The following is a 108722-nucleotide window of genomic DNA, read 5'->3' on the forward strand; positions in this document are numbered from 1 at the left end:
TTTGGAAAGGGGTGAACAGGAAGCCCGTTGAAACTAGGCTGTGCCATCTGGGTTTGGCTTTAAGTTTTAGAGAGTGTTTGAACCCAAAATTCATGCAGGCTGATTCTCTTCTTGGGGCCTCGTCTATGTCCAATTGCTCATTAAAATCAGTGGGAGTCTTTCCATTAGCTTCAATGAGTTTTTGATCAGGCCCTAGTAGAGCGTCATCGATTTCACTGGAGTTGCTCCCAATGTACACAAGCATGAGAGGGACTCAGGCCCAGGAAGTGTAGATCTGCAGGGACTGACACCGAAGAAAAGGGCTGCGACAGCCTCTCTGAAGCAAATCAATGGGTAAATATCGGCCCCATTTGAGAGCTGGAAAGGCCACATGTCTTGATTGTACCAAGATGAGCTTGAGCCAAAATCCCAGATCTGAACATTCCCAAACTCCAGGGCCAGCCTTTGCAGTGAATGGGACCCCGAAGGACTGACGGGGCCTTTTGGAAGATGTCTCCTAATCCAGTGGATTAGTTACCCAGCTGACCTTGTGTCACCTGAATTCACATGTAGTTGTGACTCAGTAAATCTCTCCTCTATAGGACATGCACTCACCTGGCTGGGAAGGAATCCCAAGAGGTTCCAATCCTGACTTGCTACAATCTGCAGCACTGGATTTGAAGCATTTTTCCTTGGGAGGGAGGTACTTTTTTTTTTTTTTTGTTCCAAGTCAAGCAATGGAGTGAGTTCAAAGATCAGGTTGCAGCTCAAGTTATAAAGCCTTTTTTATTGCATTACCTAGATAAGTAAATATGCGGTTTCCTGTCTGAAAGGCCACAGGAGTGCTCTCAAGGCATCTATGTGTTTTCCTAGGTGATTGGGCCAGAACACACAGCACGCATCCATAAGCCAAGCAATGGCAAAAGTAACTAGTGAAACAATTTAGAAATGGCCCCAAGCAGTGTTAATAACACACAAAATGACTGTGATAAACTTCAGTTCACTTTGCACAAAAATCCTCTTTGCAAGACAGTAACAATCTTTATCTCTGCACTGAGCACTCGAGAGAATGAATAATGAGGATGAGAGGGAAGGGACCAAGGAGAGAGAGAGAGAAAAAGGTCTTGCCTTTATATAGCGTCTGTCATCACAAAGGTTCCCATACCATAGTATAGAGCAGGGGTCAGCAACCTTTCAGAAGTGGGGTGCTGAGTCTTCATTTATTCACTCTAATTTAAGGTTTCACGTGCCAGTCATACATTTTAATGTTTTTAGAAGGTCTCTTTCTATAAGTCTGTAATATATAACTAAACTATTGTTGTATGTAAAGTAAGTAAGGTTTTGAAAATGTTTAAGAAGCTTCATTTAAAATTAAATTAAAATGCAAGAGCCCACCGGACCGGTGGCCAGGACCCGGGTAGTGTGAGTGCCACTGAAAATCAGCTCGCGTGCCCCCTTTGGCACGCATGCCATAGGTTGCCTACCCCGGTATAGAGATCATTTTGCCTACCAGTGAAATGCAGCTGCCTCTGGGATGTAAGGTGACAGTTGTTTAACAGAACAAAGTAACACTGGAGAGTGAGGGGGAAAACCTGCATGCAGTTGAAACTGCAGGGGCAATTTAGGTAGGTACGGTGCAGCCACTCACAATAGAACTGGATTAGGATGTTGGGACTCGACTCACAATCATAACTATTGCAACGACTAAAAACCTGACTGGCTCTGAGACTGTGAAATCACTGCATGGCAAAAATAACAATAAAACGAGAGAGGAATTCTTTCTTCTCCTCCCTTCTCCCCCTGCTTCCCAATCCTGGCCAAAGAGAAAAAAATGGAAAATCCAGGAAATTCCATGGGGGCTGCTTTCCCAGATAAGCGCCAAATGAAAGAAGATTCAGCTTTGCATAGCTAGAGCTCTAATTGCCGAACAAACACAGGGTTAATCTTAGGACAACCAAACCCAATTACACAGATGAATTCATTGTGCGAAATGATCACTGAGCATAGGGAATTTTAGTACCAGTCCAGAGTCCAAACTCTGTAGGGGTCACAGCAAAATCTGCTGAGCTGAACACATGCAAAGCTCTCTGTGCTTTCATCCTTGACTATACTTAAAACACGCTCACCGTGGGCAGCTTCCTGGAGTGAGACTCTTCGTTTTCAAGAAGGCTCCAGGGGCCAGAAGTGGTTTGTGGCTGCTGGGTTAGAAAGATCACGCATTTACCCAGCATACCCATCCTTAGGTAGTGAGCAGAGCAGGTCTAATATCCGAAAGCAAATCAAGAACAGCTAATAGACTGTCAGCACTATTGCAGAGGGCGGTAAATTAAATGTAACTAAACAAATGCACAAGTGACTTCTGCAGTCTTTATAGCTATAGGAGCTGCTATTAGCATCCTGCACTGGAATCGAGATTGCAATAGTCTGGAAAGCAGCCTCTAGAAATGGAGATGGGGTGGAATGAAAGAGATGGGACAGGGGCTTGGGGGTCATAGAGCCAGGAAGCTGATGGAAGGAAGGAGCTAAATCAGAGGTGGAGAGAGCTGAACATTGAAATGGGGTGGTGGGAGGGAGCAGACTGGGTCCTTGGAGCTCAGTACATGGGCCCTGATTCAGAAAAGCACTAAAGCATGTGCTCAAGAAGTCCCATTGACTTCAGTGGAAAGTAAAGTTAATCCAGTGATTTTTCCCAATCAGGACCTGGTCAGGGCGATGAGAGGGAGTGGATATGTATTGTAAATAATACTGTCATTGTGGCAGGGACCGGTACAAACAATCCATATTCAGAGTGGATTTTGGCATCAGATTTATAGAGGGCTGGCTATTCCTTGTGGGCAGGCTATTATGTAATTGCCTATTCCCAGGTTCCTTGCACCTTTCTCTGAAGCAGCTAGTACTGGCCCCTTTGAGGATTGGATTTCAGACTAGGGAAGGTATGGGGGGGGGCATATCCTATGCCTTGTACAAATACAAATCCAGCAGACTGACTGGATTTGTACTCAGCTCAATCAGAATCTGATTGTCCCACTAGAGTCCTGATTTACCGTGGCTTTCTCTCCTAATATTATCAGCTGGGACTTTGAAAGCACTTGGCTGTCTGTAGAGTTCTTGCAGCATAGCTCTTCTGTTGTAAATACACTCTCCCTTACTTCAGAATAACTTTCATGCGTGGACAAGTTAGATGCCAGCTCCCATTGAATTTCTGTGGGGTGTGGGCACCAACCTTCCTTTGGCTCGTTTGAGAATCCCAGCCCCAATGTATAATTCAATTGTAACAAGAGTGCTCTGTCTCTCTGTGTAGGTCTATAATTCGTTAATAGAAAAGGCACCGGTACATGGTATCCAGGAATATGTAGCCCAGCTCTTGGGTTGTGTTGAACCGACAAAACTCGTTGCGCACTACAAATGGCTTCCTGTGTCCAGTTCTCCATATCTGCTTTTAGGCATAACTTAATAACGGCAGAAATGTCGAAAAGACCAACCTGCCTGTAACTTGATTTCCTAGGTCTGGACATTTTAATTTCCTCTCTAACTGAACAGGGAATGAAGATGATGACTTATTTTATGAAAGGTCGTTTGTTTCCCTGTTCATGATGGTTGTACGCTCTTGAGATCTTTAATGTCACCGGCTCCAAAACTCACATAGTTGGTATTCTGCCAGTGGATTTCTAAACCAAACAGCCCTTTTAGAGTGGAGATGATTTGTGGAGCGCTATAATTCAGGATTTCTGGCTATCGAAGGGAACAGCCACACAGCAGGTAGTTCACAGCCTGGGTAGATGTACATGCGCTAGCTCTGTTTGAGCCGTATGGCATGGGCAGCAGGACTGTACATGGGCAGTTGGCCAAGCCGCTCCCTGTGCCGTTGCGTCCCATTGCTATTTGTAGCAGGTCAGCCCAATCAGAGCTAGAGTGGGTATGTCTGCCCACTCTGCGCGTCTCACGTCCAGCTGCTCTGTAGACATACCCTAAGGCTTTTATATTGCTGCCCGTCACTGTAGTATCTGAGCAAAAATCAGTAGCAACAGTGAAGTCCCACTCTGGCCCTTCTGCCTTTTCAGGGTAAAAGCTCTGCTTGGGAGTGGGGGGTTTTGCTTCTGAGGTTTTAGGTTTTATTGATTTCCACTTTTTGGGGAATCTGATGGGGTGTTCACTCCACACCACCCCAGAAGGGGTTAAAATGGCCCAGAAGGGGCTGCTTGACAGGATAGGCTGCACCTGGGTGAGCTGTAGGGCAGAGCTACCACCCTAACTGAACCCGAAGCCCATCTGGGGGGGACTTGTATACAGCCACCAAGAGGAAGCACTGCAGCTTGTGGCATGCAAGCGGGGCTGCGGGGTGAGAGGCTGGCACAAGGGGTCTGGGAAATTGCAAGAGGAGGCATCAAACCAGCGCTGGACTAATCCCCAGATGACCCACAAGGAGGTGCCAGAGCAGTGAGTCGAGCAAACCCATACTAGGGAGGGCTGGTTGGAGGGGAGTTACTGAGGTCTTAGTGTTGCGAGTTTCATGCTTACAATGGAAAGGCTTTTGGAAGAGGAAGGTTTTGCAACATTTCTTTAAGAGGCACAGACTCTGGGTACACCTGACCTCCTCTGGGAGTTTGTCCCAGGGCTGGATCCCCTGGACCGAGCGTGCTTTGTCCCTAGCTCTCTCGCCCTTCATCCTGGGCTTTGTGACCTGCCTGGTCCCGGAGCAGCCCAGCTGCCATGAGGGTTCGTAGATCGAAATTCAGTCTTTAATGTATCTGGGGCTTGATCCATTAACTGCTTTGGAAAATCAAGACCAAAGCCTTGAACTGGCATTCTGATCGCTCTAACGTCCAGTGTGCTCCAAGTGAAAAGAGTGGGAACCCTTCTGAAGTGTTGGTCAGTGGACCTGCTCGGAGGCAGGTGAGGCGGATGTACTGGGCCGACAAGGCATGGCAAAGCAACAAAACAGGTAGGAGAGAACCTCCCATCTCTCCGCCTGGCTCTTTTCTTTCATTCTTCCAGCCTTTCTCATGCAATGAAATTGATTCCTGTAGGGCACTCACTCTGGTGCTGCTCATGAGTGCTAAAACTGCACACAATCTAGCTGTAACAGCAGCTGTTGGAGTCAGTGGCTATTGACACTCTGCCACGTGACAGAGGTCTTACCCTTTTGTAACCCTGACCTGTGACAGGGGCCAGGAAATAAAGTGCAGGCTCGTCACAGCATTCCTCTGGGGCACACTTTTATTACACCTGGAGCAGCTGAAGTGACACTGGAAATGCCTCTGAGTGTCCCCCATTCTGATTCGTAATGACACAGAGGTTTCATCTTATTTCAGCCTGATCTGAATGCCAGCAATGGAAGCTGGAGTCCTAAATGAAAGGTCTGTTCTCTGGAGCCACGTCTTACTCTCAGCACTGAGATGGGCTTACCGTCACACTGACTCTTAAAAGCACTGGAGCATGGCACGCCAGGTTTCAAGGCTGTCAACTTTTCATCTCTTTACGTGTCTGTTTTCTCAGAGCAGAGAGTGGGGCTCCAAGCATGGGGTTCGGACTGTCAGCGTCAGGGCTGGTCAGCCCCACACTTGGAGATCAGCTATAACAAGGTGTGGGCGTCCCAAGGCTAACATGAAAAACCTGCACAGCCAAACGGTGCCTTTGCTTATATAACCTGTACAACCCGCCTTAATTCCACAGGATTGCATGGCGTGTGAGTGAGAGCACAACTTGGATCCAGATCTCTTGTGTTCAGTGACTCCTGGGCAGTTGCCACCTTAGCCAATGACAAGTGCTCTGGAATTGTTCCCGAGATATTGCCTGAACCATGTCTTCCTCCAGTGTAAACCCAGCCACATCAAGGGACTCCCTCCTGAGCTTAAGCGAGCAGAGAACCAGACCTGGTGCTACTGGGTGAAGAAGGCATCCTGGGAAATTCCCAGCATCCTCAACTCCCATCTCTCAGAAGGGCCTAGCACCTCACAGGTTCAGACCTTTAGTTTGTTAGGAAACGAGTCAAGCCGATGGGGCTGATTATTCTTCTGGAGCCAGTTTCTGCAGCATTTGCTTGTGCTGAAGCCAATGGCATTCCACCTGAGTGGGGTCTCTGTAAGGATTTGGTCCAAGATGAGAGACCTTGGCCTATCAGACAGGTTACCAGGGTCGGTGGTTGATTTGGTAAGGCACATCTTTAATAGGGGCTGAACGCTGCCAGGACCATTTCACCTGTCCTTTTGCAATCACCCAAGGAGAGATTTTCAAAGGCACAAAGAGGAGATAGGCACCCCGTTCCCATTGACTTTCACTGTGATTCTGCCAGGGCATTTCCGGTGCCAGGACCCTGCGATTGCAGGGCCTCACCCAATGCAATCATGTCTTGAGAGCTGATGGAGATTCAACTGGACCCCAGTGAGTCAGTGGGTGTGACCGTTTTGGCTTCTGAAGTTGGGCCGGCTTCTCCGCAGCTTATCAGGTGGCTAGCAGCCTGGGTTAGCTGTGGCTGATGGTACCATATGAATGTGCTCGCTTTGCTCATTAAGGAGGAATCTTAAAAATATGATCTAATCCAGCGTTCCAATTGAATAAGATAAAGATCCCTCCCTCCTGTCTAACCAATCACTGTGCTGTGATAGGCTCCTCAAGTGAAGTAGATACATTTCTCCCCCCATCCCCTGAGTCATTCTGTCTTTGCATGGGTTTTCCCCCATAACTTGACATTCAGAAGGGATCACTAGGTATGGAAGGGTAGATGATGGAGTTGTACTAACAGCATCGGGTGGGAATGGTCCTTCTCGCAGGTGCTGTCCTAACTTGAGTACACTGGGGACCATCCCCTTTACGGCCACAGTTCAGCAAAAGATTTGAGGGCTTTGTTGAACAGGGATGGGCTTTAGCATGCGAGCCCAGTTTTTGAACAGAATTTAAGACTGCGTTATGGGGCTTGAAGTAGACCCTATAGGAGTGCCCGCATGCACAACTCAGTGCTCTTGGTTAAGTGCCCAAGTCTGAAAACTGGACTTTATTACCTAGGGCACTGCTCCGATATATGAGAATTTTAAGCCCATCTTTACTTTCCGTATTCTACATTTTCTAGGAAAGGGTAAGAATTTGATTAACTGCTCAGCACTTTTTTGTGCTGAAAGAACAGAATTATGGTGCTATGTGCCATCCCTAAGCTCTCTTGTCTGTTGGCTAGTAGTATGTTAATCATCTGACAGTCAGTGATTAACTTATTCAGGCTGCAAAAGCTGCTGACCCAAAGTAGCGCTGGGGTCAAGCATGTGTGTGCGTGGAGGGGTGGGGAGAGAAGGTTCTGAACTTTCAAGGTGTCACCTGGATCTCAGCGGGAGCAGATACCATTTGGGGAGCTGTAGACCCCACTGCCAACTGGTGTCATCGCCTTGAGATCATTAATGGGAATTACATGGTTTAATAATGTGTAGCATATGGAGAATCCAGGCACCAAAGCGTTGGGATTGAGACAGTCTGACATCTTCCTTTCCATTGCTTTGGTACCTCTTTAAAAGTCAAGTCACTTGAACCCGTAGGGTTTTTGTTTGTTTGTTTTTGTTTTTTAAGATTTACAGAATTTGTTAATAGAAAGTTTTCTCAAACGTTTACAACATTTGAATGAAAACTTTTTTTCCCCCTGAGGGGATGGGGAAGGGAGAAGTGGACAGAGCTCATTTCCAGACATACCAGTGCTGAGATAATTTGGAAGAACCTGTAAATAAAGTGACACCGACTAGAGACAGAAAGCAAAACTGACCAATGTAGTTTCACTGTCCCAGCTGACTGAAGTGCAAAAAGTAAATACACCACATAGCCAGGGTAAGAGACATCAGCACAGCTCCAGCATATACAGGGAAAGACTCATTCTACCAGGCAGCCTGGCCCTTGTAATTGTCAGACTCCTTTTCTGGGCTAGGGGTTGTAAAATGTACTCACCCTGGATTCTGGTCTCCTGCCACAGGAAGTCAGCAGAGTTACTTCTATCCCATAAGGGAAGACTAGGCCCCATCTATGAGAAAGGTAATTGTACGAGACCACTTCTAACTCCCTGGAGTGTCTTTAGCCATCCATTCTTTGTCTCTGCCATAAAAGGCCATTTCACCCAGCTGTTGCATAGTGCAGCAGACCTCAAAGCACTTTACAAAGGCAGCAAGTATGATTATCCCCATTTTACAGAGGGAGAAACTGAGGCACACAGGGGGAATGTTGCCTAGCAGCTCAGTGGTGGAGCTAGGAAGAGAATGCAAGTCTCCAGTCCAGCCTCTCTATGCTGGCCCATGCAATCTAATAGGCGCTAAAACCTAGGGCGTAGGAAAATGTGTTTTGCCACTGACTTCAATGGGGCCAGGATTTCACCTTTCAGAAAGTCTCCTTCTCTCTAAGTGCTACCATGGCTCAGGGGGTGAGCCCACGCTCCACCTCCCATGAGTGCATGAAACCCAGTAGGTAAAACTGTGCCTCTGAAAAGTTGTCTTGATCATCCCTAAGTGCTTTATCCTGTTTGCTGAACCATATGGGAGCAGCCTGGGGAGGGAGCTTTATTATCGTGAACTATTGCTGTATTCCCATCGACGCAAACACTCAGCTTTACAGGCCTCGTTGCTGGTTGGCTCTGCAAGGGGAGTTTAGTAGGTGAATATGCTGGGCCTGACTCTCCTATTGCTTAAACCCAGTTTTACCCCTGGTGTAACTCCATTAACTTCGCTGGATTGAATCCTGATTCTCACCAGTACAAGAGGAGCATTAGGCCCTATCTCTGTGGCCCCATAAACATTCTTGTGTTCCCTTGTGGGACAGGTCATTCCTTCCCACCGTTCAAAACCAGAAAGCCATCTAATCCCACCAGGGAAGGAGCAGGATGGAACCACCAAAGACCTATGATCATAAGTACATATAATCCCATACAGCCTCAGTCAATTACCCTAAAGAATTTCAAGGGCCCAAACATAAAACCTTTAAACTAACTTAGCTGGCCTAAACGTGATCCCAGAGAAGAAAAGCACATTCGGTTTGATAAGTAAAGTATGCAGCCAATTAAATATCATTGAAAGCCATGCTCCCTGGGAAGCTACAGCCACCGCTGCTTCCGTCTTCCCGTGATTTACAACAGCACCTTGCTATTACAGAAAAACAAAAAGATGCTCATAAACCACAGTCCCACTTGTGTCCAATGGACACAGCAGAGAACTGTCCAACTTCTAAATCAAATTATATGGCTGGCGGTGGAAGACTTCATTAGAGGGGAGCTGAGGAGCTGTGGAATGTGGCGCATGCACAAAGACTCGTCTTGGGGGTTTGTCTTGACTAGGAACAATAGCTGAGTTTAGGTCAGGTTTAGCTAGTGCCTTTTCGCTAAGCCCAACCTAAACACAACATTTTTCCTACTCAAGACAAGGACTTAAACTTTTGCCGGTCTGGATGGAAGAAAATGCCATGACCAAACTGGAAAGCCTCCTTGTAATCTCTGAGTTAGACTGTGAGCTCTCTGGGCCACGAGCTGTCTGTTAGTACAATGGGGTTCTGACCCAGGGGCTCCCCGATGCCACTGCAGCACAAATAATAAATAAAATGGTGGGATTGTCATCCTAATCCCCTATGAAACCAGCGCATAGTTTGACATAATTGAGTAAGCCTGATCCCTTGAGAGAGCCCTAAGCCTGGAAGAATAGCTGGTGCAGCGGATTAAGACTGAGGTACATTAGTAGAGTAGTGTAGGAGTCTAGCAGCAGACTGCTTGGGGTGAGTGGCAGGGTCAGGACGGAGGTGCGCTTGTAGAGCTCTGTGAAGGGCTCAGGGTTTGGCACAGCAGGGAGTGCTGCACTTCAGGCCTGAAATGCATTTGTGGAGATGAGTGGGAGAAGCTTGTGGCTCCCCTTTGCACTTCACTAGCCTTGCTGCCATTTTATCGCATTCACACCACCTGTCTAGGAGAGTGTGGGTCTTTGTGCCCCCTCTAGTGGCCAATCCACATAGGAGGATAAAAGTCTACTATACGTGCTAGCTAATGGAGTTTCTCCCATAACTCAAATAGTAGAAGCTGTGCCTTTAGCTCAGAATGTAATGTCCCAGGTGGAGTTGGTTTTTCCTGTGCTGACTTTCTCTCATTTACATGAATGCTAAATTCATCCACCAAGTGAAGACATGCACACACAAATCTCAGGTAACTCAACATTCCCAGATATTTTGAAGCCTAACTGTAACAAATAATAATAAATAAACATACCTAATGACACAGTTAATAAAAAATTGCCCTGGGTAAAAAGGGAGATGGGCACAGTTAATTACTTCAAAGAACTTTCCAAAGCCAAGGAGAGTTAAGAAATGTATGTAACAGTCCAAATATCATCACCCCTGAGTAGCTCAGCCAAGGGAGGGGGGTGGTGGGGATTTGTGTAGTTGCAGCAGGAAGTGGCCGGATGGTAGACAATGGGTTACCCCAGTTCCATTTCTGGATCCATTTCTTTACAAAACAGTCTCTTCCATTGTTTTGACTGTTACAGGTAGCTCACTGCACTTTGCTGATACTGACTTCACTAGTTATTTTGATCATGTAACCCCTGCAGACCGCCACAAGCTCTGAACGAAGCATCCTCAGTGCAGGTCAGAGAGGAGCCTTTTTTTTTTTGTCCATGGTCTTTACAGATAATCTTGTGAAACAACAATGGAAACAACATAGAAAAAGTGAACAAGTCATAGAAAAATGTACTTAATTCAGTTCTCCCCTCCGCCCCCACCACATATATCTACAATACATGTATCAACTAGACTCGGTTCAGTGCATAAATCCATACAAACTAACCTTCAAACAATACAGCTTTATAGCTTCTGGTAAATCCACTGGCAACATCCAGGTTCTTAGCTGACACCTAGAATCTGGGATATCGGAAAACTGGCTGAACAGAACCAGCCCAGCCCTCACAATGGCATGTTATTACATTCTGTAATTCATAAACCTTTGCACTAGAGTAACTGAAAGGAGATTGAGTCCTCACTTAGCCACTAGGTGGCACAACCTCCAAATCATCTGCCTCAAAATGTGGGTTTCTTTATTGTTCCACTAGTAGAAATGGAATATTTAGCAGCAAAAGTAAGAGTGGCAGACAAGAGGAGTCTAAATCAGTGTGTCTTGTCCAATCTTGTAGCAAAACAGGCCTGGAATTGGGGTAAAAATGTAACCTGCCCACCCAGGGTTTATGTTGTCAAGACCTTGATATTACTGCCTACAAACAACATGGGCTCTGCTGGTGCTTGCAGGTCTAGAATGCCATAAATTAAAACAGTCTCCAATAGTTGTTTAAATAAGGATCCATATGCCAAGGCATGAACATGATGGGCATTTTGGTCAGTATAATAAACTCAACTTCTCTTTTCCCCTCAGACCGGTGGGAAGTTATGGCCACAGATTATTTCATCTAATCAGCCTCCCACGGGTCTTGAGAACCTGCTATGATCAAACTGGTAGAAACTCCAGGCCAGATTCTCAGCTGCGGTGAATCAATGCAGATCCATGGACTTCAGTGGACCTGTGCCGGTCCACTGAGAGTCTGTGCCGGTCCACTGAGAGTCTGATCCTTCATTTCAAACCGTTATTGTTTGGGGGAAGCTTCCCCCCCCCCTTTTTTTTTTCATGGTCCTGCACAAAACTGCTGGCAGTGAGTTGTCCCTGGGAAGTGCAGATACAGCCTTTCTTCTCTAGGCCACGAGTCTGACTCCTGCCCACCCCGGCAGTAACGGCCCATGGAACCTAAGTCAAAGCCACTGAAGTCAATAGAAAGACTTAATCAGCTTTGGATCATGCTCTTAGGTACCAAGGTGATGCTGTCAGATACCATGAGGGAGAGGATATAGAAATGGAGGCAGCTACCATCTGATGGCTGTCGGGTGTCCCCAGGTGAAAGGAGTTGGCAGCCTCCGTTCAGCTCCCAGTGGACACGTATTTGTAGCACAAAATAAATCAAATACAAATCGCCCCTTTGGCCCTCTATTTGGAGAGGCAGCGGATTAATGGGCTGTGAAGAATGAACTCCCCTTTCATGCTAGAGGGGATCCCTGCAAGTGAGGGGTGAGGCCTGTTGGCAGGGCAGTGTGTGCGCAGGGGTACCTTGTACGGTTTCCTCCCTTGCTGTTTCTGCTCTGAGGATAAAGAGGCCTCCAGGGCTTTCAGTCCAGCACTCTTTGTGAGAACTACCTTCACTGAATACTGCCTGAACCTGAGCCAACAGCTATTGGCTTTGTTCAGCGTAAACTCTCTGGCGTAGGGCCCTTCTCTTTGCACTGTCTGTAAAGCACCTGACACGATAATAATGGAACATGGGCAGTGTCCAGAGAGATCAGTAAAAGGAGCAGCAGGTTCAGCATCCCCTTGCCTAGGCACGGTGACTGGAATGTGACGTGCTCCTGGTGCTAGATAGCGCATATAGGGAGAGCGAAATCTCTTGAACTTGACTTCTAAGGAGCATGACCAAGAGGGAAAAGCACCTTCATATCTCCCCTCCTCCCACTTCGCCTTCATCCCAGGCTCGATCAACACGGAACCCCTGCTTCTCTTCAGGGAAGGCGAGAATGAATAGGAACCAGCCCCCACCCATGAACAGACAGCAGACTTCTAACCCCTACACCGCAACAGAATGACGTGAAGCAAACAGTAATGACTGGTATATCTGGGGCCTAGAGAAGGATCAAGATTGCATTGTATTGTAAAGACCTGAGCGAGAGACCAGTGCTGAGAGCTGTGATAGATTTGCTGAGGCTTTCCCTGTCCGCTCCCCCAGCTCTTTAGTCTAGTGACAATGTTGAGTTTCTTTTACAAAGTTTGCTGAAAAAGAAATCAAAGGAAAAACAAAACGGTGGCATCTAGGCTTGAATTCAATTTAACACAGGGGTTCTCACAACAAATGTTTTGGCGGTGATTGCGCTGACAATTCTTCCTAAAATACTGAATTAACTTTAGGAAAAACAAATAAATATGCACATAGACACGTCCAAATCATTGTCGTTTATTCATGTAGGGTTTTTTCCAGACTCAGTAATAAAACTAATGTACAGTGGTTTCTATTCTTTACTGGACCTAAACAGAATAGAAACACAAATAAGGTGCTTTGCATGTTCTTGTCTTTTAGTCGTTGTTTCTTTTGCTTTTTTGGCTGCTTTGTAAAAAGCTTGCTAGATAGTAAGTCTGCTGCTGGGAATATTTGTATGTTTGTTAATATCACTTTTCACAGCAGACCTACTCAGCCCCGGCAAGCCCTGGATCGGGGGTGGGGGTGGGCAGGGAGGCCATGGGACCCAGGGACGATGGTGAGCCTGGGACCAGAGCCTGCTACCGTGTGGATGGAGCCTCAAGCCCCACGGCTGAAGCCTGCCCTGCCCCCTGGGAAAGTGGGGAATTCACCAACTGCCTGCACCTCCAGTGTCTGTGTCTCCGGAGGGGGGCAGGGCCCAAGCCCCGCTGGTGGCTCTGGGAGAGGGGCCACTGCTCCCCGCCCCCATCACAGCCCAGGAGGCAGTGGCTGCAAGAAAAGCCCCTGGTGGCCACAGGGGCAGCATTTGAGAAACGTTGCACTGGTAACTACGTAGGCAAGTATGAGCCCATTATCTGAGCACCTCAACATTTTATATGTAATTATCGTCACGGGTGTCCTGTGAAGTAGGGCACTGCTATTGGCACAGAGAGACCAAGGGCATTTTTTTTTAAAGGCATGTATTGCCCAAGGTCATACAGGATGTTAATGGTAAAGAAAGGAATTAAATCCAGGACTTCTGTGTCTAAGAGCACTCTAACCACTAGGCCATCCTTCTTTTCTAACAATGGGTAGATTACACCTCTACGAGGTAAATCATTATAGTAGTAGTGGACACTTGATTGACCTTTTAAAAAAAAATTGGAGTGTAGGTATAAAAGAGAGAACCGAGGGGAATAAGTATGAGATTTTCCCATAAATTATTTGTCCTGGTGTTTCACTGTCAACTCTGCTTATTGCTATTCTGAGGATTAGTCTTTCAGCATTAAATAAAAATATGCAAACCCTTCCCAAAAACATGGGATAGGATGTTTAATGAAAAGGTGACCAGCAAAACATGAAAAAATAGCCCCGTTCTGCTGATTTGTAATGTATCAAGAGGACCACCAATGATATTTTTAAAGGGATTGTCCCTTTGCTTATTTTTCCTGTTAGTTTTCCCTATTTTGCTAGATGACTCCTTGAAGGAATTGGTGGCCTTCTGACATCACAAGAGGACGATGCATGAGCCACTGAGAGAAGGAAGAATTTTTAAGGCAGGCTGATTTAATCTCTTTACTTTCCCCTTCTCCTCTTCAAACACCTATTTAACTCAAACTGCAGAGAAGCACCTGGGAGAGAAGCTTTCTTTTCACAAGCGATTCAAGCAGCTTTGTCCCCATGTCTGAGCAGTTCTCTCATCCTACAGAAATGGAATACAAACCTTGATCTCCCTGATATACTCCTTAACTCAAACAGGGAGGAGGAAAAAAATTCCTCATAAAGAAGCAAAAAAGGTGCAAACTCATCTCTGACCTACCCTTTGCACCTTAAAGAGGTAATGTACATGCGACAATGGCTTTAGTCTGGACGCCAGCGTATGGTTAGTGAGATGTCAGCTTCTGAATAACGTGAAACTTGATTTTGAGTTTCTCACAAGTTCTTAATAATAAAGAAATAGGGTTGGGGAGTGGAAATCACCTTGTTTCTGTCTTAGTACATTGTGCATCATATTCATTACCATGGTAGCATCCAGAACCCCAGTGTGCTAGGCACTGTACGAACACAGAACGAAAAGGATGGTCCTGGCAAAGAGCTCACAATCTAAGAATAAGACCAGAGACAACAGTTGGATACAGACAGATGGGGGAGTGCCAGTAAACAATGAGCCAGCATTGGCCAGCTTGATAAGCTATGGTCTTGGCATATCAGCAGCCCTGTAAATACAGCCTTGTAAAATGGCCATGAAAATTAACCGCACAATGGATGATGGAGGCAGGCGGAACTACTGCTATTTTATTTACCTATCAAAACAAATGAATTGCTTTGGGTGAGTAGAATTTTGCAATGTTGAATTAGCAGAGGCGGAGGGAAATACGGGTTAGTAATAACACTTCCTTTCTCAATCTTGTCTGTTTAGATTGTAAGCTCTTTGGGACAAGGACTATCTCTGGCCAGTATACTGGGGCCCCGTGCTTGGTTGGATGTCTATGTGTTAATGTAATAGTAATAATAGTTACCATACACACTATAATGAGAGTGATCTGGTATAGTGTGTATGGTTACGCCCATTGTTTCATGTTCTCTGTGTATATATTGTGACAAAGTTCCTCCTCTACCTTGGTGGTTCCTGCTCTTATTGGCAGATTTGCTCACCTCAGTGATCTTCCCCACGGTCTGGATCAACTCCTCCTGTGTCTGATCAGGAGTTGGGAGGTTTGGGGGTAACCCGGGCCCATCCTCTACTCTGGGTTCCAGCCCAGGGCCCTGTGGATTGCAGCTGTCTATAGTGCATCCTGTAACAGCTGCATGACAGCTACAACTCCCTGGGCTACTTCCCCATGGCCTCCTCCAAACACCTTCTTTATCCTCACCACAGGACCTTCCTCCTGGTGTCTGATAATGCTTGTACTCCTCAGTCCTCCAGCCGCACACCCTCTCACTCTCAGCTCCTTGTGCCTCTAGCTCCTTACACGCACTTCCACTCCTCCTCCCCTGACTGGAGTGAGCTCCTTTTTAAACCCAGGTGCCCTGATTAGCCTGCCTTGATTGGCTGCAGGTGATCTAATCAGCCTGGCTGCCTTAATTGGTTCTAGCAGGTTCCTGATTACTCTAGTGCAGCTCCTGCTCTGGTCACTCAGGGAACAGAAAACTACTCATCCAGTGACCAGTATATTTGCCCTCTACCAGACTCCTGTACCCCACTGGTCTGGGTCTGTCACAATATAGATCTTCCGACTGTATTTTCCACTGCATACATCCGATGAAGTGAGCTGTAGCCCACGAAAGCTTATGCTCTAATAAATTTGTTAGTCTCTAAGGTGCCACAAGGACTCCTGTTCTTTTTGCTGATACAAACTAACACGGCTGCTACTCTGAAACAAAAATAGTTCTTCACCTTTAGTTTCCTTCAACTGTTTGGCTGACAGAGATGAGTAAGAGAAGCAAAGAATAATCCCTAAAGGATACTTTTTACATTGCAGCAGTCACTTGTAATGCTTCCTTCTGCAGTAGACTGATTAGGCCTGGTCCCTACGAGAGAGTTTTCATCCTGTATGCAGTGAGAGTCATCATGGTTAATACACCATTGAACAGCCAACTCACTGCAACTTGGATTCCACCTGAGCTGACTTATTAAGCTGTGTTTCTTGCCAGTGCCAGTAAGGAGGAGAGATGAGGGCCTTTAAATGCTACCGATGGGGCTGAGTTACGATAATATCACAGTGAGAGGCAGGGTAATGAGACAGCTTATTCTCCATTATTAGAAAGCATATGGCTGTATTGTATGGTAAAAGCCTGAAATACTGTAGTATCACTGGTATAAACAGCAGAGCTTGGACCTATTCAGATTTCTGTAGAACTTCTGTCTGGACGGAAATGTTGCTCAGTGTACTAGACTAGGGCTCAGGAGACCCAGGTTCTGTTCCTGGACCTGCAGTTGGTCTGTTAGGTGACTTGGGCAAGTCACTTAACCTCTCTGTGCCTCACATCTCTAAAATTGCCATGATAATAGGTGCATTAAGATCTATAGCTCCCATGCCCTGCATTAGAGTTAGACCTTGTTATAAAGGCCCAGAAGTCCTCCTGATCCTCCAGGACTTGGCCTAGAAAGCACAGCTGTCTGGAATGAAAACTGAGGGCCATATTCGTCCTGCTGTTGGCTCCACTGAGAGGAGAAATGAGACTCTCAAAAATGAAAACTCAATGGAAACTTTCATGGAAAATGGTTCTGGTCTGAAATCTGCCAAATGAGAAGTACAGTACTTGGACAATCTCAAAATGTCTCATGAAAACATTTTTTGACCTGCTCAGGGCTCCCTGCTGCCTTCCACTTTATGTCATCACTTACACTCTGCTAGGGGTAGCAAAGGCCACGATACTGTCTTCTCCTTCACATCCCTCCAGCACAGATCCACGTCTGCTTTGACATCTGCAAAAAACTAGCCGGCCAGTGGATAGTTAATTTGAGCAAAGGGCCCGATTAGTTTGGTTTATGGATTATGCTTAGTTACAACCCTCAAAACATTCAAGTGATGATTTCAAACCATCCAGCTGTGCAATAGCGACCAATGTAGCTGCAGCTTCTTACAGTCTCTCACACATATACACACATTCCCGTCTATCGTTTGTTCTATCCCTTTTATTGAGCCTGGTCTTAAATTAGATTGTCCCTGAAGTGCAGAGATTACCATGTCCGCCTATGGATTAGTTCAGCACCTTAACTGGGGCCTGTGGGAGCTATGGCACCACAAGTGCTAATAAATAACGATGTACTTAGCACTGGTGCATATGATACGCAAGGTGCGATTCCTGATACAGAGCTATACAAACACTATGCCAAACGCTGGACTCAGTTTTTGGTCTCCCTGAAGGAAGTGGCCACATTCCCATTGTGTGTGGTGGGGCTGGGACTGGGCCCAAGTTCACCAGTGCAATCCTGGTGTTTCACTAGGGTAAAAGAGAATGCCATTTGGACCAGAGCTGCTATTTTACAGTGGCCTAATACGTGGTGTAGAGCCTGTGTACCGGGGGAAATCGTGTCTTATCCTTAGATTGGAAGCTCTTGGAGGCAGGGACAGTCTGGGTTTGCACAGTGCCTAGCACAAGAGGGTTCGGGTCCAGGACCGGGGCTCCTAGGAGACAAATACTAACAATCTGGTGATGTCGTAGGTGATGTTCGGTGGCCGGATCGGGGGAAAGGGCAGAGGCTGGTACAGAACTAGATTTTTAAGGAGAATCAGTGAGTGAGTCTGTAGGTTTGTCCCTCCCGTGGACTCACTAATCCAGTGATTCCTCCTGTCTGTTCCCCCTCCCTCCCCCAGCCCCCACAACCTCCTGTCACTCTGGCTTTCAACACCATTTTGAGCCGGCCCATTGATTTATTGGATGCCAGCAGAACCCCAGCTCGCCTGCATGGGGGAGGCAATTACAAGTGAATGTACTTCTGGGATGAGACAGACTCCCTCGTCCTGGCAGCAGTTCAAAGCTTTCCTGAGCTCTTCCAAGTATAACAGCCAAGGCAGGGCCCTGCCAGCCTGTCAGCCACTGGTGAGCTTAGTGTCCAGTGGTGCCATCTTGCTCATGAAAAGGACAGGCAGGAGCTTTGCTGAAAAAGTTTGGTGAATGGAGATAATCCTGAATCTCTGCCTCTGACTTGCTCTGTGGCTGTGTGCCTCAGTTTCCCCCACTGGTAAACTAGAGGTAATAGTACTCACTGTGTTATGTCCAGCTCACGGGTGGCTTCACATATGCTTCTCTGGCCACTCGAGGCATCATGCTCAGCTCTCCTGGAGGGAAATGTCTGGTCCATAAAGACTTGCCTGGACAATAAAAGGGCATCGCTGGGGGAGTTCTGAAGCCAGTAGTCCTCATTGGTCAGAAGGGTGGTGGCTGTGATGTGAGGCCTTGTCTGGGGTGCGAAGGACAAGGCTGAGTTCTTGAGGCTCTGACAGAGCCTCCGAGGGCCCCTCCTACCACAGGCCCTTCCCCCAAAAGCCATTCTTATAATTAATAATCCAGAATATTATTCAGGGTGAAAGTGCTGTAAAAACAATTCCCTAGCTAATCCCCCCAGCACTATCCTCTCTGTTTTACAGACAGGGAAACTGAGGCAGAGAGGAAGTGATTGGGTGAGACCACACCAGTCAGTGGCAGAGCTGGGATTAGGATTTGGAGTTTCTTGACTCCTCACCCATGAGCATTATTCTGGGCCAACCCATCTCTCTTTAAAGTGGGGGAGTGATGAAGATCTAGTAAAGGAGGGTCAATTTAGCAACATGCAGTTATGAAGCCCCCTTTTCCCCCCCCAAAGGGTTGCCAGGGACAAGGTTCAGTGAGTGGGTCCGTACGGCTGGCCATAGCCTAAGCGCTAAGGCGCTATGAGGAACTCAAATAGGAAACTAGAAAACGAATGCCGAAGTCCTGGCTAGGTGTCTAACAGGGCATTTCTAAGCACCACCTTTTTTCTCTCCTGAGAACGGTCATACCGGCTCAGACCAAAGCAAGACAGGGACCCAATTCAGGATGCTCTGTGGTCAAGGCACTGGATTGGGAGTTAGGAGATCTGGTTCAGCTCCTGGCTCTGCCCCAGACTTTGAACCTCTCAGTTCCCTAACTGTGAAATGGGATAAGACTATTTCCCTACCTCCCCAGTGGCTGGAGAGGATAAATGTATTCATGCTTGTGAGCTGCTTGGCTCCAAAGCTGAGGAGGGCCAGAAAGGTACCAAGGTAGTTTCATGTCTGGCACAAGTCTGTTGACTTCTGTGCCTGCTTGCACCCCTTCTGAATTTGGCCAATAGCCACACCTAACACTGCTTTCCATCAGAAGGTAAAGAAAGCAATACGTAGATAATTAGGACAACAGACTGGGGTCAGGCCCTTTTTCTGCTGGGTTAAAGCACAGCCAGAAAGTCCAGTCATTTAAAAGAAAAGTGGGAAATCCCATTTTGGGGGCACATTTTCTAACAATGACAGAGCCCCTTACACAAAGGTTTCTAATAAGTGAAGCCTTGTTAAACGATACCATGACTCCAGTGACATTCTACAGTAGGTTACGTTAACCTCACCATTGTATGAACCCTCCGGTCTGGGGCTTAGAAGTGAGCCATAAAAGTCTGCCGGGGGCTAAAAGCTGAGGTAGAAAGTCTCAGGCGAGGAGCAGTTAAAAGTTTTATGTTTATGTTTAAGAAAGCCATTCCAGGCGGCTGTAACCCCGCTGGAATCAAGTTACGCCAGGGATGGCTTGAGCCCAACCTGAGTAATAAAAGTGTCAAGACAAAAATTAGGGCAGGGTGCTCCAATGGGATGTCAGAGGCGGCAACGTCGCAGCTCTAGGGTCTATTTGCAGTTCTGCCAGAACATAAGAACATACGAACGGCCATACTGGGTCAGACCAAAGGTCCATCCAGCCCAGTATCCTGTCTGCCGACAGTGGCCAATGCCAGGTGTCCCAGAGGGAGTGAACCTAACAGGCAGTGATCAAGTGATCTCTCTCCTGCCATCCATCTCCATCCTCTGACAAACAGAGGCTAGGGACACCATTCCTTACCCAGCCTGGCTAATAGCCATTAATGGACTTAACCTCCATGAATTTATCCAGTTCTCTTTTAAACGCTGTTGTAGTCCTAGCCTTCACAACCTCCTTAGGCAAGGAGTTCCACAGGTTAACTGTGCGCTGTGTGAAGAAGAAATTCCTTTTATTTGTTTTAAACCTGGTGCCCATTAATTTCATTTGGTGACTCCTAGTTCTTGTATTATGGGAATAAGTAAATAACTTTTCCTTATCTACTTTCTCCACATCACTCATGATTTTATACACCTCTGTCATATCCCCCTCAGTCTCCAGTGGCCAGCTGTGTGACTTTGGGCCACCATTTCCTCTCCTACCCTTTATCGGGTTAGACAATGAGATCTTCAGAGCAGGGACTGTCTCTCACACGTGTTTGTACAGCACCTCACACTCTGAGTCGCCACTGTAATAAAGCTGGATATCTTTAAAGGTGGTTTTTTAAAACTCACTTTTAATGAATTATAAGTAAGGCTGCGATTTGGTCCCGGAAGTCACGGATGTCACGGATTCTGTGACTTCCAAAGATCTCCATGACTTCAGCCAGTGCCGGCTGGGAGCTGCAGGGTCCTCTGCCACTTGTGGAGGCAGGGAGTGGCAGGGGGGACCCCGGCAGCTCCCTGTCTCCATGGGTGGCAGGGGGGGGACCTCCGGAGCTCCTGGCCACCCCAGGCGGCACGGGTACCCCCACAGCTCTCTGCCTCCGCGGGCGGCAGGGGAAACCCTCCGAGCTCCCAGCAGCCGCGGGAGGCTGGGGGCACCCCTGCAGTTTGGAACTGCCAGTGGAGGGGGACCCTGGATCTCTGAGCCCCCACAGGTGGTGGGGGGCCCTGGAGCTCCCCGCCCGCCCGCAGCTGCCCAGGATCCTCATTTTGTCATGGATATTTTTAGTAAAAGTCAAGGAGAGGTCACGGGCTTCCATGAATTTTTCATTATTGCCCATGACCTGTCCATGACTTTTACTAAAAATATCTGTGACAAAATCTTAGCCTTAATCATAAGGGGCTGACTCAGGGGTCCACCTGCATGGAGCTCATGAGAGGATCAGGGCCTCGGTCACTGTTGGAGACTCATTTTTCCTCTCCTCCCCCTGGGTAACATGCTTCCTGCCTGGGTGCCTTTCTCCATCCCATTGTGGTGGGGCTGGGTAGAGATAATTTGCGAAATTATTTGGGACGCATCTATCTAAGCTATTGACCAATTGCTTGACCTGCGTGTACTTGTATTTTAAAAATAATAATAAAACCAAAGAGGGGGCTTTGGGTTTAAAAAGATAAAGCTGTCCCAGCCACAGGCAGGATTCAGAGCCCGATCAGAGCCCCTTGCCTATAGTCACTCAGCGGGGCTAGAAAAGAACACGTAGGCTCTGACCCTGCAAAGATAACAAAGTCCCTGGGACTACTGGTGAGCCATAAAGTTATGCACATGCATAAATCTTTGCAAAACTGGGACCTACATGTTTAGGGGCTACAGCAGTGGTCAGAGTTTCCATCTGGAGCGGGCTGAGGCCAACTCCCAGTGGGAAGGAACGTTGCTATGTGACATGGCTTCTTTAAATGGGGCTTGCTTAGAAAGAGGAAAGGAAGTCAGGGCAGGCAACACCCGAGTTTCCTAGAAGAGCTCTGAGAAACTCCTGGGGAGGGAAAAGGGGCAGGGTGGGGTTCAGCAGCAGGCCGTGGGGCACTAAGGTGCAGCTCCAGCCCTTGCTGACGTGTGATGGTGAAATGAGTTTCATCTGGATCTCGTTCTCACCGGCTGCTCTTGGTTTCTTTTAGGAGCATCGTGATGGGAGCTGGGTGAGAGGTAGGCAGGAGGCTCCACAGGCAATCAGGACAAAATGCTTCAGCACAGGTAACTTGGGAAAGATAGTGGTCAGTGACCCCAACGTGTTCCCCTTTGCTCCTGTGTAGTGTGGTGGCCTCGTGGTCAGACACCTGGCAGTATTCTAACCAGCGATGTGGGAGGGAGTAGTGAGCTGGCTGAACCCACCCCCCGAAGGCTGGCTGCTGGGGAATGCTGTGCTGCCTTGTTTCTTTAGGTGCAAGGTATCTTCAGAGAAACAAACACCCTTAAAAAGGGACAAGATAGATCGGTTTTATGTCTCTGAGTCTCCCATAAAGGAACCAAGTAGTATTTCATGAGAGCCAGCGGGGTGCCAATAAGCACCAGTTGTATGATGTCCCAATTAGCCACAGGGAAGCCAAAATGCTCTGGCCCAACTGATTGCTAGTGAGTCCCAGGTGACCCAAGCAGGGCCAGCCAGGGGGATTGCCAATGGGCCAAAAATGCAGCTGGAAAAAAAAAAGTGATTCTGCTGGACAGAGGGTTCTCTGAGTTCACAGTGTGTTTGCCCTGAGGGCTGCTGGTGCATTTCTTGTTTGGGGAAGGATTTTAATTTCTGTCACTGGCTCTCTCGTTTCGATGAAATAACGTCATTTGGAGGTTTGAAGGGGTGAAGTTTAGGCCAAACTTTTGAAAGAGTTTGGGGGCAAATTTTCAAGTGTTCAGCACCCATGTTTGGGGCCAGCTTTTCCAAAGTGCTCCGCACCCAGCAGATCCCAGATGGCCAGATTTTGTGTTCAGTGGGCTGGTTATTGATCTCCCTTGAATCTAGCTACTTATTTTGGTGCCTAAATGGGAGCTGAGTTCTTTAGAAGATTTGCCCCTGTGAGAAAAAGGAAGTGGGCAGCCTACACATGGATTGAGAGTTACACTAATGGTTGATTAGCTTTCTCTCTTGGAGTGATGCCAGGTGGCAGTTTCTTATGTGATTGGGGATCCACAATCTCTGACCTGTCCTATGTCAGACCAAGTGATATGGGTTATCTGATTTGCTGGGGGTATTTTGATGGCATGCGACGTGCCAGATGGGTCTGGTATTCCAGTCTAGACATGGTTTTTTTTTCTTCTGTGTTTGTTTTTTAAGTAAAGGAAATTTCCTTGATGAAACAGATGAGTTCTACTCATTGGCAGAAGTAATTGGCAAATGAATGAACGCCTCTGTGTTTTATGAGCTCAGAGGCTACATGTAAATGCTAGTCTGTTTCCCAAATCCCCCCCTGCAGTTTCAAGTGGCTGTGGTAATTTTCACTTCCTCCCCTAACTATAACTTGTGTCATGCACTGTTGAACACCTACAGTGTTCCACTCCAGAAGAAGCTGCATTTCTGGGGTGAATGAAGTGCTCCCTGTATGTAGTTTGTATATCAACTTTACCCTGTAAAACACTTCAGGACCCATTGGGCTGAAACATGCTATTTATACACCAGTAAACTCATCCACCTTATTGTTCATCTTTCTTTAAAATGACAGACAGGCTACTAGTAGCCAGCAATGGTTCCGTGTCTAAAAGTGCTAGCTTGAGAGACCCTGGTTCAACTCCCTGAGCTGCCAGAGATTTGCATTGCCTTGGATGTGTGTTTGTGTCTCCATTCTCCTGTTGGGAAGCTAAATCCATTCAAGGATGTGAGGTGGTCCGCTACAACAATGAAGTAGGACATAAAAGTACCGTATATGGGAGCAGACGCTATTGTGTTTAGTGCTGTGATTACTCATAAGAGTCAGCAATGGTGTAGCCTCTTCCCATCTGCCCCAGAGGTTACTTATTACGTTATAAAAGGCGTAAAGTGGTGGTTCTGAACCTGTACTACATGGGATGGCTTGTAGCATTGGAATAAGAAGTCGTTATTGTGACATTGATTCCAACAACCAAGGTGGTACCCCAAGTACTGAGTTTCCATTATGGTATGCCAGGGCTTAAGGTCTGAGATGTGAGCTTAATTCCTGATCGAACCTGACCTGCCAGGTTTGGGGATGAGTGGGGATTTTTCAAAACACTCCATCTTCTCCCACTGTGACCAGCTGCTCCCTGGAGAGTTAAAGCTAATCAACCATTAGTGTCTCTCTTGGAGTGGTGCCAGGTGGCAGTTTCTTATGTGACTGGGGTTCTACAATCTCTGAACTGTCCTATGTCCGACTAAGTGATATGGGTTATCTGATTTGCTGGGGGTATTTTGATGGCATGTGACGTGTAACTTCTCCCACTGTGACCAGCCTCAGTATGGACTGTCCAAAGCCCAGAGAGGGAAGTTAGGGCCATTTTGGATATAGGGAAGGAATTTCCGCTTTCTACCCCAAAGCCGGGCAGCCAGGAGCTTTTGTAGCTTTTAACCTTCCCTTTGGGTATGGCCACTTGCTTTTGTTCTCCCCTAGGCTAGCCTGGCCTGGTCCCGGCAGGGGGGAGGAGCTGTTAGCTGCAGTTAGCTGAGGATGTGGCATATCACCCCCTTGACCACTGGCTAGTCCGCGGGCTCCTTCCACAGAGCACTCGCAGGGAAGATGGGCCTCGTGATCTGGAAGGTTTCTTCCCACCTGTAACTTCCACAATCTTGCAAGGCTCCCTTCTGCCCTGGGAGACAGCGGGGGACAAAAGCTGGAAACTGAAGTCATTAGAAGCAGGGGATAAGTCTGTTTAATAATAGGGATCTCGCTCTTCCCTTCCAAACCTCCTTAGGACTATGGCGGCAACGTGCTCATTCCTGCTAGTCTCTGAGCAAAGGGCTGGCTTAGGCTTTGTCCACACTAGCATTTTAGTTGGCAAAACTTTTGTTGGTCAGGGGTGTGTAAAAACAAACAAAAAAATCCCCACACCCCGGACAGACACAAGTTTCACCGACAAAAGCGCCGGTGTGGACAGTGCTATGGGAGACGCTCTCCCTCTGACCTAGCTACCACCGCTCATTGGGGCGGTTTAATTATGCCGGCAGGAAAGCTCGCTCTCTCCGTAGTGTAGACATGGCCTTAATTTTGAAGAGCTTTGTGCTCATCACTGAGCTCGCACAGGGAGAGTAAAGGCCACAGGAGGATCAAAATCGGAGCGCTTGCCTGAAGTGTAGGCCCAGGATTAAATTGCTCAGCAGTTACTTCTTGATGTGACTCCTAAATCTGTCAGAGCAATGGATAACTCTGTTTCCAACCACCACCCTGTGCTCCTGTCCCACAGGGGCTGAGTGTGCTGGCTCTGAGCTGCTCCCATCTCCAAGGAACCTAATGAATGGGAAAATGATCACCACAAAAACAGACCCTCTCCAGTAAACCCTGGGGTCCCCCCGCCTCGGCACTTCTGACTTGGCTGCAGGTTGAGTGGGGGGAGAGGAGCGGCTCCTTCTCCCATTGGCGAGCTGCGCCTCGTGGAAGGAGGCGTAAGAAACAAAGGCGGCTTTCAGCGAGCGCTGTGCGGCCCGGGGTGGCGTCCGGGTAGCCTGTGACTCTCCGCTCAGAAATGTGTGAAACTTACCTTTTGCTGGGCTTCTTTCTCAAGCGGAACTGTTCTCAGAGAAACATTCCATTTCACAAGCTCTAATCGCTTTCCTCTGTGCGGCTGCATTAATGAGCCCCGGGCCTGGCCTAATCAGAGGGAAGCCATGCAGGTAATTGCCTGAATTTTTAATTCAGGGTTATGATAGGGGAATCAAAGTCACACTGCAGTTGCTGAGGCTGACTGCTGTTCCAGGCCATTGACTTTTGCAATTTTCTTTGGTTTTGGCCTCCTCGTCCATCCCTCCCTCTCATTCTCCATGTCTCTCTATAAATGGCCTGGTGGAAACCCTGTCCATTTCAGGGCCTCGGGCCTCAGCCAAAGACCAAGGGACCTTCCTTCCCCCACCTCCTCCACACCCCAGCTGGTGACACAGTGCCTGCTGCACCTGGCTGGGTTCTGGGAGAGTGCCTCCGCCAGCCCGCTCCGATGATCAAGTTCTCCCTGCAAAACGACTTGACGACAGCAGGAAATTTGTCCAAGAACGTGGATCCCCCTTCCAATTTCTTTCTGGTTTCAGAGGTGCTCCCTGGGAGGGTGGCTGCTGCCTACATGGGAAAGGGAAGGGGCCAAGTGACAGGGCTTTAGAGACCTTGTCTCTTGGAAGTGTCACTAGTTGGATAAACCCAGTGACCGTTGTGGGAAAGGCAGTGACTGGCATCCCAAAGCAGGTCCATGTTCAGCAGCAGTAAAAAGAGCAGCTGAGGCTTTATGGAGGCAAAGTCCAGCTTGGTGTTACTGGCTGCTAAACAGCGCTCTGCTGAGCCACCTCAAGGAGTGGGTGGGCAGGCACAGGGACGGCCTTCTCCTGCTGTCTGTCAACTAGAGCTCCAGGACTTCTCCTTCTGTTCAGCTTCATCCTGCTACTCCCTTCCAGCCTGAACAATTCCCCTCCCGCTTCTAGTTGGACCCACTGAGACCTTTGCTGATGTCAATGGAAGCCTTTCTGCTGACTGCAAGGGAAGCTGGATCAGGCCCTGGGTGTTCCTAGCCTTTAGCTATAGGTAGACAGACGTCCTATGTGCTTGCTTAGGGTATGTCTCTACTGCAGCCAGGGGCGAAGATGGCAGCTGTGTAGACAAACCTACACTCTACCTAGCTCATTTAAAAATAGAGGAGAGGATGCCACGGTCAAGCTGCATTGTATGTACCTGGCAGAGGGGGCTATTGGGTGGGTTCATGCAGCCCCAACTAAAGCCTGCACCACAGTGTCCTCCCCTCTGTTGTTAGTTAGCTAGCTGGAGTGCAGCTAGCACGGGTGTGTCTACATGACCTGCTGTGAAGATGGGGCAGGGACTGTCTTTTCATCCTGTGTGTCTACAGTGCTTGACATAATGGGGTCCTGATCTCTGGTTACCACAATGAGACTAATAATGTCCCTGTCCAGTCATCATTTGGACAAGCAACATGGATTTGAAGCCTTTAGTCTTAGGTCACTTCTCCCATCCAGTCCAGGAATCGTTTGGTACCTGTTCCGTGAATTCCCTCCTGCTTGCCAGCATCTTTCTGATACTAAATGGTTCTAAGGTGCTTCTCGTTATAGTACGGGGTGAAACTGAAAACAATAATTCCACTGGGGAGGGAAACGGGTTTCTCTGCCCTCTGCTCTCTCAGGGGATGTCGACGCTGCAGCTGGAAGGTGTAATTCCCCTTTCAGGTGGACATACAATTGCCAGCTCTGCTCAGGCTAGTGCCTAAAATTAGCAATGTGGCATTGGCCACAGAGGCAGCAGCTCAGGCTAGCCACCTGAGTGCTTTCCCACCTGACCCCTGGCTATGGACGCAAGATGTTGCCATGGCCACGTTGCTACCGTTAGGCCCTAGCTCAAGCCGACTTAGCACACCTACATCCAACCAAGGTGGGAATTATGCTGCCCAGCTGCTGTGCAGATGTACCCAAGTACTGAGACGCCTGGGATTGTACATGATCTTCTAGGTGTGGCGCCTATGATGGTATTACAAGCGGCTTGTAGCTTACACCCCTGCTAAGAGAGATGTCGGTGGAGGTAGTTTTTAGACCCCTCGAAAGAAACCCATCCATGCTCTGCTGTAGGACCCAAACCACATTAGTTTGGAAGCTGTCTTTAAACTCCACCTGACACTGTACAACAGGAGCGTGTGTGCAAAGAAGCCGCTCAGAAAGCCCCTTCATCACGCCAGTGTGACAAGGTGCGCTATGCATTTTAAAAAGCTCTTCCAGTAATAACCTCATCTGCATTTAATTGCAGTGCCTACAGTGTTTTTCTTTTGTTGAGAGTGAATGTTGCTAGAACGCTGTCGTCTGCCCACGCCCATTAGTCACTTCCTGCCCCCAAAATAAAGACTGGCTCGGCAGGGCTAGTCCAGAACAGAGTGAGTGCCTTAAAAGGCAGGGTACCTGGAGGTAGAAGAGGCATTTCACAGCGTGGTAGTGGGGGTAGGTGGTGTGCCCCCGGACAATGAGATCTCCTTAACTAAAAGGAATGAGACTCCATGCTGAGGTACATACCCATCAACTTTGAGATTGGCTGCATTGCAGTGGGTACCTACCAAAAGTCTTGCCTTGGCCACGCCTCCGTTAGGCTTAGTGTAAAATGTGGCATGGATTCCTCGAGGCCTAGTGGGAAACTGGGAGGGGGAATCTCTTTAGGGTTTCATATTTGCTAGTTCAGTCTACATTATTATTATTTGTATTGCGGTAGTGCCTAGAAACCCCAATCATGGACCAGCGCCCCCTTGTGGTAGGTGCTGTACAACCCCAGCACAAAGCCCCTGCCTCAACGAGCCTACCCTCTGAAGGCAGCACTCACAAGCGCTCCATTACGATGGCTGGAACCACTTACAGGGGAGGAGTTCTTGGAGGGAGGGAGCTTTGCGATACTGAGCACATCATAAAGCCGCCTGTGGTGGCACAATATGAAATGTTACTTTTTGTATTGTCTGCAAGAAAACAGAAACACCTGCAAATACTTCCTCCAAAGCACTTACCTTTCCTTGCATTTCTCCTTAAAAATTAACAGAGAGTCTTCAGACAAATGAGTGCTCAATAGAGCAGAATGGCCTGGTCAAAGTACATGTCCTGTGCAAGTAACCGGTCACTTCAGAAAGAGGCTAGTTAGGAAAGTCTACTGAAGATGCATCCTAATCTCTCATTGTGTCCTAGTATCTCAGGGTTTTGACAGAGTAGCTCTGTTCTGGCAGCAGCAGGGTTTTTTCTGAATGATCCTTTCAACCAAATGGAAACTAAGCCCGAAAAAATACAAAAGTAATTGGAGCCCAACACAAACATTCTGGGTTTGGTTCCCTAAAACGTCTCCTGGCAATGTCTTCTGAATAAATGTATAGCCATTCCAGTAGTACGTGGTGAAAGCAAGAGAATGCTGTGTGACATTTTTGTAATCAAGCTTCGTGCCAAGCAGAGGTCTCCTGGCTTCCTTTCAAACTCAAAGTTTGGACTAAGTTTGTCAATAGGATGATTCAGATTTAAATCTCGGTCCATTCTCAAGTGATCCTGGGCTTATTTTGTGTTGGAATCATTGAAATTCATGGTTTTATGAAAGTAGGTGAGACTGGGATTTTAGGATCCTTCAGACCAAAAATTTAACTAGAGTTGGGAGTACAATTGCACATGGATTGAAACAAATCTTTAGAGTTTTATACGAGTTCTTTGCACACAAATTCCTATCCCATAGGCCACTAAAATTTCCCTTAGTACTAACAACTTGTATGCTTAAAGGTAACATGCTCTGGCTCATGATTCCTTGTTTGGGGTTTTGGTGGGTGCTGTGTTCTTTTTTTTTTTTTATTTTGCTGTGATTCTTTTGGAGATAGCATTGTTGGCTGTGACACTTAAACCCAATGACCATCTGCAAGTGCAGGTTAATGTCTCAAATGTTGATTTCATTAGCATTAGTTTCAAGGAACTGCCATCACTGTTTTGATATTTACTGTGATCTAGCTGAACCTGTTTTCACCTTGTACGTGAAGCAGGAGCATAAGAAAAACCCAGGATGGAATTTTCAAAGGAACCATGAGCATAATAATTTGGAATGGGATTTTCAAAGTCACCTAAGGGATTTAGGTGCCACATCCTGATTCAGTGGAATTTGGGCACCTAACTTCCTTGAGCTCTTTTGACAATCCCAGCCTTAATAAAAAAAAAATGACAGTATCCTTTACAGTATGTACACCAATATAGCCTAACATCGTTACAAATATAATCTGGTAACGAAAACTCCCTCTAACCCCCTGCTATATTGACAGCTATTCTTAAAGTAGAAGCTTCCTATTACAGAGGTCAACCATCAAAGTAGGAGTATAGACTAGAAAGGTCAGCATAGGCCTTCTCCTTTCATGCCCTTCAGCTCCCATATAAAATAAATTAGATTTTTCTCCTCCTGAACTGTTGGTGTTTTTCTCTGCACAAAGAATAACCGTATGGCCCAGGTGGTACTCCGCATAGCAAAGTGAGGAACTTTGAGACTGGAGAAATCCAGATTCTAAAGCAACAGAGCCTGATCTGACAAATTGTTGAAGAAAGGTTTGTTTGTGCCCATTCCATAGGTGGAATTGTCTGGGAACACTTTGTCTTGTCCCTTGTATTGCACATTATGATGATTTTAAGCTAACTCTAAGTTTTAAAGCAATGCAAGTAATGATCTCATGATCTCGTAGCATCTCAGAGACTGGATCAGTCTGCACAAAATAATTCTGGTCAGTTTGTATGACAAAAAGTCAGTCCTGAGAATACCAACTTTCTTAGAAATTAGAAATGGTGGAGACTTAAATCACCTTGTCATGGCAACGTAGGGATTACCAGATTGGATCAGACTCGTGATCCGTCAAAAACAGGATCCTAACTCGGACAGTGGCTGTCACCAGAGTGGTATAAGAAGATGGTATAAGACCCCTGCAGTAGCAGATGTGAAATAATAGTTCTCATCCTGCTCTCTAATAGAGTTTAACTTAAGCCTAGAAGCACAAGGTTTAATATCCCTTCCAATTATTTTATTGTCATAATTATGATCACTCAGGATATTCTTGTTAACTAGATAAATATCCAGTCTCCTTTAAATCTAAATTCTTGGCTTCAACTTCCTGTGGCAATGAGTTCCACAGTTCAACCACGCATGTGAAAAAGTATTTCCTTTTAAAATATCCATTCCGCTGGCCACCATAGTTATGTCCTCTGATTTCTAATACCTTTATTTCCTTGTACTTCCTGTAGTTTTAGTTTAAACCTGCTTATCTCAATGATACATGCCTGATGACTTTCCTGTAGGGACCAGTTCCAAATGCCTGACTTAGGCAACACTCTGACTTAAGTGAGACTTTTATGTGAATGTGGAGTTTAATTTGTTGACCCCAATCCCTGTCAACATGAATTGTAGCCAGAGTTGTCTATAGAATCATGTTATTCCCAAACAATACATGTATTACAAAAAAAAATCTCATTTCCAAGGTAAGAGAAGAAAACAATTTGCAGTATGTCACCAACCAAACCCATGTCATGTTTTAAATTATACCCAGTGGACCCAATCCGCTTCCTCTTTCCCTGATTATATGATGGTGTAACTCCATTAAGTGTGTAAGCTATTTGTATTCAAATAGTGCTTAGAGGCCCCAATCATGGATCAGTACTCTGCTGTGCTAAGCACCGCGCACACACAAAGATATAAGGCCTGATTTACATGATTAAAACATGCTGCATTATGACAAACGCGGTACAGGAGTATTAAAGTCTTTGCAAAGGACTAGGAGTTGAAGCTGGATTATGAAGGTGTTTCTTTGCTTAGCTTTTGAGAAAGGAAAACTTCAAAGGGGCTATTTATCACTCCACACAGAGAGTCTCCGGCTATTTGCAAAGTGTGGGAGAGAGGCATTAATTACCTGAGTGACAGTCTAATTCTGCTGCTGTGTGTCCCCTTTCCACAAGTCCTCCCCACCCCCTAAAATGTGCACAGAAACAAACTTTCACTGGCAACCTTGCTCCCCTAGGATCTTTAGGGCCAAACTGTCAGACAAACCTGAAGTGGCCTCCACATACAATCTCTTTGCTCCTGTAACTGACTTCTCCAGCTAGGTTGACTGGTTACCTAACTGCCCAGTTCACTCATTCTCACACAGGAAAGACTGTAAAGCTTTGAGTGGGAAGGATCTCTTCCATCAGACAGCCCACTAGCTTTGTCCTCCTGCCTTCCTAGCATTTGCTCCCTGTAATGCTGCTTTCCTCCACATGCTCATTGAAGGTAACCATGGGGCGGTGGGTAGCAGGTGTAGATACGCTTCTGTATTTGGAAACTTCACTGGATTTTTAGCATTCTGAGGAGAAAATTATGATGATGGACACACTGGAAATCAAAGAGGAAAAACTCAAAGGTCTTGCGCAGACAAGAGCTGGATCAGCCTTTAGCTTTGAGTAAATCAGGGGTAGGCAACCTATGGCACATGTGCCAAAGGCGGCACACAAGCTGATTTTCAGTGGCACTCACACTGCCAGGGTCCTGGCCACCAGTCCAGGGGGCTCTGTATTTTAATTTAATTTTAAATGAAGCTTCTTAAAGATTTTTAAAACCTTATTTACTTTACATACAACAATAGTTTAGTTATATATTACAGACATAGAAAGAGATCTTCTAAAAACATTAAAATGTATTACTGGCACGCAAAACCTTAAATGAGAGTGAATAAATGAAGACTCGGCACCTCACTTCTGAAAGGTTGCTGACCCCTGTTTTAAACTTTTTTGTTTCTCTCTGCCATCAAAACAGCAGAACTGTGCTGTGCAGTTTGTGACAACTCAAAGCTGAAACTGAGCATTTTAGTTTCACTGTCATCAAACTGTTTACTTTTTGCAAGCCAAACAGCATCAATGGTGAAAAGTAAATTTGGGCTTGTCCATATAGGTATGCTTATACTGATATAGAAATAGCAGTAAATTGTACTGCTATAGTTATACTGATATAATTCCCCATGGGGCCGCTCTTATTGGAAAGAACAGTGGCTTTTTTTTTTTAAGCTTGTGTCACTTTCAAAGCAAAGTAAACTGCAAAAGACCACTGGTATTCCTAATAAGAGTGTCCACTCAGGGCCTTATATCACTATAACTATAATGAGGTAGTAATGGCAATAAATTTCTCTTTGTAGACTGGCCCAGACATTTAAAAAAAAACTTCTAACCTAGTATTTGTAACCCTGGTAAGGGTGTTTTAAATAACTTTAAGGTGGCAGCTTAATCTCTTTCACTGCAGTAAATTCTGTCCAAACACACTACAGAACTTTTAGCACACGGCAGCAGAATTCACAAGATGACAGTGCACAATGGACTAGTCGTGCACAGTAGATTTACACCCCAGCTGGCTGTGCACGATGTCACCCTGTGGCCAAGCCCTCAGTAGAACATTTGACTGAAAGGGCTGTTCTTAATCAGTTTGCTGGAAGGGGAAGAACACAGCATTGGCCATAGCGTTATTTGTGGCGATCCAGTTTTTAACCAAGTCGTGCATCATGCAAAGATTTGAATATAGTGAGTCGTATTCAGTTCTCATCTGCATCTATGGGAGTTTGTTGATGTTAATGGAATTGCACTGCTGTAACAAAGGAGAACTGTTCTGACTGGGATACATTTCTTTTCAAAGGGGTTTCCAGGAAGACTCCATTGGTGCTCTGGTAACTTTGTGTGTGAAGTGGCTTTGCACACGCTCTTCCATGCTTGTTTGCCCTTGGAAAGGATCAAATGTGCAAAGCAAAAAAGCCATCGGTGCTTGATCTGTGTGGGCAGATGGGTTTTTGTGTGTAAACTGTGCACAAAAATCCATGCATACAAATTGTGTGTACGTCATGTTGCATGCACATACAAGCTGCACTTTGAAACCTACCCCAGAGTGTGTATATGTCGATATACATTGCCCTCTCCTACCGAGAATTATTATTCCTAATGCAGGATTTCCCCTTCCTCTCATGTGCCAGAAAGAGCATGATGCTGAAAGGGGAGAGTGCCCTCAACCTCCATTGACATCAGGGATGGTTGAGGGGGTCGAGTACCTTTTCAGAATTAAAATTTTCACCCCCAAGCAAGGGCAGTGTGTCCATTTACCTCCCAAAGCAAAATTCCAACAGCTGCTGCTGCTCCTTGATTCATAAAAGCACTATTTGTTTCATAGTCCCCCTAGGTTGTCACCACCTCTAACACCTCTACATCTGCCACACTTGTGACTGTAAATATTAGGATTAGAACTTCCCTAATGCATATGTACACCACTCCCTCCACTACCTGTTGACTGAGCATGGAGCAAAATGGTCAGCTATCCCTTTCATGTCTGATCCTTTCTCAAACCACAGCTTCCCTTCGCCTGAGCGCTGGGATCAAACACGGGTCATATTTAATAAAGGCGGAGATGGGAGAGGGCTTCGAAACATGATGGCACTCCGGGCAGGGGAGGTGGGGACGGAGAGACTGCAAAAATCAGTGTGTGGCGGGGGCAGGGGGACTCGTTTGTGGAGAAATCTCTCACCCACTGGTCAGAGTGTGACTCGTCTGCATGCTCGTCAAATTGCAAAAATAGAACCTTTTATAAAAAAAATTCATAAGCCTCTCCATTGAAAACCTCCCCTCCGGTGCTGGATGACTGGAAGAGGGGTTCTAAAAGCTCTGTTGTTGAGTCCAAGGTTTTCCTGGCAGAAATGGCATCCCCAGCCTCGTGGGGGAGCAGCTTTGAGTCAGCTGCTGCCTGACCCTGTATTTCAAAAGCCAGGAAGTTCATTCCAGCCTCTGAAATGACTCCTCATGACCTAACCAATGCCGGCAGGAAAGGAATGAAATCCCAGTGCGCTCTGGGAAGGTAAGCACAGAACTAGACCTCAGTGGGTCCCAGCATCCTCTAGCTCCAGAATGCCTCATGCTGTGTGCTCAGTGAGTGTGGTCATCCTCAACTCCCCCGCCCCGAAACCGAGCTGATTTTCTATGTGCCAGACTTACTAGAGTGAGACTTATCTTAAGTGCAAGGTTCCCCATACTGCCTCCTTGCCAATCTGCTTTCAGTCATGATCTGGAGGGGCCACATCTAAACTGATTGCAGTAGAAGCCCTATTTTATTAATTGGGGATTTTCAGTAACAGAGCGGTTGGGGCTGGGAGGCCCTCAACATTAAGCAGTAGCATCTTAAGGGAAGGACTAACATTTATAGCACTTCCTTGTTCTTGTTTAGGGTTTCTGGGGGGCTGCTGCATCCCCTGGCTTGAAGTGGTTTCCATCAAATAGAGAGTTTACAGTTTGGTTCAATGACTCTCAGCACCCCCGCTATAGTGTTCTAGCACCCCTGGTCAAGGGGCACACTAACCGTGATCCAGTAGATTTGTTTCACTGGTTCTGGCTTTGGTCCCCTCACCCAAGGGGTAGTCGCAGGGTATACAACAAGAATGTAGCCTCATTGTACCCAATGTGCAAACACTGTGTAGTTCAGGCTCGCTCTCTGCTTCTTGGCTGGCAAAGATTGTGCCCCAATGTGATTAAACTTTGCCCATGCTAGACTAATAGACACACCACATAATCGTACCATGAGAATTATCACAGGCACACTGAAGCCAACAAAACTTTTCTAGATACCAATCCTAGCCAATATTCCTCCACCTAACATCTGGCGTCTGGATGCGGCCAACAAACTGATCGTTAAGGTATAGTAAATGCCACACTTGCCAACGTTGAGGGATCGATGGGATGCACCCTTCCAATGACAGCATAGCAGAAATCTTATCTGGATAGGGCTGCACCTTCTCCATCCAGCTGATAATATCTGCAGCTCAGACAGAACAGGGGAGAGCCGCTACCAGGAACTCCTACATCATCACCAAGATGGGCTCCAATTCCACCTCTGGAGCCAGCTTAACAGATTCATGTGTGGCATTGTTTGCTGTGCCAAGACCGACCATGCCTGGGGCATCCAGGACAGCCCACCGTGCACCTGTAGTGTTGTGGAAGATGTTCCATGCGTGCTGGATGGCTGCGGTTTCCATGCTGGGCTCCCCAGAGGTTCTCTCAAGCTGAACACTGCTGACTCAGAAACCATTGACTGGCTCAAGACCATTTAGCTGTTTGGGGAGTTGTTTTTTCTAACCTTGCTTTGCTTATCTTGCCCATGTTAAATCAATATAGGGGATTGAGAGGTTCATAAAACTGAAAAGTTCATAAAATTGATCATCTCCAAATGGTGCAGAAGTTGCAGTATGATGTACTGCATTGCTTTCCCCTTGTCCTTCAAACCACCGCAAACTGACTTCCGATGCATAGAAGGCATTGGAATGAGAAGGGAAGTCTAGTCTTCATGGACATCACTTCTGTTATGTGATTTTTTCTCCCCCACCCTACAATCAGGGAAAAATGGTTTGCATAACTGGTCATTTGTAAGATATTGTTCATACAGTCAAGGTTCTCCTGTATGTCCTCAAAAACTCAGACGTTACCAAGAAGAGCATGAGCACTGGGCTGCTTCTACTGAATGGGAGGGACTTGCTTCTCTGCTTGAGTAAATGCTGTGGTCAGATTCCCTAAGGCTTCTTCCACTGGTAATGGAGATTCTGCATATGACTATCAAAGTGAACGAGCTATGAGATGGGGTGGCTGCTAGCCGTGATAAGACCATGTAGGTCAGGAGTGTTTAGAACATACCTCTTAAAAGGAAATGGTATAGGCTCAGGGTGTGGAAGGATGGGGGGCTTCAGGAAGGAGATAACGAGCATGGATTCCTTGTTTCTCTGTTCTCATCAAAATTTGCGATGCCCTGGACAGAGGTTCTGAGAGGCCCAAGCCTGAAGGGTGCAGAATGCCCTCTGCCCCTGTGGAGGGTACTCAACCAAACTCTTCATAAGGAGGGTGTCCCTTTTGAGAGACCTTCTTTCTCCTGGATGTTTCCTTGTGTTCATGTTCATCTCTTAACATAGGGCTGATGAGCCTCAGTTATTGCTCTCTTCCTCAAAGTCACTATCCTGCCTGGCTGGCATTGCTGCGTGGGGATCTCAGTGCAGTTCTTCAATATGGGACCTAAGGGTTTGTCTGCATGGGGAACTTTCCCAGTATCATTATGGTGGAATAATCTATTCCAGAATAAAATCACTTTTATTCCAGAATAGAGTGGCCCCAGGGCCTTTATGTCACCAGTATCCATGTAGCGGTAGAACTATAATTATTCCACTATAGCTATACAGGGAAATTTCCCTGTGCAGACAAGCCTGTTTGTGCTCAAGCCATTGGAAATAGCCAAGCACAATGGCACTAACTCTGACAAGCCAACTCCAATGCATGTTTGAAATGTAAATTGGGATTTAGGAGTGCCAGTGAGAGACGCCAGCCCTGGAGACAGAAATCCTCTACCCATAGGACAGGCATAGCCTGGCAAGCTGTCCACCGTCATGGAGGGATGGCCTCTAGGAGGTATCTCCCAGCCATTCATTCCAGTTTCTGTACTGAGCCTACCTACGAGGGGCCCAACTAGTGCCTACCATGTTGGGTATTGTGGAGGACGTGGGCGCTTGTGAACTTGAGTTCCTTGTGGACTTAATATAGGCTGCTGAATAGCCAGGGGAAGAGGACAGCTTTCAGTCACTGGAGTTAGGTTTGAACCAGTGCCCTAGAAATGAAGACCTCTGTGTTCCATTTCCAGTAACAGTATCCTCTTCTTTAAAGTCCCTAGTGCAAAAGATGGCTGGTGTTTCACAAGTACTGTCTCTAACTTCCCTTCCTGCAACACTGCTAAAATGGCATGCTCCTCTTGCCTCCTTCGGGAGAGAATTCCTGAGGCTGGCGCTTCTGGGAAACTGCATTCCTCAGCCCTCTGAAGAGCCCATCAGCTTTTCCAAAACATAATGACCATGATCTTCTGCCGAGAAGAATTAATGAGGTGTGCAGGACAACGATGGGAAAAGGCCAATCGCAATATCACTTCTGACACCACTGCTAAGCGAGGGGCAGAGAAGGGGGGGGAAATAGCAAGAGGGTATGAGAGATGGACCAGAAAACATTTAATTAGCTGGATGGCTCAAAATGTGTGGAAACAGGCCAAGGTCCAGGTTACTGACTGTGACAGAACATTATTGTAATGCAATGCCATGAAGCCTGTCCAAAGGCCAAGGCGAAGCTCACCAGTTCTTTCTTTCAAATGGCCGCCTCTTTAAAAAAATGCTCCTCTCCAGGCATTTTATAATACTGACTGATTCCATGCGGCATCAGACCCGCGTCCTGCTCCCCAGTACAAATGGAACACTGACAAGAAAGCTCCCATTTTCGCTTTGTCCAGGTTTGCAGAATCCTTCGAATGAGACACCAATGGGATAAGTCCAGCCATGCAAAAAACGTCATGGACAACTTACCAACTCAGACAGCAGAGTCATTTGCCCACCTTTTACCATGATAACCATTATTTCATAGTGTCGAGAAATGTACTAAGTGCAGCACTGAGGATGTGAGATCAGGCACCGTCCCTGCCCCAAGGAATTTTACAATTTAGACCTTAAATGTGAGGACACATCAGTATGGAGAGGATAGGGTGAGGGCTAGAGCAGTATGATTACATAGTTACTGAGGTTAATTGAATGGATATGTGCATATCTTGCTGGATCTATTGGATCTATTCAGTGTTTAAGTCAAGCTCTTACATTGTCTTTGAGCAGGAGAGCTCAAAGTACTTGACCAAGGAGGCCAGTATTAACTCCATTTTATAGGTATGGAAGTTGAGGTACAGAGAGGTAATGTGACTTGCCCCAGGTCACCCAGCAAGCCACTGGCAGAGCTGGGGGTGGAGGGAACAGGTCTCCTCAGTTCCAGCCCAGTGCCTTATCCACTAGGCCCAAGTAGAAACAATAAAGATCTGAGAGAGAAAATGTTACCACCTGCCCTGTGTTAGACACCCTGGCAGAAATGAGTTTTCAGAAGAGATTTCAAGGCCTGATCCAGCAAGGTGCTGAGCACCTCTCAGGCGCAGGCTCTAAAGGTCTTATCCAAAGCCCAATGTATTCATTTCCATCAACTGCAATGGCTTTGGTGACGGTGGTTGGTCTGGTGTAGGGATGGTATTCCATGGTGCTGGGAAAACTTAAGGCTTGGTTTACTTGCCCATCAAAAACACATCAGTAAAGAAGGCCCCTCCCTGGGTGAGTAGCATAGTGAGCAAGGTTGGCTTAGTCCAGATGTTTTAATGTGTATATACACTGTAACATGTTTGACAGGCGCAGAATAATACTCCCCACTGGCACAATCCATAGCTGTGGTCAAAGGCATGTTTGTGGATTCAGGGAGGATGAGTAACAGGAGCATGGCCAATGGGTTGTTGACTATGTGGCTCCATGGGCCAATACTCCCATGTGGTAGTAGGAGACCTGCAAGCATAGATGATGCTACGGCCTGTGGTGCACAGAAATGGCAGGGCTGGGGCTTGTGCTAAGCTGTCCCCTGCACTAAGCCCACTTTCGCTAGCTTTGCAGAGATCATGATCCACTCTTGTGTGTCCTCCTTGTTATTTGAACTCCCCCGTTGAGTGTCATGAGTTGTCCTTTCAGTAATCTGGAGGCTCACCCTCACTGCCTAACCTCTTGCCTGTTCTGAATGGAAGAGCTCTTCTTTTCACAGCTGTTCTTTAGAGTGGACTATCTGTGGGAAGATGGCAGCATGGGAGTCAAAGCTGTGGGTCAGCTGCTGAAGAAGTGTTAATTCTCGGCTGGCTGGTGGCAAACGTACATCCTTTATACTGCCATTGTGCTTACCTAAAAGAGTCACGAGCATCAGTGAAGCATCTCACCAAGTGATGAGCAAATGGAAGAGAAATCACCCAAAATGCAAACCTCTGAGCTATGCATCTTTGGCACATTATTAAACACATGCCTCCCTAAAGATCCTGTGTATGGTGATGTACGAATACAGCTACAGCTCAGTCCACTCCAAAGAACAGCAGTGAAAGAATCTCTTCCCATTCAGTAGGTGACATGCCACCGTGAACGTTCACTGGGGCATGAAAACACTTTGGCATTTTCTCATTCAATAGAATAAACATTTATTTCGATTGCAAATTTTGAGGGCCAAAGTCATGTGTTTGTACAGCACCTTGCACAATGGGGCCCTGGTCCATGAGGAGGCTCCTAGGCTCTACGGCAATATGTACAATGATAATGAAAATCTAACGGGCAAAATTATCCTCTTGCAGCTTCACTGCAGATCTCTGATTCACGTGATTCCTTCCGCCGTTGTTTGCGCAGATGCCCTAAAAACTTGCTTTCTGAGTTCATGCTGGTAATGTTCACGGGAAGTGAACATGAATGTGGCCAAAGCACATTCTCTCCAAGGTTCAGCTGAATATCACTGGGAAATTTTTCTGCATTTACCCAGGTCTACTTTAATAGCTTTTTCATGCCCACTTAACGGCCACAGTGGAGCATTTAATAGCCAGAGCAAATAGCCTATGCTGCAATGTTGCTGGTGCTATTCCTGTTCTGCACAAATGAGAAACAATTGAATGCAACCCTCACCCCAAATGAAATACCCTCTTCATAGGGTTTGGCACATTCATGTTGCCACTTCTTCTGGCTTTCCAGAGGTGTCATACTTGGTGCAGGCCTAAGATAATTGAGGGTGTTTTTGTTTTTTCTTTTAGATACTCTTATCACTTAGCCTTTCATTACAGCACAACAGAACTTGTCAGACAATGCGCTTTCCTCTAACACTCTGATCATAAGCTTTTCTACTAATACACATTCTCAAGTCCTTTGATTCTCTCCTAAATTCTCTCCCTTCCTCTACAGGTCTCTCTGCCTGCAAAGAGCAGTGGAGATTTACAGGTGAAATGTTCATGAGCAGGTCTGTCAAATTAATAAGTGGGGGAGTGACCTCTATAGAGACTGGGCCCACAAGAAGTCAATTTTAAGTTACAGGGTCCTTTCAATCCTGAAGTCCATTTCTGTATGTAGGTCATGATCCTGCAGCCCTACTTTCTTGAGCATATGGGTTGGTCTGCACACAGAAATTAAATTGACGTAATTAAGTCAATTTCCAACTCAGTTTAGTTAAATAGATTCATAGATAAGGCCACACTGTTGCAATGGGAGCTCATGTTCAGCTGATCACCTGTCTGCCATGACCCCCCAGGTCTGAGTTAACTGCTCCCAGGATAGAGTCCCCCCTTCCTGTAAGTGTGGCCTACGTTCTTTGTTAATAGATGTGATTTTTTTTTTTGATAGCCATATTTGTATGTTGGCTTGCACCCAGCTTACCAAATGATCCAGATTGCTGTTTCTGTGACCCGGCCTCTTCTTCATTACTACTCCCCTAGACTTTGTGTCATCTGGAAACTTTACCACTAATCAGAGGGGTAGCCGTGGTAGTCTGGATCTGTAAAAGCAGCAAAGAATCCTGTGGCACCTTATAGACTAACAGACGTTTTGCAGCATGAGCTTTCGTGGGTGAATACCCACTTCTTCAGATGCACGAAAGCTCATGCTGCAAAACGTCTGTTAGTCTATAAGGTGCCAAGGGATTCTTTGCTGCTTTTACCACTAATGATGTTTTCTTCCAGGTCCTTGATTTAAAAATGTTAAACAGTGTAGGGCCAAGAACCAATCCTGGTGGGACTCCACTGTAAAAGCACCCGCCCAGTGATGATTCCCTATTTACAATTACATTTTTGAGACCCATCAGTTAGCTATTTAATGTGTGCCATGTTGATTTTTGTATTGTTCTAGTTTTTTAATCAGAATATAGTGTAATACCAAGTCAATACCTTAAAGAAGTCTGTGTGTGTTACATCCACACTGTTACCTTTATTAACCAAACTAGTAATGGGTTTGTTTTTTTTTAACAAGTTGGTTTGACAAGTCAGAGAGGAATCTAGATGTTCTTGAATGTCCCCATGAGGTTCCTATCTGCATCTTTAAGCGCCTAAATACCTTTAAAAATCTGACCTTTGGATTTGTGATTATTGAGAGAATTCTGAACCCCACTCCTCTGAAAATCAGACCACTCTCTTAAATGTGTCTCAAGCTGGGGGTAGGGGGGGATCAAAATTGAGGAACCTAAAAATCTTTTCATGTTCTGATTGAAAACCACGGTTAGAGCTTCACGCAGCAACATTTGCCCTGCTGTGCTACAGACCATGGGCTCTCTTCAGTCTGATTGGGGGTGTGTGCATCCCTCTAGTGATTTCTTGTTTAAAATGACTTGATTTTCCTTTTTTATTTGCTTTGGTGTTTTTTTGTGCAAGGTGGGGATGAAGGTTGTTTTTGGGTTGTTTTTTTTTGTTTGTTTGTTGGGTGAAAGTGTGCCGGCACATAGCACTGGGGCCTCTCTTGAGTAACTGATCTGTTACCAAAGCTGGAGCATTCCCCTCACCCAAGCTATTTAGGGCCAGAATTTTCACAAGGGCTGAGTACTCACATCTGGGGCCAGATTTTCCAAAGTGCTCAGCCCCCAGCGGCTCCCGTTGTGACATTTAACAGCCCAGTTTGTGCCCCCATTGTGCTAAGCACTACTGAAAATCTGCTCCCTTATTCTGGGGTCTGAATGGGAGCTCAGTTCTTATGAAAATCTGGCCCCCGTTGTAACTAAGGCCTTCTGAAAATTCTGGCCTTAAAGGGCCAGTGCTTTAGTTGGGTTTAGAGTGTTTTGTAGCTATGGGAATTCCTCCCACCTCCATAGTACCCAAGGGCCCCACATTGGGGTGTCACTTGGTATCTACATCCACTTTCTGTCCTCTGAGCGCGGTTTTGAAGCATAAAATCTGAGGGTGAAGCAGGCTCGGAGACTTGGCTTGTAAAACCTGTGTCTGTTCCCAATGTCCTAGTGCTACTTGGTTAGGGAATAGCCTGGATTTTGTATTTTCTAACCCTGCTCCTGGTTTCTACAAGGAGAGGGAAAGGGAAGGGAAATAGATCTCGCCACCTCCCCATGGACAGAGATGATTTAATTAGAAACTGAAATATCTCTACCCCAATCCTCCAAGTACTTCCGAAACAGGTTCTAGGGTTAGGATAGTGTGGTGTGGAAATTCCTGAGCAGCACAAACCCCCGAGACCAGCCCAGCAGAAGGGAGGGATGGAGTTCTGGATGGATTTTTTTTTACAGTCTAATTAAAATCCCACCAAGGGGTTGAGATTTTCTTGGACTTCTCTGGCCTTGGTGCAGCAGCGGGAAGAGAACATTGGCATTAAGAAATGGGGGAGGGATTGCCAGTGAAAGGAAACCAATCCCCATTTGGAAAAAGCACTGAGAAAGCCAGGCTAAAAGGCACTGGATGCCAAGAGCCACCTCGGTTGCAGCAGAAATTGGTTTTACTTGGGGGCAGATGCTCAGATAATACCAGAGGAGCTGCAGCCACTGAGTAAGGGATGTAGCTTTAAGGCTAGTGGTTTGGGGGTTTGTTTTGTGTTGTGTTTTTTTTTTATTTTTATTTTTCATTTCCTCCCCAGTGAAGTGGTTTGCCCCTGCTGGGATCCCACAGTCCAACCTGCTTCCTGTTTTTGAGTAGCTACCCACTGGAAAACAAGGAAGAATAAGGAGTCAAACAACTGGCGATGCGTTTCAAAACTTGTTTATTGAGATCTTATTTCTCCAGGGCAAATAACGCGGGGTTGTTTATCATTTTAAGACTCCTTTGGCGTAAGCTATAAGGCATGCGGCCCATTGGCTCGCTCAGGTATTTTATACGTAGCTCATGCCACAAAAATTAAAATAATACAGGGCAACCAACCATTTGAAAACCAGGGCTGAGTCTCCTCGATAGTTAGGGGAAAGGGATCGGTGTGTAATTATGCAGCGTCAAACCAGCGCCTTTGAATTCATCAACAAACTAGGGAGGGAGCAGAGCAGGCTGCAGGAGGGCACAAAGATGGTGAAACAGAGACGGGAACATGTTGCTATGTTAGGTATAAACGGGTCTCGGGCCGGCGTGTTTTATTCATGAAACGTCGCCAGGATCGCCTCTGCCCAGCTGCGTCTTTCATAACCGTGTAACCCCAAAAGAAATCCCGGGAACATGTAACTTGGGCCACGAGGCCCCGCTAGACCCCACAGGGGGGGAGACTAGATCTCCTGGACCTGGGGGTTGTTTTTACAAACCTTTTGAACTTGCTTGTTGCTCGGCTAACTACTCCCCTGCTTCAGGGGATCACAGCCCAGTGATCTGCGTGAACGCTGCGGTTTCCACTGAGAACACGCGGCTGGGACCAGATGGATTCGTTGGGTTCCTAGTTTAGTACCTTAAGCCCAGTGTTTTCTCCCAAACCCTCTGCCACTGGAAAGAAAAGATTTAACTCCCCCCGTTTCTTTCCCCCGCTTAACGGGCGCGATGAGCTGCGCCCAGTGAAGCTGTATTTGTGCTGAAGGCGGACAGGTAACCAGGACTGCAGGCGGGCAACACAAACCAAATTGTCCTTGTGGATTTAAAACTTCAGTGGAGTCTCTACCTTTCCCCCCCTCGTTTGCTTCCGGGAGTCCAGAATAAACCGAATTCCCAGTTTGAGTTACTTTTCCATCCCCTCCTTCGATTGTTTCATATTTCGGATAATTTAATCCTTTCCCGAGACCGCTTTAAAAAATAACCCGAACCGAGCACGTTTTACAAATCCCTGCAGGGACAGAGGTAAAAAAAAAGGGAAACGAAAATCTCTTTACCTTGGACGGGAGACGAAACTAAACTGAGTTTTCCAAACACCCACGAGCTGTAGTGAAACCAGAAATCTCAACTCGTTTCAAGCGTAATACATTTAAAATCATAGCACGGAGCGTTGCTTGTTTTTAAAACAGCGTTTGGTTAAGGCCGGGGGGAAATGCATTTTCTTTACCAGCATTTCTGAGTAAAAAAATATTTCCTGCATTGAAATGCAAGAAAACACGGATTAAAATAAATACAGGGTTTTTAAAATCTAAATTAACTAGAGCTTTTTAAAAAAAAACCACAACAATTTAAACACTAGTTCGCGTTCATTGTTTTATTTTCATACAATCCACCATGCTTTTAAAAGCTGTCTTTTCTCTGTTTCAAAATTCTTTTGCATCTGCACAAACACAAAGAAAAGCTGCCCCGATATTTTAGCAAATGCGACTTTTTTTTACAGCCCGATTTCTTCGTTTTAGAAACACAACCTCCAACACACATCTGATCCTTGCACAGACAGCTACCCCTGCCCTAATCCTGTCTTTTCCTCCCCTCTCGGCTACACCACAATACTCCTAATATTCCCAGAGACTAAGATCTGCGCAGGTGAAGATCCTAGACACTAATATAAACGAGTCCCTTTGGGTTTTTTTCCTCTTCCTCTGGTTTTTTTAAATTATTGTTTCTAGCCTCTAGATTTGATTCGTCTTCCACTATCCCCAGGAAAGGACGTTCGAAGGGAAAGTCCTGCTTTGCCGAACAAGACGTTGGGTTGGGTCTGCTTGCGCTTTTCCCTTTTAACGCAAACGCTTCGATGCTGTTTCTGTTAACAAACTGGGACCCCGCCTCAGACACCAAATCCACATGAAAATACCGAGGAAAGCGAAAAGCAACATGCAATCTCCCCCTTGGTTTTAATGGGTATATTTTGCAGACTCCCTTTCCTCTGGGTTTCTTCCCCAGTCTGCCCTGCCAGCCACTTCCGCGACACCACCCTCCCAGCTCACCTTTCCCGGGAAATAGCTCGGCGGAGAGGCTAAGGCTTTGGGTTGTTTTAAAGGGCTTTGATTTGTTTTGCTCGGATTTCCCTAATTCCTCCGCCTGGCCTCCCAAGCCCCAGCGCTGCTGGAGCAGCCCGGAGCTGGTGCACTCGGGGCTGGCCGCCTCCTTGCCCAACAAGTCCAAAGTTCAGCTAAAGTTTGGCTGATAAAAACAGAACCAATCAAAAGGTTTCAGCCACCCCGTATAAACACAACGAACTCCGTCAAATCCAGGCCCAGAGCAGCTGCTCCTCTTCTGTGCCCCCCCCCAAAACCCTTTACCCACGACCCCCCTTTCCATTTGCATCCTGCAGGAATGACTCTCCCTTCCCACTGATTTGCATATCTTATATTGCCTAATGGGGGAGATCATGGCAAGGTAGAAGCCTGCCGAGCCCTCTCAAAGGAGAGTCACCAGGGCACGGAGGAGAAGCAGGTGTCTGGGGCTCACGGGGGGAATCCAAGACTTTGGGGGGTTTTTTTAACCTACCTTCCCTCCCCCCCCACCCCACCCCTACCCCCCTCCCCTTCTCTCTCTCTCCCCTCCTGGTAAAATGGTGTCCAAGCTCAGCTCTCTGCAGCAGGAACTTCTGGGCGCTCTCCTCAGCTCCGGAGTCACCAAGGAGGCGTTGATCCAAGCCCTGGAGGACATGGTGCCCGCCACCAGCTTCGGGGTGAAGCTGGAGAACCTGCCGCTGTCCCCAGGCAGCGGGACGGAGGCGGACAGCAAGCCCGTCTTCCACACCCTCACCAACGGCCACAGCAAGGGCAAGCTGTCCGGGGACGAGGGCTCCGAGGACGGGGACGACTTCGACACCCCGCAGATCCTCCGGGAGCTGCAGGCGCTCAACACGGAGGAGGCCGTGGAGCAAAGAGCGGAGGTGGATCGGATGATCAGGTACAAACGGGGCGGGGGGGGTCCCTCTTCTCCCCCCAGCCCTGCAGCCAGAGGCCCAGGTGGGCTGAAGGTTCGCTCACTAGGCAGCGGCCTCTGAAACCCAGCTCGCCCCAGGCCCCGGGAACCGGCCCCTCATGTTCCCCCTCCAGCAGGTGACCAGGGAATCGATTTCTGGCCGCGTCTACACGCAGCAGGAGACCCCTCGTCTGCCAGGTCACTTTCTGCTCTCACCTCCCGGCGTGCTGAGCGCAGGGCTCGGGCCCAGAGAGGCGCGTGTAAATCAGTAAATCGGAGTGCGCGTGTGGAGGGGGTTACGCTGAATTCCATGAAGTTTTGCTCCTTTGAACCCCGCTTTGTCAGAGCGGCTGTCTGGGCCCACCCGCGGGTGCTGGGCGCCTCAAACTAAACTTTACGAAGGAAGGAAAATAGACCCGAGGCAGTGGCGATGGGCTTTGTTCTATTTTAAAACTAGATTTGAAAGAGTCCCTTAAAAACCCCTTCTCGGTCCTGTTTCTCCCGCTTACACCCCGCTTTTAACCCGCACCCGGGCAGCCCCATACCGTGTAGCTAACCAGTACGGTGCAGCTCCTGGGCTTCTCTCCAGCCGAGTGGATTCGCGGTGGGGTGGGGAGATCTGAGGCTCGCTGGAAAAAGAAAATAAAAACTAACTCCGAGCAGACCCGTGCACCGCCGAGCGAGCCCAGCTCGGGCTTTGGCTAATGAGGAATAAACCTTCGGGTAACTTTGCGCCTTGAGAGCCGATCTCTTGCCTGCTAGCCCAGGGGATGTGGATCAAAGGCGGAAACGCGTCCCCGAGCTCTGTTGCCCTGTCAAGGTGGTTAGTTAGTTAGTTACTAATTATCCACGTCGCTCATTGTTTCTTTTTTCTTTAGCAAAATATCAACTAACCCCAGCCCGGCCCTCTATTAACCGCAGGGACCAGGAAAGTCTCCAGCCGAAGGCTGCAGTTTCTTAGCGTAGAAGCGAGCAGGGAAAATGCTTTTCAGGCCCAGGGTAACTTTTTTTGACTCTCTTAATTCGGGTGCCGAGCGAATTAGCGCAATGTAGCCCTTGCTAAACGCCAGTGCACACGGCCAGACCCACCCGTGTGATGGACAAATCCCCGGGCACGGCTGGGCGGCCGCATGGGCGGCTCGGAGTGGGTATTTCAGGGGCGCGTTTGCTTTCGAAGCCGGGGCCAGTTCTCCGCCTCGTCGGGCGCCTGCTAAGAGGCGGCTGGAGCAGGGACTGTCTGTGCTACCCGGGGCTGCTTTCGCGGGGAGCCGCGAGCGACCCGGGGCCCTTCTCTCTGCGCGGGGCGGGAGGCGTTGGACCCCGCGGGGGCTCCCGGCTTCTGGGCCGCGCTGGCCCGGGCGTTACCTGCACCCTAGTGCCTGGGCTCTGCGCAGCGCCCGAGAGCCGCCCGCGGGCTGCGCCCTTCCCTCCGCGCGCTCCGGGGCAAGCCCGGCCGGCCGCACGTGGAGCCGCGCCGCGGGTGTTATTAATTTATTTCTATAAATCATCAACCGAAAGAGACACGCGGGGCTGCGGGGCGAGGCGGGTTATTCATTGGCGAAGGTGCAAAGCAGCCCGCGGGCGGGGGGCAGGAAAACCCCAGGCGCTGCGGGTGCTGGGCGGCTTTTTTGGCCTTCTCGTAAACACATAAACACGCCGGAGCTGGAGCTGGGAGCCGGGCGGCCCCGCCAGCGCCGGGGGCCCAGGGAAGGAGGGTCCGGTCCGGTCCCTGAGCCCAGCTCCGGCCGCTGCCAGGCGAAGGAAGGAGGGAGAGGGCCAGGACCAGGCCGGGACTCGCTGGGGGGGGGTCGAGTTTATTTCTCTCCCCCCCCCAGGTGCCGCTGCCCCAGTCTGGCCGCGTGTCCCTGGTGCCAGCGGTGCGCACGGGGCAGGGAATGGGGCGCTGCCCTCTGACTATGGGGGCGGGGAGGCCATCACGGCCGTGGGGGGGACACCCCCCCACACAGCCAGGTAGGCTCGGCAGGTGCCGGCTGGGGCTGTCGGGGACGGGGGAGCGCTGCGGGACCGGAGCGGGGCCTGCACTCCCGCAAGGCAGCGAAACCCCCGGCCCCGCGGCTTCCAGCGAAACCTGAGGCGGGAGGACAGGGGGGAAATGCCCCGAGGCTGCCCCTTGTTTGTGTCCAAAGCGGGTATGGCTAATGCGCCCCGCGGCAGGCCGACGGGGATTCCCCCAGCGCCTTTCCACCCCCTGAGAAACAGCCCCAGCGCTCTCCAGACCCTCTAGCTAGCTCGGCATAGGTGTATCTGCTGCACCCCATTGTTTTTCGTGTCTGTTGTGGTACTTTGTGGGCTGGGCCCCTGTTGTGCTAGGCCCAGGGCTTGTATGTCATCCGCAGACACTTTACAATCTGTACATCTGAGACAGTGATGGGGGGAGAAGGCTGATTAGCTTAAAACTCCCTTAAAAATGACTCTGCTCAGACACCGGTGAAGATGTATTGATCAGACTAGACAATTTCCCGGTAGTGTTGAGGGTGTTTTCTGACAAGATTTGCATCCCTATCTTCATTTGCCTTGGCGTGCTGTCCCTGCGATTCTCTCCTCTCTCTGGCTGGAGAGGGCTGGTGTGTGACCATCCACCTCATGCTCCTCTCAGCTGCTCATTACACCTGTCCTCTTCCAAAGTAGATGAAGGTCTGAATTCTGCCCCCCCTCCCCCAGTGACACCTGTGTAACCCCACTAAAGCTGGTAGGTTTGCATGGACAATAACTCTGGGCAGAATTTTGCCCTTTCAGTTCAAAGCTTGCCTTTGGTGCAGACAAGATCCACTCAGCGTTCAGCAGCAGTGAACAGAATGTTGGGAATCCTTAAGAAAGGGATAGATGATAAAACAGAAAATATCATATTGCTTCTCTATAGATCCAGGGTACGCCCACATCTTGAATACTGAGTGCAGATGTGGCTGCCCCATCTCAAAAAAGATGTATTGGACTTGGAAAAGGTTTCAGAAAAGGGCAACAAAAATTATTAGGGATATGGAACAGCTGCCATGTGAGGAGAGATTAATAAGACTGGGACTTTTCAGCTTGGAAAAGAGACGACTAAGGGGGGATGTCATCTGAGGTCTAGAAAATCATGACTGGTGTGGAGAAAGTAAATAAAGAAGTGTTATTTACTCCTTCTCATAACACAAGAACTAGAGGCCACCAAATGAAATGAATAGGCAGTAGATTTAAAACAAACAAAAAGAAGTATTTTTTTCACACATCACACAGTCAACTTGTGGAACTCCTTGCCAGAGGATGTGGTGAAGGCCAAGACTAGAACAGGGTTCAAAAGAGAACTAGATAAATTCATGCAGGATAAGTCCATCAATGGCTATTAACCAGGATGGGCGGGAATGGTGTCCCAAGCCTCTGTTTGCCAGAAGCTGGGAATGGGCGACAGGGGATGGATCACTTGATGGTTACCTGTTCTGTTCATTCCCTCTGGGGCACCTGGCATTGGCCACTGTTGGAAGACAGGATACTGGGCTAGATACCTTTGGTCTGACCCAGTATGGCCGCTCTTATGTTCTTAAGATCAGGCACACCTCCCTGATCTTAACCCTAATGCCAAGAACTCCCATTTTGCTCTATGCAAAGCCTTTGTGGTCATGGTACATGTAGGTACCAGTGACATAGGGAAAGGTAGGAGAAAGGTCCTGGAGGCCAAATTTATGATGCTAGGTAAGAGATTAAAATCCAGGACCGCCATAGCAGCATGCTCTGAAATGCTTCCAGTTCCGCATGCAGGGTCAGTTAGACAGGCAGATTGCAGGGTCTTGATGTGTGGATGAGATGATGGCACTGGGAGGAGGGATTTAAGTTTATTAGGAACTGGGTAACCTGTTGGGAAAGGAGGACCCTATACAGGAACTAGATTGCTAGCATGTAAAATTCAAAAGGTTGTAGAGGAGTTTCTAAACTAAGGGCTTGGGGGAAGCCAACAGGTATGGAGGAGCACATGGTTAGGACAGATGCATCCCTTAGCTGGGGACTTATTAAAGGGGAGATTTTATATTCCAGTAAAGAGGAGAGGATAGAATTTGATAAAGTACAAGCTGGAACTGAAGAGAAACAGTCAAACAAAAAAGAGCCCCATTCAATTACATCAGATGAAGGCAGATACAAAATGTGTCAATATTTAGTTAAGTGTTTGTATATAACTACTAAGATGGATGAACTTGAGTGCCTGGTATTAAATGAGGATATTGATATAATTGCCATCACAGAAACTTGGTAGAATGATGACAACCAATGGGACATGGTAATACCAGGGTACAGAATATATTGGAATGACCGAGTAGGTTGCATTGGTGTGGGAGTGGCACTATATGTGAAAGAATGCCTAGAATCAAATATAGTAAAAATCTTCATATGAATCAAATGGTACCACAATCTGTCTGGCTAGAAATGCTTGAATAATAAGAGGAAATAAGTAGGAGTACACTGCCAATCACCTGACCGTCATGGTGATTGTGAAATGCTCAAGGAAATTAGAGAGGCTATAAAAACAAAACCCCCAATATTAATGGGGGATTTCACCTCTCCCAATAGTGACTAGGAACATGTCACCTCGGGATGGGATGCAGAGATGAAGTTTCTAGACACCATAAGTGACTGCTTCTTGAAGCAGTTAGTCCTGGAACCCACAAGGGGAGAGGCAATTTTTGATTTAGTTCTAAGTGGTGCACAGGTTCTGGTCCAAGAAATGAATATAGCTGAACTGCTCTGTAACAAGGACCATAATGTAATTGAATTTACATTCCTGGGGGGTGGCGGGAGGGGGGGAGGAAGCAACCCATCCCAATGGCATTTAACTTCAAAAAGGGGAACTACACAAAAATGAGGAGGCTAGTTAAATGGAAATTAAAAGGAACAGTCACAAGAGTAAAATGCCAGAAAGCAGCATGGAAACTTTAAAAAAACCCACCATAATGGAGGCTGAAACTACATACATACCCCTAATAATAAATATTTATTACCTCAGAAGCGGGAAGCCTGCCTGCCAAACAATCAGTGGGGCCACTGGATGGTCAAGGTGCTACGGGAGCACGCAAAGGAAGGAACTGGCTGTTGAAGAGAAGCTAAATGAATTCTTTGATTTGTTCTTCACTGCAGAGAATGTGAGGGAGACTCCCACACCTGAGCCATCATGACAAATCTGAGGAACTGTCCCACTTTTGAGATGTCAATAGAGGAGATTTTGGAACAAATTGATAAAATTAAACAGTAATAAGTCACAAGGACCTAGTGGTATTGACCCAAGAGTGCTGAAGGAAATCTGATATGAAATTGCAGACCTACTAACAGTGTTCTGTAACCTATCACTTAAATCAGCCTCTGTACCAGATGGCTGGTGGATAACTAGTGTCATGCCAATTTTTAAGAAAGGTGATCCTGGCAATTACAGGCTGGCAAGCCTAACTTCAGTACTAGGCATATTGGTTCAACCATAGTAAAGAACAGAATTATCAGACATTTAGATGAACAGGACATGTTTGGGAAGAGTCACATGACTCTTGTAAAGGGAAATCATGCCTCCCCAATCTATTAGAATTCTTTGAGGATGTCAACAAATATGTGGACAAGGGCATTCCAGTGGATACTTCCAGAAAGCCTTTGACAAAGTTCCTCACCAAATGCTTTGAAGCTAAGTAGGCAGTCCTGGGATAAGAGGGAAGATCCTCTCATGGATCAGTAACCGGTTAAAAGACCGGAAACAAAGGGTAGGAATAAATGGTTCGTTCTCACAGTTGAGACATGTAAATAGCAGGGATCTGTACTGGGACCAGTGCTGTTCAACATATTCATACATGATTTAGAGAAAGAGTTAAACAGTGAGGTGGCAAAGATTTTGAAGATATGAAATTACTGAAGATAGTCCAAAGCAAACTGCGAAGAATTATAAAGGGATCTCACAAAACTGGGTGATTGAATTTCATCTGCCAGTTTGTTCCCCAGTGTTGATAAATGCAAACTAATGCACATTGGAAAACCATAATCCTAACTATACATACAGAATGATGGGAGTCTAAATTGGCTGTTACCACTCAAGAAAGAGATCTTGGAGTCATTGTGGATAATTCTCTGAAAACATCTGCTCAATGTGCAGTGGCAGTCAAAAAACTATCAAAATGTTAAGAACCATTAGGAAGGAGATAGATAAGACAGTAAATATAATGCCACTATATAAATCCATGGTACCCCACACCTTGAATACTGAGTGCAGTTCTAGTTGCCCCAACTCAAAAAAGATATATTAGAAATTGGAAAAAGAGAAGGGCAACAAAAATAATCACATAACACAAGACGGGAATCACCCAATGAAATTAATAGGCAGCAGGTTTAAAACAAACAAAAGGAAGTATTTCTTCACACAATGCACAACCTGAGAAACTCATTCCCAGGGGATGTTGTGAAGGCCAAAAGCATAACTGGGTTCAAAACTGGATTAGCTGAGGTCATGGAGGATAGGTCTATCTGTGACTATTTGCCAAGATGGTCATGGATGCAACCACATGCTCAGGCCGCCAAGAGTGGGTTTGGGCCCTGGTGAAAATTTTTTTTGGGGCCCCCCCAGCAAGGGCAGACCAGCTAAACAGGGCCGATGAAGCCAGGCCCTAGGTCCCCTTCTGGACTACCGGGCCCTGGTAATTTGTACCGGCTTTCCCCCCGTCGTCGGCCCTGCACATGCTCTGCATGTCTCTGACTGCCAGAAGGTGGGACTGGAAGACAGGAGATGGATCACTCAATAAATTGCATTGTTCTTTTCATTCCCTGTGAACATCTGGCACCAGCCACTGCTGGAAGACAGGACACTGGGCTACATGGACCATTGGTCTGACTCAGTATGGCTGCTCATACGTACTTGGAGAGGGAACTGGGGTATAAGAATAAGAAACCATTGCAGTTACTCTGAACTAAGCCCATCCCTGCTGTGATTCCATTGATTTCAATGTGGTTTTGCCTCAAGCACTGTAGTATTCCCCCTGCCACCTCTGGTCAGAGAATAATAGTTTCTGGCGCAATCCCCACTGTGCCTTCTTCTGTGTGGCCCCTTCTGGATAGCGTAGCCACATCTGCAAGGCTCCTAGTCTGTCCAAATTTAAATCCTCTTAAAGACCCACTTCGTCCATGCTGCTTACAATGACGTTGGCTTACCTATACATTGCCTTTTGCTGTTTGACTTCCCTTGTCTTCGGCCTACTTGTCCATTTGTGATTGTGAGCTCTGTGGAGCAGTGATTGTCCTTGAGCGTTGGGATGGTGCCCAGCACATGGCTGGAGCTATCCTCAGTACATAATAATAATAATTAATAATGACTGTTGAATGACTCCTGCTAAGAGGGACATGTGACTGCTACATGCAGACAATTGGAATTCGCTCTATGCACTCTGCTGCTGAGGTGCACAAAAATCCACCTATAACTGGAAGGTGAGGTGAGAAATGCCTGGCTGAATATCTGCAAGGCTGCCTCTGCCCCAGCAATCTAGTATAAAGAAGTCTGTTTAAAATAAAAGGGTAAGGGGTGACTGAGCACAGCACACCTAGGAGCTTTTAAGCTTTTGCGTGTGTACCGAGAGATACAGATTAGATAGATGGTCTATGCAGAGAGCCAGGTTTATAATCCAGGAGTATAAATTCTTGGCATATTTCTCTGAGGATGTTGTCGAGTTTTATTTACCTCTTTTCAAGGCTGGAGGGGCGGGGGTGAGAGAGGGAGGGAATCCTTGGAAAGAAGCTTCATGTGACATCAACAATGCAACAGACAACCTCCGCTCACATGGTTTTAGAAAAGCCCTGGTTTGGGTCATGCATTCACAGACAAATTATTGTTAGTTATCTTTACTTAGGGATGAACTTCCGAAGACGTCAATAGGAGGGGTTGGGTGGACCAGGAACGCAGGATCAGGCCCATGATCTGCTTTGAGAACACCACAGAAGGTTATGCACTTGGAGGGAGTCATGGTCCAGATTCGTGGTGGGGGTCACGATGTTCTGTTCACACCAGCTGAAGATCGGGCTCGGAAAATCTATCTTAACTTAGTACAAAGTTAACCAGTTTCTCTTAGAAATGCTGAGTTACTCTCTTTTAGTAACGTCATTGTTCATTAATTTGATAAAATCATTCATCTGAGATAAGCCAATGACAGCCGAAGAAAATCCGTATACAGTGTGGTCTAGTGGGTAGAGCACTGGCTTGGGACTCGGGAGATCTGGGTTCCTATTCTTGGCTCTGGCCTTTTTTGTGTGACCACAAGCAAATCACTTCCCCTCCGTGCATCTGCTTCCCCTTTTGTAAGATGGGAATAGTGCTACTGCCCTCCTTTATAAAGCAGTTTGAGATGGATGGATGAAAAGTGTAATATAAGCGTGTATATATGAGTCACTTCCTGCTCTCTTCGTCATCTTCCCAGGTAACAGGAAAGCAATGAAGCTTTCTTGCCTCTTACAGTAGCCATAGCTTTATAGGTAATTCTCTGTATAATCTTGAATGTTCTTCGCCTTTGGTAAATAGAACCCAGCTCTTAAAATGATGAGCTCTTTAAGAACCTTTAAATAAATATGTGCAATAAAATGATTTCTCTAGAGGAACACAGAAGCAAGGGAGGGCAAGTCTTGTGAGAAGACGTTCAATTTCCAGCAACAACCAGCCAGGTCAAGAATAGAGGCTGTGACTGGAATAGTTAACAGTTTTTCTGGATCTCTGTGTACCTGTAATCCCCATGCAGAGTGGGAAAGACCTGGCTAGATTAATGTGGATTTGCACCAAGACAGGCTGCTGCTGGATCACCTTGATCATACAGGGAGAGAGGTGACCCATAACAAAGGAATACATTGGGGAGAGCCAGCACTATCTGAACTTTGCTAATAGGAACTTTGTGGGACTCAGTCTTCTCATAGCTAGGGGCAGTTGTGATGACAGCACAGAGCCGGGTAGAACTGCACAATAATCTGTAGAGAATAATTGACTGAATAAATTTCTTTGTCCTTATAAGAGATCCCCCCCTCGCCCCGATGTATTCACGATTCAAAATTCTTCACTGAACACGTTCCACGGAATGGATGATCCTTGGTTGGTAGGGTGTTTTTTGTTGTCTGGTTTGTTTGCTTGCTCATTTGTTTGTTTTGCAAGCATTTCATTTAGGGTGTTCAACATTTGAGATATTTTGGCTAGTGCTGACTGGAGGCAGGTCATGTAGCATTGTTTCTGTTCACTGGCTGGATTAGTGTAACCCTTAAAATCCGGTCTGTGGTGGTGGTGAAGTTCCAAACTCATTTTCTGAAAAGTCTCTAGTCCTGGCTTAAAGCTTACTGCTTAGGTGAATATTTCTGCCAGTATACTCGCTTGCTAAACTATAAATGGAACGTGATGCAGATACAGTTGGGGCAAACCAGTTATCTTGAATTCAAGTGACTATTCCTGTAAGAGATTTGGGGGGAATGTGTCCCCTCTGTTGATGAAGTATAAGAGATGTGAGGATGTCACCCAAGGCATTAGGGATGCTAAGTGCAGGACAAATGCCTCTGTAGGAGAATGATGGGAGGCAGGAGAAGTGCTGACCGTGGCCCTAGAGTCCTGATTGTCTTTCCCACTGATTTCATTGGCCCCACTTGCAGATAATGCAAATCAGATTTGACTCTACCGTTTTTATGTTGGGGGAATGGGGCAGCTCGGTTTTCTGCAACACGACTGAAGATTTTCCCCAGATGGTCTGGACCTGGAACTCTGTCACAACCCTAATGCAATGGTGTTTGCTACAATTAGGTGTTTGCAGGATTGACCCCGTAAGCACATGAGTAACTCAATTTATGGGACTAGTTCAATTGAACTATGCTTCCCTGCTCAGGTTTTTACAGGTATGAGGACATGGCATGAAATATAGAGCAGCAGTTCTCAACCAGGGGGCTGGGGCTCCCTGGGGGGCCATGAGCAGGTTTCAGGGGGTCCGCCAAGCAGGGTCAGCATTAGATGTACTGGAACCCAGGGCAGAAAGTTCAAGCCCCGCCATGTGGGGCAGAAGCCTGGGGCCCCAAGCCCCACCACCTGGCGCTGAAGCCTGAGCAACTTAGCTTTGCGGGGCCCCTGTGGTGTGGGGGCCCCTAACGTGGCTCTGGCTTGTGATCTACTAGATATGCAGAAAAACACCTGTTGTGGCACAGGTGGGCTATGAAGTTTTTATAGCACGTTGGGGGGGGCTCAGAAAGAAAAGGGACCCCGATATAGAGCAAAGCCAGCAAGTTCTGAAAAATCATTTAATTACGGTAATTACAGTTGCCTATCAATGAGACGCCACTTTCCAGCCACCTTATGTTCTGGGTCTTTCTGTATTTCTACACATGAGTCTTTCGATATTTCACTGATGTGTGGATTGTTTCAGCCCAATTCTGTTTAAATGGGCTTTGAACGTCATTTACAATCATATCGTTTAATTTTGACACTGTTTGTAACAAACCAAAATCTGTTCTACTAGAAACGTTTTCCTCCATCGTATGGGCGCACACCTTTGTTATGGGCGAGGGCTGTCCCTAAGTGCTAGGCTGTGGCAGTATCGCCTGGGGACAGGGCCCACGTTTCTGCTCTCTGGACAGCACCTGCACTGGGACTCCTAAGCACTAGGGCAATAATAACAAGGTGCATGTATGTATAATACATACCACAATGGCTGGTGTCATATGAATGAATATGTAGGAAAAATGTCACTGACGTATTCCTTCTGAAAAGTCACCAAAACAATTTGAGGGACTTTATTAATGGCTGTAGCAAAATTAAGTGGAAAGGTGTCAAATTTTGAGCCTACTAAACTGTGCTTGGATCCTGCATTGCATAATCAATAGACCCCAAACTCCTCTTATTTTATTATTATTTTTTTTTTTATGTTGTTGTTTTTATTACCATAGCACCCATGAACCAAGACCCCATTGTGCTAGGTGCTGTATGAACACAGAACAGCCAGTGCGAATTTTCAGTACTTTGAGAAAGCAGGATTGGGCGTGACAATAGTTATTGTTTTAGAGAGGAAAAAGTGCACCATTATAACAATATTTTTCCGAACTCACTTTTATGTTGGTTACCAGTAGCTTTGTTTTCAAGCTGCTTTCAGGACAAAAGGTAAGACATCTATGGGATTTTTTTTTTCCTCGACAAATTGAAGGATCCAAAAGAGCAAATGAACTGAAAATGCAGTTGGATGGTTATTCTAAGTAAAATATTAGAATAGCTCATTATTTTAGTGCACAACTCTGTGACCAAGTTCATGATCAAAAATGATTTTTCAGCATAAAGCACTTCCTTTTAATTCACCGTCCTTGTCTATAAAAATAAATCCAATCATTAAATAATTGACATGTATTTTTGCATATTAACCTGTCCTTACAACAACTACCCTTAGCAGATTTAACAGTATTTACCATATAATGTATTTATTATTTAGTTAGAATTATATGCACCCCAAGAAAGGATGCCTGGCCATACACTGAAGGTGCCCTGGAAATAATTTAAAGATTCATTAAAATCAGATCCTGATCCTGCAAATATTGATACACTTGCAAAGCCCGTGCATTAAAAATCATGAGATGTGGCTCAAAAATAATCAGATTTTAAAAAATCAATAGATTTGTCTTCTGGTTTTTGAATCTTAAGGGTGTATTTGGCTCCTGTTTTCGGGCTTTCCTCTGCTACCATGAGGGCTAAAAATATGACTTTTGTAAATGAAAGCTGGGATTCTCACATAATCACTTACTCCAGGAGCTGAGAATTTAAGGGACGAAAACAACAAATGTCACAAGATTTGTGATAAAATCCATAACGGCTGGCAACACTGCTTACACACTGTGAGTAGCCCAGTTGACTCCAAGGGAACTATTGAGAGTGGATAAGGTTAAGCATGTGCCTAAATCCATTGGAGAATTGGGGTCTTCATATCCAACTATAATTAAAGTGCAGCACTACAATTCAATATAACCATCTACGGAGGGAATTCAGAAGCTCAAATCACCTTGTCCCTCCTACAATTCTCCAGGCTTATAATTTCTCCCATCCTGGTTTTAAAAGCCTGGCGGGGGAACATGAACTTTGCAACATGTCCTGAAGGTCCTCAGAATTGGGCTTTTCAGACCCAAGTCCAAATGTCCACTCTGACTTGAAGCAAACTTTCACAAGCTTTTCCTCAGCTTGGTTTCCCAGAGTTGTGAAGCATCTGCTGAACCTATCTCTTTATCGGGTTTTGGAGAAGGCAGCAGGATCATAGGAGGGCTTAGGAGTAAGTTGTGAGTCTCACTATTAATGAAGGGCTAAAATATTTACCATTATAAAGCTATTGTTGGATGTAATTTGTAAAGAAGGTCTGGGTCTCAACAAAGGCTACGGTCTTTGCTGTAACACTCCACATGATCTTCAGTTCTTTTGGGGATAACTCATTAATGCAGCATGAAAGAGCATAGAAAAGAGGTTAGGTTAAAAAAAAATTGTCCAATTGTCACAAAATTAGAAGTCTTCACTATCTGCTGTGTTTATGTAAGGAACTCCTATTATGGAACATGTTGTTCATACATATCATCAAGGGGAGTGATTATTATTACTATTGCTACTACTAATACTTCATGCTTCTATTGGACCTTTAATCCAAGGATGGTGGATCTCAAAATGTGTAATTAAGCCTTGCAACATCCCTGTGAAGCAAGCAAGTTTTATTTCTCTTTTACCAATGGGTAAACTGAGCCCCAGGCCGAGATTAGGTGGCTAGACAGTGGTGAAGCTGGGAATGGAACCTAGAACTCCTGACTCTCAATCCCTTGCTTTAACCACTGAGCAATATTATCAAATTAACTTTTCACCCAGCTGAGGTTATTCCTAGGGGGAAGTGAGATGTGACCGGAAGGAGTAAGTCTGTGGATCAGATTCAGATTAAGGGACTGATCCTGCCCCCTTTGGAGTGAAGCGTCTTCCAGGGGAGCAGGGTGGGATCTGTCTCTGTGCTGGGTTCATGGAGAGAGTGATTTTTAAGGAGGCCGACCCATCAACAGTGAAACCGCCCACCTTAGGCAATTGAAAGGAAATCCTGTTGTGGGTTTTTGGGTGCCCACCTGTAATGGATTCTGGGTTCACTAGTGTATTCAAAAGGTATCCAATTAGTAATAGATTCTTAGCAATCAGCCTTTGGTTTTTGTCATTGGAATGAGCTTACCTGGGGCACCTCCCTCAGACCAAATTAACTGTTTGTTTGTTTCCCCTTGTAGTGAGGACCCCTGGCGGGCTGCGAAAATGATCAAAGGTTACATGCAGCAGCACAACATCCCCCAGAGGGAGGTGGTGGATGTCACAGGCCTGAATCAGTCTCACCTCTCCCAGCACCTCAACAAGGGAACACCCATGAAAACGCAGAAGCGGGCAGCGCTCTACACGTGGTACGTCCGGAAGCAGAGGGAGATTCTCAGACGTAAGTAGTCTGCTCTAGACGCCCTTGTTCCTTCCAGTCTTCGCGCTGCGGCTCGTTAACGTGCAGATCTGCTCTGAAAAGTAACTGTGTAATGGGACTTCGTGTTTCTGTTGATACCTCGGTCCAATCAGGCACACGTTTGGCTTTAAACCTCTGATTTAATAGGGCCACATGGTTAAAGTCAAGCATGTGCGTAGTGCTTTGCTGCATAGCCGTGGATTTACATGCTTAGAGTTAGCTGTGATAAAATGCTTTGCTGAATCGGGGCTTGAGTCTCTCAGTGGTTTTTGTATCAAATGCTCTCAGTCAGTCAATGAAATGAAGCAGGTAGAAAATGAATTATCCCCCCTTTTTTTTTCATGCTCAAATCAAAGTTTATTGTCTTACTGAGACATTTCATGTCTTGAAGCAAGCATAACGTCCTGATTTAGTTGTCCATGTGACCACCACAGATCCTTGGTAGTGCCATTGCTCAAAGGATTGAACTGCATTTTTGATGGTTTGTTTGTAACTTTACTGCATAACATTTTTTAAAAAAGTGTTTGTACTTAGATGCATCTTTTTTAAAAAGCCCATAAGAAATACACTGAAGCCCACTGAGCAGCAATGTTCCACTTCCGTGTAGCCCCCACTAAATCACTTTGAATTGCCCCATGTATGTGTTACAATGAGAACCAAACAATTCATAAGGAACACCTGATTTAGATGACTTTTACCTCTCTGTCTGCAGCTTCTCACATTTATTCATTATTCACAAATATGTGGGGAATATTTTCTTCAAATAATCCTGGGTCTGTAGCTTGTTTCTGAACCGTTTGTTGGGAGGATTCTAAATTCAAGCTGATTTGATTGGACACATAAGTAATCTGATATTTATTTCTGTTCTCTCATTGCAAGGGTGTGACTCTTAGCACAAATATTCACCCCAGAAATTTGATTCCCTTTGCCCCCAGCTGAGCCTAGCTCAAGTCACATGAAGAGTCCCAGCAGCTTCAGTGAGATTAGTCGTGTGATTAGTTAGGCACATGCAGGGCTGGCTCCAGGCACCAGCGAAGGAAGCAGGTGCTTGGGGCGGCCAATGGAAAGGGGCGGCACGTCCGGGTCTTCGGTGGCAGGTCCTCAGTCCCTCTCTTCCTCTTTGAGCTGCCGATCGCCTTTTTTTTTTTTTTCCCCCCGCTTCGCCGCTTGGGGCGGCAAAAAAGCTGGAGCCAGCCCTGGGCACATGCATAAGTATCTTTCTGAATTAGGGCCTTGGAATATTCCTATAACACTTGTGGTTGCCCTGGATGTTCCAATCAGTGAACTTCTTTGCGGCAGTATTTGTGCGAAATGAACTCTTAAAAAAGGGGATGTGAACACACCAGAAGAAAAATCTCTTTTTTCAGAAATGTGACTATTTGAGGAAATCTTTTGGGGGCAGTAATTTTCCAATACTCTAGCGGTAGCGTTCTGATCATGTTTGCCACGCTGGTCGGAATCTTCCCCTGGATTCTTAAAGGGGCAATGACAAATACCTTGGACAAAAATTGTACATTGATAGAAATATAGTTGTCAATTTAAAAAAAATCATTGAAATCAGCTGGGTTTTTTAACCTGAATTTAAACCTTCCTTTGCAGTGTTTTACAAACCAGTGGTTACAGCCTTGTGCTAATGCATGAGAATCAGAAAGATTTTAATATCTTGGCTAATGGAACAAAGAGTAATAATGAGAGAGGGTTTCTATGGTGAGACTCACCCCTTGTGCAGAAGTGCAGTTGAGCACACCTTAAGCTTAAGGGTTTAAGTGGGACTTTAAGTGGCGCTGAAACTGATTAAATTCACCCACAAAGAATAGGCCTTGCCAGAGAAACTGGCTACTTGGTGATAGAATTAGAGTCAGCAGGTGAAGGGAGCTCACTGAACATGACCTATTTGCATCTTAGTAAAGCATTTGATACGGCGTCTATCAGAGGCCAGGAACAAAAAATAGTAACGGGATCAGCTGATGAAGTCTGATCCTGATCCCATTGGTGGGATTTGTCACGGAATTAAATGCGAATGTGATCAGATCCTAGAAGTAAATATGCATAACTTTAAGTGCTCGGTAAGTTGGGGCACGTGAATTTGCACATGTTTGAAGGAGGGAGATGATTCTGTGGGTAGCTTGGGGTGATGGACTGAGAGTAAGAAAGAGAACTTTCCCGCATGGACAGGGCGAGAGACTGGGTGGCCTAGTTATTGACTATTCTGATGTCACTGTCCAAACGAAATGAAGTACAAAACTAAATGAAGCAAGCAGCCAGCCCCAGTGGTGGAAATTCACATTTTAAAATTCTTTGCTTTAATGATCTAAGGCTAAGTTAGTAGCAGGGCCGGCTCCAGCTTTGTTGCCGCCCCAAGCGGCGAAGCGAAAAAAAAAAAAGGCCGATCGGCGGCACTTCGGCTTCATTCTTTGCGGCAATTCGGCGGTGGGTCCTCCGTTCCCTCTCTTCCTGTTCGGTGGCATTTCGGCAGCAGCTCAAAGAAGAAAAGAGGGACTGAGGGACCTGCCACTGAATTGCTGCCGAAGACCCAGACGTGCCGCCCCTTTCCATTGGCCGCCCCAAGCACCTGCTTCCTTCGCTGGTGCCTGGAGCCGGCCCTGGTTAGTAGCATTATATGGAAGGATAATAGTGTTTCCTCCATCATTCCTTTTAAAGGATGGTGTCCCTTTTTAAAACACCCCCCCCCTAAAATTCCTGGGTGCTGCATTTCCATGTTTCCTTCAGTGATGCTTAGGCAATGAAGAATGCAGAAAAGTTTTAGGTTGTTCCTATGGCCTCCTCTAACAACCCAAATCTACAAGGGCCCAATATAGCGTGTTCATTGAGTTCAATGGCCCCACAGACCTCTCCTTTACTCATGTAATTAGCCCTTACTCCTGCAGTTCATCTCATTGAATCCAGCTGGGGCTATCCATGTGAGTCAAGGGCCCTAAACTATGTCTTAAAAAGTAGTTCAGCATGTGTCCTCCCAACGGGATGGAGTATCATTCTATTTCCGGAAGATGGGGACTCCAGAAAGTCTTTCAAACTGAATGTCAGTGCTTTGAAAATCCACCTAGAAGGGAAAAACCAACCCCCTGCTCCAACCTTGGCCTCTGTTTTCTGCTTCTCTTGTTGTCCCAAGGGAAAAGCTATTATAAAAAGAAGGAGAATTTCCCTGCAAAACTGAGAATAATAAAACCTGCCATCAATCTCCCTTTACGGCTGTGCTGACAGGCCCCAGCTCTGTGGCAAGCAGGCGTGGAAGGTCACCCGTTCGCCTCTGCTGTGCTGCATTGCCCAAGGTGTTCAGTTTTGGAAATGGCAATCCTGCCGCATACATGAGTTGCTTTAAGCTTCCTTATTGCTGGAGGAGTGTGTTTGTTTCCCATTGGTTTGAAATGGAGCTGTATCAAAGGAGGGGAGTTCTTTAGGAACAAAGAGAGGCAGGATTCGGGGGGGATCTTTGAAGTCTGACTGCTTAACTCATAACGTATTAGCTTGAGTTCACACAATCCCGCCCTGAACAAGTACACGCAGGCACAGAAAGCCAGGCCATGAATATGTATCGTCTGCATGTGCCTTCTCATTAAGGGAGCTGCCACACAGCTCAGGGAGCCTCATACATATCCATAATAATTTTAGAACATGCATCTGCGGCTGTGTCTTGGCAGAGGCATGGGAAGGCATTTTGCAGATTAGCAGCAATCGCAAGAGGGAGAGGTAAAACTCATGGAAAAGTCACATATTAGGGGAAAGTTGGACCTGTGCCCTACCGAACATTCTCGGAGCTGCCAAAAATTCTGACCTTCCCACCTGCCGTCATCGTTCATTGTCTTGGGGCTCTGCACTCCCAGGCTCCAGCTTGGAGCAGCGGGGAGAGAACCTGGTCTCGTAAGATTTCCAGTCTGGCTTTGCAAACCTAAGAGGTTTGGACAGAGAATCTTCCAAATCCTTGGATGCTTTCTCTGAACTTCGAGTGGAACAACTGACCCTTTCAGATTAGCCCATGGCTACTTGATTATTACTATCTTGAGTCCCTTGCGTGGAGCTGGTCTACGCTACGACGTTAGGACGGTTTAACTACATTGCTCAGAGCTGTGAAAAATGCCACGCCCTGTGCCATGTAAATAAACTGAGTGATGCTCCAGTGTAGACACTGCTAGGTGGACCGAAGAATTCTTCCATCCACCTAGCTACCGCTTCTCGGAGGGGTGGATTTACTACAGCGGTGGAAGAACCCCTACACCTCGTAAGAGACAGTCCCTGCCCTGGAGAGCTCGCCCTCAAGACAGACAAATGGTGGGCGCTGGGAGAACTGAGGCACAGAGAGACTGAGTGACTTACCTGAGATTGCACTTGGTGCCTTTCTCTCGAGTTGATATCTGCTCCATTTTTGAGAGGTTGGCTATTTATTTATGTTTGCGCAACCGAGCCCCTCTGAAACCATTACTGAACTGATTCACAGCACCCTGCTGAGCGAAGACACTGAGGCACAGATAAGAGGAGTGACTAGGACCCAAACTGCCAGCCTTCCTTTAATGTGTCCTAACCACAAGCCACTCCCTGTGTCCCCCTTCCTCCCAGGGTAATAATCTGTAAAGTGCACTGATGGCTCGCTATAAAACATTGAAATAGGGGGTATGTTTTGTGCTCAGCTACATTCGTGTCAATCCAGAGCACCCCCCTGAAGCCGGTAGCTATCCTGGATTAGCACTGGTGTCGTCGCTGAGTGCAGGACGGGGTGTGGAGACTGGAACTCTGGGGAAGCCTGTCTGAAGCGTAACTTAAACCAGTCTAAAAAGCATCAGAGCTGCAAACAGCTGTGAGCTGCTCACCCAAGAGAGGGTCCATTAAAAGGTGTCAGGGGGTTGCCAACCATGGTCTTCGTACACGGTTTTGTGCCAGGGCTGTTCACAAGTCTGTGTTTCATGTTTTTCATTGCGAGGGTGTGGGTGGGTTTGGGAAAGGCAGGGAGAAGTGGGTTCCCTTTCTGATCCTGCTGGTATCCAGATTGCTGCCTGCAAATAAATTGCCTATTGTTTCAAATTGCAGTCCTGCTAAGGCTCTTTAGCAGAAGAGCTCAATGGCACAGACTGAAGTGATTAGCCAGCCCCAGTCTCACACATCCAAGGATAAATTTATTGACCTTTCCGTTGATGGCAGTGGGGTGTGTGTGGCTGGTGTGTACTGTACTGGGTCTCAAAATTGTTCACGTAACTTTCCTAACAAAGCAAAGCAATTGGCGTCAATGCAGCAATCACTGGGTGATATTCTCTGGCCCGTGTTATACAGGAGGCCGGACTAGATGGTTCCTCTTGATCTTAAAATCTATTGTTATTTTTATTTATTATTTTTTTGTATTGTGGTGGTGGCTAAGAGCCCCAACCACTGACCAGGACCCCCTGGTGCAAGGCTCTGTACAAACAAAAAGACAGTCCCTGCCGGAAAGAGCTTACAATGTCAGTATAAAACAGACAGCAAGTGGATACAGGGAGGCAGATGGGGGAGCACAAGGAAACAATGTGACGATATGAATATGAATGCAGGTTATTTTCTGAGTGGCAGTGGCTATAGGCCAGATCAAATCTGCTCCTTTCTCTTTCAGAATTCAACCAGACAGTCCAGGGTTCTGGAAATATGACAGACAAAAGCAGTCAGGATCAGCTGCTGTTTCTCTTTCCAGAGTTCAATCAGCAGAACCAGGGCACGGGCCAGCTCGAGGACACCTGCTCTGAAACCCCCAGCAAGAAGATGCGACGGAACCGATTCAAATGGGGGCCTGCCTCGCAACAAATCTTGTACCAAGCCTACGACCGGCAAAAGAACCCTAGCAAGGAGGAAAGGGAAGCTTTAGTGGAGGAATGTAACAGGTAAAATGGCACTGGGCTGGCTCAAGAGAATATTGTCCTCCCCCCCAGCTCCATTGTCTCTCAATTAATTGGCGAGTCTTTGTTTAAAAATACAAACAAGCTAAGGGAGGCCAAGTCCGTATGGTCCCAGGCTTCTAGTAGGCACTGTTGGAGAGAGGGAATCTGCTATACGTAATAGGAGCCTGGCTCCACGGATAAATGACTATGGGATCCTGGAAAAGACGTTCCATCCCTTCCCTTCTGCACGATTCTCTCTGAGGGCTGGTCTACACTTAAAACGCTGCTGCGGCACTGGGAGACCGTCAGCCTAGTTAATTCACCTCCGCGAGAGGCGGTGGCTGTATTGACGGGGAAAGCTGTCCCAGCAACGTAGCGCTGTCTACACCAGGGGCATAGGTCGGTGTAACTGAGTCACTCAGGCGTGTGGGTTTTTCACGCCCCGGAGTGATGCCATTATACCGAGGTACATTTCTAGTGCAGACCTGGCCTAGCATAAATTCTTTCCTTCCCCGTGAGAAGATGCGATGGGCCTGAGTTGCAAGGTTTGGATCAGACGTTCCCCCAGGCTTGCGTGCGTGTTTCTGTTGATTGAAGCTCTGATGCAGAAGAGGAGCCAAACACGTGCCTAACATTAACACGAGCAATTCTACTGAAATCAAGGGGACTATTCAAGTGTTTACCGTTGAACTGAGCTCTGCTGGATTGGGGCCCTATCTGGGTCACAGAGTTTAGTTCCGAATCCCAGCTGTCTCCAAGTTCAATGGTATCCATGCCCAGGGTTGGGGTTTGTGCCCATCCCGAATGCCAAGTTTAGGCTTGTTTAAGGAGGGCTGGAAAAATCCGAACCAGCCCAAGCCCAAGCCTTTGTCCATTTTAACACCCAGCACAAAATCAAACCGCTCCTTGGGGTTCTCAAACGCTGAGAATTTACTTTTATTTTATTAACTTTTTTACATGCTGCTTTGGCCTAATGGGTCTTGGCCAGGGTTGGAACTGCAGCTGCAAGGTGCAAGCAGGAGGAAGGGTCATCCAGTGCCTTAGACTGGGATTTGGGTTACAGGTGTTCAATTCCCTGTTCTCCCCCCACCCAGAATTCCTGGGGGACCTCGAGCATTGTCTCTCTGTGCCTCAGTTCCCCATCTGTAAAATAGGGCAGGGCCGTAATCCTCATCTCACCGGGGTGTAGTGAGGATAAATACCAAGAGGTGATGGGCCAGATAAGTACCCTCCATGGACGCGTGATCTTATAAACACCTACATAAAATGCCTTGTGAAAGAGGGAGTCTAGCTGGTGTGCTGCTGTTTCACTGTGTGGCCTTGAGCAAGTCACCCTTCCCCATTCTGCCTCAGTTTCCCCACCAGTAATAGAGTGGGAATTGTGCAGAGATGTCATGGGGATGCACTCGCTATTGTGCTTTGAACCAGTAAAGGGCTATGGAAATGCGATGTATCGTTATGGACTTCATAGCAGCAGGCGACCTGTTCCAAAGTGTTCTCTTCCTTCGCCCCCTAGGGCGGAATGTCTCCAGCGAGGCGTGTCCCCCTCCAAAGCGCACGGGCTGGGATCCAACTTGGTGACGGAGGTTCGCGTCTACAACTGGTTCGCGAACCGACGGAAAGAGGAGGCTTTCCGCCAGAAGCTGGCCATGGACGCCTACAGCACGGGCCAGCCACACAGCATGAACCTTCTGCTGTCCCACAACTCGCCCCATCACACCCAGCCCAGCTCTTCGCCCCCCAGCAAAATGGCAGGTAAGCGAGAACATAACCGTGTGCAAAGTGGAGTGGGAATTGGTTTTGCAAACCGCTTCTTAGCGTGTGTGGGGAGGGAAGTGTGACCTTGTGGGAAGCAGGAACCTGGAGATCTAGCTGTGTTGTCTCTTGAGCTGGAGTGATTTTAGCTTGTCTCCCTTGCCTGTAAAATAGGGCTAGATTCCCTAAGTGGCAGGGTGGTGGTTGTGTGGCTTGTTGCAATATTGTCTGTGAAGAGGAAGGATGGGCTTGTTGTGAAGGCACCGGACTGGGTCTCGGGAGGCCTGGCTTTAATTCGTGTTCTGCAACAGATTCTCTTTGTGACCGTGGGCAAGTCCATTTGCCCCTCTGTGCATCAATTCTGTACAATGCAGGGGTGTGGTACTGTGTTTTCCCAAACCTGGACTTCGGGTAGAGTTTAAGGCTTTAATCTGTCTGGTCTATTTAAACTCCTTGGGACAGGGACTGTCTCTCTTAGTATGTGTATATAAAACACCTGGTACAATGGGACTCTGATCTTAGCTGGGCCCCGCTAGGTGCTACCGTAGTACAAATGTGAAGGTCTTGGAGAAGAGTGGTCGATGATGATTATTGATGTTTGTGTATTGATTACAAGTTGGATTTCAACAAGGTGGAACCTCTTGATTTTTGCTGGTTTTATGAGATTGATTTGATTCCTTACACTAGCCGGAACCAGAGAAGAAGTATATAGCTTGCACTGCTTTGGCATTCACTGGGTGTGCAAGTGAGTTTACTGGGGGAAGAAAGGATGCGGCAGGAAAAGCAACTAAGAAGGATTCGATTGGGGCAGGGCCCGTTTTTTATTCTGTTTGTACAGCACCTAGCACCATGGTGCTCCTAGGGTGCTACCACAATGCAAATAAATAGCAGTAATAATCGGAGGAGTGAAAGATAAAGCAGCCATGTGGTTCCACTTTCAAAACACAACCCCCTCCTCCACACTGGGGAGTGTAAGCAAATGCCACAATTATGGCGGGGTGGAACGTAGTCCCAATGCAATAGCAAATTGGTGTAAGTCACTCATTCTGCACACCCACTAAACACAAACTGGAGCAAGTTTACATGCTTTCAACCCCTGTGGCCCAATATGTAACTTGCATCCCATTTATTTCATGGGCACTGAATGTGACCCTAAGAATCATTCATCTGACCTGTGATGTGAAATCAGTGGGGTTGCGTGAGCGTAGCTGGGAGCAGAATTTGTCTCCTTGTTACGTGAAATGTCCCCTGTAATTCTCCTTCAAACTGCTGCTAAGTCACTCCTGAAATAAGCACCATCCAAACTTCCACCATGCAAAACTCCCCTGCTTTGGGGTGTTATTTATGAATCCATTCTTGACTCACAAAGCATTGCTAAGATTCACAAACCCGCATCAGTGGAGCCCCCAGGTCTCCACTGAGCTGAGGAGCGGGTGACAATCGTGCATTGGAACTAGGTAACACTTGGCCAATTTGACTTGAACTTTTTGCATTGAAATTTGCATTTGCTTCAGGCCTAGGCAGGCAGGTTGAGCTTAATCCATGAGAGTCTAACCCCCCTGTGACTGCACATGTCTACAAACCCCCATGACCAAACACTCGAGGATGGGATCTGAGCGGGGTTTGAAAGAGGGGATTGATCAGGTACTCAGAAAGCAGCAGGTTAAGCCACTCGATGTCCTTTGAGCCACCTCAGCATAACAGATCATGAGATGGGGTTGGACTGTGCAGAGGCCCTGCTCTTTTCCCCCTGCATCCTGCCCTCCCCCAAACCCAGCAGTGATCTCCCTCCCAGCCCCACTCAGTGAAGAGCCCTTGACTCCTTTCTCATGGCCAGCACAGGGGGTGGCTGTGCTTTTTGAAATCCAGGCCACAGTGATTGCAGATCAAGGCTCTAGAAACCCTCCTCTGCCTCACTAGCACATCACTCCACCTCGGGATATCGACTCCTCGCCCCCAAAAGGGCGGCTGTCTCTGTCCTCGTCAGGAAGGAGGAGACGATGGTCTTGTGGGGAAGATCCCTGGACTGGGAGTTTGGGAAACCTGGGTTCTTTCCCTTGCTCTACTTTTGTGACCTTGGGCAAGTCACTTCACTACTCCGTGCCCTGTTTTTCCTCAGCTGGGGTTAACAAACGCTTCTCCTCGCACGTGTCCTGAGTTTAACTGGCTGGAAGGCACAGGGAGCACATAGGAGGAAAAACGGAGTATGGTTACGTGGATACTGTGGGTACAAACGGTGTGGGTGTGTGTGGCTGCTGTGCTGTCAACTAGCCACACCCCAGAGGGAGGCGCATGCCCAGATCTGCTCTCTTGGCAGGCTTGCCAACCTGCTGGTGCAGCTTGGCCCTTTGACAGCGGGGCAGAGTTAGAATAATGCAGGGGACTGCCTGTGATGGTAGCTAGTTGGCATAGGCCCACCCCACTGCCCTTCAGAATAGCCTATCCTATGAAAGCTGCACCTGGATTTTAATGTATGCTGTGCTTTGTTTTGCTGGAGAGGGCAGGGTGTTACCAGCTGCATAGCTCTTCAGCTCTTCCCTATAGGGTAGCCTGCTGCTGCGCTTGCACGATCCCCTGGCACGCTGTGCTTGCACGATTCCCTGGCATGCTGGCCTTTCAGCATGCTGAAGACTTGGGTGAGGAGCTGTGGAAGGAAGGGGTGGTTTGGCCTCCATTCTGGTGTTGGGGTGACCGCACAGATTCGTCCTCCTTCTCCCCACCCCAGCCAGAAAAAAGCAACAGTGTTTTATGATCTTTTGGTCTGAGCAGGCTGGCTTGGGGAACTGAGAACTGATTCCACCATGAAAGATGAGGGTAGATCCCTGCATGTGCCCTATTCCTCCGTCCCACACGTCCCAGTTAAACTCCTTGAGGAGACAGAACTTCTCTCTTTCCAGGTGATTTGTCTGGGATAAAGGTCTCTCTCCATTCTTTTCCCTTTCACACTTGGCTTCGTTTCCATGTTCTGGTTCTGTCATTCATCTGAGCTTTGCTTTCAGTCCTTCCCCTTAGTTGCAAATCAACAGAAAACTCTAAATAGATTTAAACCAGAGACAGCATCACTGAGGGGCAGGGGACAGGAGGGAATCGGACAAGAACAAGGCTTGCAGAGAGTGGAGGCTAATCAGAGAAGTCCCTGACTTGAGTGAGTGGTGTGGGGCAAGAGGCATTGTTGGGAAAACAATCCCCATTGTCTTTGTACCTGTAGTACAAAGTCAGCAAGCTCAAGAGGCAAACAAAAGAGGGCAGCTTTCTGACAAGCACTAGGGTCGCGTGGGGGTCAGCCGCTCTCACCGTTGGGTCCTTCTGATGGTTCACTGAACAATACAGCATCCTCCTCTTTTGCTATAAAGAGACAATCAGAGCAATCCGTCCTACCTAAAATCCACGGGGCAGGGATAGGAGCTGTCGGTGTCTTGGAAATCCCTCCTTATTTACTGGTTTCCGAGTAGCAGCCGTGTTAGTCTGTAGCCGCAAAAAGAACAGGAGTCCTTGTGGCACCTTAGAGACTAACACATTTATCTGAGCATAAGATTTCGTGGGCTACAGCCCACTTCATTAGATGCATAGACTGGAACATCTAGTAAGAAGGGGTGTGTGTGTGTGTGTGTGTGTGTGTGTGTGTGTGTGTGTGTGTGTGTGTGTGTGTGTGTGTGTGTGTGTGTGTGTGTGTGTGTGTGTGTGTGTGTGTGTGTGTGTGTGTGTGTGTAATACATACAGAGAACATGAAAAGGTGGAAGTAGCCATACCAACTCTAAGAGGCTAATTAATTAAGATGAGCTACTGTCAGCAGGAGAAGAAAAACTTTTGTAGTGGTGCCAGTGTTATTTATTGTATAGCATCTTAGATATACCTGTTGCTTTACAAAGACTAATAAAGACAAGCCCTGCCGGGAGAGCTGCCAATCGAAGGGAAAGACAAGTGGAGGATGAGGGCAAAGAAGTGCGTAATTTGTGCCAGGGCATAGCCCCGGCACCTCTGGGCTCGGCACCTCTGGGCTCGGCACCTCTGGGCTCGGCAGGGCATAGCCCCGGCACCTCTGGGCTCGGCACCTCTGGGCTTGCCGCATCAGTTATGAATGTAAAAATATTGCTTGAGCCCCAGTATCGAATTCCCTGAGCTCCGGCACCTCTTTCATTACAAAATAAGTGCTGGGGCAGAGATAACAGCACCATGCTGTCTGTCCAGATTACTTGTGATACCCTATAGTGAGACATGGTCCCTGACCTTAAAGCTCTTACAGTCTAACTCAGATAACTTCACTTTTGAATAAGAACTGTCTCTCTAGCTAGGGAATGAGCAAATGGGGCACATTCCCCCCCCCCCCACACAAGCCACTAACTACTGGAGCCCCATTGTTGACCTGCAGACAAAGCTAATTAACTCCTGGCGACAGGGGAAGGTAAGATTTGACACATGCTTGTAGTAGTGATAAGGGTGGCAGGCTTGGATGGTCTCACCCTTCTGTGATACTCAAAGCAGCATCATGTGGGATTTTCTGCTTCTCCTGAGCCCAGCCGCGGTTGCTCACCTGGAGGGACTTCCATGGGCTTGGTGGGGAAAGAGAAAAGCTGGATTCATGGGCTCGCTCCATCCACTGTATGGGTTTTCTTTATTTTCTTTCCAGAACACACAGCCTTGTTTTCTATTCCTGTTCTCTGCATCACTGTTTGCAGGGACCCTAGGCCTCATGCTTGTATGAATTGATGCTGGTTAACAGGGCTTTGGAGCGGAGCCCGGAGCTGGAGCATGGACCAGTAGGTTTTTGCCCAGAGCTGGAGCTGAGCCAGAGCGGAGCAATTCAAAAAATGGATTGCTCCAAATCCCTGCTGGTTAACTATGTGAAATGTCCACTTTCTGTGCTGAGCCGCCTGTGGCGTGTTCCCAGGAGTCCACCGATGTGCAAGTGGGTTACCTGTGGAACTTTAACCTATGCTACAAATTAACATGTTGTTACCAGGTCAGTCGCGTCAGTCAGACAGCAGGTGATCACTTTGTGCATCAGTATGAACAGGAGCAAGCGATTGGTTTGCATCTCTGCTGGGATGCTGCAATTGATCAGCTGGACTCGAGGGAGTCAGCAAGGGAACAAAAAGTCACAGAGGGCTGGGGGAAGACAGAAGGCAAATATCACAGCGGGTTAAGGGGGGATATTTTGAAGCTGTTTGGACTAGGAAGCGTTATTACGGACAGGCTCAGACTCACAGGGCCTGTTTGGGCCCCTCTCTGTTCAATGCTCAGTAAAGCAGCTCCCTGGATGCAGCTCTTTGGTACATATCACTTAACGATCTGCCCTCATTCAGAGCAGGCACCTAGGATAACGAACGGGTGGATACTTTTTTCTGTGCTGTCCATCCAAGATCTCAGTGTGGTTTTCAGACATCAGTGAATTTAGTCCCACGACCCACCTTGGAAACGTGGCTTTTTCTTGCCTGCATTATGGTGAGAGGTAAATAATTATTTTACGGTGTATATATCTCACTTTGCATTTACCATTGCACCCCCGCCTGGAGCTCTGGCTGCATTACAAGCATCAAATAGTAACACACACAAAGTAGGACATTAAGATCCTCCCTGAGACTCTACAACCACACAAGCCCTACTGGAACCAAGGCCTACTCTTATTTACACCAGTGTAAATCCAGGGTGACTCCACTGAAGTTAAAGTGAGTCCATTTGGATTTATGCTGGTTTAGCACAGAGTGGCCGGTGGAATATATTTTAGAACATAAATGGAAGGCACTTCTGAATGGGTGCTGAATGTATGATGGTAATGTGAGTATAAAAGCAGGCTTATGTGGGGGGAGTCTATTTGCCGTCAGTAAGGAAAGCTTTAGGATTGCTGCTCATCCAGCGGCAATGCATCCATTCCACATACAGCAAGTACATGATGACCAGAATGTGACCCTAACCCTGGAATGTCCCACACAATAGGGGTGGCAGGGAAGAAGTTTGCCCTTCTGTCATAGGCTGATTGCTTACAAGGTGCCCTACAAGCACATTGTCAGCAAAATCAGCTGTTTTCAGTGTTCTCCTCCCGGCTTCACAATAATATACCAGCATGCAGCCCTGCGTTGTCATGGCATTGTCCCCCTGATGCATGCTTAATTGACAATTAAGCTGGGGCTTTGAACAAGTCTTGTTGCCTTTGATGTGTCCTCATCCTTCCACCCTGTATTGGGTCGCTCCATGACATCCTTTGTCTTCTTCTATTAGGGGGACTGCAATTGCTGTAACCATGTTCATTTATCTTGAGGCTGGAAGGCCGTTAAGCCTGGGTCTTTATTTTCCTAGCACTAGACTCAGCCAGCAGGAGCTGTCCCGGGATATAGGCCCCAGTGACAGCCTATTCTGAGGCTTCTTTTGAGCAGGCCAGGAGTGATGGCTGCCTCCCTGATCTAGTTACTCAATTGGCGAAAGGCCCCTTTGGAAAGGTCGAGAAGGGGTTGGCTGTGGGAACTGATTGAATTTGCTGGAGACTGGTGCTCATATTGATTGGATTCCTCAAAGGAGGAGGAAATTGGCACGGGATATGAGTAAGGCTGGCCTTGGATGTCGGGCGCATGTGTGACTGGCAGCTTTCTGGCTATGCTGAAGGGCACTGCTGTCTGCAAAGGGCAAACCGGTTTCTTCAGAGAGCAGGATTCTTGCCATATTTTCATACCTACTCCCAAGAACAGAGCAGCCTAGACGAGCAGAGAGATGCAATATATGATCTCAGTCTGGGGATGGTGCAGTGCCTGGCATAGAGAGTAGGATTTTAACACTGGTTTTGGAGAGTGAGGAGGGGGTTGGAGTGGGGAAAGGGCTTTTGGTAAGAAGAAGATTTTCCTCTATAGAGGGATCTTTGGGGTGTGGGAAGGGGGTCTGTCAAAGCATCCAGATCCATGCGTCTGGGGCTGCCCCTGGACTAGCGCTGGTAACTGATTGGGTGGGGGGCTTTTACGGAGGACACAGCGACGTCCAGATGTGTTGGTGCTAGAGGCAGACCTGTGTGGATCTAGATTAGGCTTTGGGTCTGAGGCTGAATTGAGGTCAGAGATCAGGCTTGGATACAATAGTATAAACCCCTTGTGAGTTGCTTTCATGTGGGTTTTTTTGTTTTGTTTTGGTTTGGTTTTTTTTTTTTTTTGGCCCTGAATGTCAGAAATCTCTCAACTCCCTAATTTTAGGAAATTCTGCTGTCTTGGAACACATCAGAATTGGATCCAGACATGGGGTCCCTTTCCACTGTTAATCCAACATTGTTTGCATAATCCTAGGGTCAGGTTCAGATCCAGGGGCTCAAATCAAACAGTCCCTTTCCCCTCCTGCCCCCTCCAGAAATGTATAGGGTGCTCCGATTCAGGGCTCCAGGTGAGATCTCATTGCTAACTCCTACCAGTGGGTTGTATGACCCTTGGATTGCTGGTTAGTGACTTCTTCCCTAAGCATTTTTAATCAGGGCAGAGGAATGCCTGCAAGAAAGTAGCAAGATGCAGTTGGCTGGCAGCTCCCCATACCAGCTGTCTCACCGACCTCAACTATGGATGTCCATGCTGGGATTTGAACTGCCCTTGCACCATGTGTGGGGCTGTCTGGAGCACTAAATGCCTTAACAGCTTAATGGCGTGCCTGACTGCAGCAGCCACCCTCCTCCAGCCTCCCTCTCCAAATGACTTCTATGGACAGGAAATACTGGGATTTGAATGTATGGAGCAGTGGCAAAATCGTTCCTATGTATAACACCTTGGTTAAAAAGAGATGATTTGTATTCTTCAATGAAAGGAGTGTGAGTACCGTAGTTAGTACCTAGAGGGCCCTTTTTAAAAAAAAATAAAATAAATCAAAATAAATACATATCTGAAATCCTCTGGGGGTATCCATCCATCTAACCCTTAACCATAGTTTTTAAGTATTCAGAGATAGATATTTTACAGCCTATTTAAATAGCACAACTACTATCATAAGGGGATTTTTCTAATTCCTGAACTTGTCCCTTGCTATAGCGCATTTATCAGTGTTCTCCATTGTCTGTTTGATTTGAAGGTCAGACTGTTTTATCTTGTTAACTCAATGCCTTCCCATAGACGCTGGGTTTATGCCATTTTTATCTTCAAGAGTCCCGAAAACAATCAGGATATTGACGAGATTAACCAGCATAAAGCTCAAAGCATTCTGCTGTCAATTTTCACGTGATAACCTAGTCAGACTCTAGGGTTTGCATACAAAGAAGCAAGGCAAGAGCTGGTCTTGTGGGCGTGTCTACTCGCAAATGAGGCAACTGTGTGTCACTGGGTCCCATGCAGGCTGGCACCTGGAAGCAGCCAGAATAGGCACACACAGTATGTCCCAAATACAGCCCCCGGCCTGTACAGAGGTAGTCAGGAACAGAGAATAGTCTGCGTGGGTGCGGGGCTTGGAAGCCAATGTAGGGTCATGGAGCGAACACTCATAAACATTAGCCCCCCAGCATCTACGCTACAGCCTGAAATACCACCTGAAACAGGAGCAAATATTGGTTCTTGGGAAGAACAGAGCCTCTATTATCCAGCTCAGCGTTAACTCTACAGTTGATCTCTTCTCCCACTTGTAGTGAGTGAGATTCATCAGATCACACAGAGCCAGTGATTAAACCAGAGTGTAATGAGTGCAAATGTCGTGGTGTGCCTTGGACACACATCCTGACAAGTTCCTGTCAACAGTGGGTCTGATCCAAAGCTTCCCGACACCCATGGGAGTCTTTTTCATTGACTGGCTTAGGATCGGGCTCTGTAAAGTGGCACTGCAATCTTACTTAAACCGCCTCTCCTGGACCCAGGGTCAGGGCTGAGTAACAAGTAAAGAGTGAGCAATAACCTTAAAACTCCCCTAGTCACTGTCAGCGCTTCCTGTTTGAATCTCATCCACATAACTAATGTGGGCACGGTTGGTGACTGGTGAGCCAGTCATCTAGGGTAGGGTGACCAGACAGCAAGTGTAAAAAATTGGGATGAGGGTGGGGGGTTAATAGGTGCCTATATAAGAGAAAGCCCCCCAAAATCGGAACTGTCCCTATAAAATCGGGACATCTGGTCACCCTAATCTAGGGAGGTGTATTTGCAGTTCAAGTCAGCCAGTTTAAGCAAGCTGCAGCGAAAACCATCAGTATCCAAACAGCAGGGAGTATTGTCAAGGCCAGATAGATCATTAGGTGGTGTAACTAGAGATACGCCATTAAAATCCAGTGCAGCTATGCCAGCTAAGAAGCTAGCCCTGTATCCTCTAATGCATCAAACTGAGCTGCATCGCGATAAAAAATATATATTTGTAGCATACCCTTGAATTCCTTTTGGTACAAGTGGTGATCACAATATCCGGACGCAACAAGCAGGCCGATCAGTACAAAGTTGGTTCTGATCACTTCAGTTGATATGTGAATCTTACAAGTTGTTCGTTATAACCTTGGGTTACTTCCATTGGTTCCGATTCTAGATTCTAATGCCAGCGGTATACAACTGGCATTGCCAAGCAATTGCAATATTTTACTGTTCTGTTCATTGTCCTGTTAGGTCCGTACAGTGTGCTGTTAGAAGCCTTTCTGGTTTTATTGGGGGTAATTAGAACTTTATGACACCAGCAGAATGGGAGGGTCTCATCCCCATAAACAGGTTTATAATGGATATAAACTGTGCACCCTATAACTTAGCGAAATTAACACTTTCAAGACAATTAGAGTGGCAACCCACAAAGCAAATAATGTTTCACTCAATTCACTTTTGAGCTGGAAATCTGAAAAGGAGGAAGGCTTTTTCCACTTTGCCCTCTAGCTCGACATGCAGCTGAAAGCAGGGCCGCTGGCTAAGATATAACCATTTGAAAAGCAAAACCAAACCTTCCCATTTAGCAGGTCCCATTTTGCTGGCTACTTTCACTATCTGAAATCTTTGCAAACTGTTTTGTCCATGGCGCTCAAGGTAGCTCCACCGCAGAAACAACGCAGGTCACATTACGGTAGTTTGTCCAAAATAAGATGTTAGGCTTGGGGTCCAGACACCGCCTGTAGTTCATGGAGTGTTTTTGTTTTGAAGCCAATGACGCTTCAAATAAAAGTGCCTCCTAGTGGTGTCAGCATTTGCATTGTCAGCCTTTGTTTTCAGGGAGTTATAAGCAGTCCATAAAAAATTCACCCACAACTGAAACTGGCCATACATTAATTCCCCAGCCCAGGAGACTAAAAAGAAATCCAGTATGCAAAATTTTCAACCAAATAATATCCATCTGGTTCCTAAATTGTAAGAGAACCAGCATCCTGCTCCCCAAAACAATTAGGGGTTGCAGTTGCTCTTTTTGTGCTCTTTCCTCCAACTCCAAAATCCTATTTTGGGGAGACACATTTTTCTGATCCTTATTCAGTAATTTCTCTCTCACCCCACATAACAGTGGGCTGTGTATTAAAATATCTTCCAAACAATCTCTGGCTATTACCAGTCACAAGCCCCACAGAAATTCATTCCGCACCTCTGCCAATAAATCCCCTCCCAGATACTCACACACGGCAGAAACCTGGCTCAAATAAACAAATCTAGCACTGTGTCCCAAAAGCCATAAACCTCAGGGTCAGATGGGACCACAAGAGGGAGTGAGTGCTGGGATTGAGGGAGCCCTTCACAGACTAACCTGCAAAAGGATTCTGGTACCATGCAACTACTATGATGGGCCATAGGGGGGTATTGGAGGAAGACTGATCACAGACCTTTTAAGGTGAGATGATGATATCAAAATTAATCCAGCAGCTTGTTGGTTCTATATTAGATAAGGGTTCCTGTAGTGAAACCAAGGAAGAGCAATTAACCAGTGTCTGAATAACACAGTCTGATTGACTAAGGAGGTACTCTTATAAAGCCTGTACCTATTCACTCTCTGCGCTATTCGGACCAGAAGCCCAGCTCTCACTGGTATTTATTCAGGCTCCCTCCCCCTGTCGCTGCACTGTATCTTGCAAGATCAGTACCCTTAATGCGTGATCAAACTCCCATGGAAGCGGATGGACGTCAGTGGGGACTGAATTTTGGTGCAGATCTAACATACATGGCAGTGCTTGTGGCTCCGTTAGCGAAAAGGGGGGTCAGTAAGTGTGAGGGCTGGGGTCTCCATTCTGTTTTAAAACAGTGGCCTGTGTGGCTGAGAGGTTATGCAGAAGGCGACTGTGTGGAGTGTACGCTGAGTGGCGCACTGGAGTGCTGCCTTCAGGCCTGGTGTATGTGAAATGTAACAAAAGGACTGTGGCCAGGAGAGCAGAGAGGGCTGCACTTCTCTGCTCCTGGGCTTTCCTTAAAGGGAGCTGAGGTGACAGCACCAGGCCACAGAGAGTGGAATTCCTGTGATGCCTGGGGAATTGACCACTGTGTTTGTTATCCTGCTGCTATTTCAAGGCTATGGCTCCAGAAAGGAGAGACAGACTGGGGCTTCCTTGCTTCTGAGACATGAGCACAGTTTTACAGCTTGTAGGGCTAAATCCTGGCTATGAGCAAGTGAGCCGTATGCGAGGAACCTTACTGCCGCCTTAAGGGGGTTGTAGGGTTCTTACTGCTGCAGGCCTCCCTGTAGAGCAGCGGTCGGCAGCCTTTCAGAAGTGGGGTGCCGAGTCTTCATTTAGTCACTCTCATTTTAAGTTTTGTGTGCCAGTCATACATTTTAACATGTTTAGAAGGTCTCTTTCTATATATAACTAAACTATTGTTGTATGTAAAGTAAAAAAGGTTTTTAAAATGTTTTAAGAAGCTTCATTTAAAATTAAATTAAAATGCAGAGCCCCCCGGACCAGTGGCCAGGACCTGGGCAGTGTGAGTGCCACTGAAAATCAGCTCATGTGCCGCCTTCGGCACGCATGCCATAGGTTGCCTACCCCTACTGTACAGGAGGGACCGGCTTGGCTGGCAAGTCCACACAGGTACTGATCCAGAAGCTCGGCTCCTCAACCGCTAGCCCCTCTGATTGCCAGCATGGGAGGAAAGTCCACAGAGCACAGCTCCATATTGCACATAAGATACAGACTCCCTCCCTGTTAGCCCCATTGCACATCAGAACCACCCCAGTTCTGCTGCCTACCAGGTCTCTGATGCCTGCAAGAGGTGGGGAAGGGAAGCAAGATTTGCCCCTTGAGCTGGAGGCAGATATTTGTATTTCTTCTCCACCTGGGACAGGAAATGATCCTGATTATTACAGGATCAACCAGAGAGTAATAATCATCTGATCATCACCGAGAGTAATCTGTGTGATTATAGCTCTCTTCCTCTTATCAGTAAGAATAAGTGCCTGACTTGGTAGCTCAAAGGTGAAATCTCCTCTTGGGACCTGAAATGCACTGCTGGAGCTGTGTGGAATGTTCAAAGCCAAGTGAAACTCACCATCTTCCATTGCGAACCCAGGTTCCACCCTCAAGCTCCCCAAGGCTCACGAAGCTCCAGGCTTCTGAGTGACATGAGCGCTGAGTAAAATGAGTTACCTAAGGAAAACGGAGACAGGAAAATTCCCCACCTCAGGGTTCAACTCAGTCCTATGACTCTGGGTGTGGAGTCCAGCATCCCCCAAATCCTTGCCCCCACCTAGGTCCTGTAACCTGCACCTGATGGCCGCCTTTACTCAAACCTTCAGCAGTGGAAAGATTCTTGCTTATGCTGGGCTCCTCCTCGTAGGTCATTGAACTGGCTGCTTAGCCTGAGTGCTGAAGGAATCTGCCTCTTCAGGCCTTAGACTAACAAAAGCCTGTGGTTAAAGGCCATCAGGAGCTGAAGTTTTCATGGTTGGGCTGGAGCTGATGCTGGGCTGGTTGGCCTAGAAAACATGGAAAAGCCAATAAAACATTTCACAGGCTGTACAAGTTGGTGGCCGAACAATAGCCAAGGCCAATAAACAAGACTTTTCTATTGTGGGAATAAGCCCACGGACAGCGATTCCTATGCAGGTTCCTATCATCGCAGGCTGCAGTGGGGTGGTGGGGAGGGAAGACAGGGGCGAGATAAATCTCTTTACACTTCAAGCTGTGGAACTACAAGGGAGGGAGAGGGAACAATTGAGCCAGCTTTACAAAAGCTGTCCGACCTTTCCATAAGCCAGGAACTCTGACTACATTAGTAAGATCTCTGAGGGCCTTCTCTGTCCCAAACCTTTGCAAGAGGAAAGCATTACGTTCTGGGGCAGAAAACAGCTGCTGTCTTCGCAAGTTAGCTTCTGATTCTTTTAGCTGACGGCAAAGATCACAGGAAACCAGCACCATACCAAACACAGGGACAGGTTAGAGAAATATATGCCAGGGATGGTCTAGGCCTGGGGTTCTCAAACTGGGGGGGTTGACCCCTGAGGGGGTCACAAGATTATTACAGGGGGGTCACGAGCTGTCAGCTGCCACCCCCAAACCCCGCCTCACCTCCATCGTTTATAATAGCGTTTTTAATGTATAAGGAGTGTCGCACTCAGAGCCTTGCTGTGTAAAAGGAGTCACCAGTACAAAAGTTTGGGAACCACTGGTCTAGGCATATTTAATCCTACCAGAGCATGAGGGATAGATTAGATGAGGTCCCTTCCAGCCCTATGTTATCTAGGATTCTAATGAATCCTATGTCCTTTGAACACCTGCAATGGGCTCAGCATAGGACAGTCCCTGTTTCAAACCATTTACAGGCTAGAAGGAGGATTTTTCAGAAAGTGCTTGTGGATGTCTCCATTTTTGGGTGCCGAATCTGAGACGCTTAAAGGCCTTGATTTTTCCAGAAGTGCTGAGCACCCACGCTCTGAAAATCCGGCCCCTTTAAGGGATCTCAAAATCCATAGCCACTCAGTGAACATTTTAGCCTGGATGTACTGGGCAATCCCTGGGTGGGGATGACTGAGCATGGATTTGTGTTTCCTGTTTGCACAAACTATGTTACAAACTCACTTCTTGTGGGGCATTGTGAAAACCCTTCAATAAGTATGTGAGGAGAAAATAGTGAGCGGGTGAATGGGTGTGGAAGGCGCCTTATGAGCATGGAGGCTCCTTGGGCAAAGCATAAAATATGGCCATCTTCTACTAGGCTTCTTATACTAACATAGCTAAGAATGTTGTGTTCTGCTCTAAAACTACTGAGCACTCTTGGGTGCTAAAAGCCAATCAAGATATTTAGGGGACACTGTTAATAATAATAATAATTAATCCCAGCACGTTTCAGTGTTTTCCAGACATTACATATTTAATCCACCTAAGTAAGTGAAAGTATCTGCCTAACATTGGTGCTGCATAACTGATAGTAATTATCCCCATTGAGTGCAAGGGGAAATCCAAGGCAGAATAGTTGAGTGGCTTCCCAAAGGTCAGTAAGACAGCCGTGTCCGAGCCAAGAGAAGAACTGAGTTAGTCCCGTGCTTAGACCACCTGGATGCACCTTATGCTTTATTTCAATGGCGCAGGACCCACCTGAAAGCTAGGGGTATGATTGTCCTCATCACATACGCATACTCCTGCTAACTCTCAGCAAGCTAGCTGGAGTATAAATAGTGATATAAATGTAGCCATTCTGGGTAGTGGCAGTGAAGGCATGGCTGAGCTCTCCCAAGTACATACATACCCACCAGTTTCAGATGGATTTCTACATGATCAGGCAGGCTTCTGCTGCCTCAACCAGTGCTACTGCAGCTATCCTGATGTTTATACTTATGCTCGCTCTCAGCGAGCTACCACAAGTATGTATATACGAGCAAGGGAAGCACATCCCTAACTCGTCGTGTAGACATGACTTCAGTGCAATGTTAGCAATTATTCGCTTCTTCACCATGTAGATACTTTCCACACAGCTAAAGCTGCTGTTTCTCTGAAATTGACCAAGCTGTAGAACCTCTTTCTCCCTTGAACCTATCTAAAAAATTCCGCTAAGCATGAATGTCAAGACTGCCATCTTTCTTAACACCTGTGGATGCAGTGTTGCCAACTCTCATTGTTTTATCATCAGTCTTGCAAGATTTGGTGTTTTTCTTAAAGCCCCAGCACCTGGAGTCATGTGATTATGTGAGAATCTGTTTTTTGTTTTTTACTTAAAATAAAACTTCTTACCCTCACAGGGGCAGAAGAAAGCTTGAAAATATGAATTCTAAAGGCTCAAAAACCAGAAGGCAAATAAAAAGAACGCCAAATGCATCATTTAAAAAAAATAATTTTTAAGTCAATCACATTATGGGGGGGGCACTGACACATGATTTTTGAGACTCAGGGTTGGAAATATTGTGATTTTTGTGTTTGTAACAGAATCAGTCCTTGTGGGAAAACCCTACTATATTTAATAGAGATTGAAACAACTGTCTAGGATTTAACAGAGAATAATATCCCTACTGCAGAATTTTATAGTATTTCTTAAACCTCTAGAAAGAGACTCATTCTCTGTAAAATACTATGGGTTTTTAGAGTAATTTCTATAGAATCCTATTACATTTCTATAAAATGTTATTGGTTTGCTCCCTAGTAAGTTAGATGGGGCTTTTCCATAAGGAACCAAATTGTATTTTTGCTTCCTACTAAAGAAAACAGGAGCTGTCTATCATTTATAGATTTTTTTTTAAATATAGCTTCCCCCTCTTCTTGGTTTTATCTCCCCTCCCATTGTTTAAATAATTTGTCAGATTTTCTGACCCAACAGCAGTTGGAACACACTTTGCATGAGGTTAGGAATACAGGACAAGAATGCGTGTGACAGTGCTTTAGTTGAGTAATGTTTACCCTGTTCGTGGCTGGGACAGTCACTCAGACTGGCAGATGTCTACCTGCCAAAGAACATTCTTCCATTATCAGGGATGGGAGAGTTGCTGGGGAAAAACTAGGAGCCAAAGTCATCACAGGAGGATTCCTAACTGTTCAACAGCTGACGCTGAACATCTAAAGAAAAAGAGAGAGAGGCCTTTTCATGTTCATTCTGCACTCGTTTGTTGGGCAGTGTTTGATGAATCATACAGATTTTCTCCAGAGGTGGTTGCATTTAGGTGGTGGACCGGTGCATATGTGTCATTTCGGTGCTTCCTCAGTGGGTGATAAACTAGATGACCTCTAAGTTGACTTCCAACCCTACATTTCTAAGCTAATTTTTAAAGTGCTTTGGGATCCTTCAGGAGGAAAAATGTCATGTCAGATAATTATAATCCACCATCATTCATTTTTCTTTCTTTCACCACCATTGAATCATATGTATATTTTTTTAAGACCAGAAGGAACCATTAATGATCATTTAGTTCTTAGACTTTTACCCACTGATTTCTGCATCAAGCCCACCGACTTGTGGTTGGACTAACACACATTGTGACCCTTGGATCTTTTCTCCCCTTGGTTGAAATAATGACCAACGTGAAACTTTGCCCAAACTTTTTCAAATTTCTTGTGAAGTTTGTGTAAGTTACCTTGTCATCCCCAATCACTCCGTTATCTTTCATTTTTGCTACAGCTGTACTGCTAGGTTCTGTCCGGAAGCAGGAGTATTAGAAATCTCACAAAGAAATCGGCTGGTTTGTAGCCTCAGGCAGCTCAGTTAGTGCAGAGCTGCACTTAAGCCACCTGATGTGTCTGCAAATTGAACATTTTAGAGTTGGCAGCTGGGCAGCTGCCTTCCATGTGGGCTGTAGGGAATCTTATTTTTCTAATTTACACGGGGCTGCCATTAAGCTGCCCTAAATGCTTAGGACAGTGGTGATTTCCTTGGGTCCTTCTCACATGAAGAGCCTGATATTTTCACAACTCCTTGTCACCACAATATCTGTGAGATTCAGGATTTGCGATGTTATCACACCATCGTATGATGGCTACACATGTCCTGGCAAAGCTGCAATCATCTCATCTCTTATTTCAGCTCAGTGCTAATGTGGACACGAGGACGAACGGATATAAATTGTCAGTCAGGAAATTTAGGCTTGAAATTAGACGAAGGTTTCTAACCATCAGAGGAGTGCTATACTGGAACAGCCTACCGAGGGAAACAGTGGGGGCGAAGGACCTCCATGACTTTAAGATTAAGCTAGATAAGTTTATGGAGGAGATGGTATGATAGGATAAGGGGCTTAGTCAATAGGTCAATTAAGTGCCACACTGGTAAATAGTACAATGGGTCAATGATATGATATCCTTAAGCTTTTTCCAGAGGGTATGGCTAGAGAGTCTTGCCCGCATGCTCGGGGTTCAGCTGACCGCCATATTTGGGGTCGGGAAGGAATTTTCCTCCAGGGTAGATTGGCAGTGGCCCTGGAGGTTTTTCGCCTTCCTCCGAAGCATGGGGCAGGGGTCGCTTGCTTAAGGAGTGGGTGGATCGGCATATGAGGCCTGCATCTTGCAGGAGGTCAGACTAGATGATCATAATGGTCCCTTCTGATCTTGAATTCTATGATTCTATGATTCTATCTCTCCTACAATTTGTCCGTAGCTCCCAATCACAGCCCTTGCAGTGTCACCAGGCCATTAAGAAAGGAAGGTAGATAGGTAGGTAGGTTAGTGGGCGGGCAGGATGGTAATGAGACTTGGAGTAGAGCTGTACAAATAATTAACTTTTTTGGTCCACTGGCCATTCTGAAAAATTGAGGGCAAAATATTTAATGTTAACCCAAAATGAATTTTTTTTTTAAATTTTCATTGAAACAAAACATTAAAAAAAAAAGTTACAGAGCAAATGATGCATTTTGTTCGACCAAAAACCAAAATGTTTTGCTTGTTTTTTGAGCTTTTTAAAGCATTTTTAAATGAAATTGAAGCGCATTACAAAACAAAAGGTGTTTTCAAATTGCAAAATCAAAATGTTTCATCTTGAAAATGTCAAAATAAAATGTTTCAATGTCTTGGGATTTTGGGAGGGAGGGAGTTATTATCAACTGAGATGATTTTGGTGAATTTGACATGAATTTGCAAAATATTGCAGTTGACCTGAATCTGGATTTTATTTTTATTTTATTTTTTTTTGGTGGGGGGCGGAAAATGTTTGGCTAAAAAATTACACCTAGCTCTAACTTGGAGCCTTTCAAAGATGTTTGTAAGAACCTGTCGGATTCTTGGATATGACAAATGCTATGTTGTCAATATTTGTCACATCTCAAAGCTTTGCGGTGGCCTGTGTGAATGAGTTGGTGGTCTCACTCCAGTTTCTCACTGGATGGGACTCTGCATCTCAGCTGGTGCTAACTAGCATTCTTACTGGGGGGTCTCAGCACAGAGGCTAAGGATGGAATGGGCCCTGGGACTGAACCCCTTTCAGACCCTTTTTCGAGGTGTTGTTCCTCTCAGTCAGGGCTGAGGAACAATGGCGAGGCAATTGCAGCATGGGCAGCAGAGATGTATCTGTTCTATGAACACACAGAGGCAATGAGGCTCCAGGGCTGTCAGTCCTGTACCTGTCACAAGCAGTCACTTCTATCTCCGAAGAGAGTGTCTTAAACCTGCTTGTTATATGTAGTGCTTGACTGTTTATAATAAATGGCTTTTATGCTGCATTTGTCAAGGCGGCCTTGTAAAAGCAGCGTTTGTTTCCAGTGGGTTTCCTCAGTTAATTATTTGTGATCTGCTGTAGATGCCTTCCAATGACACACTGCAGGTCCTGTGGTTATCGATGCAGGGGATTTTTGTAGCCAGATTATATTTATACTGAAGCATTGTGCTAACTCCAGACTGGATCGTTGGTGCATGTAGACTTTGATGGGCTGAGATGTCCTCTTCCCTTTGGAGCTGTCATTCTTTTATTTCCTTGACACGATCTGTTACTCACAAGCAGGGCTGGCTCCAGACCCCAGCACGCCAAGCGCGCGCTTGGGGCGGTGTCCCGCGGGAGGGCGGCAGGCGGCTCCCGTGGACCTCCCGCAGGCGTGCCTACGGAGGGTCCGCTGGTCCTGCGGCTCCGCTGGAGCATCCGCAGGCGTGCCTGTGGGAGGTCCACCGGAGCCGCGGGACCAGCGGACCCTCCGCAGGCACGTCTGCAGGAGGTCCACCGGAGCCGTGGGACTGGCGACCGCCAGAGTGCCCCCCGCGGCGTGCCGCCCTGCTTGGGGCGGCGCAAATCCTAGAGCCGCCCCTGCTCACAAGTGTCTCAGGACTGAGTCTGGCATGGAAACATGATTCATAAAGGCCTGGAAGGGAAGTCAGAACCAGACTGCGCTGGGCTGCTAGGAAGACTTTTCGATAGCTGAGAGAATCAGGAGATGTGGGGCATAAAGGGGGAGTAGTCATCTCATGGGACACGGATTCACTCACCTCACAGTCCAAACCAGTAGAGGACAGGAATGTCCAGATGTATCTATAGCTATAACTGTGGGTATGTCTATACTGCAGTCACGGGACCTGACTGGGGCTTGAGTAGGTGTATCTGAGCTAGCTTTAACATTGCTAGCTTGGGTCCTGGAGTGGTGAAGCTGTAACAGCACAGGCTTAAGCATGGCCCGCCCAGAACCCTGGGTAAATACTCGCTGCCTAGCCCATGCTAAAGCGTAGACTCTCTTGATTTTCACCCAAATTTTAGACCACGCAAGTAGATGAAAATCCTGACTAAGGTAAGAAAATCCAATATGTAACATTAGGAAATGTGTTCCTAATAAGTTAGTCGAAGTTTAAATGCAAGTCCGTCTGCTAAAGTAAAGCAATGTAGAGGAAGATACATATGCATGCTTAGATGTGTGTACGTACTGTTAATGTTTGTCAACCATACATTAAACTGCTTTGACTTTCAATGCTCTTATTTTTCTCTTATTTGGTGCTTTTTTTTCTGTCCTCCTGTTTTCCAATATCAACCCTGATATTTACCCAGAAAACTGAAGTTAATTTTTGGCCCTGATTGTCAGCCATTTTTAAAACATTGTCATAAACACTGACAAATTCCTGAGTATGATGCCTTGTTGGCAGTTGTAGCCTAGTTGAGGGGAGGGGGTTCCTATCCAGTTACAGGGGGAGAGTGTCCATGTCATTAAAAACATCATCCCAAGTAATTCTCTTTGGAACGTTGCTGGGTTGTCTCACCAGCGAGGCCCAGATACCAGGGTGAAGGGCACACTGCAACTGGATCCCCAGTAGGTGGACCCTTGCACCCACGCAGACCCCATTGAAGCCGGTGGTGCTCTGGGACGGTGTTGGTGTCCACCTGCACAGATCTCACCTTGGGATCAGGGTTCAAGATAGCAAGGCCAAGAACTGAATTGACACGGGATGCCCTCTTGCCCTGAGAGATCGCCCAGCCACAGGGAGAGGGGCGGTCAGAGATGGAACAAGGTGGTGAATCTTGTTCGGCCACTCTCCATTGTGCAGATAAATAGAGGCCTTGAGTCACCAGCGCGCCAGCCTGGCAACTTGCACCAGGACTAACATTACAAACATTTTTAGTGACATAAGAACTGGGTGCAGGGGAATCTGGGAAGTGAGTACTGGGGTTCTTCCTGGATCAGTCCCCAGGCCTGCTGTCAAGTCTGCAGTTAAATAACAGCAGCTGGGACTAGATCAGAGGTGACATCGTTTTTCCATGTGATTCCCTGCGAGTCCTTGACTAGCTTTGGCCTTCTCCGCTGAGGGTTGTCTTTACAACCCATTTGGGGACAGAACTTTGACTGACAGTAAAATAAACTTGGGGCCTTTGACTCCTGGATGCATGCCAGCCTGTCAGCACACATTGTGTACTTTCTCTCTTGTTGGCTTTCTCTCATCTAGCTTTTACAGGGGGGGGGAAGGTTGTAAACATCTGTGGAAAGGTGTCCCTTGCACAAAAGCTCTCCATCAAGGGTTTTACAGCCCTGAAACGCCTCAGCCCAGCAACGAATACATGTTGCATAAAGTGCAATTAGACAGGCTTAAACCATGCTGCGCATATTCTGAGCACTCTCATTCTGCCTGTCACTGATCTGATGCAATAGATGGCGTGACTGCAGAGTAGTGGGAAACCTGTCTAAAAGAACCGGTGGTGTAAAAGCAAATCCAAATGCAACAACAGCAACATATTTTAAACCAACGTGGTTTACAGTTGCCGTCTGCGTTTTGGTTGCTGGCTTTTTTGCATGCAAAACGCTGCATTTGCACATAGGAATGGCACTTGCATGCACAAACAGGGGGGGCGAGACATCCAACTGTCTGATTTACACATGTAAATAATTATGAAAACCAAATTGCAGATGCAATTAAGACCTGGCTGAGGGCACCTTGGAAACTTTGCCCTAACCTGAATTTAGGAAGACAGGGGAGAAACATTCCCCAATTCTGGCTAGCAAAGCATGTAGCACTGGATTCCGTGCATCACCGGCTTTCTCTAACTCTTTAACATGGTTCTGAAATAATTGTTTGCTAGAAGGAAGAGCATTACGGATAACTGCATGTGAATGAGTAGCCCAAACAGTCCTGCCTTTTCTTCAGAATTCCTACGTCTGTGCCATCAAAATGAGAGGTTTTAAAAGCAAACGCTAAGCAAATTAAATTGATTCAAACCAGGGCTGAGAAAGTAAGTGTGAAACAAACCAAAACCACTCTGAGCCCCAGATTCTAAGTAATATAGAAGACACAACTGAGCAGAACGAAGGCGCAAAAGATTTCAAGCCCCTTTCCCAATGTCTTGTTCTCACTGCTTTTCTTGTCAGTGATTAGAGAGATGAAGCGAACCCAAAACTTACCCCCAACTTTCCCCCTGCCTCAAACATTGTGGGTTCAGATAAAACAGGCCCAAAGCAAATTTCTGGCTCTGAAGAGCTCTTTCTCATGAGCAGGGCCGGCTCCAGGGTTTTTGCCGCCCCAAGCACCAAAAATAAATAAATAAATAAATAAAAGTCGTGATTGGCAGCAATTCAGCAGCAGGTCCTTCCCTCAGAGAGGGAGTGACAGCCCCACCACCGAATTGCCGCCAAATGGCCGGGTGTGCCGCCCACCCCCCCTTCATTGGCCACCCCAGGCACCTGCTTGCTACGCCGATGCCTGGAGCCAGCCCTGCTCATGAGCTTTGGAGTGTTAGGAATCTAGATCCCGCTTGAGCCCATCTCGTGTGGTTCTTGTAAGAAAACACCAGTAATGAAGCCTGGTGTTTTTGCAAGCGCACACAGAAGACTAGTAACAAAGGCACAGAGCAACAAGATCATGAACTATCATGGCTGCCTTGGTAACGGATGTATAGAGGTCTCTGACAGTGCGGTATCGGAAGAGTTTTATCCCTGGTGTCTTTTATTATTACTATTATTATTTATTTTAAATAAAAGCTGTGAAAAATGACCTTTTTTCTCCCCAGAAACGTCACCATATTATGCTGACTGATTGTTTGCTGCTGTTTTAACCTGCCGTATATAATGAAAATGCTTTGACTAGGGTTGCCAACCCTCCCGGATTGGCCGGGAGTCTCCTGGAATTGGAATCGATCTCCCGGAGGCTACTGAAACCAATCTGGGGGATTTTAATAGGCCGCTAAAAGTCCGGTCAGCAGTGCAGAGGGGCTAAAGCAGGATCCCTATGTGCCCTGGCTCCGCATGGCTCCCGAAAGTGACCGTCATGTCCCTCTGGCTCCTAGATGCAGGGATGGCCATGGGGACTCCGCACACTGCCCCCACCTCAAACGCCGACTCTGCAGCTCCCATTGGCCGGGAACCATGGCCAATGAGAGCTGCGGGGGTGGTGCCTGCAGGCAGGGGCAGCGTGCAGAGCCACCTGGCCACCCCTGAGCCTTGGAGCTGATTTGCCAGTCGCTGGGAGCTGCCCGAGATAAGCACCGCGCGGTCAGAGCCTGCACCCCTCAGCCCCTCCCGCACCCCAACCCCCTGCCTCAGCCCCCTCCCGTACCCCACAGCTCTTGTACATCCCATTCCCCTGCCCCAGGCTCAGCCTGGAGCCCCCTCCCACACTCTGAACCCCTCAGCTCCATCCCAGCCCGGTGAAAGTGAGTGAGGGTGCGGGAGAGTGAGCGCTTGGGGGGGGACGGGGGGGATGAAGTGAGAGGGGGCTGGGCCTTGGAGAAGGGGTGGGGCCTTTGAGAAGGCCGGGGCAGGGGCGGGGCCAGGGTGTTTCGGTTTGTGCAATCAACCCCGTGTATGACTGTATGGCAGCTCGGGGTTGTTAATACACCGCACTTGGCCTTGTTTTTGCAGGAGTCCGATACAGCCAGCAGGGGAACAATGAGGTCACTTCCTCGTCGACAATCAGTCACCATGGCAACAACACCATGGTGACCACCAGCCAGTCCGTCCTACAGCAGGTTTCCCCAGCAGGGTTGGACCCAGGCCACAATTTACTCTCGCCTGATGGTAAAATGGTGAGTACACCTGGCCTATTGTAGCTCCAAAGCTGATAAGATAAGAGGGCCCAGCAGGCAAAACAAACAAGACTTTTTTTTTTTTTTTAGTTTCACACAAGGCCCACATTAAACAATGAAGCATTGTAGGGCTGGAGGAGGGGGGCGGGGTAAAAAAAAAAATCCCAGCTGCCAGGAGTCAGAGGCGGCGCTCTGAGCGTAGCTTTCCCCGCCAGGTAGTGGTGCACATTCTGAACCCAGCCAATAAACCTGACACAGGCCCGTTCTCATTTTATTGATTGAATGCCTTGTAAAGTAGCGCAGTGGGTGGATCACTGTTTGTTTTTCGCTGCCGATGACATTCGTGTTGATAAAATGCTCATTCACTTATTTTTTTTTTCTGAAGCCCAACAAAGTTCTAAGTTTCACCAGGGAAGCAGTTTCTTTACAAGCAAGCCCCTTCCCCTGTCTGACCCCCCCCACACACACACACTCTCTCTCTCTCTACACACACACACACACACACACACACACACAGAGGATATGAATCTGTTACTGCTCAAGCTGAGTGGAATAATACAGATTTGGTGACACCAAAACATTTTGCAAATTCATGTCGATTTCACCTAATTGTCTAAAAATCTTTAAAAAATTGAAATGGTTTTTCCTTTTTTCAGTTTGTGAAAGGGCTTTTTTATACCAAAATAATCTCTTCTCTTTTTTTAAGACCTTCAAAACCAGTTCAGAATGTTGGATAGCTGAACAAAACATTTCGATTGACCTAAAAAGAAAAAAAATTTCAACTTCAATTTCCCAAAAAATCTCAAAAAACCCTCAGGCTTTGGTCTGACCCAATTTATTTTTTAACATTTTGAGAATGCCAAGCTCTAGTTACAGCCCCAGTAAACAAGGCTCTGTAGTTCAAGCTGTAGCAGTTTATGCATTTAACTCTGGAGGCCCCGCGGTATTTGAGAGAGAAGATCAGTGAGGTAATATCTCTTATTGAACTACTGTTGGTGAAAGAGACAGCATGGTGGCCCATACACAGGCTTTTGAACTATAAATGAGTCCTGGTCATAATATAGATTAAGACAATGGGAACTAGATTCTAGTACTTCCCTAATGAGAGCCTTTGAAAAAAGATAGGTGGCAATGGATAATAAATATCAGTGGGCCCAAACTACATAATCTTAACCCAGATGCCTAACAACTTCCTACAGTAAAAGCCTTTCAATCCGAACATTAGGTTTGACTCACTGCAAGGAGAGATCTGGATTTTGCACACGACCCCCTATGTTCAGATTTCACATGCCCCCAAAATTTGGGACATGCATTTCTAAGCAGATCACGGATAATCATAGAAAATAATCCAGAAGAATAGATGACACATCAGGCATTAAAAATCAAATGGACAAAATGACTGATAAGGCATTGTGAGCCTTTCCTTTTAAAAGTCAGGAGAGTATTCTGAAGTAGTAGCCTAAACATATCATTTATTTTATTGTATTGCAATAGCAGTTAGGAACCCTAGTCACAGAGAGGAACTACGTGGTGATAGGTGCTGTACAAACGGAAGGAAGACCATCCCTGCCCCAAAGAGTTTACAGTCTCCATATAAGACAAGAGACAGCAGGTGCATAGACAGACAGACACATGGAGGTAGCACAATTAGATGAGATTGGTCAGCAGGATGATAGCCAGTGGTCTCTGCGCTACCTGTTACTAAATTTTCTGTAGCCATCACAGCAAAGGTGAGCTTTCTGGAAGGATTTGGAGGAGGACAATGAGGTAGTTTTGCAGATGTTTACAGGCCGCTCCTCCCAAGTGTGAGGGGCAGCATGGGGGAAAAAGCACGACGGTGCTTGTTTGAAATTTAACAAGTTACAGTTGAAATGGAACCAATTTTAACCATCACAGAAACATGCACAGCAGTAAAAGCTTTTACTCATCTTCACACAGTGCTCAACCAGCCCCATTGAGTGCAGGATGCACAGCGCCATCAACAACATTTATGGTCATCCATTAATATGGAGCTGTCATCCCGTTTATTTCTGATCTCCTCCGCAGAGCTAGCTAGTGCTTGCAAGTTATTTAACACAAATATGCTGTGGGCTGTGGTTTCCAGTGAGTAAACATGTTTCTCTAATATCCCATATCGAATTAACAACAGCCAAGGAAGTCATTGCAGCTTAAGATAATGTTGTGTTGGGTTTTTTTGAGGCACATGCTATTGAACCTATCAGGAGTTTGGGCTTGTCATTGTTTTATGAGCCTTCGTTGCCTTTTACCATCACAGCTATGGAAAACTCAGTGGAGGGTTGTTTTAATGATGTGGTTTGAATACTTTCTTCGTCATGTGATCTCTAGCTTGTTTCTTTTGGTTCAAGTTTTTGGTCCTAATCTCAAGTTTGAAATTAGCCCAGACTGCAGGAGTTCCATGGTTTTGTGACTGATTGTTTGACTTGCACACCTGCTGTGGTGTAAACTGGCCTTGAAGAACTTTTTGAAAAGGGAAAATACTGGATAAGAAAATCTGACTCATTCTCATGCTCTGAAATGCATTGATATATTTGTTTCAATTAAAGCAAGGCCCATCTCAAGCTCACATGTGCATGATACACTTGCAAACCGAGACCAAAAATTTCACACCTGGAACCCCGAAGTGTCTCTAAATCCACACTGAGGTACCTAAATAAAAGTGGGCTGATTTTTCAAAGGGCTGAGTACCTGAAGCTCCCATTGATGTCGGTGGAATTTGTGGATGTTCAGCACTTCTGATAATCAGACTGGTTTTATTTAGGTATCTGAATCCTTGCCTGCATCAGGGACCCCAATTTCAGACACTGGTGCAAACCTTCAGCATTGTAGACAAGGAAAGCCACAATATGCACTGGGAAAGCTTCATTGTGGTGGCAAGCAGTTGGCCTTGTCTGCACCAGGGGTTGCAGAAGTGCAGTTATATTGATGGCTGTAATTGGGACGTCTCTCCCATCCAGACTAGGCCTAAATAACCTCATTTCAGGCACCCATGTATGAACTATTGGGTTGCTGTCCGAAACATCAAGACCTCGATTCAGCAAGACGTTCACATAAGCATGTGTCGTAACTTTGAGCACAGGAGCAGTCCCCTTGAAGTCCATGAGACAAGTCACATGCTTAAAGTTGGGCTTTTCGTTAAGTACCTTGCTGAATTGGAGCCTAACCAGACTCACTTAACTAGCATTCCTGTTAGAACCTGTTTCAGTATTGGCAGCTGCAACAATTCAAAAATCATGAGTCTGGCCCCCTAAAATGATGAAACTGGCTTAAAAATTAATGAAATTTTAAAAAATAATACATTTGGGGTCTGTTCTTTGCCTTTGGCATTTTTAACCTTTATGATTCAAATTTTCCACCTTTCTTTTGTAACCATGAGGGCTAGAAAGTTATTGGGTTTTTGGTGGTGGTTGTGGTTGTTGTTTTACTGAATCTCAGACTCTCCCATAATCACATGGCTCCAGGATCTGAGGCTTTAAGAATAGAACACTAACTACCAAGAAAATTGCAATGAACTCTCAAGAACTGGCAACATTGCTGTTTACTCAGAAAAGGCCTGAGCACAAAAGATGAGTTTTTGCTGTGTGACTTGAGGATCCAAAATTTAGGATCTGGTAGACTGATGGGAGCAGTGGAAGCAGGTTTCATGAAATGCCTCTCACTGTTGCTGCTGTGGTTTATTTAACTGTTTCCACTGCAGTAGTACCTAGGAGCCCCAGTCATGGATCAGGACCCCTTTGTGCTAGGTGTTGTACAAACAGAGAACAAAAAGCAAGTTCCTGCCTCAGAGAGCTCCCAACTGACACAAATTGTGGATTTCCCCCGACTGACTGGGTCACTTTCCGTGAGATGATTTTGCTTGTCTTTTTTGTGAACGGCCTAGTCATGCATGAAGGGGGTCATTTCTGTATGGCTGGCCCTAGCCAAAGTCACTTTCATTTGTCTAGAAGCTGTTTTGTCACCCAGCTCCTGTCCATTGCACCTCTGATGTCTGTTGTCCCTTTTGGTTTCTTGACAGATCTCTGTTTCGGGAGGTGGGCTGCCCCCTGTAAGTACCCTGACCAATATCCACAGCTTGCCTCATCACAACCCACAACAATCTCAGAACCTCATCATGACACCGCTCTCTGGCGTCATGGCAATCGCGCAAAGTAAGTGCCTCACCGTGCTCTAGCTTCAATACACTCCTGTTGATAGGACTTTTATCCCCTCGGCTGGTATGTTTAGAAGCAGTGTGCGAGTAACTCTGTTCTGCAGCTCTGAATTCCCCCTCCTCTGTAGTTCCAGCTGGGTACAGTAACGTTCTTCACGCCCAGCACTAACACACTGTGTGGTCTTTTGCCGCATGCTATGGTGTTTCGCCACCGAGTTCAGAGGGGAAGGGAAGCAGTGGCTATGTGCCGTGAGTGAAATCCTGGTCCTGTTGAAGTCAATGGGAGTTTTGCCATTAAATCCAATGGGTCCAGGATTTCACCCAGTGTGTTTAGGGCCTGATCTGACCAGCTGCTCTGGGCATAAACTTGGAGGAACTCCATTGAAAGCTGTGAAAACAGATGTATTTGAGAGGGGGATAAAACCCTTTGATTTTTTTTTTACTAGGGTTTACTGCACACCCTGCTGCACTGCAGAGAGAAGCAGACCGTGTACAGCACAACCCTTGTGGGTATCTCCAATGTTTGAAGATAACATTCATCTCGATTTTTATTCCACTGCAGCAGTTTCTGATTCCACTGGCACTGAAATCTTGACATGTTGTTTCGTTCTCCTCTGTTCTCATAGGTCTAAATACTTCCCAGGCGCAGAGCGTCCCTGTTATCAACAGTGTTGCCGGAAGTCTGGCAGCTTTACAACCAGTCCAGTTTTCCCAGCAGCTACACAGTCCTCATCAACAGCCACTCATGCAGCAGTCGCCCAGCCATATGACACAGCAGCCTTTTATGGCCACAGTGACTCAGCTGCAGAATTCACACAGTAAGGATCTTGTCAGGTATTTGTTGAGGCCTGAAGGGAAGGATTTAGCTGCATTATAACTGCCAATTGTCATAAATACATTTTGAATTAACGTTGCTTTCTCCCCTCCTTGCCCTCTCCACCTCTCCGGCTAGTTGGTTCTAACTCATGACCTGGGTCATCTTCTCCGGCAGGTGTTAGGACATTCCCTTTCCAAAGTAGATTGATTCGTAGGGGAATCACAAACTCTCCAATGCTAAAGCAGTCCGATAAAAAGGGTGCGTCATGGAAGAATTTTTAATCCCAGAGAGCATCAGGGGAATGAAAACCCCCGAACTTCACCTTTCAAGTCTATGTGAGAACCCAAAGAGGAAGTGACTCCGCTTTCATCAGAGAGAGCCAGCACATGGCAATGAATGTTGCCCACTCTCCATTGTTACACCCCTCCCGTCTCACCCTTCCATAGTACATGTGTTTGCTCCTCTTTTAGAATACAGAGTGCACCTTCCCGCTGCATAAACTTATTCCTTCATACTCAGCCTGCAAGTCCAGGAGCCAAATTCTGCTCTCGATCACAGGCGTAAATTCAGAATAATGTCAATGAAATTATTCCAGATTTACATCAGAGCAGAATTTGGTTGAGGATCTTCCGTTTATGTCCCCATAGCGCCTGTGCTTGCCTGCACTGTGCTATCCAAGGAGATTTTGAGTTCTTCTCTAACTGCAATTGACAGGACCACCCCTTTAAAGTGCACTCAACGTGATCGTTGGAGCTAGGGGGCCAGGCAGGTGGTGAAAAACAAACCGGTTTAGCTCTGTGGACATTTGGACAGGCAACAGATGATAACTTTTTTTCCATATGGCTGTATTTATTGGCTAGGGCTTTCAAAGGGAGTCCGTAAAAGTCCATAGGATTTAGGTGCCTGACTCCCTGAGTCTCCTTGACTATCCCAACCATTTCATTGTACTTATTATGGTCTTTGCACTTTGGGGAGGAAGTTAGAACATAGGTATGTGGGGGAGGATGAACTACCTGTATGTTCTGCAAATGATGCCTTTGTTTTTATGTCTGTCGATGGGTTTTTTTTCAGTTGAGCTTTTCTCATATTACAGTTCTACGAACAACAATTTTCAGATTGTGCCTGATTCATTTACACTCTCATGATCATTTTTAAAAAAAAAATATGTTATGACCTAGATTAGAGTAAGAAATCTTGTGTGTCCAGGGTTTCCTTCCCCAAATTATTGGGGAATCGTGTTCTGCAAGATGCTTAAATGAACAATGCAGTTGATGCCTAATTGCATAATATAAGTGAATTGCAATTTTACTATTCTCCAAGACCCTAGTCTAATTGTAAACTAGTGTATGCTCCCATTATGTTTACTAAATTTTCAGGTGTAATTTACCTGTAGCATGTCTCAGGCTTAACAACAAATCTTTTAAAACACCTTGCCTAGTCCTTGTGACTAACAATCTGTTTTGCCAAATGGAATACATGGCCTTTATTCCTGGCTTTTAGTTTTACCGGGTAGGGGCCTCATGTAATTAAACAATAAGCCTTTGGCCAACTGAGGAGCAGCAGAGACTGTGAGGGGAAGACTCTTCCAGTTCTCCTTGGCCAGCAGGTTGGTGATTATAACATAGGTCCTTGAACTAAGCTTTGACAGCAGCAGCAGATGGAGTATCTTGCTAAACGCTAAAGCTGGTCAGAAAAGGAGGTGGGGGGTGTGTTTGTTTGTTTTGCACAGAAAATTTGGATTTTCAGCAAAATATTTTGTCCAAAAACTAAAATAGTTAGATTGTAAAATACCACTGTGGTGCCTCATGGGAATGAAGTTCAGGAACCTTCTCAGTGCTTCTATATCCTGGGAAATTTCCCAAAATCTGGGAATTTTTGAGTAAAATGTTTTGAATGAAAATTCCCAATTTCCCAAGCTGAAACATTTTACTCACAAATTCCCAGGTTTGGGGAAATTTCCCAGGATATAGAAGCACTGTAAAAAGCTTTATCTGGGAATTTTTCATCAGATTTGGGAAATTTTTAGTGCTAGGCTGGGAAAAGTTGGCATCACCATATAGAAGCACTGCACCTCGTGCATCCATTCCTCTCTCCACAAGGGTCCCTGGTTAGACTACATTTCCCAGGATGCATCATGGTCTCTTCTTGATGAGAGGAGGTAGTACATCCTGGCAGTTGTATGGTAGTAGTGCATCATGGAAGATGAAGTTTGGCTGGGGAGACCTGCCACAGAGAAGAATTAAAGCATGATGAACCTGACCTACAACTCCCATGAGGCACTTCAGCAGCATTTCATAACTGAAATATTTCAGTTTGGGGGAATTCCATTATTTGATAAAAAATAAAAAATTTCTTCAGAAAGCAGACATTTTTTGCAAAAAAAAAATTTAGCTGAAAACCCAATTTTCTATCAAACAGTTTTTGACAAGCTTTTCAAAACAACCAACCAGAGTTAAGAATTTTTTTTACCTTTTTTTCTGGCTGAGGAAAACAGGATGGGAAGTTGCTTCACACTTTTCAGCTGGACAAAGAGCTTGCTTCTTAATTCGGGCATTTCCATTCCCGGTCAGCCTGGTAAACAAAACACCCGTTGACTTCATCTAGGATATTTGCCTATGCTGCCTCCAATGCTCTTGTCCAGCACTCCTGCTCATTGTCTTGCTTGTGCATTTGGTTCTCCAGCAGAATGGCCTCCCAGAAAGTGGTTTGAGGGTCTACAGCTGTTGGATCAAACCAGGCTATTTTAATCCTTCAGCTCTCCACATGCTGCTGCAGAGAAATCAGGTGGATTCTCCAGACCTCTAAGGAGGACGCCAACCACTCCTCCTTATTTGTTTTTACAAAAACAAACAAACAAAAACAACAACCCACAAACGTGTTGGAAACCTTTTGGCTTGACTGCTTTGCATCTGCATGAAAACTGTAGCTGGCATTTATATGATTGCTGTCTCTCTCCTTCATTTTCATAGTGTATGCACACAAGCAGGAGCCTCCCCAGTATTCCCACACTTCCCGGTTTCCATCAGCCATGGTGGTCACAGATACCAGCAGCATCAGTACATTAACCAATATGTCTTCCAATAAACAGGTAATGGTGCATGCTGGGAAAATGGGATAGGATTCTCTCAGTGTGAATGGTGTATTTCCCTGGTACGCTTGTTGCTGCTAATGGGAGTTTAAGCCAATACATTTGGTGGTGAATAGACCCCAGTGTCTGCTTCTCAGCTCCACCGTTCTAAGAGTGATATTCAGGGACCACACCAGCATTCACAAAAGCTGATCCAAAGGCCTGTGTGTTGCTATTTGTGGATAGTGTTTGATATTCAGCCCTAAATACCAGGATGACCAGTCCATTATATAAACCACAGCAGCTGACTGTTTTGCGTGGAAATTAATGGGTGGTCTCAGGATTGTTCATAGTGCACAAGTGTCCATGTTGGTAACTGGCATTCTTACTGGCAGACTCAAAGGAGAGGGCCCAGCGTGAATGGGCTGTGGAGAGTGAGTGTTCCACCTACCTCTATCTGTGATCCCAGTGCAGAGTTAAGGCATCTTGGCAGATCTGTGAAGGGGAAAGTTTGTCCTTGCGTGGCTTGGGCTGTGCTATTCAGTGTATATATGGAGGACGTCACTCCACTTTCCAGAGCTCTCAACCCAACACCTGTCACCCATTGTGAATCCAATTCATTTCCTTCTTGAAACCTGGCCCCAAAAATGGCTAGCATGAGAATGTAACACCAAGCTGTGCTGGTTTATTATGACTTGTTTTAAAAAGCATAAGGTGAGTGAGGTAACTTCTGGTGGTGAAAGAGCTACACAGAGTTCTTCTTCAGGTCTGGGAAAGATACCTAGAGTGTCCCAGCTAAAGACAAGATGGAACAGATGGTTTAGCATACGTAGTTAACACAGAGATTCTAAGACCATTGAAAATGAAGTGGCCCATTAACACCCCTGTAGTCATAGGATAAAGAGCAAGATTAGTGGGTTACAGATTGTTGTAATAAATCATAAATCCCGTGTCTTTATGAAGACCATGTTATTTAGTGTCTAGCAAAGTTATGAATTCAAGCTCCCAGGCTTGTCTTTTGAAGGTGGTGTGTAGAGCCTTTGATAAATGCAGCAAAGTCAATGGACCAAGTTTATCTCTGGCATAACTCCATCAAAGTCAATTTAACTTCCTTGAATCAAAATGACTTTTTGGTGTCATTCAAGGCTTACTGAAAATGACAATGAATGATTCTACTGAGAGACCAGCTCTAAACTGCAAGCGAGACAAGCCAGAGTAACTGTCAGAGTCATTGGCGTTAGACTAAATGTACATGAGTGGAAATGAGATCCAAATCTGGGACCAGATCATCAGCTTGTGTGTATCAGTTATCGGGCTAAATCTCCAGCTGGTAAAAACTGTCCCACCTCCATTGAAGTCAATAGAGCGATGCTGATTTATACCAGCTGTGAATCTGGTCCACAGCCCCCAAATCTTTATTGGTGTCACACCAGATTTACATCAGTGAAGGTGAATCAGGCCCTACATTTTTAGTGTCCAGATCAGACAATAGCTCTTTAAAAAAAAAAAAAAAGTGCTCTGGGGACTGTGAGAAATATGTGGCCCTTATCGATTACTAGATAAATAGGAGACAACCTTGAACTTGTATCCAGATAAACTTATTTTTGCTAAGCTCTGACGGTGGGAAGAGAAAAATCTTTGCAACAAATGCACAGCAAATAATGTTTGGAATTGCTGCCTGGGTTCATTTTCACTGATGTCCTTAAAGTTTCCCTGCGAGGATAGCAAAGGGAAGGCTCTGCCACCATAAAAAAATGAAAGAAACAGGATTGTGTAAGACCAAGTACAATGACCCAGACACACAGCTGGTGTAAACTGATGCAGCTCCATTGGAGTCAGTGGGCCAGATCCCCAGTGGGTGTGATTTGGCGGAGCTCCTTTGAAGTCGATGGAGATACACTTATGCCAGCTGACGATCTGGCCCCGGGTGTGGGACCCGCCACAGAACGTTTCTCTCACAAAATGGAAGGTGAAAGTGTAATTCCAAATCCCACTGCCCCTGCGACTCCTGTCAGGTTTCCCACTCTTTGTAGTGTGCAGGGAAAACATTTATCTGTGCCCACAAATCTCAATCAGTCGGGCAATCAGGCGCATCAGCACTCCTAGGGAATACCATTTCCTTTGAAAGGCTTTATCAATCCATCTGGTGTGCGCTCAGCCCTAACTTCTCTCTTGATTAATTATCCTGGCTTACCCCTAGTTGACTTTGATGCTTGCTTGTTGAAACAAGCCCTCTGAATACAGGAAATGTTCTTTTAATCAAAATAGCGCACGATGCTACCCGCTAGGCCTGTCATGGAGCCTAATGACGGCTTATGCCCTTCGTTGGAGAGAATGATCAGCCTACCTTGAAGCATGGCTGGCCAAGATAATCAAGCCACTCGTTTCCCTCCCCCCACACACATACTATTTTACTTCAATTTTTTTTAATGTACTCTTGTTTTATCCCCTGCAAACAAGCACTGAGCATAATAAGCAAATACCACGTTACTCAACCATAGCATCTGCTCATGCAAATTGTACTGAGCATAGAATGAAATTTCTCTATGGGCACAGGCCCGGCACCATTTTAAGTCCACAAGAGTAGGGCTAGCGTGGGAGTTGAGTGATGCAAGGGTCTGTGCACTGGAATACATTCACCCTCAGCAGTCCCAAACAAAGCTCATTAGTAAGTGTGCAGGCCCAAGTTTGCATAGATAGGCCCGCTTTTCTATGATCCATTCTGCAAGCACCATTTGACCGTTAGCGGCAAAGGCGAGAAATAATTTTCATCCTAAACGTCATTGAATATTTTTTTCATTGCCACCTACTGCTTTTAGCAAGAGGGGAGCAGAATTCTGAAGAGAAGTCATTAAGGGACTGTTCCAAAACCCAGGGAAGTCAGTGGGAGCCTTTCCCTAGATGGGGGCTTTGGATCAGGCCCTAGGACACCAGCTGATCATTTGACCGATTTCCGCTCTATTTTGACATGACAAAAAAGAGTCAAAAGGCTTTGTTTAATAAAAAGGTTTTTATTTCCTGATCTCATACATGTCACTTCACAGTGCTTCTTTGACCCTCATCCTCAAACTGGTTGCTAACTGGAGTTTTGCTCTGAGTGTTCAGAAGGATATGAGCGCTGATGTTGAAAACGTAATGCTAGTGGTTCCCATGGTAAAGTTCTGTGCCAAGCCGCGTGCAAGTAGACACACTCACCTTAAATGCACAAGGCCCAGGGCTAAAATAGCTTCGTATCCATCCACAGCTGAATGCGTAAGACAGCCTGGCCACCTACTCATTGCACATACACAGCGATGAGAATTAGTCAGAACCTTCATCTCCAAAACTTGCATCTCCTTGGGTTGAGGCCTGTTGGCAGAGCAGTCAGTAGAAGGAACCTTATGCACTTGAGCAGATTGGCTATCCCAGCCAATGGTGGAGAGTGGTGCATGCAAGCGGTGGCTTAAATAGGTCAAAGGAGGAGGAGGAGCCTACCATTTTCTTGGTAGCCACTGCTGTGGTGGTGGTGTGTGGTGAAGAGCATTATAATATCTTATGAGGATGGGCTGTTGGAAGAGGAAGAGAATGGGTGCAAAAGAAGAAACGTATCTGGAAGGAGTTCCGTGTGTGTGTGTGGAAGAGGGCTAGAAGAGGGCATGCCCCAGATGGTCTCCACTCCCATTCCTAAATAGATAAATGCCACTGTTTAGACTTCATCAAGATGGAAAGTCTGTATTGATTGACAGACCAATAAAAATGGGAGGCCAGGGTGCTCCTTTCTCAGGAAAGTCTGAAATGCCCAATGCAAATTCCTGTATTTATAAGATTTTAAGACATTTTGCAGGAGAGATTTCATGCAAAGCCTATCTGTGGTTTATCTTCCCTCTCCTAGCCTCTCACAGGATCCTTCCAGCTGAGCAAAAGTGGATGGGGCTTATCTATGTAGCTTGGTGGTAGGCTTTGCCCTCTGAGCTATACTGCAGCCCTCCCTCTCCTGCCGTATGGGCCAGTTGTAGTGCTCTATCCCCATCCTGCTGGGAAGCAGGAAGAGGAACACCGCCAGTGTCTCTTGCTCAACAGTGCAGAATGCCATGTTAAGCGGTTAAGCCACCCCTTTGGGTTGGGCTCGTCAGCCTCAGCTCTGAGCACCACACTGCTGATCTCTTATCAGATGTTTATGTTTAGACTTGGAAGGGGTAAATAATTCCCAGTTCCTTTGACAACACTTAAGGCTGAGCCACCATTTTATTGCATTAGCAAACATCTGATAGCGGTGAGGCCCATCCCTAATGACATGTCCTAGTGGCCTCCTGGCAGCTCCTTATCTCCCTGTTATGATGTTTCACTGAATCTACAAGGTCACCCCAGGCTTTCTCGTTCTCCACCCAAAATCTGAAAATTGAAGAACTGAGTAGGCGAGATGGGAGGGCGTGGAGAGTGAAGGATCATGGAACCTCCAGCTCTGTCCCTCCTGCCCTTGTTCAAGTGGTTCAGTGTATGCTCTCACCTCTCTCCCTCGTTTGGAGCTTCTCTTGAAATGCAGCATGCGCCTTGTCAGGAGTGGGGCCGGGGAGGTGAGACGGGAAGAGAGAGGATGAACCGAGCAGACAAGAAAAGAAATGGCAGAGGGGCATGTTGTACACAGTGTCTTCTCTCTAGTCAGTGCTGGTGAGACAAACCAGAGACAGCAGTCCTCCGTGAGCCGCCACACAGCAGAAGCAGCAGCAAGGCAAGCATCTCCTATGCTCCCCAGTGCTCAATATGCCTCAACTCTGATCTGGAGGGACTCTGATCTAGGTACAAGAAGTGAGTCCCATTACCCATTTTCTGCTGAGAGTGCTGGTAAGGCAGCACCAGTTGCGTGGATGATGTGACGTGGACACCTGCCTAGTAGGCACGGAAGCCCAGCAAGTTAGGAGCCTAAATACTTGTGTGGATCTGGGATTGAGATCCTCAACTCATTTTACATAGGTCACAAGAAAGCCATCAGAGGGTCATAACTCCTGGCCTGTATGTAACATGAGCTGCCCCCCAAGCGACTTTTAACTCGTGTGACTGCATTTACTCAGCAGACCTCCATACGCTTGGCTGATCTTGGCAGCATTGCAAAGGCAAATGAACTGGTCTTGGAACAATTTCTCCCATCGACTGGGCACACACAGGCCCTTTTTTTGCAACATCTGGCGTGAAAACTATTTTCCCACTGTGTTCCCCGTTGCAACTCTTGAGACCTTGGGCACGATCCAACACCCACTGACTTCAGTGGGAGTTGGATTAGGCTCCAATGAGTGTCCTTAACTACCAAGTCAGCTGACAGGATTGGACCCAGTGTACTGGTTGCATAAAAATCTTCTAAGAGCTATGGGCCCAATCTGCAATCTTGGAGTATTTTCCCCTTGAGTTCGTTGAGGCTAATGGGAATTGGTGTAAACGGGACTGATCTCTATGATCCAGATCCTTTAGGTGACTAACTCTCATTCATTTCAAGGGGAGTTAGGTCCTTGAATACTTTTGAGGATCTTAGCCTGGGTCAATAAACGGACTTATTGGGATGTGTAGAATACTAGCAGAACTCCATGGAGCTGAGGCTGCTTGGCACATTGGAGCCTTTGTGCAGGACAGAATGTTCTGCACCCATAATATTATGGAAGGAAAGGCAGCGTACAAATTAGTGTGTATCACACTGAACGTTTTATGAACACCTGAATGGTCCTGAAAGCTCAATCCCGAGTGTCATAAAATCATCCAGGTCCAGTGACTCCACCTCTGCACATTGCAACATTTTTTTTGTACACTCTCTAACTCATGCATCCTGCTTCTTTCTCTCCCAGTGTCCCCTGCAAGCCTGGTGATGTTCCACACCTCACTTATTCTGCACCTAGCAACGGGAACTTATTTTCCACAACATCACGCCGGTAACCAACGAAGTCCGAGGGGTGTTGCCATAGTGAAGCTCAGCCAGCTTGTCTAGTGCCATAGCGAGACGCCCGTTAACCTGAAAAAGAGCTAGAGCTTCAAGACTTAATAGCCACCCTTCTGTGACTTGACAGGACCGAAGTGCCTACTCCCAGAGACTGTGCTTTTCCATTTCCTTCACGCAGTATTTCCAAGAGACGTCTTGAGGATTTTAAGTATTTGCCTTTGAGAGGGCATTGGCTCTCATGAGAAAATTAAGAACAAAATGTACTGATGACTGGCAGAAGAGGAAGACGAAGATCAAACATATTTAAGTTATATTCCTTCACCAAATGGACTGATGAGACTTGGAGCTGTTACTTGGAGTTTGGAAGAAGGAATCACATGTGCTGTTGAACTGAGCCAATTAAACTGTAAATATAGATAAACTTCTCTCCTCTCCAATCCTTCCATCTCCATCTATAAATAGAGAGTTATATTAAAGAAGTAAATTTTGTCCAATGGATGTAAACTACTGTAATTAAGTGCAATTTCCTCACCTGTATATATTGCCAACCTTTTTCTTATTTCTCTTTTTGTAAAGGTCAGAACTGAAGGTTTTTCTTTATTTTTCTTTCTTTAAATGAACAAAATCATGAGGAAACACCTGGGCCTAGTCAACGATGATAGTCAACCAGTGTTTGTGAGGACAGACATAAGCTCATCCTTTGTACAGCTGCTATTAAAGGCTGACAAATTGTGGTTTGCTCAATAGTCCAGACAAATATGAACCCAAATTTAGTGAAGGACCAGGAATGAGATACATAACCCAATGGCAGGCTACCCAAATGCACCATCCATCTGGTGGCTATTGCCACTATGCAGAGCTCAAAATTTTATGATATTCCCTGACACGTAGGCATTTTGAGTGAAAATGTTTAGGAGCAAGGGAAGAGGGAATTAAAACCTGTGGACTGCTTTGGGAGTTTTCAGCTTACAGGTGTGGGCAGTTTTCAAGGAAGCCTGTAGCATTTGCTGCTGTGTACCTGAATGGGCTGGTAACCACACTTTTTAGTGGGAACTTTCTATACCTCCAAAGGGGTTTGGAGAAATCCTGATCTTCTTTGGAGCAGGAGGGAAAAGTGAGACGTGAAATCCCAATATCACCTCAGGAAGTGGGAAGGGGTTTGGTGTCTAATATCACCCGGTCTTCTGCTCAATAAAAACTGTGAATATAAGTCAGTTATTTTACATTGTGCGTGACTGTAGGGCAAGCCTTGTTAACTTTCCCTTTCCAATTAACAAGCCAAGGCCATAGCTCTGATGCCACTTCCTAGCCTGTTGCTGGCTTTCCCTCCTCTGCCATTGGATAAAATATCTGTAGTGCCAGGAGTGTGAGTGTTTCATGCTGACAGCCAGATACGTTGCCACTAAGGCCTCATTGTCCTACCATGACCCAGACTGAGTAGTGTCTTGCTCACCAAGTAATGCCTTTGAATTCAGTAGGACTATGCATAGTGTGAGGTCCTACTTAGTCCAATATGGATAAAGGTATCACAGTCTGGCCCTAAACCAGAAATGTACATGCTGGAAAATGACCATAAAGGGGCTGTGGTGGCTTTGAGGGCATATCTCCATTGCCACCCATTGATGCACTGGCAGGTGCTGTATTGGCCTGTTCTTTACTTGTTGGCTGTAGAGGTATTTGAGAAAGAAAGTTCCTGGAAGAGGGGAGAATTATTAAGCAAAAGGCCCATTTGGGAGGAGCTCGTAGCTAACCTTTTTTTTTTATCTCTTCCCATTCCAAATTCATCTCAACAGAAGACTTGGGTCTAATCCTGCTTCCTTTGAAATCAATAACAAAACTTTCCTTAATGTCGGAGGGACCAGAATTAAGACTTTTGGCAAGGAGACCAGATGATCTACTAGTAGCCAGCAGGGGAGCACACAAATAATAAATTCCTCTGGGTCCTCCTCACTCCAAGTTTGGGGATACTGGAACTTTTCTCCATCCTGCTAACCACTCTAGAACGTAAATCAGACAACTAGCATCTCCCCAGCTTGTAGCTACTATAGGAAAAAAGGCATACTGGGCCAGACCCTCAGCTGATTGTATATCAGTGTAGTTCTATTGAAGTCAATGGAGCTACACTGATTTACACTAGCTAAGGATCTGGTGTAAAATTGTCAAAAGTGCCTAAATCCCATTTTCAAAAGGGACTTAGGAACCTGCATCTTGTTTACTTGAAGTGAGACTTAGGCGCCTAAATGCCTAAGTCACTTGAAAATGGGACAGGCGCCTGAATCACTTAGACACTTCTGAATTTTTTTTTAAGCTGGTGCCTTAATTCCAGACTCCATGAGCAATTAAAAAGGGTAAACCTCATTAGAGTCTTCCTATGAACAGAATGATCAATACTAAATATAAAAGCAGCAGATTCTCTTTTTGGGGGAGGGACCATCTTTTCCTTTTGTGTTTGTACAATGCCCAGCACAATGGGGTCCCGATCCTCATTGGGATTAGTAGGAATTATTGGATGACAAGTAATAAATCATTATGAACTGGAAAGCAATCTTTGGAATGAAATTTATTTTGATGTATACTATAATTAAATACCATTTCTTCTGGCTCCCTGTCGGTGTGTGATGTATATCTGAGGCCCAGGTAATATTGCATTAATAGCCTCATCCCTTCATTGACAAAAACAAGATGAATTTAAATGTTTGCAAAGTAATTCTAGGGTTGATATGTCATAAGCACAAGGCGAGCGCTTGTAACCGCCATAGTTGTACTGCAGATGTTGATTCAACAGGCGGTGTGAAAAGCAGAATGAGTCTTCTCATCAAAGAATAAAGCTAAATGTTTCCCTCGCTCTTGAAACATTAATCTCGATTTCCAATTGGCGAGATTTAATAAGTCAAATATTTCATATTAATATCACAGAATTAATCTGACAAAGAAATGGGCTCCAGAAGTAACATTTTATTCAGGATTGCCAACAACCCAAAGTTTAGGGGTGTTTATATCTGGGATTTGGATTCACTCCATAATAAAGACAGGGGCCATTTACAAAGTCCAGTTCAGAATTCAAAATTGGAGCACCTTTGTATGATATTTTGGGGCCATATCGCTAGTGGATTGAACCTGGAGCTGGAAGTCAGGGAACTAAAGTTCTAATACTGGCTATGGCACTAACTGTGTTGACATTCTACCAAGGCTTGTACCTCAGCCATCACCGACTGTGGTACGTAACTATTTTCATTAAGTAAGTCACTTAGGATGGAAATTCAACAGGGTAGACAAAGAGCGCCCATCAACTGGGGGATGCTCAGCGCTTTTGAAAATCAGGATAATCTCTCTGTGACTCATTTACCCTATCCATAAAATGGGGGTAAAGGACACTTACCTTTGTAAAAGTCTTTGATTGCAAATTGCTATATAGGTGCAGAGTATTGCTGTCTTATTAAATCCTGCTCTTTGTCAAAGGAACAACTAGAAGACTATTGAAGCATCAAAAAGGGGCGCTTCAGGCCCAGATCCTCAAAGGTGTATTTAGGCTCTTAATTTCCACTGAAATCCTAACCAACTTTGCAGATCTGGGCTTCAGTGTTTTGGATTAATCTGCATCGGTATCTTAGTTTGGGCACTTATCTGAAATTTGTCTGTCTGAACCTGTTCAAGAAAATCAGGCTCAGCATCTTGGGGCCATGGCTTTCTTGGGAGATTTCTGGTGTCCCTTGCTTCTACCTAGAGCAGAAACACCTATATAAGGAAAACTTCTCTTGTGAAAGGTCTGTATTTCGGCATCCTCTCCAGCCAGTAGTTCGAAGCATAAAGCTGATCTAAATTAACAAGCATGAAAACTATGAGAGTCTGAATGAAAATGATCAAATCATTCTTTGATGGATAAAGCTTTCGGGAAAAGATTCAGCTCATTTTAAGTACAGCTGTTTGCAGTCCCCTGGGTACCAATGCCTCTCCCTTCAGCTGAACTGAATTCGACAATGAATTTTTGACAGTTTCATGCTCTGTACTGCTGATTAAACAATCTGAACTTTACTCTTAAATATTAGCAATTTCACAATGCATTTGGGCTTAGCTGCAGCTAATTTCATACAACTCACAAAAGACCAGGTTCAGATCCTGCTATTAATGCTGACTAGTATCTTACTCCATGAGTGTCCCCACTGAAGTTGATAGGCCAGATCCTGAGGGGGTGTAAATCAACGTGGTTCCACTGAAGTCAGTGGAGTTATGCCAGTTTTAAACAGCTGAGGCTATGGCTTAATGATATGCCACATAAAGTAAGATACTACCCAGCATTAGTAGTGTGAGAATCTGGTCCTAAATAATTTGCTATATCTTATCTGATGTTTTGGGCAGAATGCT

General features: G+C 46.3%; 1 protein-coding gene across 10 annotated transcripts; it reads left to right on the plus strand.

Moving 5' to 3' along the window:
* Positions 1-22041: 22041 nt before the first annotated feature.
* Positions 22042-106960, plus strand: HNF1B (HNF1 homeobox B). 10 transcript variants are annotated; one of them, XM_044993564.1, is made up of 11 exons: positions 22046-22100; positions 45782-46108; positions 59369-59568; positions 65180-65444; positions 66958-67196; positions 90243-90406; positions 94440-94572; positions 95021-95095; positions 95201-95392; positions 98361-98479; positions 104269-106960. In XM_044993564.1, exons 1-11 carry the CDS (start codon positions 22087-22089, stop codon positions 104287-104289), a joined length of 1749 nt encoding a protein of 582 aa, XP_044849499.1. In that variant the 5' UTR covers positions 22046-22086; the 3' UTR covers positions 104290-106960. The 10 variants fall into 10 exon arrangements, with proteins under 10 accessions (XP_044849506.1, XP_044849499.1, XP_044849504.1 ...); XM_044993569.1 differs by having other exon boundaries at positions 22072-22100; positions 45792-46108; XM_044993571.1 differs by lacking the exon at positions 45782-46108 and having other exon boundaries at positions 22042-22100.
* The last annotated feature ends 1762 nt before the right edge of the window (positions 106961-108722 follow it).

The sequence above is a fragment of the Mauremys mutica genome, chromosome 19 (genome assembly GCF_020497125.1).
Source record: "Mauremys mutica isolate MM-2020 ecotype Southern chromosome 19, ASM2049712v1, whole genome shotgun sequence".
Lineage (NCBI taxonomy): Eukaryota > Metazoa > Chordata > Testudines > Geoemydidae > Mauremys > Mauremys mutica.

Excerpts from the sequence above, each read along its gene's own strand:
- HNF1B (XM_044993563.1), top strand. The coding sequence starts at position 45,765 with ATGGTGTCCAAGCTCAGCTCTCTGCAGCAGGAACTTCTGGGCGCTCTC. Across the intron at positions 59,569-65,179 it reads GCAGAGGGAGATTCTCAGAC|AATTCAACCAGACAGTCCAG; the intron begins GTAAGTAGTCTG and ends TTTCTCTTTCAG. Across the intron at positions 98,480-104,268 it reads ATATGTCTTCCAATAAACAG|TGTCCCCTGCAAGCCTGGTG; the intron begins GTAATGGTGCAT and ends TTTCTCTCCCAG.